This window comes from Equus caballus, chromosome 14 (assembly GCF_041296265.1).
Source record: "Equus caballus isolate H_3958 breed thoroughbred chromosome 14, TB-T2T, whole genome shotgun sequence".
Classification (NCBI taxonomy): Eukaryota; Metazoa; Chordata; class Mammalia; order Perissodactyla; family Equidae; genus Equus; species Equus caballus.
In genome coordinates, this window is record NC_091697.1 from 46,243,799 (window position 1) to 46,387,977 (window position 144,179).

The 144,179-nt window shown below is 39.7% G+C and overlaps 1 protein-coding gene across 1 annotated transcript; it reads right to left on the reverse strand.

Moving 5' to 3' along the window:
- Positions 1–1,923: 1,923 nt before the first annotated feature.
- On the reverse strand, positions 1,924–116,252 carry STK32A (serine/threonine kinase 32A). The gene is made up of 13 exons (XM_001501773.5): positions 116,015–116,252; positions 111,806–111,953; positions 84,018–84,073; positions 82,546–82,697; positions 60,372–60,545; positions 36,347–36,384; positions 28,382–28,471; positions 19,721–19,818; positions 13,247–13,363; positions 10,250–10,375; positions 9,175–9,303; positions 5,918–5,982; positions 1,924–5,521 (listed from the first exon to the last, which is right to left on the reverse strand). The coding sequence occupies exons 2-13, from the start codon at positions 111,855–111,857 to the stop codon at positions 5,428–5,430; spliced, it is 1,191 nt and encodes a 396-aa protein (XP_001501823.1). The 5' UTR covers positions 111,858–111,953; positions 116,015–116,252; the 3' UTR covers positions 1,924–5,427.
- Between the last annotated feature and the right edge of the window lie 27,927 nt (positions 116,253–144,179).

Genomic DNA, 144,179 nt, shown 5'->3' on the forward strand with positions numbered 1-144,179 from the left:
CCAAACCTGTTTTACTAAACCCTTTTGGGAAAACACTATTAGATCCAATTACAGTTGATGCAGGACATTTTTCTTTGCAAATGTTAGACTAGTATATGCAAAAAAATTCTTTCGAAAAGAGTTTTTAAAAGTCTGGTGTAACTGAAAATTCAGGGATGGATTTGGGTAGATTCAAGCACAGATTCTTTCCATCTCTAAGCCGTACTTGCCTTTAGTAAAGTGCTTCATTCTTAGGAAAGCTCTTTCCATGTGGGAGCAAAACTGGCCATCAGCATCGCCAGGTTTCCATTTTACCTGCTTAGCAACTTCGGAGGAAAGAGACAGACTCCCTCCATAGTTCCAGACTGATTCTGATTGGTCTGGCTTGGGTCATGTATTCACCATTGAACTAGTCACTGTGGCTGGGAGACTGGGGGACTGATTTGCCACATGCCCAGCCCCTGAGCGACCTTGAGTGGACCCCTTGATTTGACTCTCAAAGAAAAACAATTTGTGCTACTAGAAGAAGAGGTGACGGATGCTGGGCAGCCAAAAACAGCAGATGGCCATGGCACCATTCTCAAGCCTGCAGGGCATGAATGTTTTGCTCAGCAAAGTATATGTGTGTGGGTTGGGGCAGGTGGAGAAGGGGACCAGGGGATGGTAATTTCTGATGAATTGCTTTTATGTGCGACGAACCCCTCTTAGTTTGGGAGAACGACGTTGTTAGTATAGGAGCACACAGTACTCGTACCTTTTAACACAGAAGCTCAGAAACCATGTCAAAGCTAGCCTGAGCATATAAAGAATTATTTAAACTTGACATTCAAGGTTTGATGATTTGGCCCATAGTCCCATTTTGTGGCTCAAACTCAGGATTGGTGAAACACCTCTCTCCTTACGACCAAGGCAGCAACTGAGCTCTGCTTAGGATTAGCATGGGTTTAAAGGGCATAGTCAATGCTTAAAATGAACTCAGGTTGCAGGGCTGTAAAAGGGATGAAGTCTTTTTTTTTAAGTTAGTGAAATTCACACACTGACTAACTTTCACACCTCTGCGGACTGAGTCACACTGACCAGGTGAGGAATGAGAACACTGAGTAGGAATATCAAGGTCTTTCTGGTTTCAAAGAACTTTTTGGAATCAGCTCTGCTACCATCAAGCCCTCTCAAAGGGAACACCCATCCTGAGCAGGAAATGGGGTATGAAAGGGCCAAGGCAACCGGCAAAAATGAGATCACATACTTAAGGCTGGCACTCTTTAGAATCAAAAGAGGTCTAGATGCTGCTTGTGCTCAACTGGCTGCTGAGAACACAACAGGACACTTAACATGACCCAGACAACACGGCACCCATCACGCAGGACTTTAGAGCCCACAGTGTGACTTACAAGAACCCATTTATTTCAGGACAAGCCTGAGGAACCAGCTGGCCTACTGGTTGCTAAGCTACTGTAGGTCTGAGAGGTAGTTGGATGGTCCCTTTAGCCTCCCCTAAGGCAGACCGTTGCTTCTAGCTGCAGGAGTTCAGAGCTCTTACCTTCCTGTCCATGGTTATGGGCCTCGGAATATCCCCCTGCAGCTTTGGTGTAAGGAATGGGACAAAGATGTTGAGGGGTAGGAAGGCAGAGTGCTGTGAAAAGAGGCGCCTGGGCTGTCCATGGCCTTTAGGTCATTGTGAAAGTCCAAACCCAGAATTCTGGGCTGTGCTTCCTAAGGTGTGAATACTAGAGGGGTCAGGTGTTTAGTTTTTATACGCATAGATCAGTTAAGTGGTGCTGCATTCCCTGGTTGTACACCCTCATCTCCAACACCAGCTTGGCTCTGCTAAGGGACATCCCTCATGGCAGGAAATGGAAGTAAGAACAGGAGACTTTGGGGACCCATGACCCAGCCTCTAGGAAAAACAATACACACATGGCTGACAAAGAAGGGTCAGTGGCGTACTGTATACAGAAGACATTTTAATGCACGCAGGCACATTTACATTATAAATGCCACAGCTCAACAGAAGCACGCATTTCCCATCCAAGGCTGCCTGTTGACAACAGCATAGATAACTGAAGTTTGGATTTTTAACATCCATGTTTAATATCAGATGCATTGAGCTTGTAAGAAACAGCAATCGCAGGCAGACAGAGTCGGAAACAGGATTTGGTGCAGACAGGGTGCAGGGACAACTGGATACTGAAACAAGCGCACTATGCTTTTCAGGCCTTTGCATTCAGATTTTGAAGAATATAAGCCTTAGCATTACTGTGCCAGCCAAAAGCAGCAACACGGGGTCCCGCTGGCTATGTTAACATTCTTTCTCCCTAGTTAGATATTCATCCATCCAATCTAGGAAAGCTAGGATGATATAAAGTAGTCATTTCTGGTTAAATCTTTCCTATCAGAAGAAGCCTAACCACTAATTAATTCAGTTACCCTAATTAATTCAGGAGTGCTCTGTGCTGCTTGACATTCCTTCCTGCCCTAGCAATGCCCTCAGCCAAACCCAGTGCTGCTATTGAGCTGTGCCAGCCTAGCATTTCCTTCCATGGTGTTAGGGTGGCAGGGCTGCCCCACCCATCCCCTAGGGGTCGCTGTGAATGCACTGGGCTGGATGGCCCTGCTGCAGTACAAGTGTTACAATCAGGATGCTTCTGGTCTTCAAAACCTCAAACTTTTCAGATGCTCCACACAGGTAAAGGAGGAAGCTGTTAGGAGAGAAAGAGTCCAGGAATACCAGACAAAAGGATGCAACAGTCACCCTGTTTTCTAAAATTCTTAGCCCTGAGCCTTGGTTGTCACCAATCTAGACGAGACATGTTCTACCAGGTAGGATAGTAACTTTTAGTGGAAGTTATGGAATAAAACCAAAGGATCTGATTGAAGAAACTAGCAATCATGGTAAGGATTTAGGCATCCTTTTATTTTTTGGAAGATTTTTTTGTCCTAATGCTCAAAATCTCCAGTGGTAGGGGGTGCTTATAAGCATTGTTCTACACTGATAGAGGTGGTGCTTTTTCTTTTCTACCTTGAAACACATTGTGGGCCTGTAACGTGAGTAGGACCCTGTGCGGCTGTGCTTGCTAGTCAGTGCATCCTCGGCTCCGGAAAGCCCAGAGAGGTACTTCAGGCTTAGAAGCAGGTCACCGGAAATAAAAACTAAGGATTCAAACTACAGAGACTGTATTGGGCTCCTATCCCATTATAAACTGCATAGATCTGAAATGGCACAAATGATTAGTTCTCCTCGCAGTGGAGACCCTCCTGACCCCACTGCCCTTTGGTAACTGTTTCTCAAAGTCTCTCCTTTGAGATGATACATATAGGGTCACAGCAAGAGGAAGAAGCAGGTGACTGAGTGCATAATTCCCCAGCACATCAGGGCTGCAATCAAACAAATGAAAGATGGACATTGGTAAACATGCAAGTGGCTGCTGACACTCCTGGGGTTACCAACCTGGAGCAGAATCTGGTCACCCTGTCATTCTTGTCAACCTGTCCCCCTCTTTATGAAATTTAGTCAAGGCCAACACTTACAGTGTTTAGAGAAAAACAAAATGGCTTAGACAAATAATGTGCAGGAAATATAGAGAAAAGGAATCAAACAAATAGAACAAAAGAGCTGGCTTTTAATTCTTAACAAAAATATAGTTGCTCTTAAGTGGAGAGGCACTGTTTCAGAGCTCTGCCAGAAATTCTCGGCCTATTGCCGAGTTAAAGTTCAGCACAGGCTTTCTACCCATGTTTAGTTGTCCCGGTGCAACCTCCCTTCTAGAAAAGTCCTCTGTAGCAGGCAGCCATCTCTGTTACTTCTCCTGCCTATTTCCATCTGTCTGGCTTCCCCAAATAGGCCCCAGCCTGGTCTTCCCTGTTGCCAGCTTACTGCCATCTTGGTAAGACCCATACTCTCCATCAGTAAGCACAAGGGTTATTAGGTGGTCCAAGTGGCCAATAGGTTACAACAGTTCCCCACCGCCCGCCCCCAGGCCTGTCCACTTCTTGACTCTCTGCCTAGGGCATGTGAAATTGCCAAAAATAGTTCCTCTGCAAAGATCTTCTGTGTATCAGGAGGGTGAAGTTACATCATACGCACATCTCATTTAGGTGAATTAAACTTTGTTTTTGGCAAATAAAATATACAGAAAAAGAGTGAGATATCAAGAATATTTTACATAATTAGGCAATTCTGCCCACCATTCTTGCAGTAAGCACAAGTAAGTATTGCTGCTCCCTTAGTCAGTCTCCGTGACCTTAGACCTCTCAGATGTGTGGATGCCCCGTAAGGGTAATTCTAGTCTGTAAAGGCAGGTATGATTTGTTCAACATTTTAGTTCATTTGGTATTAGCCAAAAATGAGACCAAAAATAAAAGACAAAACTAACCAAAAACAATGACTTGCTTCATTATTGAAGGGTAATTGACTATACTGGGCTTCTCCAAGAAAAGATACCCACCTTATGTTAGGGGTAATTTACAGGATTTCTCAAGGGTCAATTTTACTATCTTCCAAATTCACCTCACATTCTAACTTCGAATATAACTCCTGGGTAAGGTACAAAGGTACAACTCTGATGTACTACAAGGTGGACATGCTTTCAATGTGGCAATCAATATCCTTTTCTGATCCTCTCCAGACACAGGCCTCTGATAATCTTAAGTGGACAATTAGCCCTCAGGGAACATGCTTAGATGAGGGTGAGCAGTATGCTAATAAATACTTAACAACTAACAGCCCTGATTTGTAGCATTTGCCAATTTCCATGGTATAAATACTCCCATCATCACCAGTTTCAACTTCCTGACTTCGCATCACTGTACAGGGCATTGGGACAGATGTGCACAGCTGGCTCTTGCTAGCTGTCACAAGCTGATGTGGTGTGCTGACTCCAGCACACCACTGGAAGGCCCTCATTAGTCTGTGTTATTCCTCATCTGGCCCCGGTCATTTCCTCCAGACTGAGTTCTTTACTCCTACGCAATCGGGCTGGGGGATTCTGACCTCTTTCGGAAGTTTTCTAGCTCTGAAGGGCCTCACTCAATCACCCACCTATGTCCCTTTGCCCATTTGTCACAGTGTGATTAGAAGGAGTGGAAAAATAAATCTACATCCAAATATTCCTTTTAAAATAAAAATAAAGGCTGTTTAGAATAACAGGATTGTAGCAGTAAAAAGGCAGCGTAGCGCTCATCTAGTATAACCTCATTTTAGATGAATAAACCAAAGCAGAGAAAGTGGTTAGTGACTTGCTCAAGGTCACAGTTAGTGGTCAAACTAGTTCCCAGGAGCCCAGGGACTCCTCACTGTGTCATTCTGCCTCCTTCCAAAGGTTTATCACATTTCCAAGGTGTGTGAGGTGTGGAGAGGCGAGAAGTACTGTCAGCTCTTTGTGACGTGGAAACCGGAAGCTCCTGGCCTGAGGTACCAGGCAATGTCCCAAGAAGATGATGTTGAGGACTTCACAGGTTGTTATTCTGGCCATCCTCCTCTTCTGGGTCTTTGGTGTGTTCCAAGGCTAGATTTGCTTGTCTTTTATTAAAGTCCCCTTTTACTCTTAAGAGGCAAAAAAAAAAAAAGGTTTATTTTTTAAAAAGGAAAAGAAAACAATTTAAGCTTTTGCCATGATAGCATTAAGCCCAATAATTTACAGAGTTAGAAGCCAAGGAAACCTTAAAAATGTCATTGATTTTAAGTGTTTAAACCCCAATTCCTATGCCCTTCCCATAAAGAGAAACTTAATCCTAAGCCACTTCGCCTATTGCAATTTTTGAAATCTCTTACAAGAAAAAATGGTTTCTGAATTTTCCAAATTGTCTATCATTGCTATGCATCATTTATGTAATTAGAAAGAGGAAAAAATGTTAAAAAATATATTAAGACTCTGCAAGTAAATTCTGGCTGAACCACTCTATCATTTGCCAGGCTGCTCTTCTTCCACAAGTTACTTACTTTTCTCTGTTAAAAATTATGAACTCCTTTTGGACAGACGCAAGGTGCTCTTGAAGAAGGCACGCCTTCCAGGTGAACATTGCAAAAGAATAGAGGTAGAGTTAGCAGACCAATGAGGATCCTCAAGCAGCCAATAAATAAAATGAATAAATAATAAAATAAACAGCCTATTGAGTGTCTCTTCACTGAATGGCCCAAATCGAAGAAGTACCAATGTATTTTCAAAATGGATGCTCTCTGAATGTTTGTAGCAGGAGTGAGATCCCAACCAGAATAAGAGGACAAATAAGGAAGAAACAGCAAGAGGAGAAAATAACGTCAACACCCTGCTCCCCATAATGAGCCAGCAAGGAAGACCTGGGTTATGGTTTAAGAGCTTGATGGCTTTCAGCCTCTCAGGCTGAGAAGAAACCACAGCTTCAAGGTGGGTGAGGGCAAGGATTTAATGAGCTGTTGTTACATTCTGGCCTCTCATCTCCTGGGCCTCATGTGGAAAGTTCGGAGGTTCCACTTGGATTTAATGAATAGTCTAGAAACATCTCTTCATGCTGATTTCTGATTGAATGTTCCCCTCAACAACTGTACTGGAGTTGATTAACTGTACTGCAGTTGCTGTGACAGAGCCTTCTGTATCTGTGACTTTCTCACAGACATGCAAAACATTTGCATTGTCACTTTGCTTTCTGGCTTTCAACATCTATTGATGACTTTTCCATCATAATGAGAACATTTAACCTCAAAAATGATAATCATCAGGCCCAGGACAGGGTCAGCTCCAGATCAAATGTTTTAAAAGTCTGCCACAAAATACTTCCAAATTACTTCTGATGAAAAATATTCTTTTCCAAGGAAAAAATATCTTTCATTCTTTTTTTTTTTAATGTAGGAATTAGAAAATGTTAAGTCCTCAAGTACTAGAAAGTTTTCTTTTTTCCTGAGCAAATGTTTAAGTGATAGGAGAGCAAACTATAAAAAGGAGGGGAAATTTCAGAGAAAGTAGGAGGAAAGGAAAACAAAGGAGAGAAAAGACTTTGCTATATGTCACTCGTATTCTCAAACTGCGGTGTTTGTAACCCTAAGGGTTCCAGCATCAGTCATGGGGACATGAAGCTCTGGGATAAACATCACCTGACAGCTCCCTGGAGCAGGAGCTTTACCCCAAGATTTAGGAAAAATATTGTTAAAAATAAAATCTTATGGGGCAGCCCCAGTGGCCTAGTGGTTAAGTTTGGCGTGCTCTGCTTCAGCAGCCTGGGTTAGGGTCCTGGGCGTGGACCTACACCACTTGTCAGTGGCTATGCTGTGGTGGCTCACATAGAAAACAGAGGAAGACTGGCTACAGATGTTACAGATGAGGGCAAATCTTCCTCAGCAAAAAAAAATATATATAAATATAGAAATATATACACATATTAAATATTACAAAATTTTAAGCATATTTATATAATATTTTATGTTTACATGTTCATATATTTTATATATGTTTATATATTTACATATATATTATGTATTTATATACATAATAAAATATATATTTTAATATGCATGTTTATATATAATATATACTATATATAACAAAGCATATTTATATAAACTAGATATATACATATATAAACATGTATAAAATATAACATGAAAAGTATTAACATTGAAAAATATGCTTAACATTAAAAATCAAGATGATAATCAAATAAAATGAGAGGCATGGTAAAAAGTTACAATTTGCTGTTCTCTAAAACATTAGAAAACTTATAATAAAGATGATCTCTTGGTCTTGGCTACATTTTGGGGCCTGTTTACAGAAAAGCCTGTCAACAGGCAAGCTCTATGGGGGGCCAGGAAGGAGCAGGTCTGGACAAGCCAGTTGGTTGTGACAGGAAGAACAGATCGTTAGGAGGAAGACGGTTGTAGTGAAAAGCAACAAGCAGGATGGGTTTGCGGCATGGCCAAGCATTCCTTCAGGGGCCCAGAAAACACTGAAGGATGGGAATCTCCCATGAAGCCAGTTCTGGGAACAAAGAGGATGTGGACTTTGGTTAATTGACCATTAAAGGGTATAGTGACCCTGAGGACTAGAGAATTAAGGGCGTTGAGGATACTTATTTGTTTGCAGAGCTGTCTTCACCGCAAGACTAAGCAATCTTCCAGAACAGGGATGTCACTGAATGCAGGAATTATATATCACTCACATCTATCTGCAGTGTTTAGCACAGGACCTGGCAGATAATAGGTACTCAATAAAAGTAGCCTAAATGAATGGAAGGGTGGATGACCATTAGCCGAGTGGGTGGGGGCATGGGTGGATAGTTGTGTGGATGAGTGGATGACCATTAGAAGCAAAGTGAATGTTTATTACGTCACCATCGTTATAATACATAGACCCACGTGTATAAAATCCCACTGAATCCCTGCAAGTTATTGTGTTGAAGTCTGAGCTCTAACTCTGACAGAGAATAATATAGTTAGTGACAAAATTAATTTCACTCAGCCTGAAATCCAGCAATACTGCTCCACCATGTAAGAATTCCACCTTTTCTGTGAAAACACACTCTCTACTTCTGCTAGCCTTGACATCATGAAATTTTGGTTATGGCAAGGAAAAGACACCCATTCTAGGGTTGACTGCTCCCAGGGATTCCTCTAAGTAGGAGTGGGGCTCCAAAGAGCCATGTGTGTACTTTAAAACCAGCCCCTGGCCCACTGTGTCAGGGGTAGTCACCTGACCTAGCCTTGGCCAATTACAGTCTCTCCCAGGAAACTGTAAATTTTGAATCGAGATCTGGGAGAGGGCAATGAGTCAATCAAGTCAATGGCTCTAGAGAGAAAGTCCACGAGTGAAACGTTGCTGCTGGGATCCCCAAGCTGCCCTGGTCTGCCCTGGCCGAAGCCTGGGTGCTCAGTTCCGTCTTACATTCAGCATCATCAGGATGCTGAGATGACCTCCCATCAGGGTGGAATTTTGGGGTGAAGAGGGCTGTCTTGGAACTGAGGAAAATTTGCTTACGGAAAATGACCACCCTGTTCTTCATCTTTGACATTACCAATCGTAATATCCCTATTCTAAAACAGGGAACTTGACCCCAAAGCAAAGAGACCCAGGTTTGAATCCTTAGCTCCCATCCTTCATATAGCATATAGCAAAGTCTTTTCTCTCCTTTGTTTTCCTTTCCTCCTACTTTCTCTGAAAGTAGCTCTCAAGTGAACAGCAGCTGTCAAGAAGATTCGCCTGACCCTGAATGTGGTGGGGACCGGCTCACCTGAGAGGAATCACATTTCCTCATCTCCTTCTCCTTCTTTGCCAGACGCTTCTTTTTCTTGTGAAGAGGTTTGGACTCCAAAATCATTTCTTCGAGTTCAAAGGTGGGGTCGCAATTCAGTCTGCCTTTCTGCAAGGAAGATAGGTTGTGCACTCCTTAGACTCCTACCTCGTTCTAAAAATACAGCAGACCGCATGTGGAGAATAACGGTCTTCACAGAGCAGTCCGAGGGCGCCAAGCTGGGATTCCCACTCTAAGTTTTAGATAATTTATTGCCACCGTTCTTTTTCATATTCTTTAATTTTATATTTTGTTTATTTTTCCGAACTCCCAATGAACCCACAGTGAGTTAGCAAGAAAATCAAATTACAATTATTTTTCTCAAGTTTGGGGTTTTGTTTCTCCAAGTACGTCCTAAGGATCATGTAGACCAAAATCACCTGAGTTCTCTGCTCAGCTTCCCAGTTCCCCAACCAGATTTCCCGAGTCAGTGTTTCTGAACACAAGGCCCAGGAAAGTGCATTTTTAACAAGCTCCCCAGATGTCCCTCAGCCAGGCAGTCAGCAGTGGGAATTACTGCCCTTTGGCTACTAGGCACTATAAATGTAGCTCCCTGGAAGAGAACTACCAGAGGAAGACGGGGGAATAGTAAAAATAATACCCTACCCCAACTCCAACAGTTTCCAATCCTTTGACTCACAGAACTCCATGGATGCAAATTTCCACATCTTTGGAATCAGAGAAAACATTGTTTTCTCAATTAGCAGATTCCTGGAAACGACTATTTGGAAGATTAGGGTTTCTTCCCAATTAAAGCAAAACATAAAAAGTGGTGAGGAGCTAGAACTCCAGACACAGATAGACCAGGATTAGAATCACAGCTCAGCCACTTGCTAAAGTGACCTTTGGAGGCCAACTTACCCTCTGTGCGTCTCAGTTTTTTCATCTGTAAAATGGGAATCTGGGCGATCTTGCCACACTGGTGTGGTTCTCTCATGAGACTACATGTGTATCTGGCACACACAGGAGCGTGCACTGAAGGCACATTATCATAGCTTTCTTGGGATTGACTCACATTAGGAACAAAACCTGGAACGAGCCTCTTCTGCAAAACCGCATCCCAGTTCATGTCATTCATACACGGGAAGTTCTGAAGGTCCGACAAGTGAGAAAACCGCTGGTCTGGATTAGGCTCAAGTAGCTGCCAATGGAATAGAACCACCAAGATTAGGAAGAAGGTCAAAATGGGGAAAAAATCATATGAATTCCCTCTAAATGTTTTCAAGTGTAGGACTGAAAGAAACAAGGCTGTGTTCCCCTTCCCTAATGCCACACACAAGTAAGATAGAGAATGCAGACATAAACAAATAATGTAGGTCACGCATGGCTAGAAAGAATTGTAAATTGGTTTTTGCAACATGGTGAGTGAAAATAGCTCGTCCTACTGAGTCAAACATATCTCTGATTCCTGATTACCCTACTTACTATGGCCAAGTTTGTTCTCCAAACCTTAGTTTACCTATGTGTAAAAAAGGGACAATAACCTATTTCATAAGGTTTAGCTAGGATTAAACGAGGCCATGTCTATGAAGTGTCTAAGAGAAAATCTGTCCTTATTAGGTGGTGAATGTGTACACATTTTACAAATGAAAGTCATTTCCACTAAAAACTTTAGCTGTTTTTATAACTAATCAATATATATTGAGGGTGACGTAGATAAGATGTAACTAAGTCTACTGTTATAGTTCTGGGTTTTCCAAAATGAGATTAAAGATTTTTTTCCCCCTTGACCACTCCAGAGCCAACATCACATCAATCCTGTGGCTCAAATGGGAAATGTCAGGTCCACTTAAGCATGCTCCTGGCAGTGACATGGATCATCAGGGTGGAATTTTGGGGTGAAGAGGGCTGTCTTGGAACTGAGGAAAATTTGCTTACGGAAAATGACCACCCTGTTCTTCATCTTTGACATTACCAATCGTAATATCCCTATTCTAAAACAGGGAACTTGACCCCAAAGCAAAGAGACCCAGGTTTGAATCCTTAGCTCCCAAAGCCCTTTTTCTTGACCAGACACAATCTGTGCAATTTCCTTTCTTCAAAAAAAGCCAAGCTCATCCTCCTGGGCACCTCATTCTTCGTTTCACATAATCGTTCTATGCACATGATGAGCTCCCGCTACAATTGCTCTTCATCTTTTTGGCGAACACAGCCACCTTGAAATTCTGATGAAAGCTCTGGACCTCGTCAATCCAAATACCAAATTTTACCACCTGTTAGGCTCTGTGTTAGATGCTGAGGACACCATGGTGAACAAGCCCAAATGGTCCCTTCTCATGCCGCTCAGAGGACAACGATCATTTACCCAAGAATCACACACGTGAAATGTATAATTTCAAACTGTGAGAAATTCTATGAAGGAAGATAGTGGTGAGCTTACAACAAGAGGGAGGCTCCCTGAGGAAGTGATATTTGAGCTGAGATCCAAAGCTGTGCTTCTCAAACTAGATACAAGGGCCAATTATTTCTGTTTGTTTGTTCATTTGTTTGTTATAATTTCCAACTCACTGAAACCAATATGTGGTGTTACTGTGCATGAGTAGTATGCAACTCCACACCATGTATAACTTATGATTTGCGTTCAACATCACCAAACAGGCTTGTCCCCTGTTCAATAGATGAGTCCACTGACCATGTGCTTAGAGGCATCAGAATTATCAAATTGCTATAAAAGTTCCTAAATGCTTCTCTCAATTTCTGTACTCGTCATGGACCCATAGGAAACAATTCATGGACTTGAACCAGTCAGTGAATCACATTGAGTTGCACTGATCTAAAGGAGGGAGCCGAAGAGCTGGGGAGGGGGGCAATGTTCTAGGTAGAGTGATTAGCATACACAAAGGCCCTGTGGTGAGAGCCTGATATGTGAGGGGGGAGGGAAGAGAAAAGAAAAAGAAGGCCAAACCAGTTTATGTGTAGTCAAAAGGGGAACAGAAGGCCAAAATAAGGTTTGAGAGGTACTTAGAATCTTTAAACCATGCAAATTATTTTTATCTCAATTCCAAGAACAATGGGAAGACAATGAGCTTTGCTTTAAACAGATTACTATGGGACAGAATGGAGAACAGAATGGAGTGTGTAAAAGTGGCCAGCCCAGTGGTGTAGTGTTTTTTTTTTTTTTCTGCTTTATCTTCCCAAACCCCCCGTACATAGTTGTATATCTTAGTTGCAGGTCCTTCTAGTTGTGGGACGTGGGACGCCGCCTCAACGTGGCCTGACAGTGGTGCCATGTCCCCGCCCAGGATTGGAACCCTGGGCCGCTGCAGCGGAGCGCGCGAACTTAATCACTTGGCCACGGAGCTGGCCCCTAGGGTAGTGGTTAAGTCTGCGTGCTCCACTTCGGCAGCCCAGGGCTCACAGGTTCGGATCCTGGGCATGGACCTAGCACTGCTAGTCAAGCGATGCTGTGGCAGCGTCTCACATACAACAGAGGAGGATTGGTACAGATGTTAGCTCAGTGATAATCTTCCTCAAGCAAAAAGAGGAAGATTGGCAACAGATCTTAGCTCAGGACCAATTTTCCTCACACATGCAAAAAGTATGCAAGGGCAAACGAGTTATAAGGTAAAACTTGATGGCAATAGGATTGGGAAGAACGGCAGTGGAGATGCAGAGAAGTGACAGATTCAAAAGATATTTAAAAGGTCAAGTTACAGAAATTGGTGATGGATTCGTATGGGGATGATGAATGACTTCCGGTTTCTGGCTTGCATAAGTGGATAGATGGAGAGGCCAGTCACTGAGAAAGGGAACACTGGAGAAAGTCCAGGAAATACAGAGACATCAAGAACTCCATTTTGGGCAAGCTGAGTTTGAGATGGCTTTGGGACATACAAGAGGACATGTGAGTTTTCTTAATGAAGCCAAGTATTTGAAAGCCGTTAGCTGCAAAACCCACTCTGGAAATATCTATTATTGTGACTTCCTCCAATACCGTATACTAACTTCGAACCTCAAACCAGAGAGCATGCTTCTTTTTCATCCCTTCCTTTTGTCAGGCAGACCTCCTTACCTTTTTCAGAAGTGACACCATTTCCTGTGACCAGGCAGAAGGGTAAGTCACAATAGCCGTCTCAAACATGTGTGCAATTTCCTTGCTGGAAGTACTGGAGCGAATATGATACGGTCTCTTAAAGGAGAGAAGAAGTTAGAGTCTTCTTTTTTATAGGGTAAAAGAAAAAACTTTTGCTTTGCAAATGTTTCCAAACTAGATTTTCAATCAGTAAAATCTCCATATCATTGTCCAATCCCTTCCAGCTGATTGTTGTGTTGCCCTATGGGCCAGTGTTGCCAGATCTCCTACTTTTTAAAAAAAGATACTAGAAATCTACAGTTTCTGTAAATGTCAGAATTTGTGAAAGCCAGTAATTCTGCTGGACCAAAGAAAACACTTCTGTGGGCTAAAAACATCTGTGAGATGCTGATTTAGAACTGTTTTGTGAGAAAGCCTATATAAGTTTTAACACAAAATATTGGACAAGTGCTGAGTAAATGGAAGTTTTTAAAAATTGTTATTTAAATGTTGATTATAAAGAGAACCAGAGTTTTACCATACACCTCTTTCCACTTGTCTGAATCATCATAAGTTCAGGACAGAAAGTTACCCAGAAAACTTCAACTCCAGTTCCAAATGCTAGAAGTTCCTGGTCCTATGGAGTGGGGTGGCAAATTTTATGATGAAGCAAAAGATTTTTCACTTCTGAGAGAAGCAGCTTCTATAGTTTTAACTTTGGGGAAAAGAAATGAAAGAAAACGGTGGCTTCGTTACAGTTTTCACAGCTTTCCACTAGAGGGCAGCCGTGACCTATATTAAGTTCTCGATTTCATAAAGGAATCATTAAGAATGGGATTTTCTCTCTTTTATGTAAACCATGAGCTCCTTAAAGCCAGAGACTATATCATACTCACAGTTTTGCCCGATATCATACTCACAGAGACCAAGCACCTAGTAGGTACTCATTACATGTTTGTTGAAGGAGCAAAATTTCCATATTATGTTAACCAACAATATGACAGTTAATATGGATACGTACTTTACCAAGTGCCTAGCACTTTCAAGATACTTAATAAACGACTGTGGACTGATGAAGTAAACTGGGAGAAATGGAGGAGTTTAATTTTTTCCCTGTCGTAAATCATTATTAAAGGTAATATAATGTAATTAGATGTTTGAGCTCTGAAGGCAAAAGGATTTGAGCGTTAAACTGAGTCACTCAGTTTCTAACTTTCAATTCCTTCTTCTGTTAAGATGAAGCTACTTCATGGGAAAACTGGACAGCTACATGCAAAAGAATGATAGCAGACAATTATCTTGCACCATTCACAAAAATTAACTCTAAATGGATTAAAGATTTGAATGTAAGAACTGAAACCATAAAAATCCTAGAGGAAAATATAGGCAGTACACTCTTTGACATTGGTCTTAGCCACATCTTTTTGAATACCATGTCTACCCAGGTAAGGGAAACAAAAGAAAAAGTTAACAAATGGGACTACATCAGACTAAAAAGCTTCTGCAAAGCAAAGGAAACCATCAACAAAATGGAAAGACAACCCAATAACTGGGAGAAAAGGGGTTGATCTCCAAAGTATATAAAGAACTCACACAACTCACGAAAAAAAACCATCAAACAACCCAATCAAAAAACAGGCAGAGGATATGAATGACATTTTTCCAAGGAAGATATACAGATGGCCAACGGACACACGAAAAGATGCTCAACATCACTAATCATTAGAGAAATGCAAATCAAAACTACAATAAGCTATCACCTTACACCAGTCAGAATGGCTATAATTACCAAGACGAAAAACAACAAATGTTGGGGAGAATGTGGAGAAAAGGGAAGCCTCTTACACTGCTGGCGGGAATGCAAACTAGTGCAGCCACTATGGAAAACAGTATGGAGATTCCTCCAAAAACTAAAAACAGAAATACCGTATGACCTAGCTATCCCACTACTGGGTATCTACCCAAACAACTTGAAATCAACAATCCAAAGTAACATATGTACCCCTATGTTCACTGCAGCACTATTCACAACAGCCAAGACATGGAAACAATCCAAGTGCTCACCGACTGATAATTGGATAAAGAAGATGTAGTATATATATATATATATATATATATATATATATAAATACACAATGGAATACTACTCAGCCAGAAATAAAGCAAAACCATCCCATTTGCAACAGTGTGGATGGACCTGGAGGGTATTATGCTAAGCAAAATAAGCCAGACTGAGAAAGGCAAACACCATACAATTTCACTCATATGTGGAAGATAAACAAACACATGGACAAAGACTATATAGTTCAGTGGTTACCAGGGGAAGGGGGTGGGGGGTGGGCACAGGGGGTGAAGGGGAGCACTTGTGCGGTGACAGACAAGAAATAATATACAACTGAAATTTCACAATGATGTAAACTATTATGAATTTCAATTAAAAAAAAGATGAAGCTGCTTCATCTGTAAAATGAACCACTTCATGAGATTTTTGGGAACATTAAATGACATAAGACACGTAAAGTTTTCAACTGAGTGGCTAACATATACCAGACACAATACAGGAGAGCTGTTTTTATTATTATTGACTCAAGGGTAAAAGGGCAGACATCAATGTGAACAGCAAACATCAAGATGAGTCATCAGTAAAGGTGATGTGAGGAAAGGCTTAACTCTACACATGGCATATCAACATCAGATATTCAGGGAGCCATGAAGTGCTGGGAGTTGACCCCTAAAAAGGAGAGAGTCTGAACTTCATGTTCTTATGAGGTCTAAAAACACTTGCCACATATCTTCTCCCCTCAAGACTGAATAAAGGACCATAGCAAATTCATCTGTCTCAGTAACAATATAGTAGAAATGCCCCGTGTAACTCAACATCAGAAAGGGAGTGCTGGCCACTTTATCAGCGTTTACTGACCCTTCACCAGCCGAAGGGCGCTACATGTGAGCCCTTCCACGTATCTCATTCTGAGCTGGGCAGCTTTGGCATACTCAGGCTTCTAGGGTTATAGTCACGTACACATATATTTTTTCTTTTTTTCTAATTTTCTTCTTTGATTCATTGCTGCTTCTAAACCTACTGTTTCTTAGTCATCTAAAGACACAAAATGATTTGATAAATGAATAAATTAATTGATGAATGCCACAAGCAACTGGTTTAAGAGTGTTTTTTTCATTTACTTTAGAAGGTCATATGGCTGCATTTAACATTTTTTTTTAAATCCTCATGGCCTGTCAACTTATTAAAAACAAACTGCCTTTATCTTACACAATGACTTATTTTTCTAGCTCTAAATTTTAAAAATCCATATTAATTCATCAACTACTAGAATTATATATTTCCTCACTTACCAAATATTTACTGAATGACTACTATGTTTCAGCACCTCTGTTGAGCATTGAGGATACAATGAAGTTCAACACAGACATGATTTCTACATTGGTGGAGCCTATCATTTACTTAGGGAAACCACAAATAGTTATGTAGATTGTACATACACACACACACACACACACACACACAGACATGAATGGAATGCATGCTATAAGGAAAAATTACAGTGTGCAATTACAGGATATATCAAACCACTTTATGGCAGCATACAAATTGAGTGAGAATATAAAGAATGAACACAGTAGAAAAGGTAAAATATTAGATGGGAGAAAATCTTGTGATTATGGTCATATTTCAGGAGTAAAAAAGCAAAAGAGTTGCAGCTAAGAATGTGCAATTAGTGCAAAACTATGTATGTACCTATCATAAACTAATATTTATGGATAATACAAAAGTAGAAAAGATATAGACCTTGCCTTCACAATGGCAATGACAGCTGGGAGACAGACAGATGACAGAGCAGGTTAATGACTAAAGGACCCACGCATCACCACCGAGATCAAGCTCAGAACCATGGGGATGTTTTCCAGCACATTTCTCTTTGAGGCATACATTTTCCTATAAATAAAATTTCTAAGCTTAGGAGGAAATTATTGTTTAGCACCCTTCCTCTGTGGTTTAGTTGACAGTTGTAATTAAATGTTGGTATTTCATTTCTTCTGATTAGCTATATTTTGAAACATAATTACACACAGCCTAGTTGGTGATTGTTTCCTAGAATGTGTCCAAATTGATCTGTAGTGACTTGCTCCTCCATTCATTCCATATGAATTTGTTATGTACCTATTTAAAGCTAAATACTGTGGATAATATAAAATTACATAAGATACATGCTTTGCCTTCAATGAATTTATAATCTAATAATATAGAAGAGATAAAAACATAAAAATTAATATACCTGGAAAAATTTACAAAGGCATTACATTTATAAAATGGATTTAACCCAAAAAATAAAATAGATTTAATCGTTCTGATGTAGAAAGGTCTACATTTTATCTTAAGTGAAAAAAAGTCTCAACAGAAAGGTAAAGCATAATTCTATTTTTGCTAAAATGACAACACTAATGTACATATATGTGTCTGTGAAAATAGATTATCCTTATAAGAACAGAGAAAGTTTGGAAGTGAATACAGCAAGCTGTTAATTCTGGAAGGTGGCACTGGAAGGCCAAAGGAGTGTTTAATATTTTAATTGGGAATTTCTTTTGCCTTAGAGGATGTGGCTGATTTTTACTCTCATTTTTGTGCTTTTCTATATTTTCCAACAATTTTAAATTCATAAGGGTCATCAGAGAGATAAAATACATAAATATTTGGAAGAGAGAGATACAGATCACTTCAGGTACAGAGATCAGAGAAAGTTTCTTCAGAGAAGGTGCCACATTGTCGTGGGCTGTAAAGAATGGGTAGGATTTGAATATCAAAAGATCTGGAGAAAGGCCTTCCCCACAAAGGAAATTTGGGATAGTCTAATACTATGTCCTTTCTTGGAAATGATTAATCTACATTAGATATAAAGATTTTGAAAAGTCTTACAATTAAGACCCATCATTCACTCAATTTAACAATTCCCAAACATATTTGAAGAATGATTTTTAAGAAGACCAAGGTTTCCCTTGGGAAATATCTCTACAGGCAAAGGAACAAGAGGTAATAAAGCCCAAGGGATGCCTTGAGAGAGGAGAAGTCCAAAAGGCCCAAGTGAGTTCATTAGAGTCAGGGTCAATCAACTGAAGCAGGATCTGAAAAGTTAAGCTGCTTCTAAAAGGTAACGAATGCCAAGCTAAGGCATCTGAGACTCGGTGCGTGTGTGTGTGTGTGATATGAGGCACTGGGAGCAACAGCATTTTTTTTGACATGAAAGGTCAGATCCGTGCTTTAGAAAGATGAATCTGCATTCCCATGTTCATTGTAGCATTATTCACAACAGCCAAGAGATGGAAACAGCCTAAGTGTCTGACAACAGATGAATGGATAAAGAAGATGTGGTACATAAAGAGAACAGAATAATGGAATATTATTCAGCCATAAGAAAGAAAGAAATCTTGTCATTTGTGACAACATGGATGGACCTTGAGACTGTTATGCTAAGTGAAATAAGCCAGACACAGAAAGACAAATACTGCATAGTACCATTTATATGTGGAATCCAAAAAAAAATGGCAAACACAGAAACAGAATAGAAAAGTGGTTGCCAGGGCCGAGGAGTGGGGGAAATAGGGAGAGGTTGGTAAAAGGGTATAAACTTTCATCTGTAAGATGAGTAAAGTCTGAGGGCTTAATGTATAACATGGTGACTGTAGTTGACAACACTGTATTGTATAATCAAAATTTGCTAAGAGAGTAGGACTTAAATGTTCATAAACATATACACACATATATATACATAAAATTCAGCAACCTAACAGTAATTCTTCTTCACCTTTTCAAAGCAAAAAAAAAAAAAAGAAAAATGAATCTGACAATGTTGATACATCAGATCACAAGGAACTACCATAATAATAAATAATATGGATATAAAATAATGTGAGTGGGAGAAAAAATATTTTCTTAGCAAAATTCTTCCTAGGCATTTTCTTAGTTTAAGAAATGTTTCTTTAAAAGGAAACTACTCTGATTTGCCCCTGAACCCAGAACCCAGGAGCCAAATGACAGACAGGAATCCAACGAGACAGGGCATGAATTGTGTTGTATTAATAATTCACACTCGCCTTGGGGAAGTGTGCCTGAATTAGAGTCCTGTACTGTGACTCCAAAATGATTTTCTTTAAACAAATATATTTATACAAGACATTGAGCGAGGCATATTGATTTTCCCTCTCTGGGAGTTTATAATATCCATATTATTCATTTAATTTTATCTGCCTAATTTAATGTTAACTCACAGGCTGGGTCCCATATGCAGGAGAGTGAATTACCGTGTGCAGAAATCTCAAGGGTTGTGATCAGCAGCACATGGCAGAGTTGCTTTCACCTCTCAAACAAACTGCTTGATTTTTAGCAAAAAATCCATCCTTTCCTTCTAAAAATGGAACTTGCTGGAAGAATAACCAAAGAGAAATGCAATTCTACTGTACCCGGCCTCTCAACAGCTCATATGCCGTCACTCCCAGGGACCACCAGTCAACGGCAAAGGAATAGCCTGCTTCTCTTCTGGAGTTGAACATCTCTGGTGCTGAAAAACACAGAAAAGTCAGGTCAGTTTTACTCTCTGAGACATTAACAAATCTGTTTTCCCAACATGTTCCTCCAAAGGCAAATTACCAGGGTAAAGGGTTTAAACACTTTTATGGGTGTTTATCATCCATTACTAGATTGCTCACAGCAGGCAAAATGTCTAATTTTCTAATCTCTCTCAGTAGCATCATTCATCAACAACACACACAGGCATGCACATGCCTTAATGGACAAATTCTTCTCTTATTGAGACCATGCACCTATTGGATCCCATGAGTCCTCAGATGTGTGGCTGACCTTGAAATCAAGAACTCTGACAAGATGCTATTTGTTGTCTTGATTTGGAAGGTTTGGCTAAAGGACCTGAATCTGTATTACTGTTGCAAACAATGCTCAGAATTCAGTGCAACGTACATTGGATTGCTCTCCATCTCAGTCATCTGGAAGAGGCAAGAGCAACATTTGCGGCCTGCTATTGGGGGAGAGGGAGGGGGAAGGAGGGAGTTGGCCCTCTGTGACAGAGGTTTTACATCAACTGTGGGGCACTGACACTTTGTAACAGAGTTCTTTGAATTGACTCCAACAGAAGGTAAAGCTACAGTCATTTTTACCCCCAGTGGAGACCCCCCAGTTGTGCATTCTCTAAGTACTTTGACACACCATGGCTGAACCTCCTACATACTCTTCCAAGAATATACCTAACCCCTGAGGGGTGGAATGAGGAAAAAGAAGCACAAAGCAAGGGCAGGTGTCTTATCTGCCTGCTTACCACTCATTCTTAAGAGTCCAGCATGGAACCTGGCACTTAGAGTCACTGAGCAGAAATTTGTTGAATGAATGAACAATACTGAATCAATTAATCAAGTAATGGTTAGAGTCATGCTGTCTGGGTTCAAAACCTGCCTTCACCACTTATTGTGATCTTGAAGAAGTCAGGTGGCTGCATCTGAGAGTCCTCATCAGCAAAATCAGAATAAGAAGAAGGCAATCTTATAAAGGTGAGAAATTAAGTGAGATAATGCATGCCAAAATCTCGGCACAGTGCCTGGCACCTGGAAAGTGCTCAAAAAATTAGCAACTCTTCTAGAGAGGCAAACATCCATCATAATGGGAACTTTACCTAGTCAAAAGCTACACACTCTCAACCCAAGACTCTGGTAGTAAGGTGCTGGCTCTGGACAAAGGAATTGGCGTGATGTGGGGCCTAGGCAGACAGGCTTGCCCTGCCCAGTGCACTCAAGGTCTAAGTAAAATCCTGTGGACAACATCCAATTAGAGAGGTGGAATGTTGACATCCCAATGCCCAGGATTGACCCCGACTGTAAGAGCCAACTGTAAGTAGGCCTCGTTCCCTAGTGAATTCACCTTTCATGCATCACTGCACTCCTCCTGCAAGTCACAGCTCCCATGCAATTTGGGAGATAATGGCTCTGACCCCATGGTACCCTACAGACTGAATGGAATGGACTAGAGTTCTGCTTTCCCTTATCAGTATCTCACAGCAAGTCATCTCAGATAGTCCCCCAGGTGACAGGTGACAGACATCTCACAGAAGCTGCAGAGAACTTTAGGAATAAACAGACCATTGTGCTAAGAAAATACCTAACAGAATAAACATTATAACAGCTGTGTATTCTGTCATTTTGGACCATCCTCAGAATTTACGAGTATACTTTCTTCTCCTCTGCTACTCATGCTATTTTCTGGCATGAAGACATTTAAATATGCATTCATTCATTCAACAAATATTCACCGTGTGGTAGGCACTGAGGAATTCTGGTAGAAAACTAAGAAAAAATATCATGGCAACATACAGGAGCATACCAGACGGTAATTCTTTGAGCCCTCAAAGAGCCGAAAACCCAGTGTGAGGGGATACTGAGGGTTTTGATTAACCCTTCAAGAGGATCCCCCTTCTAGGAGGGATGAGGGACTAACTTTCCTTCAAAAGAACCATTATTTTGTTTATTTTTTGGTGAGGAAGATTGGCCCTGAGCTAACATTTGTTGCCAATCTTCCCCCACTTTTTTTTAAAGATTGGCACCTGAGCCAACAACGGTTGCCAATCTTTGTTTTTTCTTCTTCTTCTTCTTCTTTCTCCCCAAAGCCCCCAGTACACAGTTGTGTATTCTAGTTTTGAGTGCCTCTGGTTGCGCCAATCTTCCCCTTTTTGCTTGAAGAAGATTATCCCTGAGCTAACATCTGTGCCAGTCTTCCTTTATTTTGTATGTGGGATGCTGCCACAGAGTGGCTTGATGAGTGATGCGTAGGTCTGCACCCAGGGTCTGAACCCACAAACCCCAGGCCACCAAAGCAGAGTGCAAGAACTTAACCACTACACCACCAGGCCAACTCCTTTTGTTTGTTTTCTAAAGTATTTCTATACCTACATTTAGAAAAGTAAATAAAACAGAGAAGATTTTAACAAGTAGTTATAAACAAATGGCCACGTAACCATAACACAGGTCATGAGGTAGAATCTTGACCCCATAATCGTGTCCTGTCCTGTTCACAACCATAGAAGTAACCATCACCTTGAATTTGTGTTAGTAATTGTCTTGCCTTTCTATATAGATTTACTATCTATGTACACATGTCTAAGCAATACTCTAGTTTTGCCTATTTTAGTAATATATGTTTATATATATATGTGTGTGTGTGTCTATAGCATATATACATATATGTATGTGTGTATATATATAATATACATGTATGTGTATGTGTGTATATATATAAAACATATATGTTAAATCCTACACCATGGTTTCTTTACTGTCTTGCTTCTCTTTGCTCAACATTATGTGTATAAAATTTACCTAACTTGCACATAGTTTATTCACATTCAATGCTATATGAATATACTATAATTTACCCATCTATCCTATTGTTGGCAGTCATTTGGCTTCTTTTCAGTTTGGGAGTATTGTGAACAATGCTGTCATGAACATTCCTGCAGATGTAAGACCCTGATAAGTCCACACATCTTCAGGGTACATTCCTGGGAGGGCAACTTCCGGGGGTGGGCTGCATATCTTCTTGCATACTAGATAATGCCAAACTATTTACCAAAGGGGTTGTACCAATTAACACTATGACCAGCAACATATGAGACTTCCCTTTCTCAACCTCCTTATCCACACTTGATATTAACTGATCTTTTGCTGTGTGGCAATCTAGTGAGTATGTAACGGTCTTTCATTGCGGTTTAAATTGGCATTGCCCTGATTACTAATAAGCTTGACCACATTTTAATATGTTTACTAGCTATTTAGATTTCCATCTTTTGGTTTTCAGATTTTAAAACAACTGGACAGTAGATTCTGGTCAGGATGTAAAGAAAGGGCCTCAAAACTAATATAATAAATTTAATAAAACAAATTTAGTAATAATTTAATTCCAGAAAGAATTTCTGGAATTTACAAAATGATCCTAAATTTCATCTACAAAAAAAGTGTGAATAATGAAAGTTTTCTGAAAAAGGATAGACTTGCAACCAATGTATTAAATTACATTATAAAGCTACAATAATTAAAATTGAAAGCCACAGAATATATATGCCAGTACATAAAGATACATAGTTAATGACGAACAAATTTCAAATCAGCATGGAAAGGATCTTATTTAATATATGGTCTCGAAACAATTATTTAATAATCTAACAAAAATAAAGTCAGATCCTTACCATGTATCTTCAGTCAGGATAATATATAGCTGGATTAAAAAAAAATTAAACTATAACAATAATAAAAATATTAGGTAACCACATCTAAAATCTGGAGGTAAGAAGTTCTCGCTAAGAATAGCATCAAAGGTAGAAACTATAAAGTATAAAAACTAATGGTTTGGATGAGTCAGAAAAATAGTCCTTTACGTCAAAAATGCCATAAGAACAACAGCAACTAAAAAGGAAATCATATTTATAACACGATACACTAAAATTTAATATTGCTAATTTCTAAAGGGCAAGAATCCTTTATATAACCAATAAGAAATATCAGAATAGGAAGAAAGTATTAACACCCTAATAGAAAACGGGCAAAGAACGCGAAGAGGCAATTTACAAAAGAAATACAATTTTAATATCATAATGAGGTACCGTTTTCACTTATCTTTTTGGGAAGATTCAGATATTGATACTGCATGCAGCCCTGTGAGGATGCAAAGAGATGAATATCTTCTGACACTTCCGGTGCAAATGAGTAGAAATCAACAGTGAACTTTCAGGAAGGAAATGCAGTAACATGGATACCCTTTGATCAGGAATTATTTGGGAACGTATCACAAGGAAACAATTAAGTTGCAGGACATATTTCTGCTACCAGGATTTTCCTCACAAATTTATATTTCAAAATGAGCAACAACCTAATGTTCAACAACAAAGAATTGGTTAAATAAATTTTGATGCAGCCCTCTCATTCTGTAGCATGGAACCATTACAAACGATAGTGACATATATGGGCGTGGAAAAATAGGCAGAGCGTTAGTTGTCAAGACTCAAGCTCTGGAGTCCAAGAGAAGCGGGTTTCAATTCTGGCTGAGGCCTGTTTATTGACTAGAGGCAGAAAGGCAGCAGAGCAGAGTTAGGAGTTGGCGCTCTGACATCAGACCCTGAGGGCTGCATCCATAGCTCAACCTTGGGCTAAGCTCTTACCCTCTTATGTCTTTAAAGTGCGAATAACAATAGTGCCTGCATCACAGAATTGTTTTTTGATGTAATACTTATGTATTATGTAATGTAATGGTGACGTACTACGTAAGGTTTAAACGTCCTAATACACACCCTTAAAACAGCGCTGGGCATGTAGGAAGAGCTCTGCAAATGTCAGCCATTATACCTTCATCATCATCACCATCACCATCAACGCACCAGGCTGCAGACGTTTTTAGACTTGGGTTTAACTTCAGGCTCTAGAAGTCACGTGCTGTGTGCTTATGATCACATCACTCTCTCTCTAGGCCTGATTTGCTTTTAAGTTTATGAAATCAGAACAGTAAAACCTATTTCAAAGGGTTGCTCTGAGAATTTCACATTATAATAAATACTAAAAACTTAGCAAAGTGCCTGAGACATAATAAATGCTGACTACAACACGCCTATTATTGTTCGCATTATTATATTAGCAAGTGAGAATTTAACTGACAAAATTTGGTACGATCCACCTTTTAAAAAAATGTTCATGTGTTTGTGTGCGCATAGAAAAAAAGGTCTGGAAGGAAACCATAGATATCTGCAAGTAGAGGGATTAATTTAATTTTTCCTTTGCTTATCTGCATGTTACACATTTTCCATGGTGAATTTGTTTTGTTTTTAATTTGGAGGAGAAGAACGTTTTAATTGGTTAAGCTCTAAGTGATCTGGATTATGTCCACACAGACACAGGAGCAGAGAGAAGGAAGGACTGGAGTGAAGGGAGGGCGCATGGAGGTAGGAGATTATGAATGGGAGGTGATTATGAACTGGCAGACTGCTCATCCTCCCACTTCCAGAGCCAACGAGCTGCTGAATAATATGCTCAGCATCTCATATTAGTAGATGTTGTATACTCCAAATTATTGAGAACATAATTTTTAAAAAGAGAAAGCAGACTTCATCCATGACACCTCTCCCAAAAATCAAAGCCAAGGGCAACTTCTGGATAAAGAGACAGCGATGACAGTCAGATATTCATTTTTTAATAAAACAAACATTTCTAAGAGTATGGCCTACTTAAATTGGCTTACACACATTTAAAAACCACAATAATTTTTTTTTTTAATTTCTCTCTTTTGCAGGGAGAAGCTTGATTTTCTGAAGTCAGACACAGCTTGGTTTAAATATAGGCTTTTTCAATTATTAGCCATGTGATCTTGGGTAAATCACTTAGCTTCTTATTTTCTTTATTGTAAAACTGTGATAATTACAGTCTGCCTCATAGAGTTGTTGAGAAAACATAAATGAGTAAATGAATGTAAAACATTTAACACATTGTCTGGTCCATTGAAGACTTTCAATAAATATTAGAAATTGTTAATTATAAGGCTGAAGGTGGAGAGGCACAGAGAACCCTGACGAGATTCCAATTTCCTAGCTCTATGTTGTGAAAAGACTAGAAACGCCAATTTTGAGGAGAATTAAATTATACGGATATTGTACTTAAAATCACTGGGGAGAGACAAGAAAGGTGGCCTCCATTTACTCCTCTCACCATGGAAACCAGGCCTAGAAAACCCAGATGCACATTTCTGATTTGGCTCCAAGAAAATAGCCCATAATATGGAAACCCAGGAAACCTGCGGAATAAACTCGTCAGACCAGCAGGCTTGAATATTCCTTTTTATCATTTGAGTATCGTGGGTTTTAGGCAGAAAATTGGCTGAATTTTATGTGCCCATTATTTTAGAGGTGACAAAAGAGATTTTTTTCCCCCCACTGGTAATTGGAAGCCAGGAAATTTGCAGTTGTTCAAATATCATATAAAATAAGGCTCATTTTTACCCATAGAAGATTTCTTTCTCTTGGAAAGTAAGTAACCCTGCAAGTAGGGTTGTTTGGTTTTGTTTTTTGATTTTTTTCCTTCCCTCTGTTTAGTTACAGGAGGAAGAGAATGAAATATTAAAAGAAAGTGGCATTGCTCTTGCTCTTGATTTCAAGTTCAAATACTTTGCCTGGGAATTACTCTGACCATATTTAGCCAGCACAATTCATTCCACTCCTGATTTAATTTCACCAGTTTCACCAGCAACATCACCTGCTTTAAGCATTTCAGCTACTTGGGGTAGAAGCATGAACAGTTTTTATTCTTCTGTGATCTACTAACAACTATGCAGTGTCTAGCCTCCCATTCTTGCTGGGTAGGGGGCACCCTTAATGATAGCTCAGTCTGTTACCTAATAAATTTTAATCCCTTTTACTTATTAGAACATTTACTTTAGATAATTTAATATTCAGCCCTGTGAATTTTAAAACGAATCTCATATATGATTCAAAGCTCCGCCATCCCACCCAGTTGGAGTCAGCCACCTTGGTGTGGAGATGGACAACCAAGCTGCCCTCACCTTTTTCCTAGAGAGTAACATTTGTTTTAGAACACCAAAGAGGCAGAGGGATCCTAACAAAAACGCCCTGCCCCTGCTCCAGGGTAATCTCTCCTTAGTTGCTTCTGAGAGCTGACATAGCTCATGGTCTGTGGCAGAGCTTCTCAACCCTGGCTGCATGGTATAATTACCTAAAGAGCTTCTAAACCGTCCTATGCTTGGGTGCCACCCCCAGAGATTCTGATATAGTTGGGCTCTACTGGGACCGGTGTTGCCTTCAGTATGCCATGATGCTGACAGGAGCCTCCATCCCTTCCAGGCTGCACCATCTGGGCACTGGAGGGGCCCTTGTGAAGCTGGACCACATCCTCTGGCTAATCCATGCACCCCCAACCCCCAACACATACATACTCACACACTGCTGCAACTCTCCATCTCTTACTGCTGTGGTCCCCAGCAAAACTTGACTCCAAACTCATCAACCTGCCATGGCCAACTCACACTCTGTTGGTTCAGGGACCAGTCAGCAAGGACAGTGACTAACAGACATCAACCAAGAATGGGATGCCAGGTGCCTCTTCTCACAGTTACTCACAGAACACAGCTAATTCTCTTGAGATCTGACTCACTCGCCTGAGGAACAGCAGGGAGAGGGGAGGAAGAAGGCCCTCCTCCTGTATACCATATTACCCCCAAAGGGCAGCAGGCCCTTTATATTTCTGGCGTGGATGGGAGGTAGGGCTAGCTCTGATGGAACGGTGTCTACACAGAGATGGTGCCTCCAACAACAGAAATTAGAATTGGTATTAATTTGTGACTGTTAACACAATTAAATGTGACACCTAGTTGACAATTTTGACACCTAACCCTACCCTTTTAGTCATCCTCTGGGTAAATTTTTAATCTTCAGGCAAAACCCTCATCTTTACAAAGGAGAATTCATGGGATTGTTCTGGATAAAATGAAAACTAAAATGATAGCTGGAAGGCATTCTGTGAACTTTACAGCCTTATGCATGTAATGGAGTATTATGTAAATTATAGTTATAATAATACTTATGTCATTGATTACCATCCTACAGATTACTGCATCTTATTTCTTTGTATGATTGTATTTTTTTAAGCTCCTCTCTCTAGAAGCTAAGTTCCATGGCCTGGAGACCTTGTCAGTTTTGCTCACTACAGGGTCACCAGCAGCTGGCACAGTGCCAAGCACACAGAGGCAATTAGTAGACATTTGTTGAACTAATTTAAATTTTTTGTTAGGAAGTGGGTAGAAGCTGTCCCAAATAACTCATAAAATCCTGTTTTCCAAATATAATCAAGAGCCCTCCTGAATCAAGATCAGATTGAGTGCTTGCTAAATTGAGAACCTTGAGGCTCATCTCAGACCCATGAAATCAGAAGCTCCCCAGGTAAAGTCGGAGGGGGACCTGGCATTTCTAGTTGCAAGTCTCTACTGTTGATTTGACCCGAAATAAACGGTGTCCACAGGAATGAAAAACAAGTCTCGCTCATAGTCACTACAGCCATTCACGAAGCCCGTACCCATGTAAGGCTTGGTGCCAGCCACGGTGGTGATCCGCATCTCCCTGGACACCATCGCGGCAATGTTGAAGTCTGTGATGTGCACGTGCCCTGGCAAGAGAGAAGGACCACAGAGAAGGTTAAGTCCCATTCAACCCAGTGGCACAACCACGCTTCTAACTAAAAGCATCCGGAAGCTTAGTCTGTAAAGTCTTGTATGCCAGTTGCAATCGGGTACAGGCAGTAAAAGCTCAGTTCGGTAGTCTGTCAAGACCAACACGGTCTTCAACCAGCAGCCCTCCAGCAGGCAGAACACGACATGCAAGGGGGAATGTCTGATTGTAAATCTGCAGTTCAACCTCAGAAAGTTTTCACCTTGACGGTTAAGAGCTCACACTCCAGTAATTCTTAGGCAATTTTTGTTGGCAACATTTTCAGTTGGTATAACCTGTGAGTATCAACAGGGAGGCAGCCAAGAGTTATTCAAGGTAGCAAATTTCCGAGCTGTCTCTTAGGGGATCTTTCTTTCTTTCTTTTTTTTTTTTTTAAGAGACAAACATTATTACTACAAAGCTGACATGAATAGGGATATATACATTTATTTCTTTGCCAAGAAAGAGTCTTTTTTTCTGTTTTTCTGAAATATCATTAGTATTTTTCGTCTGATAGTTCAGGTTGTCCTCTATCGACCTCCAATAAAATAACTTATCAAGGAAAGGCAAGAGAAAAAAGTCAAGTTTTATTTATAAAGAGGCTGTATAAAGAGTTCTAGAGTGGCAGCCACGAGGCCTGAGACCTGCCCGGAACTCTGCTCCTAATACATCACAGACTTTAAGTCCTTTCCTGTGTTGAGCCTTAGTTTCCCTTTATTAAAAAAAAAAAAAAAAAAGGAAGGGGTTGGCTAGATGATCTCCAGCGTCTCTCTCAGCTCTATCGCTCACGGCGACAAAGTGCGGGTCTAACATTAAGTTTGGTAGTGAGCACCCCCTACAAAGAGCGTTAGGACCCTTGCATTTACAGCAAGGGGGGAAAGAGTGGTACTAGAAGCTCGGGCATACAAATCCGCTATGCTTGCTCTTGGCGTGAAAGTCATATGCTTTCAGAGGATCTCGAAGTGTTGGCATTTCCATTTACACGCTTCTGGGGTTTTGATGAGATATGGCTGTAACCGGAGGGGATGTCATCTGATTCTTCCTCCACATCCCACCATCCACACTCTCCCCAGCCAAATGTCACTATCTGCTCCCTGACAGCAACCAGCTTGCTGCTAAAGATAAATCTCACAGCCTCATCACCAGGGTTTTGTTTGGGGCAGAAAGTGTTTTGCGTTTGTTTATGGGATGACATTTTAATAAAGTAAAAGCAGCACTCTTCTAGCTAAAAGTGAAGGTACTCTGGCCTGAATGGTACCAACGGATGATTCAATAACTTACGCTATCACAGGATATAGGTTGTCTCAGGTTTCTCTCTCTCTCCCCATGGGTCATGCTCAAAGCACTGGATCAATGGTTTACAAGGTTTGATAGAAAATAGGTCAGCCTGGAGACTTTGTGATTAAGAGCCTTTTCTCCGGGGTCAGACAGCTTGGCTTCTGACCACCAGTCAGAAGTCTAGGCTCTACTACTAAACTAGCTGTGTTCCCTTAAAAGGCTGATTTATCTTCTCTCTAAAGTTGGGATGATAATAGTAGTCGTCTCAGGTTGTTGGGAAGGTCAAACAAAATAACGACTGGGGAAGACAGTTCAACATCCGGCAGGAAGTAAGCGTTCAATTGTTGCTATTTGTCATGATCAAAAACTGCAATGTCTTTTTGCAAAACACACAAGCCTGGACTTCCCTCTCCTGAGACTCCAATGCAATGGGACTGGCAGGAGAGCCAGGAACCCATGCTAAAAACAACCAGAAACTTCACAGGTGGTTCAGATGAGCAACCAGACATGTGATTTTCTACTTTAGTCTGAGTAGATGCTCTCAGCTGACTCAAGCCTGAGATTGTCTGTGCTCATGTAGGAGAAGGTAGAGGATGTTTTAGAGCCAACTGGTCGTCAAAGTGTGGTCCCCCAGACCAGCAGCATCAGCATCACCTGGGAACTTGTTCAAAATGCAAATTCTTTGGCCCTATCCTGGACCTACTGAATCAGAGACTCTGAGGGTGAGGCCCCCGAGTTTAAACAAGCCCCCAGGTGATTCTGACACCCAAGAAAGTTTGAGACCGTGTTTTCAAAAGAAGACCTGGCTGAGCAGAAGATCCTGACGCCAGTAAGTACTCACTACATGTCTTCTGAATTTGGCTGAAAGAATGTTGAATTTTTTTTAAGTAATACTTACATTCATACGATTATTTGCAGTTTTCAAAAGGTTTTCACACACCTTAGTGTGGTGAAGTAGTCTCTATTTTATAGAAAAGTTGTTTGTGGCTAAGTGCACAGGGTCCCAAGTAGCAGAGCTGGGATTAGGATCTAGGATTTGGTCCAGACTCCTTTGGTGGGTTATGAATGGCCCAAAACCTTTTTCGTGCTGTATCACAAGACCAAAGAGGAGAATAAACAGAAACAACAAGCTTCTGGTTGGCTCAGAGTTTACCTCCCCACCAGGATGCACAGCAAAGGATGGGGAGGAATTATTTGAAGGCCAGGAGCTACTGGCACTTGCAGCCTGGTGCTCTTAAGCTAAATAAGGAAAGCAGAACTTCATAGAGCCCATGGACACCGGCCCGAAGCCTCAGTTCCAGAACGCTGCCGTACTTCTGTCAGCTCACCTTGATCTTTCTGCCAGCTTCCTTTCTGTGTTGTGAAAATAAATCTGAGTGCCGGCTCACAGGGGAAGGTTCAGTCACTGCTGACTGAGGGGCAGAGGAATTGCCTTGGGAGTGCATGACCACTCTGGCCTCTTGCATAAGCCCAGCCCCTGAGGGAGACTTAGAACAGAGTTTCTCAACCTCAGCACTATTGAGATCTTGGACCTGATGCCTGTTTGCTGTGGAGGGCTGTCCTGTGCATCGTAGGATGCTCACTAGCATTCCTGGCCTCTACCCACTAGATGCCAATACCACTTCCCACTGCTGGCTGGAATCCTGACAACCAAAAATGTCTCCAGATATTGCCAAATGTCCCCTGCAGGGAGAGGCAGTAGAGAAAAATCATCCCCTGTTAGAACCACTGCCTTGCTGTGACAAAGTTTTCAGGTACAAGGCTGAGAGCCTCCGGATTTAGTACCCTAGGAGAAGATGGTTTTTTGAGATATAATTGACATACAGCACTGTAGAAGTTTAAAGTGTAAAGCATAATGATTTGACTTACATATATTGTGAAATGGTGCCATAATAAGTTTAGTTAGCATTCATCATCTCATATAGATAGAAAAAATATCTTTTTCCTTGTGATGAGAACTCTTAGGATTTCCTCTCTTAATGACTTTCATATATACCGTACAGCAGCATTAACTATAGTCATCCCACTGTACATTACATCCCTAGTGCTTCCTTATTGTATAACTGGAAGTTTGTATCTTTTGACCACCTTCATCCAATTCCCCATCCTCCCCACCCCATCTCCTTTGGTAACCACAAATCTGATCTCTTTTTCTATGAGTTTAGTTTAAATTTTTTTTTCACATATGAGATCATACGGTTTTTGTCTTTGTCTGACTTATTTCACTTAGTATAGTGCCCTCAAGGTCCATTCATGTTGTCACAAATGGCAGGGTTTCCTCCTTTTTTATGGTTGAATAATATTCCATTGTATATATACACCATGGCTTCTTTATCCATTCATCCGTTGATGGACACTTAGGTTGTTTCCACGTCTTGGCTATTGTAAATAAGGCTGCTATGAGTATAGGGGTGCACATATCTTTCTGACATAGTGTTTTCATTTCCTTCTGATATATTCCCAGAAGTGAACTTGCTGGATCATATGGTAGTTTTATTTTTAATTTCTTGAAGAACCTCCATACTATTTTAGGAAAAGGTTTTTGCCTTTTCACCTCTGCACCTTGAGACATAGGATCACCTTAAAAATCTGAATTTATAGTATTGAGTCATTGAATTCAATTATTGTTGATGTTACTTGTACTTTCTCTCACTGTGCCTGTGTCCAGCCTGAGGATCTTTCTCAAGACGGCCCTCTAGGACACCACAATCAATTGGTTGCTATTGCCTCTAACTTTCAAAAATTTCCCCTACTTAAAAATGTTTAGAGTATATGTGCCACATTTTTCTGGAATTCTTGTTAAAAAATACATATCCTTAAACAACAGCTGAGACTTCAGAAATCTGATTATTTGGGAATAGGGTACGACATTCTACACTGTATAATTTTTCAAAAAGATGCTGCCCACTTGATTTTTAGGCAGATATTGGGACCCTGTAAAGGTGTTAAGGTGGCAGGCTTAGTTCCTCCTTACACCTCCAGAGTGAGTTTTTGCCTTTCTCTGTTCCCTGTGACTGGGGATGATATTAAGAAACCTAAATTACAGATGATGCCATAATTGTCATCCTCTCAGATATGCCAGGAAGACATTATTGTTTCTCTGGTTGCAGCATTTATTTCCTAAATAATTTAAGAAAAACACAAGAATTTCAGACACTATGGAATTGATAGAATTGGATGGGGTAATTAAATTGGTAGGATATGAAAATATATATCAGGACAGCTGGTTATGAGCCATCCAAGATCTAATTGCCATTTTGGGCCCTGAACTAGTGAATGAGACATTTGGGGAGAACAATAACAGGTATGCTCTAAATTAAAAACATTTTTTAAGTCAACTTCTGATGTATCAGGAACGTTCATTCACACCATGGAAAGATTCTCCATTTTATAGTAAATATAAATATAAATCCCCTTTAAATATAAATCTCTAAACAGAAATCTTTTAAATATAAATCCTTATAAATATTATAAATATGTTATTAAATATAAATATAAAATGCATATGAACCGATATGAACCAGTAAGAATAAAACAGAGTTTCTGTGTGTTACTGAATGGTGCCAAATTAAAATATAAGCAACGTGATGTATGTAATACACAGCTCACTTGAAGGAACGGGTATAGGAGGCACATCAGAGAGAGACAATTATCCTTCACAGTTGCTAAAATCTCCATGCACGAGGTGCATGTGACGGCCCACCAGGGATGAAACATTATAAATGTGGGTGGAGAAGACAAATGAGAGTTCAAATATGGAACACGGAAAACCACACCAGAAGACACACCAGAACGCAGGCTTTGATTTCTGGTTCAGTTGATTCTCACAAGAGCAGCTCTACCTAATGACCTCAGGGGTTGGGTGTTAGCAGGAGTTTATTCATTTCAAAGCGGTTAATTATGATTCCTGAGCAATGCCTGAAAGTCTCAGTTTTTCAGAATCTGAATAAACAGAAAGTAAATAACCTCAAAAATTGTTTTCTCCAGAAAGGGATCCCAGGACAATGTTTAGAGAATTGCTCTCAATCTTTTTTGTTTGTTTGCTTCCATCCTATTCACATATCCGATCCTTCCCATGGGAATATTTCTCTTATTAACGGCAGTGATTTTCAAGTTGAGTTCAGGATGGGAATATAATAACAAAAAGCCCCCTCTTAATTCATTGTCCAAACCCAAAACTTGAGAGTTAAAGAGGTCATTGTAAAAAGTACCCCACGTGACAGGTATAGACTGGGCCTGTCCCTCAGGCAGACTGGGATGACTGCTCATACTCCCTAAGCAACTGAGCCCCAGCCCCACCAAGAATAAAATGCCCCAGAAAATGGGCTTAGCCCCCTGCCCACACGAAGGAAAAGCAGAATGCGCCATTGAAATTGTAGTTACCTGAGAATTCAACAAAATTGTTTAAATACAAGACCTAACAAGTAGACACACAGAATCTTTGGTATATCCCTTCTGGAATCAAAATAATTCTTTGGTAAAGACAATTTCACTGACTATCTGATATAGACAAAGCCACATAAAACAAGATGGAGGAGTCTAAGCTTCCTTCCCTAAGGGAAAAAGCCACTTCTACCTCATGGGAATCATACTAACATTTAATTCTTACTGAGTGATTTCTTTGTGGCAAACATTGCAATCAAGCTCTTTATAAATCGAACGTCAGTTAGTCTTTACAATGACCCTAAGAAGTAAGTACTATTTTGATCCTTGAAGAAACTGAGGTGCAGAGAAAGTTTAGACAACTTGTCCAAACTCTCAGAGGGGGTGAAGTGGGTTTTGAACTCAGGTAATCTGGCTCCAGTAACCACGCTCTTGAGTACAATAATACACAATTAATCTTTCACAAGGGTAGTCTCCAAGGGTGGTTAAACTTGAAGATTAATTTATTTCTGGACCTTTCTCCTAATCTACAATCATCAAGTAGCCAAGAAAATGAGGAAGAGAAAGAAGCTAAATGAGAGAGAACAGGACGAGTTCATGGCAGAAATAAGATGGAGCCATGTTTAAGACCCAAGATTAAAACACTGTCTCTGAATGGGAGGTAAATCTGAAAAGGGTTTTGGTTGACAAGACCTATATATGTCTATTTAGGGCCTCAACAAATGGTCAAGCAATATATTGTGCACAAAGGCAACCAGTTGAGGGGGCAAGTGGGGACAGAACCCCAAAGTGGGTTTTGCTTGACCAGCCAAGCACCTTCATAAAGCTATGATAGACAGAGGGAGGACCTTTTTCTATGTTATGCACAGGTGGCCTCTACAGGCTAGGGGAGGCCTTCTCCACACTCCCAAAGCTCCATAGAGTGTATTTGCTCCACAGTGAGAGGATCCTGCCTCCTATTTGAGGCAAGGATAGCTGGTGTTTTAATAAAAGTCACCTTCATGCTAAGTCTCACCATTGCTCACATTTCTGAGATTCAGAGGATCTGTTCCCAAATGTCAGAAGCAGTAAAGGGAAGGAAGAAATAAGGCACTGGAAGAAAGTGGAAAAAATCTTTTTAGACAGTCTATAAATAAATAATGACCCTGAGCTTTGAAATTAGAGGTCATAGACAAAAGTGTTTCTTAGCCCTCTGAACACAGGTGGGGTCTGCCAAATTAGGTTTAAAACGCAACTGGGTAAATAAATAATGAGCGATGGACTGTTTGGAGTTTCAGTTCCACTTGCAAATCCCTTTTGTAAAAATCGAATGAATACAGAGCTTTGCAGATTTAGGACTCCCTCATCTAGCAGCTTTCTAGAAACATGACAGGGATCTTATTGCCACTGTAACATTTATAACCTGCAGGCTGTGTGTCCTATAGGTCTGTTCTGATACACCAATAAATCCAAATGGACATTAAAATAAATATTAGGAAGAGATTATACACATTTAATCATTGTTGCCAAAGATTGTTCTACAGGATATCTTTAATCAGTGTTTTTTGAACTCCATTTTTTCATTTATCACCTTCATGGTTATTGCCATATGCCTATATCACTTTCATATCTAGGTACCACATATACTGTTATCTACTTTATATTTTTCTTTAAACTGACTGATTTTTTTAAACTGAAAAATCTTTGAACAGAAAACTTGATATCTCTTCTGCAAACGTAAAACCAATTTTCCCTCATAAGAAGGAAAGCATAAAAGTAGACACAATGAGAACAAAATAATGTCACTAATTTCTAGGTAGACCCTATTGCCTGCCAAATGCTCTAAGCTTAAGGTCTGTTCTGACTTTATGAAAAAAGAGAGATGATTGTTTTAAAGATATGAAGGTAAACCAGCACCAAAAGACTGTGATAGCTATCTTGAAGAAATCAGTAGGAGTGGAAGAAAATTGAAAAGAGAATGACTTTCTCATTAGGTAAATTCAATGTTATTTAAGGGTGTACTGGTGCACTGCGCCACTGCTATAAGAAATAAAGTGCCCCCACCATATCCCTCCCACCCATAAAATGAATCAAGCAAGACACCTTTGCCATGCATAAGACTCCTTTGCTGGGGATAATCGACTTGTTCTACGTGCATGTCATGTAGTTGACTGCAAACAAATCATTTACTTACCATGTTCATCAAGCAAAATGTTGTCAGGCTTCATATCCCTAGGGGAGTAAAAAGAAAAAAGAAAGTTGTTCATAATAAAGCAAACAAACAAACATAACGAAAGGATGAAGGCAAAAATGCTCAAGAATGCTAACTAGAGTCGAAACAATGTACTATCCCCTCATCGCTCACAATCTCATTCAATTCTCACACTGAATCTATGAGATGGTTACGATTAATACTCAAATTTCTAGATCAGAAAGATGAGGCTTAAGGAGCTTAAGTAACGTAACCCAAGGTCACAGAGCTAGCAAATGGGAGACAGGGGCTCTGAACCCGCGTCTCTCTCATTCAAAAGCTCAGACTCTTAATTTCTATAGCATATTACACGCAAGCACGTAAATATGGCTCCATGGGATCATACAGCATTTAAATGATCATAAAGCAGCAGTACTAGTCGTATTTTTGTCTGTGTAACTTTATAGAGTTACACAGATGAAATGAACTTAAAGACTATAAAATGAGAAACAAAACGGTCTATAATGTGATTGTATTTTAAACCTGCAGAGATTAGAATCTTTTTTAGGATGATGCTATGATGCCTCTAGTTACTTAATAAATATTTTTCCTGGGGTAATTAAAGGATTTAGATAGTTTTGCATGCATTTGTGAGATCCTTAAATCCATCAGAGGGGAAAAAACCCCACCCTCTTCCAATGAAGGGTGTAGTTTGACGGTAAATACTTAGAGGAATGGCCTATAGAGTTTTCAAAGTCCTCAGGAAAGGAATATCAGCATAAGCAGCACTCCCCAATCAGAGAACAGCACTGTAGTTCATAATAGCTCTCATTCCTCCACGCTCAGGTTTGCACTGCCCTTCCCTAATGGACCATTAAAGCCCTTCAACCTAAATTCACAGACGCCATTAGGGAAGAAATTCTGAAACAGGTTTTGGGAACACATTTTCAGCCTAGTCAAGTGACTTTTACACTACTAGAATAAGGTGACCTTAGTCTTTGACTGACCAAGACTGTCAGGGTCCTCTTTTCTTGAAAATATTAATGAATAACAAGCCCTTTACTTACAAACAGAATCAAGTATGCACCACACCCAACATGCAGACGCATGGCTAGTCTCAGGAACTTTGAATATCTTCTCATTTAGTTTGGTAGGTTATTAAAATTAATTCTGGATTCACAGAGTGGTCATCTGTATCTGCGGCAATTTTTCTCTGGCGCAGGGTACAATTTGATAAGGATGGAATGTCAGGGAGTTTTAAACTGCGTGTTTCTATGGCTAAACTCTCTCTCAATATTGCAGACTCTGCCCCAAACCCTTTCATGGATCCCATCATTTCAAGAATTATCAAGTCCAAACTCACTCATACAAAATAAAGGCCCTTTCATAATCTGGCCCCTGTGCTCCAGCCAGATGGAAGCACATGAGGTCCCCGAAATTCTCCCTGCACCCCCTCACCTTCTGCTGTTCCTTTGCCTGAGTCACAGCCTCCTCATACTGCACCTAGACAATGCAGAGTCATCCCTCACTTCATAGTTCAGATGCCACTTCTTGCAGGGAGCCTTCACTCATTTTCCAATTCTCAGTCAATGGCCCTCCTATGTGCTCTGCATGGTCTACTTCTTCCACGATAACTTTTATCATACTTATATTTATTTTTTCTCCAACTGAATCATGAACTCCTTGAGGGCAGGGATGGTTTCCTGATTAATGTCATATTCCATCATACAGGCTCCTAGCGCCTGGTGGGCAGTAAATGAATGACCAAATGATATGGGGAGAATCTCTAGTCCACTCAAGAAAGCGAATGCTTACGGTATATATCAGAGCACTACGGTGCACCATCAAACTCGCTGAAGTTTAAAGCTCAAGGTAAAACCAGGCATTAGGCTCTTGCCATCTCTTTCAGACCTGCATCCAATGAGCATCAGTCAGTGTCTGCCAGGGATGGAGGAGGCACAGAGGGCCCTGCCAGCAGGGAGGAGACTTGAGTGTAGCAAGATCAGCATAATGATTTTGTGGCCTGAATTTATGAGGGCTTCCTGGGTGAAATGAATTGCTTGCTGTGGATTTGACACTTTATGAGCTTTCTATTAAATCCCTAGGCATGATTTTTCTTATTTATTAAAGCCACACATCATTATATCTACTACTTTTCCCAGAAACTACCTTGGAGCATAAAGAATAATACAGAGATCAGAGAGGTAACAATTCGTTTAAGGTGACGCTTCTTACTTTAATCTTATATTCATTTATTCATTGAATATCTACTTTGATAAGTCACTGTGCGAGGAAATAGGAAATATAACAATAAATGAGATATAGTTCCCTCTGGGATGAAGAGGAGAAGAAAGGTTCATAAGGAACCACGACAAAAAGGTTTAAAGTGGTAAAGGGGCCTGTTTGTTACTAAATTCAGAGAAAGAAGATGAAGAAAATCCAAGACAACTAAAAGAAAAAGTGAAATTTTAATATAAAAATAAAGAATATAAGCATAGATTCGAAGCACGAAGTTTCTCCAAAATGTGATGAGGTAACTTTTAAGTCACTACAGGGTAAACTGCAGTGTGGGAACTGTTTATTCATGTACCAGGAGGAAGAAAATGAAAGTAAACCCAGTGTGCTATATTAACATTCCTGCTAGGACAAGTTAAGCTTTTCCAGTTCTGAAATTCAGCACCAGTTCCTTTTCAGTCTTCTCAAATAATCCTAAATATGAAATCACTTATTCTCAAATGTTTCTTTTATTTAAGGAGCTCTATCACTTGGTTTAACTTAGTGGTTACCAAACCTGTGCGTTCAGAAGCACCTGGGGAGCTTTGAGTAACGCGGATTCTCTGACCTAGTTCAGCCCCATGGCATCAGACTCTGTGGACAGGCCCAGGCATCTGTCCAAAGACAACAGAATCCTCTAGGACCTTCTAATGTACAGTCATGTTCAGAAATGCCATCCAGGCATTGTTCAAATCCAAATATGTCAATCCGATTTTAAAATATGAACCTCTTAAAAGTTTATCTATGAAGATAAAGGTGACGGAAAAGTACACTTACCACTCTCAACAAATTCTTTGGTTAAAATATATCTGGAGGTCTCTTACAACCTACTTATTATTAGCTGATGAGTTCCCTCTCACTTGCTATTATCATTCTTGGTGATTTCAATGTCTATGTGGAGGATGTCATTTCAATGTCAATGTTTATGTCTATGGCCCCTTACCCCAGGCTCTCACTTTCCTGACTTACCTCCAATAATCTTTTCATCTATCCCACCTCAACTGTTTTCCATACTTCCATTTCCTTAATCATTCTTTTGTCATTACCACAGCCTACCCCATGACCAGCATGACCTTCTATCCAATCCAATTTCCAAACTAGCATCTCTAACACACTGAGACCACCAATTATTGACCCTGTCAATTTTTATTTATACATCAGAACTCTCATATCCTCAATTCCCTTCCAAAGTCCATTGTTAATATTCCTTGTAAAATTCTGAATTCTCTTACCCCCTTCAGTTGTACACAATAAAGCTCCAACATTGGTGAAACCCAGCTCCCCACATTCTTCCTGCCTGCAGCCAAGCACCTGAAGTTTGCTAGAAGAAAAGACATCGTGATATTAACTGTTCTCATTTAAATTCACAGCTACATATCTCAAACAAGCATCAACATGCCAGGCAGTACTGTAACACGGACCTTCTCCAAGAGGACCACTGCACACTTTTGCACCGCTCCTCACACCTCTTACACTCTCCCTCTCACTTTCTCTCAGTTGATGACTATACTTCCTTATTTCACAAAGATAAGAAAATTATCTTTTGGGAACTCATCTACCACCAAGTTACCAGCTTCCTGATTTCTGTATCCATAGTCTTTGCCTTCCCTCTAGCATCTTCCATGCTGGATGAAGAGCCCCCGCACAACTCTTCTAGGGGCTCTGGATCTCATCCCCTCTCACCTGCACACGGATTTCCCTCAGAGAAGTATCCCTTCCTTCTCTCACATCATCTCCTTCTCCCATTCTTGTTATGACTGAGTCTCTTGGAAATACCTTCCTTAACCCATAGCCACCTCCACTTATTCTCCCATTTTACAATTATCTTTTACAATAATACCTCAGGATTGACTCCTTGATAGGTGAGGAATTAGAAACAGCTACTGCCATTCTCTTCTCAGCCCATTCTCATCAGGCATCCATCTTCTCCACTCCCTCAACTTGCTCTTGTCAAGTACACTGCTGACCTCCAGCTTGCCAAATCCAATCGTCACAATTTTATTAATCATGCTTAGCTTCTCAGTGAGTTGATCACTCCCTCCCGCCTGACATCCTTTGTTCTTGTGGCTTGCCAAGAGCCACATTCTCCTGGTTCTCCTCATACCACAGAGACCCCTCCTTAGTCTCATTTGCTGGTGTCTTCTTGGTTCAACCTTCAAATGTTGAGATTCTCCAGGGCTCAATCTGATATACAACTATACTCCACTTAAGTGATCTCATTTAGTCTGGTGATTTTAATGTTATATATATGTGTGTATATATATATATATGTATATACATATACACACACACACACACATCAAACTTTTATCTCTAACCTTGACTCTGGAATTCTAGATTAACATATGAAACCTCCTACTTAATGTTTCCATCTGCATGTCTAACAGCCATGATAACTGTAATATTTCCTAAAGAGAACCTGTGATATCCATCCACATCCCACACAAACACCAAAACCCTCTTATCTCCAAATTCCTTAACTCAGAATATGGCCTCATAATTCTCCCATTGTAAAAGTAAAAATCCTGAGGTCATTCTTAATTCTTTTCTTCCTCTCAACTCATAATACCAGTCCCTCAGCAACTCCTGATAACTCTTTGTTTTCTTTTTGAGGAAGTTTAGCCCTGAGCTAACATCTGCTGCCAATCTTCCTCTTTTTTGCTGAGGAAGATTGGCCCTGAGCTAACATCTGTGCCCATCTTCCTCTACTTTATATGTGGGATGTCACAGCATGGCTTGATAAGCAGTATGTAAGTCCGTGCCCGGGATCTGAACTGGTGAACACCGGGCCACCAAAGCGGAGTACATGAACCTAACCACCATGCCACTGGGCCAGCCCTGATAAGTCTACCTTTAAAATATAACTATTGAAAACAGGATGGCAGTTCCTCAAAAAAGTAAACATAGAATTAACACATGATCCAGCTATTCTACTTCTGGGTATATACCCAAAATAAGTGAAGGCAGGTACTTGAACAGATATGTGTATACCCATGTTCATAGCAGCACTATTCATAATAGCCAAGAGGTGGAAGCAACCCATGTGTCCATCGATGGGGAAATGGATAAATAAAATGTGTTATATACATCCAGTGGAATATTATTCAGCTTTAAAAAGGAATGAAATCCTGACACATGCTACAACATGGATGAACCTTGAAGACATTATGCTAAGTGAAAGAACCCGGACACAAAAGGGCAATTATTGTATGATTCCACTTACATGAAGTACTTAGTCAGTTTTGGATGATGAAAAATTTATGGACACAAATAGTGGTGATGGTTGCACAACAGTGTGAAGGTATTTAATGTACTGTGTCACTTAAAATGATTAAAATGGTATATTTTATTTTATGTATATTTTTCTACAGTAAATATAAGTAAATAACTACTATACTTACCATCTCCACTGCTGCCACCATCATCTCTCAGTGGAAGCATTGCAATAATACCTTGTTCTTCCTGCTTCTCCTCTTGTCCCCTGCCAATCCATTACCCACATAGCACCCAGTATGGTGTTTGTCATTACACACATCTTCCCTGCCTAATGTCCTCCATTGGCTTCCAACCCATGTGGAATAAAATCTAAACCATTTGCCTCTGGCCTTATACGCCCTGTCTGTGCTCTAGTCCTGCACAGCCCTGAGCTACATTTCACGTCCTCCTCTCCCTGCCGCACGCCAACTCTAGCCGCACTAGTCTTCTTGATCTCCTTTGCACAGACTGTTCCCCCTGCCTGCAATCCTGTTCCCCTAGCCTTCACATGGCTCGCTGCTTCTTGTCATTCAGATCTCAGCTGAAATATCAGCTCCTTCAAGTTCTTTCCTGAGCACACAAACTACAGTAGCAGCCACTCCATCCTTATCTCTTCGCCTCCATCTTATTTTCAGCACAACACTTAGCACTATCGATTTTCTTATTTATTTGCTAATTATTTTTCTCCCCCGACTGGAATGCAAGTTCTAAGAGAAAGGACATCTTTTCTGTATTGTTCAATGCTCTATTTCCCAGGCTCATAAAATTGCCCAGAACAAAGGAAGAACTTAAGTAAATATTTGTCCAAAAATGAGTGAATCTCATTCATTGGCTTCTCAAACTTCTGGAGTACTAAGCTATGTATTTCTTTTTCCCCTGAGAAGAAAGACAAATGAAAACAAAACAAAAGAACAACAACAAAATCTCTGCCAGATGCGTGATATTTACTGTTGGCCAACTAAAAGAATTGATAATTTTTAGTAACTGTATGATTGTATATTAGAATAAGAGTCATAAAGAAGTGATTTCTGCACAGTTTGAGCCTGAGATTTCAGAGGGGGGCTATAGAATCTTGGGAGTGGTGAAGTGCAATTCTAGGAACACAGATATTCTGTAGAAATTCTTCATCGAATCTTGATTTCATGAAACAGAAAAAGCCATGTCCTGCTGAATCAGATGATTCCTGCTGTGGGAACTATAGATAGCAGTGTGGAAATCCAACGCTCCCTGTGGCTGGGTCCAAGGCGGAACCGATATATCTGCTGTTCTCACTCGAATGACTTTACAAGACATTAGCAGAACTTAATAGGCTAATTACATCCCTTCATTGCACCTACCCTGGGATCAAGTTGCTCATCCTGCAATCCGATATGGGGTGTTGTGAGAACAGGAAACAAGAAGATCAGTGTATCCAAACCAAAATCAACTCTTTTGGTGTTCCATGGCTTTCTGATAGGTCCACAGTTTGGGTTTAATTCTTTGTTACACAATGTTCTCTTACACTGAGACCTCTCCAAGTACTTGAGAGGGGAAAAAAATACTATGCACGTGATTTTATAATATATTATATAAGATGTCACACAAAGGCTATTTGTCACAAAAACAACAGACCTATGTTAAGAAAAGAGTGGGGTGAGGTGGGGAGGGGAAATTGTAAGCAAAAACACATAGTTCGGGACAGGAGGCAGAAGAGAAGAGCTGCCAGGATTAGATTATTATGGAATAGATATCCTCTATCTCTTTCTTAACAAATGGCTGCTGCTTTTTTTAAAACTTAAATTGTGGATTTTTTAATTGAGATATAATTGACATATAACATTATATTAGTTTCAAGTGTATAACATAACGATTCGATATTTGTATATATTACAAAATGATCACAACAATAAGTCTAGTTAACATCCATCACCATATATACTTACAAATTTTTTTTTCTTGTGATGAGAATTTTTTTTTGTTTTTTGGTGTGGAAGATTGGTCCTAAGCTAACATCTGTGGCCAATCTTCCTCGTTTGGCTTTAGGAAGATTGACCACAGACGTTAACTCAGGGCCAATCTTCCTCCACTTTGTAAGTGGGACACCACCACAGCATGGCTTGATGAGTGGTGCTAGGTCCACACCCAGGATCTGAACCCATGAACCCTAGGCCGCCAAAATAGAGTGTATGAACTTAACCACTATGCCACTGGGCTGGCCTGTGATGAGAACTTTTAAGATCTACTCTCTTAGCAGCTTTCTGGCTGCTCCTTTTTTTGTTCAACTGCAGTATTTTCCACAATTTGTTCAAGGGAATATGAGTTACAGAAAGGTAACGAGGTAATGAGTTACCTTCCATTACAAGGAAATCAAGTAAAGGAACTGAGGGCTTTCAGGCACTGCAGTGAATGTTGCCAATGAGATATATGTGTGTGTGAACTAGCTGTTCATGGATAGCATTGCTTTTCATCTGTCTTCCCCATATACAGACCCAATTCCATGATATCTTAATAAACAAGGTCATGAGGGGAGTGATTTTATCATCCATGAAAATGTTATACAGTATCCCTTTACAAGTTTGTTTTTCTTTTCCCAAAGTGTCATTCAAGATACCAGCACACTCACCAGGCCTTCCCTCTCTCAGGTGTCTTCTCCCATGGCCTCTGTATTTCTTCTCAATTGTCCACAATAATTTAGCTTGTATGCACACTCAGCAAAACAAAAGCTCAATTATTAGACTCCCATCTAAGGATCCCAATCTTCTCTAGTCCGTACAACCTAAGCAACTTATCGAGATATTTACCCAACAAAGGTATGTTTCCTTGGTAGAGTGCAGAAGGGCAGTAAGGACAAGATGTTAAAGGCTCATCTGGTGAAAAAAGATTAAAATTCTTCAGTAGACACCAACTGAGAAAGTTAGAAAGTCAAGATCTGAGAAGGAACTTCTTAATAGGCATAGCTTTCCAAAGTTGGCATGAACTATCTCAAAATCTTAAAATGTGACAGGGATGTTGTCACAGAGGCTGGATAAGCATTTGGCAGCAATGCAATCAAGTGAGGAGTATAGCAGAGACCCATTTGATCGACTGACCTTTAAAACACCTTTGAACCTTGACCCTCTATAAATCACCCAAGCCATCTATCTCAAAGAGGCTCCTGAAAACCAGTTCTCTTTGTTGATTGATCACTTAGATATCACAGGAAAGCAATAGCATCCAAATTTTACCAATAAAGAATGGAGACTTAGAGGCACCAGCCCAGTGGTGTAGTGGTTAACTTCGCACACTCTCCTTCAGTGGCCTGGGGTTTGTAGGTTCGGATCCTGGGCACGGACTACACACTGCTCATCCGGCCATGTGGTGGTGGCATCCCACATAAAATAGAGGAAGATTGGCACAGACATTAGCTCAGTGACAATCTTTCTCACCAAAAAGAAAAAAGTAGACTTAGGGGCATTGACTGGCCCACAGTCACGCAGCTCATAAATGGCAGAGATGGAATTTACATTTCAAGCTCTTTCCATAAGCACCCACTAGGTTATTTTAAGTAGGAGGGCAGCTGGGTTCCCAAGCTTGGGGTTAACTCTTTTTAATTGGTTGTGTCTGCCTATGTTGATAAGGAGGCCCTTCATGTTCAAGAGGAGAGAGTTACCAAGATTGACCAGCAATTCTTGCCATGGACACAGGGGGAAGTGTTTAAGAAAAATTGGCAACAGTTCTTTGCAAACTGCTGTCCTTCCCATGAGCAATGAGAATGTCTATAGTGACCACTTATTGTCCATGCTGTGGCAGGCACCTGACAGACAACATATCTTTGATTCCTCACAACGGCTCCGTAACTTACATACCACACCCACTTTTGCAGATGAAGAAGAGGCAGCTCAGAGAGTTTAAATTACTCGTCTAAGATTACATGACAAGTGACTGACAGAGCTGGGATTACACCTGAAGATTGTGAGGTGCAATCTTAGTTTACATCTCAAATGTTTATATATTGCTTCCTCTAAGGAGAGAGAAGAATGTCCTCATATACCCATAGGTCTGGGGTGTGGTGCAAACTGGACTGCAGCAAGTTTAATTTTTAATTCACAGTTTTGATTGCATATTTGAAAATCATGTAGATTTTGCACCCTATTCTATAATATATCCATGTTTCTTTTATAATGAAAGTAAAGTTCCACATTTCTTGCTGTTGTTCTAGGAAGGTGGATCACACTTATCCTGACATTGCAGGTCCCCAGCAGTGTAGACACTCCAGTTTGTGTAGTATGTCTGTACACCATAATCCCAGTGACTTGAGATTTTTAACCATCCTGCAATCTTTGGAGGCAGAATGTGTACATGATAAGGCTTCCTGCCTTAGTCAATGCTCACTCATTACCATTATTTCCTTTAATTTAGATTCACACAGATAGAAACCTAGGTCACATTTATGCATTCTTCAACCAAGGAAGCAAGGACACAGAGCATTAGGGACCTGAACCAAATCATTCAGCCACAGAGATCAGCCTGAACTCAAGTCTGCTGGGTCCTTCTCTTAACCTGAGGAGATTTTAAGTAAAGAAATGAACTACTTAGAGGAAGGGAAAGAGTGTATGAAGTAAGAGGAACCAAAAAGAAACAAGATCAGTGTGGTCTATTGATGGTAACAGTTAAAGTGGCATGAGAGGGTTATTTTTGCTTTTTTTTTTCCCCCAAGCTCTTTAAAAATATTTTAATCATGCAAAATCAACATAATGTATACTAACACAATGCTAAAATGTTAACTAAGATGAAGTGGCTTTCATTTGTCTTACAAGATGTATATTTGGCAATAGTTATTAAAAATAATTACTCTAAAGGAACTCCAAATATATTATTTTAGAAACAACATTTTAAAATACAGCAGTAAGCAACAGTAACTATTGCTCTTTATACATTTTTGGCATAACACTGGGCCTGGCCAAAACAAAAACAAAAGGCACAGAACAAAATCAACTAGTGCACATCCTAGGATGTTTTGCTTTACTATCTTACAAGGGGTGCAAACTTGTAATAATGTGCCAACATTGATTATGGGTTATGTGCCAGACACCATGCTAAATGTTTTATATGTATTATTCCACTTAATCCCAACACCACCACCAACACACACACACACACATATACCCTTGGAGGTTAAGTACAGTGCTATCCCAATTTTACAGATAATGAAACTGAGTTCTAGAGAGATTGGGCAACTGCAAGTCATGGAGCTCCTGAATGGCAGCCTCAGGATTTGAGCGTGGGCTGCGTAAGTCCAGACCCCGGCTGTACAGCTGGGGAAGGACACACTGTGATAGGACTGCAGATGGTTCGTAGGTGGCCATAAAGTCCAAAAGTAAACAGAGGAAGGGCCCAGACAGGGGAGACCTGATGTCAGGGACAGCAACCCTGTAGGAAAAAAAATAGAAACTGGGCAAAGGACAGTGCAAAGAAATCAAAGCCAGCAAAGAAGTTGTCTTGGCAGATGCTGCTGCCAAAGAGGGCTTGAGGAGGAATGTGCTAGTATAAATTGCTTAAATGAGCAAAACTGCAGCATGGGGATTGTTAGGGTTGGTATTAATTAGTGTATTGGTTAGGGACGGGTCTTGCTACAAGGGACAGAAAACTGACTGCCATTGGCTTAAGCACGGAGTGTGAGAAAGCACACAGCAGCCTCTGACAGCTATCAGCTGGGAACTGCTCTGTGGCCAAGAGCTAGGCTTTGTTGAACACCAAGATCAGACAAGGTCACTCTTGTGACCATGATGAAAAGGGAAAAAGCAACCATGTGATCATGTAATCATGTCTGAGCACAAGAGCAAGAGAGCTGCCCAAACCACACAACTGACCATACATCCCCTGACCTGGCTGATAGGAGTGCCCGCTGTGACTTTACCAGTGACAGTGTTGGTCCACTCCATTCCTCCCGCCTCCTAAGTAAAAAAAGATGCCCTGTCATAGATAGTTAATAATGCCATATTGCATATTTGAAAGTTGCTAACAGAGTAGATCTTAAAAGTTCTCATCACAACAAAAAAAGTCTTTTTTGTAACTATGTATGGTGACAGATGTTAACTGGACTTATTGTGGTGATAGTTTTGCAATGTATACAAATATCAAATCATTATGTTCTACACCTGAAACTAACATAATGTTATATGTCAATTATATTTCAATTAAAATAAATAAATAAAAGTTTTAATCTCAAAAAAAAAAAAGATTCTCAGTCATAGAATTGCCCCTCTTTCCAATTCCATGCAAATCTGAGGAAAATTCTGCTTTCTTGAGTCTTCCCCATGTCACCTAAGACAACCCAAATTCTACTCAAGCCCTTCCAAACATCCTCTTTCTGAGATGTCGCATAGTTCCCCATGTATGCAGTCTTCATTCTAGAACAAATCGAACTTTGTTGGACTACACATGTGTTCCTGGTGGTGTCTGGCAGGTGGGCATCAACAAGTGGTGTGCTTTTCTCATCAACCATTTGCAGGAGAATCAGCTAGTCCAGGACCCAAGCAGTGGTTCCCCACTACTATCAAAGACCGGCCCCATTCTATCTTTCCACTCTGCAATTTGGCTTGTTGCCTCATGGTCTCAGAATGATTGCTCCAGCTCCAGACATCACATATGCCTTTAGGGCAGGAAGAAGCACCAATTGAGTTTATAATCTTATACTAGGGAAGCAAAAACTTTCCTGAAGGCCCTTACAGTAGAATCTCCCTTAGGTCTCATTGGCATACTGGCTCCTATCCCACATTAAAAGAGGCTGTGATGAAGGGAACAGGATTTTTATGACTGACTTAGACCAATCATCTCCCAACCTGGGAGTGGGCACATTGCTGCCAAATTGAGTTTCGGTTACGAAGGAAGAAGGCAAAGCATATTTCAGCATTTCCTATAGCTAGGCAGTATGGCAGCAGAGTAAACAGCAGAGATGCTGGCACCAGATGACCTGAGATTGAATTCCAGGTCATATTTGACCCTAGCAAGTTACTAAATCTCCCTGTGTCTCATTTTCCTCATTTGTAAAGATGGGAATGATTATATTGGTGCTTACTTCAGATGGTTGCTGTGAGGATTAAATATGGTAATACTTGTAAAGTACTTAGTGCCTGGTGTACACTAACCACTCAGTAAGCAATAGCTCTCCCTGGTAAGAGTAAACTATACCTAGGGTATAGGATACTATATTGTATTTAAGTAGTGTGGGCATATACAGTATTCTATATAAGTATATACACTTGCAGACAGTCAGAGGTGATATCCAAAATATTTAATAAAAAGAACAGCACAATCATCAGCTCATTAGAATGGATGCTAGTGGAGGCTCAGGAGCAAGACCCTGAGGGACCCCTCCTGAGCCAGGAGTCAGCACTTTGGCTGCTGGATCAAGGGAGATAGGAGGTGGGTGGGAGAGTAGAAGACAGGGGTGAGGGTGAGGCAAGAAAGGGACTGGGGTAGTAGGCGAGCTCAGGCAGCAGCTCTTTATCAACCAAAATATGGAAATACAAGTGTTTCAATATTTTTACAACTGTTATGGCCATAGCAGTATATGGATTAAATATGAGCCTTGTACATGCTATACCACAATACACCATGTAGTGAGTGTGTGTATGTGCAGGTATGTGCATTCATACAGACATATTAAATGAATGTATGTACACATACATATATGAATTTTAGGTTGTTTGAGTATATTAAATACAGAGAATAATGTTGGTAATAGTCTCAACCACAAATGGTTTATCCAACCCCAAGGATTACTAGGTTCATATGGGAAGCAGGAGATCCAAGATGTTAAGATAGTGGGCTTTGGAGTCAGATGACTCGGGCTCAAGTCTCAGCTAAGAATTTATTAATTCTGTGAGCCTGGGAAAGTTACAACCTTGTATAATGTACATTATTATTGCCTTCTGATCATACAGTCTTCATTCTCTTAATAATCATTTCATTTGGGTATCTAATCTCTCTGCCACACACACACACACACACACACACACACACACACACACCCTCTCTCTCTCTCTGCAGGCCATGTGCTTTGGGAAAACCTACTCCACCCTTGACTTCAGGGGGGGGGTTCTGTGACTCAGGCCTAAGCTAGTAAGAGTTGTCCCATCCCACAGTCCCAGTTAGTGGTTTGGGGATGAGCTGAAGACCCAATTTAAGCCATTAAGAAGTCATTTAAGCTTCTTATAGGAAGCAGAGTTAGGCTGTGGGCTTCTGAGGAAAAATCTTCCTTGCAATCCTGGGGAAAGCTTCCAGAAGGAATGTGATTCCTTGGATTAAAGGGGTTAGCTTAAAGTCCTGGGCAATGGGCAGCTTTCTTGCAACCACTTGGAAGAACTAGCTGAGGATGAAGTGACCACATGGAAAGAAAGGATGAAGAAAACCAAGTAGCTGCTGATGCTACTGAGGAGCTGGTCAAGATAAGCTGCAAGTCTGGCACACATCTGGATGTTTCAGTATCTTAAGATAATAAATCCCCTTTACTGCTTAAGCCCATGCGAGTCAGGTTTTCTTTCGAGACCAAACACGTGTTTGGTAATATACTTCTGAGACTCAGGCCTCTGAATCTGAAATTTAGGACAACAATAGTTTTTACTTTATAGAGCTGTTGTGAAGATTTAGTGAAATGATGCATCTAATACTCTTAGTATTTTTGAGATAGGTACAATTATTATCCCTGTTTCATAGATGGGACCACTGAGGCATAAAGAGCTAAGGTAACCATTCCACTGTCACCCACTGTTATGAAAAGAGTCAAGACTCCAAATCATGTTTACCTGATACCCGGAATGATACTCAAAATACTTAACAAGGCACAAACATTAACTAATCAGAACAGGGCACTGACCAGTAAGAATGGAGGCCATCCATAAATTACCAGTAAGGCAGTCCCAGTGGGTGATGACAGAACAGAAGCCCTGTCTGACTCAAGGCCTTAGAGAAGCAGTACCATGAGGCCAATTATAAGGCTTCTTCTTGCTCTAATATCTAGAATAGCTAATGAATCCTATTCTCCACTATTTTCCTCTTTATTTTCTTACCACCTACTGTAAATGCTCTACTCTTATCTCCAAACCGATAACAAACCCAAATTTATACCCTTTCTTGACTGGCTCTGTAATTTCACTAAAGCACAAATAAGAAATAAGGTTCAGATGGAGTGTTTGCTTGTCCATGGTAAAATGATCTAGCTTCAGCTCAAATCTTTTATAGCTTCTGGAACCCTCTCCTCTTTTCTCACGTGTTCCAACCACAAAGGCCTCTGTTCTGCTCCAGGACATAACTAACTTCCACCTTAGAGCTGCTTATCCTGCCAGTCTTGGCTCAAATGCCACCTACTGGCTAGGTCTTCTTTGAGCACCATGCTCAAGAAGCTTTCACCCCCAAACCTCTACTCTCTTTCTTAGATCCTTTGTTATTCCCATAAGCACCAGGCAGTCTGTAACTAATGTGGTCATTTATGTATTTGGTTCCTTGTTCATTGCCTCTTTCTCAACTAAGCTGTAAGCTCTAAGAGGACAGAAACCATGTTTTTCTTCAAAGCACTACTCAAGAGCTATGTGCCTGGCACATAAATAAGTGATCAATACTGTGTGTTAAATGACTGAAACTGAAAGAATCAAGCTTAAGCTTTGTATTAAGCTGTATGTTAAGCAAAGCAGAATTAATTTGAGCCAAGTCACCGGTTGTATATTAACGACTCTTAACCTTATAGAAATTATTAAAAGTTCAGCACAGGCTGGTTAAATGTTAACCTGGAAACACGCAGTTCTTTGCCTCTTTCACGTGGGTTTTCACAAATGCGTGGCCTTGTGTGAGAGGCAGTTTCAAAGCCCCTTTCAAAACTGCTTGATGCATAATACAAAGGCGGCAGATTCTCCTGTTTTCACAGTGTGTGATTCACGCTCATTCATTATTCGGTAGCTTGGGAGCAGGTGCTGAATAGAACCTATCAACCTAATACCATCATTACTGCACTGCCGTTTTGTTTTTGAGGCTCAAGTGGCCTTTCTGCTGTGGGAGTTAGAAACAGAACATTTGCAAGGGCTTGTGACCTACTGAGAGAAGATTTATCAAAGCAAAAGAAAGGGCATTTCCTTAACCATTCCACAGCAAACGGTAGCCTCAAACCAAAATCTAGTATCCCACTGCAACAAACAGAAAATATTATCAATACAGTGAAAGGAAGAAAGCCAGCATCAAGTGGAACATGCACAGTATAAGTAATCAGATTTAGACCTCTAATTTTCTCATACTAGACACGCCGCTTTGATAAACTGGAAAAGATTTAACTTCTCTTAGAGATATTTCAAAGCAAAACAAAACACATTGGACCAGAGAAATATTATTAAAAAGCCACAAATATCTGAAATGTCACACCAAATCTGAAATACAAAAGTAAGCAAAGATAGTCTCTGGGCAACATAAAATAGGTTACCATATACTAAAGCTAATGGATTTGACTTACTGAATATTCTCTTGGTTACCATAATTTTACACGCAATTCTAACAAGTTTTGATATCTGATCTCCCATCCCATAATATACTTGAAGCAGCATATCAGGAGTGAAGACAGAAGCTGCTCTAAGTAGGACCTGCTCGGGAAGTGAAGACTGAAACCTTAGCAGCCAAGACAACTATAAAAACCTACTGTATGAATTTGCCAAGGCTCCTGTAACAAGGTACCACAAATTGAGTGGCTTTACAAAAACCAATACATTGCCTCACAGTTCCGGAGGCTAGAAGTTCCAAATGAAGGTGTTAGCAGGACCCTGCCCCCTCTGAAACCTGAGGTCAGGATCCTTCCTTGCTTCTTCCTAGCTTCTGTTGGTTTGCTGGCAATCCCTGGCCTTCCTTGGCTTATAGACACATCACTCCAGTCCTCCATCTCTACGTGTATTTCTCTGTGTGTCTCTTCCATCATCTTCCCTCTGTGGATGTCTATCTCTGTGTCCAAATTTCCTTTTTTGATAAGGACACTAGTCACATTGGATTAATGTCCACCCTAACAAACTCATTTTTACCTGAGTACCTCTGTAAAGACCCTATTTCCTAATAAGGTCACATTCTGAGATACTGGGGGTTAGGACTTCAACATATCATTTTGGGAGATACAAAATTTAACCCATAACACTTACCAGCTAAAAATATGTATCTGAGCAAATGTTTGTTGCTATTGGGTAAACAGCACTAAATAGCTCACCTGATCTTGAGGATGTCTATTATATCTATAAGAGTGAAACTAACGGAGCCCATATTAAGAGCAGGTTCTTTGAATCAGATAATCCTACTTTTGAATCTGGTCTTAGTGTACTAACTGCATGATACTGGGCAAGTTAATTAACCCAGTCATAGTACTGCTGACTATCAAATTAGGCAGTGTGTACAAAATGCTTATTAGCACAGGACATAGTTCTTGGTATATGCACAATAAATGATAGCTCTTCTTAAATCATTAAGAAAATGACATATGTACTCTGTAGTAAAATTAAATGGTTAAAAACGCTGGTGAGCAGAAAGGAGTAAACACCTTCAGGAATTAGAACAACCTCTCTCCAGATGACTCATTCCCACAGGCTTCAGAAAGCTGAGTGTCACTGTGTTGGCAAGTTCATTCATCAGGAGCTCATCTGTCATTCAATGATCATTAACTAAAATGATTAGCTGCAGAAAGACCTTATTTTGTCCTATGACTTATCATCTCAGGGAAATAAAATGTGACTTCCAAAACACTATCGTGTGTGTGAGTCAGACAAAAAGGTGAATGAAATCTCAGCCTAGAAGTTCTCTGCTTATAACAAACTAAAGACCTGGGCTAAAACAAATAATTTCAGTTCACAACTGAATTGCAAATAAGACCTCCATTAGCAAATGTGCTAACAGCTGTTTATCACACCTCAATGTCATACTCTCTTTAGACAGTTCATTTCGGTCATGCAGGCTTCTTGGAGAGAAATGGGTGTGTGGTAGAGAGCAGAGAAACAATGAGATCTACTTTGAAGAGTATCCTACCAGGGCTGAGAGGAAATATCCTAGACTCTTAGGTATGAAAGAATCATTCCTGATCATTTAGTCAAACCTCCTCACCTATTCTCTGACAGGGAAGTTCGGGGCTATGTTTAAAGCCATAGAGGAAATTGGTGTCAGTCTGGGGTAGTGCAACTTCTTTAGAGGAAGTATGGTGGATAGACTTTATGGTGACCCCCATAATCCCCACCTCCTCATGTTCGTGTCTTATATAATCCCCAGCCCTTGACTGCTGGCTGGTTGTATGGTTTGCTTCTAACCAACAATATATGGCAAAAGTGATTCGGGATCACTTTTGTGATTGTGTTACATTATATAATGTTACTCAATGACAAACACTCTGTCTTGCTAGATGACTCACACTAGAGTCTTGTTCTGCTCATTGAATTTAAAGAAACAAGCTGCCATGATCCAATAGCCACAAGGAAATGAGTTCTGCCACTATCTTGACTAAACTGGACCCATGCCCTGTCCAGCCTCCAGAAGAGAACCCAGTTGTCGACAACACCTTGGTTACAGCCTTGCAGAGAACCCAGCTAAGATGAACCCAGACCCCTGACCCAAAGAAACTACGAGATAATGAATGTGTGTTGTTTTCATTCACAATGTTTGTGGTAATTTGTTACACAGAATAAAAAAGTAATACAGCATGGAGGAAAGGCAGAAAAGACCTCCACACACACCGTGGACACACAATAGGAACGTGTGGAATGAGTAAAAAAGTTGCTGAAGACAACATCATCCACAGCAACCTTGACCTTCTACATTCACCCAAGGATCACATGTGTATACTGTCCTCATTCATTTGTTCAGTCATTGATTTATCTATCTAAAACTCTGGATTAGATGATACGCTGGTGATTAGAACACAGGTGAGGTATAGTCTCTACCCATAAGGGCTTAAGTTTAGGAGGAAGAGAGAGAGTTTTGTAAAGAATATTATGACCCGAGAGCTACAATTAGAAGTATGATCACGACCATCGTGAAGATGCAGCTGAGTGTGAGTGATGTGTGTGTGTGCGTGTGTGTGTGCAGGTGTGTGTGTAGCTCAGGATACACACATGACTGCTTATTTTCTTTATTGTGCATGCCCAGAATTTCAACACCTTTCTTATATGAGTGTTGACATGTTTACTTGACTCCTTTTCACGCTGTAATACTATCAACTCTGGCTGACAGGGAAGGTCTGTCCTTTCACCATTGGAGGTCAACACTGAGAACATTGGCAAACAGGTGCTCAACAAACAGTTTTTAAATGAATATTTATGATAGAAGCATTATTCCTAAGTTTTTTCCTTCACTATCAAGATGCTGATTTCTAGCAGAATGATAGAAACTTCTCAAAAATAGCTACTTCAGTCCAAGAGGGGACATGGAAACCTATTTCCTATGTGTATCTTACAGAAGCTCTGGGATGAACCTGGGTGGCAGTTATTGGTTCCTACGATGATAGCAAAGAAGACAAAGGTGATGAATAAAAATACCATCCTATCTTTTTTTGAAAATCAAAAATTCTCTTTTATTCCTATTTCAACATATCTGTAATCAATTGGAGATGAAATTTTTGCAACTTACTCCATTGTACTGCAATTATTTACACAAATTGCCTAATTAGATTTCTATCTTATTCCTATGGGAATTTAGAAAGCAGTGAGTTATAACTTCATTAGAGTGGGGTAATTCTTTAAGAAAAACCAATCTAACATCCCCTCAAAGGTATTTTAATCCAAGATGATTTGCTATTTGACTGTCCCATACAATTTATCTCATTAGCTTAAATTCATAATTGAGTCTTCTTTACTATCTGACAAGGGAGTGAATACAAATTTGTCTCTGGACTGCAGTGATTACTTTCCATCACATTATTCACTGGAGAAACTGTGGCAATCAACAAATCAAACAGTTCTATACCCATAGGAAGGACTGTAATGAGTTTCATTTTCCTTATTTTTTTAAATAAAAGCAAATAATCACTGTGTCCATATTTCAAAATCTTCATTCACTGATTTAACATAAGTAAAGGGAAATATTGAACTAAAATTCCATAATTTGGAAACTAAAGCTGATTTTCAAGCTGTACTCATAGAAAAATGTTTGATTTCTTGACTAGTAGGAAAACTGTCTAATTGTACAATTCAAAATTAATAGTTATTGTGCAATCTGTGTCTTTCACAATAATGATAGAAAAGAAAGATTTTAATATTGTGGAAAGGTAGCTAAATGTTCTACATATGTAGGAAACTACAAAAAAAGTCAAGTTTGTGGATTTAAAAAAATCCACAAACCAAATAAAGCAGAACCCTATTTATATCTCAGTTGGAATTTATAGCAGAAACAGGACTCAGGGTGTTTAAAAAAATAACTAAGCTCGACACTGCTAGCAGGAAAGTCAATGTGAACAAAAAATTTAAAACAGAGCCCATTCTGTGTTACCAGACGGAGACAAATGAGTACTCTCATTCAGAATACAGCTCCCCTTACATGGACGAGACTCTCCTTTCTGTTTTGGTTATTAAAACCCTTTTTAAACCCTCTGAGCTCTCAAGAAACTTTGTTTTGTTATCCCAAACCATCTCCTTCTTTGAAGTACTTCAGTCTTCCTCACACAATTTAGCTTCCAGTTTTCGGCTCTCATCTGTTGGTTCCGTACGTATCATCTTTACCTGTGCGGCCAGACTGCGGGTACCTGAAGGCAAGTGGCCATGCCTCACCTTGTACCACATCCTCCTCTGGGCTACGACCGTCTTGAACATCAGCAGTATGGAGAGTGGTTAAGAGCTCTGCATGTCCTTCAAGGGAAGCCTCACCTACTTGTTAGCCATGCAACCTTGGGCAAGTTACTTAATCTTTCTGAACCAGAGTTTCATCGGCTGTAAAACGGTAACAATAACATCTTCAACCTCCTGGAGCTGTGGGCAGATTGAGTGAAAAAATTCAGGACAAGTGCTTAGCAGAGCACCTGGTGCCCAGAAAGCCCTCAGTAAATGGCAGCCCACTGGCGCTCCTGCTCCACACATATTTGCTGAGCGCTATGAATAATTTTAAAGCTTCTACCATGTCCAGAGACAAAAGGTTGTTTACGATCTGAAATTAGGAAGTCACATATTTCATGTCTGCAGTTTTACACAGACGCCCTTGTCTGGGGAATCTACCCGACTTTGTTGATTCTTTTCTTTTTTCATTCACACTTTAAAATCTTGGAACTCAAGATGTGTCCTATAATCCAATCTTCTAAGTAGCTGAAAGATGTTTTGTTTTGTTATCTTAGATTCAATCAAACACAGCATGAATTGTGCTGATTCTTTTGAAGAAAGATATTATAGAAAGAGAATTACAGGGGTAGGCCTGATGGCCCAGCAGTTAAGTTCGCACATCCACTTCGGTGGCCCAGGGTTCACCGGTTCAGATCCCAGGTGCAGACATGGCACCGCCTGTCAAGCCATGCTGTGACAGGTGTCCCACATATAAAGTAGAGGAAGATGGGCATGGATGTTAGCTCAGCAAAAAGAGGAGGATTGGTGGCAGATGTTAGCTGAGGGTTAATCTTCCTCAAAAAAAAAAATAAAGAGAGAATTACAGTACTCAGAAGGCTCCATCTCTTCTTCTATGTTGCTCTTCATGCTTTTAACTCTGCCCTGGAAGCCCCAGCCTCAGAGTGCCACCATTATCATCCTTTAAATACAAAGGGACACTGCTTATTTTATCGTGTACATGTTTTTTAAGCCATTTGACACCAATTACAAATTGACATCACTTCATCTGGTATTCTGAAGGCAGAGTCCTGATTCTTAGAGCTTTCTCACAATTAAAATGCCTATTTGGTAACTATATTAATGACGTTGATATATGTCCTTATTTTTTCAAGAACATTGATGAGCTTTTGTCAGTTGTCCCAGCACAATTATTAATAGCATCTCCTTTTTTTCTCTGGAGTACCCTGATTTGGATGATAAATCATACGATCACCCAACATGACAACCCAGGTAGGTCTGAAATTTATGGCTTTAATGCCCTACATTTTAATTTTGTCTTTGCTATTTGTAAACCCTGGCTTCTAGTCAATCAGTCATTTGCAGTTCAGGCAACACCTATTCCTTCGTATTTTTGCATCACATTGCATTACATATTTTGCATCACATATAATGAAAAGCAAAACACACATGGCCCTAACTCACAGAGTTTACAATTTTGTAGTGCAGACAAACATTAATTAAGCAATTACACACCAACAATGTCCCGACTCCTCAGGAGAGGTACCAGATGTTATTATTGCCAACAAAATATAACACATGGGGAGGTGAGATGGGGTATATGGGCAACACAAACACACTTGAATTGTTTTTTGACCCCAAGAGGATGTCATCTCATTTTAACACAGCGTTCAAAATATCCTTGTGTTTGCCTGCCATGGTGAGGAGACACTTCAGTACAAAGAGGCCTTTCTGAGGATGGGCACTACCTAATAATTGTGAGTGTGTAAAGGGCTAGGAGCAGAAAGTTAATCTTGGTTTCTTATTTAAATGGCAAAACCATGATGGGAGCAGTAAAGAGTGAGGGAGAGAAGTACAGAATATTTGGTATTTAGTAAGTCTCTTGAGGGTAAGTTTGTGTCAAGTTTTCTGTTTGTTTTGTTTCTTTCTCTTGAATTCTTTTTGGAACACAGTTCTAAGTACAAGGCAAAAATGCTCAGAGTATCTTGACTTGTGATAGAGAAGAAAATGAAGCCCAGAGAAAGAAGGCACAGAACCCAGATTCAAGTAGACAAAGGAGAAACTTAAAAGGAGCTCTTAGGCCAGGCTTGCTTCTCATAGTACCCGTCTCCTTTCTGAGATCTACAATGTCAACAGCCAAAGCAGACTGTGGCTTGGCAATTTTGGCGAGGATGAGGGAGCATGAAGGCTCTGAGAGGAACACCATGGACGACAAAGATGAAAAGTTTCTCCTCAGAAAGATCTGTAGGGGACCAGAAAGCCAGTAGGGGAGAAAGATGGCTTGTCAACAGGATTCCTAGTCATTCAAAAAACACCAGGTGTGTAAATTTACTTCTGAAATCCTACATGATTAACTGGTCTGCTTTCCATTTATCTGTTGCCTGAAGAGCATATTTCCAATACAAATAGGCCCTTCTAAAGACAGAAAATTAAACAATAATTATGTAAGAGCACAGGGCCAAGGCCAGGAAAAAACAAAGGTTTGGTCCATGGTGCCTACACAGAGAATCTATAAATTATGATGCTACATCTTCATCCACAGGCTCTGTACTAATCCAGATAAACGTCAACCAGTGGTGTGCAAATATTTTATCTAGCCATATTTTTACTAAATGAGACCTAATTGTACTTAAAAACTCATCAAATTCTTCAAAGATTAGAGAGAGAGTGGCAGAGTCACATGTGTTTATCTTTCATTTAATGTGTGATTAATTAATGCAAATATTTCATATGTGTAATTAATGCAAGTTGGTATAATAGACAGAGAGCTGACTTTGGGGTCAGAGTGATCTAGGTTTAAATCCTGGCAACGCCATTTGTCAGCTGTTTGTCCTCGGCAAATCTTTGAGCCATATTTTCCTCACCTATATAACAGGATACTGTAATGAAATGTAGGGTCCTCCTTGAGTTTCGAGAATTTAATAGATAATATACGAAAGTATTTAGCAGTGCCTGGCAAATAGTAAGTTGTCAATAAAGAGTAACTGCTTTGATGGTGATTAGGTTCGAAATTCTTATAAATAGTTGTGTTCATTTTTTGTCTTTATTTACACAAATGCCCAAGTGAAGGAGATTTATATTTTGCTGACGTTTATTTGCAGCACACACATTCTAGGGACTCAGTATGGGGCAGATGACAGGTGGATGTTAGGTTTCAAATTTGCTCCTCAAAGAACCTTCTTCCTTCCCATTCTATTTCTTTCTCTCCATGTACTTCCTCCATCTCTACCTCAATTGATTTATTTAATATTTATTAAGTTCCTATGTGTCATCTTTTATCCTCTTTGTCTAGGCTAGTTATAAAACAGCATCAATATTCATTGCTTCTGGTGTTTTTGATAACTAACTGTGACCATGGGCAAATTAAGCTCAATGTGCTCAGGTGTTTTGTTTCGTTTCTGCTGAGGAAGATTAGCCCTGAGCGAACATCTGTGCCAATCTTCCTTTGTTTTTTTTTACTATGGGGGTCACCACCACAGTGTGGCTGATGAGTGGTGTGGGTCCACACCCAGGATCTGAACCCATGAACCTGGGCTGCTGAAGCAGAGTGTGCCAAACTTAACCATTTTATGCCAAGGGGCAGGCCCCAGTTTGTTTTGTTTTGTTTTGTTTTTTATTCTGCAAAATGGGGACAATAAACCTACCTCAAGGAATTGTTGTAAGAATTAAGTGAGGATTAAATGTCATGTTCAACAAGGACTTGTTGAATGAGGCTGATTGTGAATTCTCTCCTGTGCGTTCAGTCCAAGGCTGTGCCCTTGGACTTGACTGACCTGTGAATGATGTGCTGGCTCTGCAGGTAGTCCAGGGCCATGGCCAGCTCGCAGATGAAGAGCTTCACGGTGTCTTCCTGGAAGCGGACATTCTGCTGCAGGTGGTAACGCAGGTCCCCGCCCAGCAGCAGGTCCACCACCATGAACATGTCTTCCTCATCCTGGAAGGAGTACCTGGAATAGAATTGGAAGTGAAAATGCATTAACTACATTTACACACTAAAGAGTTCCAGAGGCAAATAACCCCTTACAGATCAGAGGAGAGTGTTTTCGAGCAAAGAGTTCTGGCTTTTTGGGAGTACATGGTCTGTCACCAGCTCTACGACCCTAGGCCCTCAGTTTTCACATGTGTAAAATGGGAATCATAAGAATATCTATCACATTTGATCATGGTAAAGAATAAATATAAGTATAATATTTAATATCATGCCTTGCATATGGTAAGCATTCATTAACTGTTAGCTTACAAAGCTATAAAGCCCAGGAAATAAAGAAAGCCCCATTTATTCACTTATCATTAACGATCACATGCTAACCACACTGCTGCAAGAAGTCCATAAAATATGAGTTACAAGGCCTCCTTGAACCATGCTCATGCCCATTTTTCCACGCTAACAACTTCATTGCCCAGCAACATTACGACAAATCATGTACCACACTAATGATAAGAAAAACATATAAAAAGAGCAATAAAGAAGGCACAGTACAAGGAAGCAATTTGCTCAGTCTTTGGGATGAGGTAAGAGAAAGCTGCTCAGCAGAGGTGAAACCTGAGCTAAATTTTGAAGGATGGCGACAGTAATAATAACTACAAAATAAAGTTACCATCTCTGATATTTCTGATGAGTGACTTCTCTGGGGCAGGCTCTGAAGTAATGAAGATTACCCCTTGGCCCTACAATGCTGCTCTTATGCGCCCATTTTACAAATGAGGAAATGAAGGCCCAGTGAAGTTTAAGTAACTTGCACAAGGTCAAACTCCTAATAAACGGTGGAGACGAAGAGTTCTCCAAGTGTAAAAGTAAGATTTGAGTGGGAAAAATAGCATGTTCTAAACACAGACACGGGAAAGAACATAGTCATAGACTAAAGACTACAGTCAGAACACAGACATAGGGAAGGGAAATAGTTTGGGTTTGCTGGAACAACAGGTATGATGGGGAAGCTTGAGCAGAAGGCAGATCCCATGACAGGAGCTGGTTCATGAGTCTGTAGGTGTTGGGAGACACTGAAGGGTTTTAAGCAGGATGTACAATCAAACAAGGGCTTCACACTTGAAGGAGCGTGGGGTGGAGAGATTGGAAGAGGAAATGAGCCACAGGAGAGCAGAAATGGCCTCTGCTGTTTGCAAACGGCCTCCTGTAAAAATGTATTCCTACTGCTGTGGTTTGTTTTGTTTCCCTCAGAGCACAAGCAGGACTTCCAGTTGCAATAAAGCTCTCTGTATCAATACTGTTTTGACATGTCTCTTTTGACATAATATCACTGAGATCCCATTTTAAAGTTTTATTTGAATCAAAGAATTAAGTGCTTGCAAGCCATGCCGCAGGATGCAAACCAATTCCTAGTGACAAATTCCTGGCTTAGGAAATAAGTGTAGAATATCAATGATGGGAGAACTGTACTTAGTACATTTTCTTCTTCCTAATGATCATTGTGCTAAAGGAAAAGGAGGGGATTTGAAAATAAAAAAAGAGAAATTCGATGAAGCATTACTCTGAGGTGGTAACATTCTAATGAAGGCTAACAGTGCCTGATGCTTACTTGTTCAACAAATAAAATTTTGCTTACCACTAAAAACTGATTCGTACAGAAGATGTCAGAAATTAAGCTCTTGGGGGGAATTTAGACAGACACACAGGAAGTGCTTTGTCAAAATCTGAGAAATGCATCGTTGGTATTGTCTTGCAAGAAACGATATTCTTTACCTCAATGCCATGACTGGCTGGTCACCTCTGCCATAGGTTTAATGCGCACCAGGAAAGGTGCCTGGACCAGGGCTATTTGATTCACAATCTTTCCAACTGCACCACTATAAATTACATTCGTTGTGTTTTACAGCCTTCCAGTGAGCAACAATGTGCTAATTACTAAGAAATCACGCCTGGGACCTGTTACCCCTCATGCAGCTCTCAGAAATGATGATAGCTCCCGGGATTTGAGCAAGGACTTTTGGGATAGCTGACAGATGGGGTAGGGACTGTCAGGTGGGAGAGGACTGGGTACCAAAGGAAGGGAAAAGAGAGTGCTAACCACAAACATAGCTAGATGCTCCTGGAAACAACTTATGCAGACTGGGTCAGCATGCAGAGCAGCTACTGACTGCCTTGAGCTCCCCACTGGAGGAATGTGGAGGTCAGAAACCAGAGAACTCCTCTCCCATTACTCCATTGAACTCTGAGGACTATGGTTTTATTAAATTCACCCTAGATGAACAAACATTTTTACTGGGGTTAAGTTAATTTTATTCAAACAACAGACCGATAAAGGTGCCAGTCATGGCCAGTTAACAACAGTGTTCAACCATGCAGGGGATTATTAATCAAAGAAAGAAGCAGCCCAGATAAGGGGCAACAGGCTTCCCTTGCCCAGTATGAATATAAATTTGTTTAATCATGGAGCCAGGTTTGGCTGCTAAAAATCATTTTTCTCCTTCAGTACTTCAGATCTAAAGCACTCTATTGCAGATCTTAAACTCTCAGAGGGAAGAAAAATAACTATTTTATTTTCCAGAAATATATCCACTAAAATATGTGGGCATAACAGTTTGGTGGATATGCAAGTTAATATCATAATCTGATTGTTTTAAAATAAAAGACTAAGAGCTTTCTTATACCTTAGCCACTTATGACATAGATATGTGCACTTCCATAACTTTTTTTTGACGTGCTATATCATGGCTTATTTATTTCTTAGTTGACAGCCCCAAAGGTAATAAGTCTGATCCCAGTGCACGCGAAACTCATTGCAAAGTATGCTCAGTAAAAGCAGAGATAAGTACCAAAAGACCATCACCTGCTCCACCCTCCTCCATCGTGTTTGACCCAGATCATTGCAATCGGCTATTCATAGCTCTCTCGTAGAATCTTGGACCCCTCCAATCCATTCTACACACCATAGTTGTATTTTTAAAAGGTGAGTCGTATGTTATACAGCCTTGTAAAACCCTTCACCTCTTTCTATGGTCTACAGGATCCTTTATGGTCTGGGCCTGTTTACTTTTCCAGGCTTATCTTGAAGATCTTTTCCTTCCATTCCTCACCTAGAAGTTCATGCCCTTCCAGGCTTAGAAGCCTGTGATATGGGGAGACCCGTGCCCATGTGGACTCACAGTGCTGTCCACATCTTGTTACTTTCTATTCATCTTTCAGTCTCAGCCCAAGTGTCACGTGTCACAGAGACATTTCTAACACTCATATTAAACCAGGTCCCCTGTTATATACAACCCATCTTCTTGTTCACAGAACTTATTCTAATTTGAAGATGTTTTCCCGTGTGCTTTTGGATGGACTGTTTTCATTCCCACTAAGCCATCAGGATGCATGCCCGCTTTCACTCATCTTTGACTCCTCAGTACCTGCACGCTACCTGAAAAGTCGACTCCACAAGTAGTTGTAGAAAAAACAATGAATCAATAAATGAACTAAAGAAAGGAAGGAGAAAAGCAAGGTTAAAACACAACTTTTAGGTGGGTCTGAGATGCATTCCTGAGGTTCTATTTTTAGAAATTACCATGGTTACCAAATAAGTTCAAAGAAGTCACTCACACTTGAAGCTGTCTCTTGGAGGCCATCTTGAGAGAAATCTGACCATTGGAAGAGACCTAAAATATTTTACAATGCATTGTTTCCACATTGTGGCTCATAGCCCATTAATGGGTTGTGAAATCAGTTTGGCTGGTTCTGACAAGCACTTTTTTTGAAGAAATAAGATAGACTGAATAACATAGAATAAATTCTCTTAATATGTAAAGTTAAACATTGTTAATGAAACCTTCGGTGAATATAATATGTGTCTCTGTGAGTATAACAGGGTTGTGATAAAAAATATTTTTCTCCCTGTGGATTGCAGTCAAAAAAGCTTGAAAACCACGACACTAGGAGAACCTGCTTCCTACTGCAGGACTATGGTGTCAAATCCTCATTCAGATGCTACCTGAGCACGGGTCAGTTCTGACATCTCCGTCTAGCAAAGCAAGGGAAAGGCATGACTGGTATTAGGTATCGCTTCTAAAAACTCTCAGGTTTTGGGAAAAAAAGACATTGATTGATTCATCAAAGATGGAATCAATTAAAAACACACTTAAGGACAATACAAGTGGAAAATTCACAGGTTTCAGACACACCTGGGTTTAAATATCACATGTGAATTTGGAGTGAGTCCCTTAAAGGAAACTGAAACTCAGGACATAAGTACATTGGGAATAATTTTATGCATCATGTGGCAAAGAGTAAATTAGATATAATATTTGTAGGTAATTAGCCCAAAGCATGACACATGGCATAGTGGTAAAGAACTTGGCCTTGGAGCCAGACCGCTCATTTCCAAATCCTAATTCTGCCCTTTAATGTCTTCATAACTGTAGCAAGTTATATAAGCCCTCAGCATCCTCATCTATAATCGTACATACCTCTTAGGGCTGTTGGGAAGATTAAGTGAATTAATACATATAAAGTGCTTAAAACACTGCCTGGAAGATAGCAAGTAATGAGTCTCAGCTATTATTATAACTACATTGCTTCTTCCACCCATGAATGTAATATAGCTCTGGTATTAAGCAGATTAATTTGTTTTATGCAGTTATTTCCTATTATTTTATATGCGGTAACTTTTATATGAGAAGAGCAAGAACACTTCTATTCATATAGTACTGGAGGTTCTAGCCAGTGTTATTAGAAAAATAAAAAAATAGGGCCAGCCCTGGTTGCCTAGTGGTTACATTTTGCACACTCTGCTTTGGCAGCCTGGGTTTGGTTCCTGGGCACAGACCTACACTACTCTGTTAGCAGCCATGCTGTGCTGGCAGCCCATATACTAAAAAATAGAGGAAGACCAGCAGAGAGATGCTAGCTCAGGGCAAATCTTCCTCAGGAAAAAAAAAAAAAAAACAAATAAAAAGAAAAAAAGAAAAGACATCCATATTGGAAAGGAAAAAGTAAAACTGCCTTTAATCACAGACAACATGATTCTGCTTACAGCAAATGATATAGGAAACATAAAAAACTATAAGAATTAATAAACAAGATAGCAATTTTGCTAGATACAAGGTCATTAAACAAAAATCAATTGTATTTTTCTTTGCAAGCAATGAACAACATGAACATGAAATTAAGAATACAATTGTATTCACAAAAGTTTCACAAAGAATAAAATACATAGGAATAAATTTAGCAAAGAAATGCAAGACTTGTACACAGAAAATTACAAAACTTTGCTTAGGGAAATTAGAGAGATCTAAATAACTGGAGAAACATTCCATGTTCATGGATTGGAAGACTCAAATATTGTTAAAATGTCAATTATGCCCAGATAGACCTATAGAGTCAGTGCAATCCCTATCAAGTTCTCAACAGGATTTCTGTTTTTGCATAAATTGACAAGCAGCTCCTAAAATTTATAGGGAAATGCAAAGCACTTAGAATAATCAAAATAATTTTGAAGAAGGAAAACCAGAGGAGTTTCACTTCCCAATTTCTAAATGTACTATAAAGCTATAGTTATCAAGAAGACAGTGTGGTACTGGCATAAGGATAGACGCATAGGTCGATGGAACAGAATTAAGAATCCAGAAATAAATTTTCATATTTATAGTCAATTTATTTTTGACAAGGTACCGGGAGAGGATAGTTAGTTTAACAAATGGGACAATTAGACATTCACATCCAAAAAGATGAACCTAGACCTCCACATCGTACACAATAATTAATTCAAATGGATCATAGACGTAAATGTAAGTGCAAAAACAATAAAACTTTTAGAATAAAATATAAGATAAAATCTTGGAGACTTCAGATTAGGCAAAGTTTCCTAGATACAACACCAAAATCAAGGTCCACTGAAAAAAATTGCTAAATTAGCTTTTATTAAAATTCGAAATGTTTGCACTTCAAAAGACACCAGTAAGAAAATGAAAAAGCAAGCAACAGACTAAGAGAAAATAATTGCAAAATATATAACTGATAAAGGATTATATCAAGACTTTACAAAAAACTATTACAACTCAGTAATAAGACAACCCAATCAAAAAATGGGCAAAGATATGAACAGATATTTCACTAAAGATATACATGAAAAGACACTCAGCATCATTAGTCATTAGAGAAATGCAAATTAAAACCAAATTGCATGCCCATCTGAATGGCTATCATAACTAAGACCAACAATAACACATGCTGGCTCTAGGATGTAGAGAAAAGGGAAGCCTCATACATTGATGGTGGAATGTAAATGGTGCAGTTACTTTGGAAGACAGTTTGTCAGTCTCTCAAAAAGTTAAACATAAAACTACCATATCATCCAGCAATTCCACTCCTAGGTATCTACCCAAGAGAAATAAAAACATATTTCTATGCAAAGACCTGTACACGAATGATCTTTGCTGAGTTATGCATAATTGCCAAAAATTGGGGACAAGCTCAATGTCCATCAACTGGTGAATGGACAGATAAAATATGGTGTATCCATAGACTGGAATACTATTCAGCACTAAAAAGGAATGAAGTACTAATACATACAACAACGTGCATGAACCCCATAAACAGGATGCTAAGTGAAAGAAGCCAGACACAAGAGATCACATATTTATAATCCCATTTATATGAAATTGTCAGGAAAAGCAAATTGATAGATGCAGAAAGTAGATTACTAGTTGCCTGGGGCTCAGGGTGGGAATGGTGATTAACTCTAAATGGGCACAAGGGATTTCATTGGGAGGATGAAAAGGTTCTAAAATTGATTTATGGCGATGGTTGCACCAGTCAGTAAAATTACTAAAAATCTTTGAATCATACACTTCAAATAGGTGAGTTTTATGATATTTTGAGGTATATTTTACCTCAATAAAGTTGTTATAAAAAAAAGGACATTGAGTAGTGGAAAAAAAAAGATTATGGTGTAGAGAGGTTTAAATATTCGCTCAAGAATCACATGTTAGGAAATTGTGGAGGCAGGATTGCATCTAAACCCACGCATTTAACACACATGCTGTATGCACAACAACCAATACAGTTCATGAGACAAAAAGCGTCTGAAGCTCATAATAAAATCCTGCCTGGGAATAGGATAATTACTTAAATCCCCTTCAAATTAACTCTTAAAATTCAATTGGTATGCCTCCTGGTAGTCTCATTCCAATGGTGGGACATTTCTTTTTTTTTTAAGATTTTCCTTTTTCCTTTTTCTCCCCCAAGCCCCCCGGTATATAGTTGTGTATTTTTAGTTGTGAGTCCTTCTAGCTGTGGCATGCGGGATGCCACGTCAGCATGGCCTGACGAGCGATGCCATGTCCCCACCCAGGACTGGAACCGGCGAAACCCTGGGCTGCCAAAGTGGAGCATGCGAACTCAACCACTGGGCCATGGGGTCGGCCCCTTGGTGGGACATTTCTGATCTTCAGCCAGGGATCAATCGCCATGAGGAATTTTTAAGAACCAATGTTGTCCTATGCACTAAAATAATAAAACAATTAATCCGTCTTTTTCAGACGCCGAACAGGGAGTACTCACTGTAGGCTTTTCACTGTTTATAAAAAGCATTAGCCCCTGTGAGAAGGGACCCTCGAGGGATGGGCAAAGAGGAGGTTAAGGTATGCTGTCCCATCCCTTAAGTACAAATGTGTTTTAAAACATTTCTTTGGAACAATGGCCCATCATATTCCTCCTCTTGTGGCTCCTTAGTAACTTTCCAAAGTGTATCTAGTGGGAAATTCATAAAAAAATAAAACCAAACTAGTATTATTTCACCTAATTAATTTACCATGACAAAATAGAAAACCCAAGGTTTGCAAAAGCCAGACTTCAACAGTTTATAAAAACTATACCCAGTTGTTGTTGTTGTGGTTGTGTGTGGGGGGGTGGGGGGTGGGGGGGTGTGTTTAACTGAAATACCACAGCATGACAAGCTGAGGTAAAAGAAAGGTTAATTGCTTGGATAACACTGGAACCAAGTTGAGAGAGCAATCTAAATTCTCTCTGCCCTAAGTGTAGAGGGAAGGCATTTACAACCTAAACAAGCATGTGGTGACTTCTACTCATTAATGTAGCAGAGTGAGAACATTTCCATCAAGGCTTGTCGAGAGCCACTGCTGGTGAGGACATGAAGAAACAGGCACTCTCATATGCTCTAGATAATTTGGTGAAATTTGGTGAAAGCTCCTTTGGGAACAACTTGCAGATCTCTCTTTAAAAAACAGAGTTTTTGACCCTCTAATTTCACTGCTAGGAACTTCACTATGGATACACTTGAAAAATTATACCAAAATGTACTTTTAAGGATACTCATTGCATCATATAAAATCAAAAACAGTTTGCATGCCCATCAATAGAGGAGCATGAAAATAAATCACAGTAAACTCATGCTATAGATTACACAGCAATTTAAAAAAAATGAGGCAGATCTATATTCTGATATGAAAAGATTTCCAAGATATTATATTATGAAAACAAAGTGAGGGAAAGAACAATGTATATACTATAATATGCATTGTAGTAAATAGATGCTTAATGTACATAAAAAGGATATATTAAAAAAGGATATACATGCACAACTATAAAAGGAAAATAAATGTAGCACACACAAATGCTGGTATATGCAAAAAACTTTTACGAAAATATACCAGTTATCTAAATCGTAGGATTATAAGTAATTTTATTTTTTATTTATATTTTTATATTTAAAAGGCCTAATAAACATAACAAAAATATTTCTTTCTACTCTGATATGTCTAATATACGTTGTCTCCTTGCAACAAGTAGTAAATAAGCCCTAGACATCTAGTGTACAGTATGGTGAATATAGATAATAATATTGTAATCATCAAACGTGCTAAAAGACTAGAACTTAATGATTCCAACCACTAAAAAGAAAGGATCATTATGTAATGTGACAGAGGTGCTAATTATCGCTACAATGGCAATCATATTACAATAATTAAATGTATCAAATTCACGTTATACACTTTAAATTTGCACAATGTTATATGTCAAATATATTTCAATAAAAAAGGTGAAAAATATATGTTGTCTCATCCAGAGAGGAACTAACAGAGATGAGACAGCTTCTAATCTATACAAATTATCTAGATTAGTAGTTTTCATCAAATACTCAATGTTCACATTTCTCTGATTGTTCTATAAGTGTTTCTTTCTTAAAAAGAATATTTGGGTCCCATAAATGGATCAAACAAGGTCCCTATTTTCTCCTTGGTTTTTGTGCCTTTAAAATCTGTTTTATGGGGCCAGCCCGGTGGTGCAGCAGTTTAAGTGTGCACGTTCCGCTTTGGTGGCCCGGGGTTCACCGGTTTGGATCCCGAGTTCGGACATGGCACCGCTTGGCATGCCATGCTGTGGTAGGCGTGCCACACGTAAAGTAGACGAAGATGCGTAGGGATGTTAGCTCAGGGCCAGTCTTCCTCAGCAAAAAAGGGGAGGATTGGCAGATGCTAGCTCAGGGCTAGTCTTCCTCAAAAAAAAAAATTCTGTTTTATTCTATAGCTTCCCTGACCAACTCTTCTTTCATTCTTAGTAATTTTTTGTTGAAAAAGCCAAATCATTTTTTCTGTAGCATTTCCACAGTCTGAATTTTGTTGATTGCATTCCTGTCATGTCTTTCTACATGTTCTACCCCTCTGTATTTCGTGAAAATTGGTGGTTAGATCTCAAGGCTTGCTCAGATTCAGGTTTGATTTTTTAGGAGAAAGACTACTTCACAGATGATGTGTGCACTTTGACCAGGAGGTATATAACTAGTAAGTCTATCGTTTCATGGTATTATCAGCCATCAATCATCTCAACGCCTAAATTCAAAAATTCCTTAGAAGTTGTGATATTTGAATTCTATCATTTTTCCTTTATATTTTAGTTAGAGTACTTTTATAAAGAGAAATTGGCTTTCATCAATCGGTTACTGTGAGGTCCAGTTCATACAGGAAAAGTAAAACAAATGCTTAAGTCTTTCCTTTATTTACTTTTCAAAATGATTTGTTGGTTTCCTAGAATCCTCCAAAAGTAATCAATAGGGTTTTTAATAATCATAATAAACTCATGGGTTTGATGTTATCATCCTGACTGATGTTCAGTTCATAATGTCCAGTCTTCTGCAAGTAGGAACATAGTCAAATTGGATCATGTGTCATTTAGAAATGATTTGGTGGGTTTTGATAGCTTTATGACTTTCTTATGTGAAAAGATATTCCTGGATATCTTGTACTTTTCTCCTCCAGACTATCTAGGTGATAGACATGTTCACTGCAATTGAGTTGTCAATGTTCCTAGGTTTTTTCAGCGATCAGGAGACTGAAATAGATATAGATATTTGATATGGATAAAGGTAAAATATACATGTGTATACACAAATGTAATCCAAGATAAATACATCATAAGTTCATAATGATACTTAACCTGTTACCTAGTGAAGGATACTGGGTTGTTTCCAGTCTTTTGCTATTACTGATAGTGTAACAGTGAAAAACTTCATGCATATGTCTCGTTATATTTTTGCCAGCCTAACTTTGGCATAGATTCCTAGGAGTGAGTTTGCTAAGATAAAGGTTTCTTAAAACAAAAGATAAAGGCATATCTAATTCTCGCTCAATATTGCTAAATTTATCACCATAAAGGGTGTGTCATTTTGCATTCCCCCAGCAATGGATAAGAAAGCTTATTTCCCCACATCCCCTCTCTAGAGTACCTTGTCAAATTTCCAGAAGTTTTTAATTTCAGAAAAACCCAGCGTAGAGCAAGAAGATTTGAAACTTATATAGCACTTTTTCTCTGTCTCAAAAGTAAAATTCTCCAAGGAAAAAACACACCTTAAATGCCCTCATCAAAACACACATAAATGCCCTCCTCTATTCTTGTATATCTTGTGTGTGTATCCAGGTTAAACATCCATATGTCTAAAATTCATAAACATGGATAGTTTAGAGTTTATGCAGATCTCTTTGGCAGTGGGTAGAATGGATTTGAGGGAACCACCATGTAATAGTTATAATAAATATTCATGAAAACTTCCTTTTTAGGCAGAAGAATCCTTTGTGTACATCTCAGGAGACATAGAGACTCTTGGTCTGAGGTCATCTCCCCTCTACGTTAGTCTTTCCTGACCTCTTCTTGCAAAACATAAATTGCATGTTACCCATCTGTGTTTCCCTCTCTGCACTTCCACAGTACCTAGCCATTTCTCTACTATGGAACACTCCACAAACCCGGCTATAGATGGTTGCATTGTATTATATTGTATCATGACCATTGATTTTTTTTTTTGCCTGAATTCCTCATTTGACTGAACAATTTGAGGAATTTGTGCTTTGCTCATCTCTGTATCTATCAGCAACCGCCAGCGAATAGCTTAGTACATAATAAACACTTGTTTAGTCAATGGCCATTTTGCAAATATTTATTGTATATTTACTTGCTTGTACAAGGCACTGAGGCTAAAGGAGTAAACCAAGGAACATGGTTTCCCTCTACTTAAAGCTAATCATCTGTAAAAGATTTACACAAACAAATAGGTAATTATAAAATGCGGTAAGGGCTGTGAAAGAAAAGTGCAAAATACTGTGATAGAGACTAACAGAAGGACCTCATTTTGATTGTAGTGGGTCACAAAAGCCTCAGAAAGTAATACTTGCCTGATTCAATCTATAAACTAAAGCCTCAAATAAAATGAACAAAAACCCACAATTTACACAATGAAAAAGATTGTGGGTGATTTTTAAAAATCACACATAACACGTTGTAGGTTATTTTCCTCATGGTCGGATAAAGTAGTTGATTTTCCTACAGCTGGACCTTCCTCTGGACAGAGCTTTGAATGCTATTTTGTGATCTGTCGGCTCATCTGTACTGGCTCTGGAGATGTTATTTATGAAGTGTCTCTGGGGAAAATTTGGCTTTCATTATTTTCTACAGAATCTCTCAAGATGATTACCTCAGAGAATAATATAGGCAGAAGACAGGCCAAGGGGAATAAAAACATCTTGCTGCCCATATAAAAGGAAAAGGCAAGACACACGCTCAGGTGATAATGAGGAACAATTAAATCAGACTCTTACCCAGAGAATTTATCATGAGTCCAGAAAAGAAAAAGTGTTAGAAGTTACCACTTTCTGTGCTTCCTGAGAATCACAGATCGATCGCAGAGACAACCTAAGCGGGATGAGTTTGGGTCATTGATGGGATCACAAATGGCCACCTGTGATTCAGAGAGTGTCTGGGCAGGCCCTGACTGTGCTGAGAGAAGGATGTGCTGAGTCGAGCATTTTGATCGGCTGCCTCTCCAGAGGATGAAGCGGAGAGATGAAAAGTTCATCTGGCACAGAGCATTGTCTATCCCCACCCCTCTGCCTCTCTAGCCAGAAAGGCAATTGATTTCCTTACCGACCAAGCTGCTCCAGTCTCAGAACTCCAGGCAGGGGGAGGACTTCCCGGCACTGCTCCCCAATACAGAGATTTTTACTTTGCCCTTGATGCCCTCCTCCTAGCCTCTCTGTTTTTAATGCCCCCCCCCCACTTCCCTTCTCATGACTAGTGCTTCTAGTCAAACTAGACCCACTGTACCTTCAGAAATGTTATGATCTCTCTTGCCTCTGCTTCCCTCTCATGGGGCTTTTCTATCCATCTCTATGTCTGATATCCAGTAGTTGTGACACTACCAGGGAAGCAGGAATAGGTATAATGTTTTTTTCTCAAACTGAAGTATATTAAGTTCTATGTGGTGATTTTGTCTCACTAAAACACTATCATTTATCAGGTTAAACGGCTCTTTAAATTTTTTTTTACTGATTTTGCAATTGTATTTCATTTTTAAAAGATTGACTAGAGTTTTAGAAGTAATGATACACATACAAGTAATATTAAAATAAAATATAAGTTAATGCTGAGGGTCTCAGAGAACTTGGGATGTGGGATTTGGAACCCAGATTTGCTATTGCTTTCAGGTTTTATGGTTTTGGCAAAGAATCAAACCTCTCATCTTCGGCTTACTCATTTTTATAAGGGGAAAAATACTAATTCCTATCTTACATGGACTAGTATTTGAGATATGTGAGAGAATGCATGCAACATTTTAACATAGCACCTCAAAAATAGTAAATCCTCAAAAACGTAAGCTGTCTTAAAGAGTGACTTCACATACGTATGATTTCCTCACGCTTCCCCCAGGAATATACTTCTTGAGCCTATTTCTTAAAAATATGCTTTTCAATTCATCAAACTTTGTCATAGTGAGGATACCTCTCCCAATCATAGCAGAACTAGAAGGACCTACAAATAGAATATACAACTATGTACTGCAGGGCTTTGGGAAGAAGAAAAAAAAGGAAAAAAGAGGAAGATTGGCAACAGATGTTAGCTCACGGTGAATCTCTAGAAAAAAAAAAAACTGAAACCAAAGAGAGAAATTAAGGGACACCTAAATATCCAAAGAGATATATAAATATTATATATATAAAATATATATTTATGAATTGGAAGGCATAATATTTTAAAAATATGTTAATTCTACCTGAATTAGTCTATAGATACCAGCAGCTGTAAAATACAAATTGACAAGCTGATTATGAAATTTATATGGAATTACAAAGGGCCAACTACAAGCAAGATAACCCAGAAGAAGAATTATGCTATTGAATTCTTTTACCTATAAAGCTACAGTAATTAAGACAGTGTGATAAATGTATAAGGGTACACAAATAGCTCAATAGAACAAAGTCTAGAAACCCACACTTACATGGTGATTTCACTAATAACAAATGTGTTACTGTGGTGAAATCTTCAATAAATGGTATTGGGCTAATTGGCTTTCCATATGGGGGAAAAATGAATCCTGACCCTGGATTATAGATCTAAATGTAAAAGCTAAAATAGCCATTTTTCTGGGAAACAGGATAGGATAGTTTTACCTTGGTCAGGAAAAGATTTTCTAAATAGGACACAGAAAGCACTACCCATAAAGAAAAAGATTGATAAATTATACCACATTTAAATTCAAGCTTTTTGGGTGTTAAAAAAAATCACTACAGAGTGAAAAGGTAAGTCACAGATTGGGCAAATAATTTATACTCCAAAAAGGACTTGTATACAGAATATATAAAAAACTTTTACAGCTCAATGAGAAAAAGAGGCAACCAACAGAAAGATGGACCAAAGACTTAAGCACTTCTCAAAAGAAGATTCCAAATGGCCAGTAAGCATATAAAACGGTGCCCAAACTCATAAGACACTAGGGAGATCCAAACTAAACCCACAATGGGATACCATTACACATTTACTGGAACACTTATACGTAAAGAAACTGACAACACCAAATGTTGGTGAGGCTTTAGAGCAACTTGAATTCTCATACATCGCTGATGTGAGTGTAAATTGAGACAACTTCTTTAGAAAACTGTTTGCCAGCTAAACCTACATAACTTCTAGGATCCAGTGATTTAACTCCTAGGTTTATACCCCAAAATATGCGTACTTTTGTTTACCAAAAGATACAAACAAGAATGTCAATAGCAGGACTATTTGTAAAAGTCTCAAACTGGAAACAACCCAAATACCCATCAATAGTAAGGTGTAAAAATAAATCACGGGATAGTCATACAATGGAATCTGATAGAGAATTAACAGTATATTATTGCTACTTGTGACAACATGGGTGAATCTTAAAACACAACAAAACCACTTTGCACTTCCCACTCCCAAAATAAAATTACTCACTTCCTGTTTTCTCACCAAGCCACTCCCTTTGGTCTTTTGTCCTATCCTTAGGAGTTAGCTCTTATCAAGGTCACAACCTCTATCTTCCTCTGTGAGTAGTCAGTTCCTTGTTTCCTTCTTCCTGACCTCTCAGCAGCACTTGAAAAGGTTTGCGTTCCTTCCTTTCTGAAACGCTTTCCTTTCTAGATTCTGGATGCCACACTCTCCTGATTTACCCCCAGCTAGTTGGCTAGCTTCCTGGCTGTTCCTTCTTTGTCTCGTTTCCTGAATCTTCCTCCTCTATCAGAACTATTAGAATGCTCTAGGTCTTCAGTCCTTGACCCCTTCCTTCTGTCTATCTAATCTCTCGCCGAAGGTGCTTCCTTCAAGTCCCTGGTTTAAATAGCATCAGTAAGCCAATGCTACTCATATTTGCATTTTGTTGGACTTCTGCTTGGACCCTGGACTTCTCTTCTGAGCTCCAGACTTACTACCTATTCAGCAGCTCTATTTGAATGACTAAGATGCACCTCAAAATCAACACAGCTAAAAGAGAGGTCTTGATTTTCACTATGAATCTGCTCCTCCTTGGATCTCCCCACCTTAGTGAATGACACAATCATTCACCAAGTTGCTCAGGCCAGGAGTCATTATTTATTTTACTCTTTCTTCTAGCCAAGGGGCACACATATTTTCTGACAAGGCCAACTGGATTCTCTGCCATGACTTTGAACCTTGAGTGGATGACACGAGGTTAGGAAATTGGTTGGAGCTGATTCATCCCAGCTGAGACATCCTTAAGAGGCTGTCCATTAGCTCCTGCTACCCAGATGCCCAGAAGTGTCTTTGCTCCTCACCTTCCTGAGACCTGCCTCTTCAGCTTTACTTCTGAGGCTGTAAGCTACGCCATATCCTTCCAATGAATTTCTTTTTAACTTAAATTTTCTAATAACTCCTTGCATTGTTTGCACTAAAGAACTCTTTCGTAATATTGAGGAAAAAATGAATAAGCAAATTTCTGCATTATAAAAACTCAGTTTCCTGTCCATTAGTCCATCAGTCAGACAGTCACCAATTATGTTTGGAACAATTACTAGGTACCAGACACAACAACACTGTTCTCTCTTAAACTCTTCTTCAGGAACTGCTATCCCTTCTTTACCACTTATCCAAGCTCATCAGGGTCATACCCAGGGACAATTTATTCCTATGACAAGACTAGATAATTCAGGATAACCTCCCCCAATCAAGATCCTTAATTGAATCATACCTCTTCCTAAGATAACAAAGCTGGACATTAATTAAAGAAATAAGGACAGATTTTTAGTTAGTAGTGTACTGTTGCAACAGGAAAAGAGTCCAATGTGAACTGAACTCAACTTTGATTGGTATAGAAGTGACTGGGTATTTTAAAGGGAGAATGAGAGGAGAGGGAGGGAGATGAGCAGGGGTGCAGTAGAGTCAGGGAAGTAAAAAATTACAAAAGGCAGGAAGGGGTTGGGTCCATGTGAAACTCACCTGGATGGGTTAACCAGCACTTAACAAAGTCAGGCTCCTCCCCTGCCATGGAGGCTGGGAGAGAGGGGCCCTATCTTCAGGTGTGGGCTGGAACAAACAGCAAATTCTGAGTTTTCTCAGGCGGGTACTTTTAGGAGAGCTAAGGTCATCCTAGAGATGCAGCCTTGAACTGTTAGAAACTATAGTAGTGTTTTGTTCAAGTCTTTATAGGTCAAGGTTGAAGCCTAGTCAAGAAGAGGGGTCAGAGGAGTCTGGCTAGAGTTTGGTCAAGAAAGAACCCCTGTCACCAGATGGGCTCAATGAAATCACAAGAGTCCTTAAAAGATGGAAGAGGAAAGCAGAAAGTCAGAGTCAGAGGGAGGTCTGAAGATGTTGTGCTGCTGGCTTTTCAGATGGAGGAAGGTGCTATAAACCAACGAACGCAGGCGGCCTCCAGAAGCTGGGAAGGTCAGGAAACAGATGCCCCCTACCAGAAGGAACGCCGCCCTGCTGACGGCTCAAGTTTAGCCAGTGAGACTGATTTTGCACTTCTGACCTCCAGAATCATAAGATAATAAATTCGTGGGTTTTAAAAAAAAAATTCATATTCTTTTAATGAGGTAAAATTCATTTACAGTGAAATACACAGATATGAAATACTGAATTTCTACAAATATACACCCTCCTAGAAGCCACACCACAATAAAGACAATAGACTATTTCAACCACTCCACAACCTGCCCACGTGCTCCCTTCTAGTTAATCTCCACATCCCATAGGTAATCATTGTTCTGACTAGTTTTGGCTGTTGGTGAACTTTCGGTGCAAATAACAATGCAGGGCAAAAGGAAAATAATGTCAATTATATTATGAAAATAGCTTTAGCCTCAAGTACTCCAATTCATGTTGCTTTAAGCCACTAAGTTTGCGGTGATTTGTAACAGCAGCAATAGGAAACTAACACAGCAGTTATTTCTGGGTGATGGATGGGCATTTATTATTTTCACGAGAACTTTTTGTATTTCCATACTTTATACAAAATATAGATTATTTTATATTCAAAAAATTATTTAAGTTTTAAAAAATTTAGAAGAAAAGACTTTCTAAGGCCCAGGCCAGCTCAAGCTCAGGTATACTTGTCCACTTAAGAATCTCCTCTGGTGATGGGGGCTGAGGGACATTCCATTTTGGGAGGGGCCTCACTGAGTTGTTTGTTTCATCATTTATTAAGCACCTATTATGTGTGAAGCGTTTTAGATACAGATTCTTATTCACAGCAGGACCTTCTGCCACGGATATTGCTGTTACTCCCAATTATGGATGAGGAAACCAAGCAAAATACAGCATGTAATTTGCTCAGTGCACATAGTTACCCAGTGGTGGAGCAAGGGTTCAACCTGGGTCCCTCTGACCTCAGGGCTTGCAAAGAACCTGCAATGGGTGTGATTATATGAGAGGATGTTTGTGAGTGTGCAAGAGGTGGCAGTGGCATGATGGGAAAAGAAAAACCCAGGAGCCAGAAACCTGGTCCCACCAACTCACTTCATTCATTCAACAGATATTTATTGAGCACTTACTGTGAAATGAGAGGAGCTGGGGAATGAAGCAGTGAACAAAACATACAAACACACCTGCCTCATGGAGTTTGTATTCTTGTAGGATGTCAAAGACAATAAATGAAATAAATTGATTCCTTCCGTATTTTGTTAAGGGAGTCTCACAAGATGTCCTTAGGGGATGGTGTAGTATAGCAGGAAGAGCAGGGGCTTTGAAGTCAGGATTCCTGGGTTTCAGTCCTGGCTCTGCCAGTTCCTGGCTGTGAGACTCTGGGAAAATGACTTAACCTCTTTGAGCCTAAGTTTCTTCAGGTGTAAAATGGGAATTATAGTCCCTATCAACCTAAGTTGTTAGGATGAATAAATGAGATAATATATGTAATACTCAAAGTAACAGAACCCCATTGACAGGGAAGCTATTGTTATTGATGCTGTGGCTCTGAAGGCTGCCCTGAGTTCTCATCGTCTGCAGTTCCGTGAAGAAACACTGGCCCTCTGAGTCACAGATGATGGAGCTGGCTTCCGGGGAACCCATTGTATTCAGCGAGTTCAGCCATCTGACAGGGAATGTGACCCTTTTCACACTCCTGGTACAAGCGGTCCTTTTCACTTAAAACAGATGATCTTGTCTCCAAATTTCCTGAAACCACACGTGGACCCTTTTCTGTTCACAGCAACAAGAGACCCGGGTGAGGAGAGAGCAGGGCCCTGAGGAGCTGTGTGCAGCTGCAGGCTTAATCTCAATTAACAGCAGCCCCCGGGGAAGCGCCGCGCCAGGCAGGGCTGGCTGGGCTGTTTGCGGGCTGTGGGTTGCCAAGGCTCTGTGAGCAGCCCGCAGGGAGGCACTCGCAGGAAGATTTTATTTGCTTTGCCTGGATGCCAGCCAGCCCTGTCAGGCAGCCTTCACTTTATAACTTGGCCTACATCTGACGACTGTGTTCCTGAGGAGGGCCAGGTCTGTGGAGGCTGGGAAGGCTGAATTTTAATTCAGAATGTTCTTTCACCCTCAACTCTGCTGCCCCCAGACTAGGGAACGTCCTTCCCCAAATCCCCTCAACACACACACACATGCACACACACATGCACACACACCCTTCTTCATACTTAGTCCCTTCATGCACTTTTCACAGTTTCTATATAAATGTGCCGTTTGACTACTGTCAGCCTCCCACGGTTAATGAAAATGTCAGGCAATCAGAGCTCTGTCCACTCCTGCTCACCATTGCGTGACCCACCTTATGGGTCTCTGCTACAAATTAAGCTTGCTAGATCTAGCAAATAAAATTACAAGACGCCCACTTAAATTGGAAATTTAGATAAGGAATAATTTTCAGTTAAAATCCGTCCCATGTGATACTTGGGACGTATACTAAAAATTATTGGTTATTTGAAATTCAAATCTAACTGTGCATCCTGTGTCTTATCTGGCAACCCTAATTATAACTAGTGTGTTATACACCTAAAGGAAGTGATGAATGGGGCTAATGCATGATCAACAACAGAAAACCAGACGCAGACATTTTACTGGAAAGTCCACACCAACATGTTAGGAGTGGTTGTTTCAAGGTGATAGGATTATTGGAGAATTTTCATTTTTCTATATGATTTTCTATGTTTTACAAGTTGACTGCAACAGAAAAGTTTTCAAAATCAGATATATGTATATATTCACACCCATACACACAAACACAAACTTCTTAATACTAGTGCAAAACCTACTCAAAAGAGAAACAATTTGTGTTTTCCCTCAGCCTGCAAACCAGTTTTCTGAATACATCCCCATAGGCTAGGGGCATATTGAGCATCCTAGAAGATTACTGAAAGCAGTAGTGAGAGGCCTACAAAGCATATCAGTAAAATAGTAAACAGGGGACAAGAGTTAAAAAAAAAAGTATCGTGTTATTTTATTAATCATACAATGCATCTTAAGAAAACTGGCTCTTGAAATTTTGGGGCTGTAAAAATAAGTCCAGTTAAACCAAGGACACAAAATCTTGGTTAAATTGTATATAATAAATTGAGGAACCTTTGATTTTTTTTTTCTTTGATTTGAAGAATGAGGGTGCAAAACAAAACAGACATCATAAGCTCTTACAGACAATGAGTTGAAGACCTGTCCCCCTTCCCCTGCCACACAACATCCCATGATGCTTGGGGCCAAACACCATCCAAATTTGCCTTTTGGATGCCCACACTGGTCCTCAGTGATAGGCACGTTCAGAATGCTACACCTAAATGGAGCAAGGAAGGAAGAGAACTACCATTTGTAAGATGCTTATAATGTCCTAGGCACTGGGCGTAGCACTCTATCTCATTTCACTGATCAAAACAACCCAAGTTACACACATGAACCCTATCTCATAACAACGTGACTTAAAAATGATAAAGTAAACTACTCACAATCACACCTCCAGAAGCATGGCGACGTGCTTAACAGTTGTGGAAAGAGTGACTTACATTTGCTGTGCTCTACTTACTAAAGTGGAAAGCATTTATTAGAAGAAATAAATACAGTTTCTGAAGATTTTAGCTCGAGGTTTGAAAGACAAAAGGATTTTCTGCTGTGCTTGGAGGAATGCCCCCTCCCGGCTTCCAGTTCTGAATGTTGGGTCAGAATCATGGGGGATGGGCACTCTTCCTTCTCCTCTGTCAATATTAACAGCGGCAAATGTTATACTGTGAGATTCAGTGTGAGAAGGGAAGAATAAGGCATATGTCATGTTATCACCAAGCCAGCGTGCATCCAGAGTGTTGCCTGGAATGACACTAAGTTAGCAACGCAAAATCGGTAAACTTTGGCCCACTTAAAGTCTCCTAACACCCATGTTATAAAAAAAAATAGGAATAGAATGAAATCAACTTTGCCTACTCTGCGATAACAGACAAGCACGAAAAGGCAAAATGCTAAGTATGTCCTCAGGAAAGGTTCCTGTTCTTAAAGGAGAAAATTAGTTGGTTGAACTTTCAAAGCAGGAAAATGTGACTTTGAACAAAGGGAGACTGTGAAGTGAGAGCAACCTGTCATTCTCAGGGTGGAGGGAGACGGGGGGAAAAAGCAATTTGATGATTGCTAAGGCTGGGGAAGAAAGAGCTGCATCCATTTAACTCTTTACGTGGCAGCATTTTGAATAGGCCACTCTAAAATACTGATTAAATACACTAAGCCTGAGCCAAAATTAGACTCCACCACATTTGAGTGGTGCATAAACCATAATAGACCTATTTCCAAGTCACAAAGAATCATCTTCCTTTCAACTACGGGTAGAATCCTTGAACAAATTGTATCCTAAGTGAACTGTATTAATTAAAAATGGAGAGACAGGTTTTATGCACTGATTCCTCCAGAGAAATGTCCCTAAACACACAGAGACATTTCAATTATTTTTCCATTAGTATTCTCTGAATAAAGACTTTTTTTCCTTGCCTTTGCTAGTAAGAACTGCTTGGTATGCATATTTAAATAACAGTCATACTGAATTAGCTTTAAGAACTGGCTCTTAACATAATGGATACATTAAAAAGTAGAGCAAAATGGGTGAGCCACATAAAGACCTCCATGCACAAGAAAAGAGCAGGAAGTAACAGATAATGCCAGTTTCTTCGCTATTTTCTAAGCCTTGGATTATGATAACAGCTTTGAGAGCAGATCGCAGTTACTTAATGTCTAGCCCCTGACATAAGCTAGCTCCAGCTCTGTTAAAATCTATTTGCTGAGAAAGGCAACACCTCTCCTTTTTCAACTCACAGGCATATATATGGCTGCTTAAGAAGTATGCTGCCAGGAAACCAGTTTTATTGCCAGTCATTTTAAGGAGAAGGTGTTTTGTATGAGTTCTAAAGATCAACCTCACGTCAGCCAGTGATGCCATACTTCGTACCTCAAGTCTCTGGCCCACAGTTAATGGGGGAAAAGTATCTAATGAGTGAGAAGACATCTAAACTCATTCCTTATCAGCCTACTTAATTACAATGCTTTAAAAAACTATTGACCTAAAAACGAGGGGAACTATGACAACTGAACCATGCAGTATTTATTGGTGACAGCAAAACAATTTTGTTTCATAAAGTCAAAGAAACCAAGAAGAACAAAAGCCCTGGAGGAAGAGCCTAATGAGGATTTTGCAAATGCACACCTGGAAATCAAGATGCATTTATGCAACAGTATCTGAAGGTGAAGGTGGGAGTGTCTCCATTCAGAGGTCCAATAAAAACACTTACCACAAATTAACCAAGAAAGGATGCTCCAGACCCTGCATGATCTGGAGCTCCTTGAAGACATTTCTCACTTCGTTGCGCTCTACACACTTTTGTTTGTTCATGTACTTCATCGCATACATCTTCTTGGTATCATTCTTCTGTACGATGCAGACCTAATGGTGCAAACCAGAATGACAAAGTGATTAGGGAGATGACAGATCATGGAGATGAGAGACAGAACAAGACTTGCTCTTTAGCACTTTAGCATGGCTTGGAGGACTTATCACTTGCAAATTCTATGATGCTAAAGTTGCCACTTAGCTCCGATTTCAGAGCAAAAAAAACAATTTTTTCCCCCTGCACCAGGTCAATTCCTAAATCTGCTTCCTCAAACAAGTTTGCTGGTTTTCGCTTTTGGGGTTTTTCTAAGAAAGCATTTTAGAGAACATAGCTGCCTCCTTGTCAGGAATCTTTCAATAGCGATTCACATCCTATGCTTCTTTGCACGACTGAAATGGACATGGCTAAACTGTCAAGCTGAACAATACTGTGCAAAGAATTTCTGTATAACCATAGGTGGTGATATAACCAAAAAGGATTTTAAGCCCAATGTCCATAGTTTAAAAAAATTTTTAGAGGTTCATATAATGCCTGATAAAGTAGACAGCAGATGGCTTTAAAATACAAGTTCAGGGGCCCAGCCCCCTGGCCGAGTGATTGGGTTCCGTGTGCTCTGCTTCGGTGGCCCGGGTTTTGCTGGTTCAGATCCTGGGTGTGGACACGGCACCACTCATCAGGCCATGCTGAGGTGGCGTCCCACATAGCACAACCAGAGGCACTCACAACTAGAATATACAACCATACTGGGGGGCTTTGGGGAGAAGAAAAGAAAAAAAAAGATTGGCAATGGATATTAGCTCAGGTGCCAGTCTTAAAAAAACAAAATAAAATAAAATACAAGTTAAATATGGAATATTCTCTCAAAGTATGTCTCCACCAAGAAACTAATAACCAGGGTTTGAATCTAGAAGGCTTGTACAAAAAAATCAGACTGAATCTGTATATTTTTCATGGTAGCTTTTTGAAAATGAAACCATGATACAACCGGGAAAAGAAAATAAATTAGGTGGCCTCTTTCCCACAGGAAAAGATTTAACTCTTACATTAACGACATAACTGCTCCTGAAGGTACAGCTGGTACAATCTGAAAATGATTCTGAAATGTTACTCTCTCCTGAAGGGAGGAAGTTAAACTCTACTGACAGTAAATGGATTTGACTTTGAGATAATTCTGAGAACAGTATATATTCATTATGTAGCTGCCTGTCACATACTTTCCTCACAGTGTGGTGACAATTTTATAAAAATCTATTATAAAAACACCTCCGAAATGTCATTCCGTGTGGTCCCAGTAACTCAGTCCTCAGAACATTCTCAGACTCTGATCCCTGAGCTATATAACCCTGTTGGTGGTTAATCACTTTGGTTCTCACCTTCCCAAAACTGCCTTTCCCAATGGCCCGCAAAATTTCAAAGTGGTCAAAGTTGACTGTAAAACAAACAGAAAGAACATCGTGAGTGATTATCAGTTGCTCTTTAGTAGCTAATAAATAATAAATAAGGATTGGGCTAAACCAAAGTACCTTGTTTAAAACAACTTTCCAGACTACCTTAAAATGCCCATTCATTCATCCAATAAGTATTTCTTACACACTTATTTATGCATTAATCACCATGCATAGTACTGAAGGATATAGTAACAATACAGTGAAAATAGTCTAGTGAGGGCTCCATACAGAGAGAGACCCTAATGGATTAAATAGTCACAAAATAAATGGACAATTAAAATTCCTGCTGAATGTCAAGAAGGAGAGAAGTTATGAGGCTCTAAGAGCACATAACAAGGGATCTTACATAGGTGGCAAGGCCAGGAGGCACATCTCTAAACACAGACGATTACAGAGAGATCTGGTCCTCCATACATATGGCTCTACTAAGGATTTGTGCTTTAAAAATCTTCTCCTCACAGCAACCACTCTTTTGTATCTGAATGATTTCAGTTTTCCCAAGTAGGACACTATTACACTCATAAGTTTATAAAATACGCCAATCCCTAAGGCACGAATACCTAACAGATTAGCATGAACAGGTGTATGGAGGTCCACTGAATGGCGCTTTGAGGTGAGATGAGCTTTGAGATCTGCCATTTAAAACTTCAGCTCCCGGAAGGCAGAAGCAGCAGATGTTTATTTTATATGTAGCGTGGTCTCTTGGGTCTGTGCTCATGAAATGCTTGGTGATGAGAAGAACAAAGTATGGATTCTCTCAGACCGGTGACAATCTTTGGTTTCTTGCCCTGATGATCTTGAGAAAATGTTCCACTTTGTTTCCTGGTTTTTGAAATAGGGATTTAGATGAGTAAAATTCCAAATGAAGGATTTGAAGAGTTTATTCAGAAAAAGATTGTGAAACACTTGAAGGTACCACTCTTCTCTTTAAAAAGACTTATTTTATCTCTTTTTTTCAAGAATCATTAGCTCCTCCTGAAGAAAAGAGATAAGTAAAGGGATCGCTTAAGGTCTTTCCAAGCTGTCTGAGGGCCGAAACATTTTTGTGTGCGTGTGTGAGGAACATTGGCCCTGAGATAACATCTGTTGTCAATCTTCCTCTTTTTGCTTGAGGAAGATTGTTGCTGAGCTAACATCTGTGCCAATCTGCCTCTATTTTATGTGGGATGCCACCACAGCACAGCTTGACAAGTGGTGCTAGGTCCGCACCCAGGATCCAAACTCCAGGATGCCTAAGCAGAGAGCATGAACTCAACCACGACGCTACCAGGCTGGTCCCTCGAAACATTTTTATAATATGGCTTAATCATCACTTCCTCTTCTGAACTCCCAAATCACTTTATTTCTAACACGAAACCCATGTAATCATGAGAGGCAGCATGTATATTACAAATAGCCCTAGATTTAGACTCAAAATAACCATGTGACTTCTAATAAATGACAGACTCTCTGAGACTATTTTCTCATCCGAAAAAACAGGATTGACTCTTCTTGATAAGAAGAAAAGACCTTTCACCTAGAAATTGCCAATAAACCTATTTACTTAGGTAACATAGTCAAGTGAATGACTTATCTTCCAGAACTCCTTGAGTTCTGAGTTTCTCTCATCCTCTAGATCCTAAGTTCTATGAGGGTAGTGATGATATGTCGTTCTGCTCATTCTGGTTTCCCTAGCAACTCAGAAAATTCCTGGCTTGAGGCAGTTGAAAGCAAAACTTTTTGCACTTCCCACAGAGCCTAGCACAGTGATTTACACATGGTTGGTTCTCAGCAAATAAATCAACCTAAGCCATAAGCATACACACGAATCCCAAAACAATCACTTTTTGTAAATATGAACAGTGAGAGCATTTGGGTCTTCTAAGGAAGTGTTTTTCAAATTGAGTCAAGACCCATTAATACATTATGAAGTAAATTTAGTGGTAATGAGAGGCATTAAATATTTAAATGGAATAGAACCGATTAGAAAATATTGGAAATGCCTCAAATGTAGTAAGCATAGTATTGCCGCTGAAAGATTTGTTTCTGTTTTATATATATGTGTAGATAGAGTGGATCGTGATATAATTTTTTTTTTTTTTTTTTTACTGTGGGTTGTGGTCAAAATAACTTGAAAAATACTTTCATAAGCTTTCTCTTAGGTTTCAAAGTGACAAAAACCAAAGCAATGATTTCCTCACACTCATTACCTGAGGCTGAGTTATATATTATGTACCACGGAAGTGTTCAAAAAATGACCAGGATTTATTTGCAAGTCTAAGATTTTATCTTGAGCAAATCCAATAACACACTGTGATTTCTCCACTAGCAGCCTAGCCTAGAAGGCTGTGGCGACATTATGGGAACACACAACAGGGACCTACGAAGCACGAAGTTCCATCGTGATATGAATCCACTTTATGAACCATGTCTCTTTATAAGCCATTTTAAGCTTTAATGAAAATGATGAAGGATTAGATGCCAGGTTACTGATAAACTTCTACTAGCAGAACTGCCTTAATTAATGTCAGGTCAGGTCCCAGAAAAGTGACAGGCCTAAAGTTTAAGAGATAATGCATCTTATTTATGCCTTTATTTTTAGTCAATCCAAGAAAGAACACACTCCAGTCCAATATCAGACTGCCTAAAGTCACTTTCATAAATGATAATATAAACTGGGGAGAAAGCCAAGGACAGATTGAAAGTGACTGGAAGAGAAACTCTTATTTCATCCTTATAGTCCCTTCTTAAATATCCAATAAAAACATCACTAGTGAGTAGGAAGGCAACAGCATCAGTAGTTAGTATCAGACAAAAATGAGAGAGAAATGAAGTCAGAACTGTGGATTATTTTATCAACAAAAATTTAATTGTATTATAGGCATATGGTATTTGTCTAAAAGGAATATGGTATAGCACACCCACTGTGTACCTAAAGCTTTGAGCAACATGTACAGTATTAATCATCAGAATACAGATAGCCCACAGCCTCTTTTTGTACCACATATGAGCTAAGATTGGTTTTTACATTTTTAAAGGATTGTAAAAAAAAAAAGTAATATGCAACAGAGACTGTCTAATAACCTATAATATATACCAGTTGGCCCCTCACAGAAAAGTTGGCCAGCCTGAGATTAAGAGCACAGCCTCTGGAGACAGTCTACCTGACTCAAATCCCAGGTCCTACAATTAATTGTGTGATCTTGGCACTTTATTTCTATGCTCTGTTTTTTCAATCTATAAAATGAGGATGAAAATAATATCTACCTCACAGGATTTATAGGAAGATGAAATGAGTTAACGTATGTAAAGTACTTAGACAATGAACTGGAACTGACTAGTTTTACTAGAACCACTGCCCAGGAAACAGCATAATTCAGAGCTCCCAGCAAATACCCCCTTAAGCTGCTATCATAGCTCATGGATACTATCAGGCAACATGGAGGTAAGTGGCAGCCATCAGTGTCATTTCTACACATTTGGAGTTTTCATAGTCTACGGCGTGGTGTTCTTACAGTGTTTTCACCAATCTCTAAAGCAAAGTTGACCGTTGTTGCATTTATTCCTTGTGTCTTGTCCTTGTATCATGTTCTAAAACTTTCCTTCTGGTTCTTGGATAAGCTCTGGTGCCAAGAGGACATAAAGGCCTTCTGGAGACACTGTTAGACCCCTTGGGACTTTGTGGGGCCTTGAAGGTAGCAGTTGAGTGTGGGGAGAGACAGAGCCTGGTTCTCACTTACTGAGGGGGCTGGGCCAGGGTAAGCGGCCTGCAGAAAAAGAAACGGCAAAAGTGGGGCAGGCTTTGATACCTTCCTTATCTGCTTCAGAGTGTTGCTTTCAGAGGTCTTCTCATCCCAGTCTTAGCAATCATCATGCCAGTACAGTATCCTTAAGGTTGCCTGGAGGTGTGTCGGGTTAATAGACAAAGTTGAATGGGTCCTAATATTACGAGGTCACCTGGAATATTTTTAAAACTAAGTATCTAAAGACTTATTTTAGAGTTTTTCTTTTGGGTAAGTTCACATTCTCCACTAATTTAAGCAGACGTAGAAATTCTATATGCATGAGGGATCTGCCTAAGTTTGGGTTGGTGCACATTTCATTTTTAAGTCTCATTTTATCCTCACAACAACCTTATGCATATACAGATAGCGGGGCTTAGACTCAGAGAGACTAAATAATTGGCCATGGTTATGATTAGCATAGCAACTAATTTATCTTGGAGTTAGGTTTTAAAGACAGAAAGCAAGGCAAAACCTTGTTTAGTCAAAACTACACAGGTAAATCCTCTAGGAAGGCACCCCTTTGAAAACCAAGAGAGTCTTTCAAAAAGTCCAACACGGTTTTGTTTCCCTTGTGTGAGCGCCCACTGAGGCTCCTGAATTGCATTGAGGGGCTACTGTAGGAAAAGTTTAAACTCTAGATCACACTCAGCTCACTGGCAGCCTCAAATTTGTTAGAGTCACATGGAAAGTAAGATAACTGAGGGGACAACTGTTGACTGTTGCTGCAAAGCCACACCCAACAGTTGAGTGGAGGCGTGTGCAGAGTCAACCCACCTGGGGCTGCTCAGTTGCATTCACCTAAAATCAGTATATACCTTTCTGATTCGGGATCCAGGGTCTTAACCACTATTTTTATAATCTTCTTAATGTTGTTCTTATTGTGTAGCAGAATTGGGGAAAGCAACGTGGGATTTCTTCATCTCTCTTTTTAGCATCACATGAGTCAAGTCAGATTTTCCCAAGTCTTTCCCTACCGTAAACGTGCTGATTGTGGAATCCAGTGCCGATGCTATTATCTCCTTTGTTTTACTTCTCTTACCATCTCCCCAGTCTCAAGACTGTGCAACACAGTTGAAGGAAAGAAAAGGGGAAACCCGTCTTAGAGTTTGTTATAACACCTTGACACTTAGAATTTGGGAGAAGAGCATTCTAGAAAGAAAGCAGAAAATTCTTTTTTTTTTTCTATTTTTGAGGTAAAAATATTTGGAAAATATTTTATTTTTTCCTAAAAGAAAAATGACCCCAGCCTTAGTAAGTACCGAATCACAAACGTATGTGAGACTATTGAGAACTGTACTTCTTGTTTTTCTATTGATGATGGAATAAGGACACCAGCTGTGTGACCTAAGATAAGGTTCTCAATCTTTCCCAATCACTATGTCCCCATCTGTAAAAATGGAGCTAAGTATACCTGACTCGCAGGTGCTTTTGAAGATGAGATGCTAGAAACCAGAAGTATGATGTCTGGTCCACTGAAAACTAAAAATTACAAATGATAGAAAAGTACAATTTTGCAATAAAAATTGTCTTCTTCCATTCAAATTTCTAGTTCCACTCCCAGAAGGCAAGAGACATAATTATATTGTCTCTGTCAATTCACACCATCACTTAGAGATCCATCTGATTATTTCAAAGCTCCTTTTCATTTCATTGGATAAATGTACCATAAAATATTTAGCCTATTGACGGACTTCTCAAAGATGGTCAATTATATGCTATTACCTACCATATTACCACAAAGATCCCTGGTTAGCTTTTGTGTACATGTTTGTAGGCTAACTTTATAAAAGTAGAACTGCTAGGACAAAGAATATTGGAATTTTCCAATTTAACAGATATTGTAAACTAGCCCTCCAAAGGTGTTATACCAAATCTCCTGCTTACCAATAATGTGTAAAAATGACTTTTTTGTCCACTGCCTTGCCAACACTATTACATCAACTATCCTGGATCTGACAAGTGAAAAAAAATGAATTATTGATCTACTTTATATTTTTTTTAATGAGCAAAGCCTCATATCTTTGTATATGTATTCTTTTTGGAGAAATGTCTTCATATATTTTGGCTGCTTTTAATGAATTATTAGTCTTTTTGATTTGCAAGTACACCTAAAATGTTAAGTAAATTAACTCTTTAGCATATGTCAGGAATATTTTTTCAGGCTGTCCATTTGGCTTTTGACTTTAAAACACTTTAACAATGTAGAAAACATAAGTTTTAAATTTATATCTTATATAGTCAAATTTCATATAGTCAAATCTTTTTCTTTTCATCTCTCTAGGTTTGCGTCTTAGGAAGGCATTTTTTATTTCAAGATTGTTAAAAGCACATACTCATATTTTAAGTCAGTAAATTTTTATTTTTTTATTTTTTATTTTTTTGCTGAGGAAGATTCACCCTGAGCTAATATCTGTGGCCAATCTTTCTCTATTTTGTATGTGAGCTGCCACCACAGCATGGCCACTTATGAGTGGTCTAGGTCCATGCCTGGGAATGGAACCTGGGCTGCCAAAGCAGAGCGTGCCAAACTTAACCACCAGGCTATCAGGGCTGGACCATGTCAGTAACTTTTGACATAGATATTTTTGTCATTGCTGCTGCTTTCATTTTTGCAATCTTTTTCTAGAGTACAAACTTAGAATAAATTATGTTGTATCTACTCAAGATATACAGAATAAAAAATTTCCAAATTCCAAAATTTCCAAAAAGTCCTTCTGCTACTGCTGAAATTAAAAGCTAAACCAATTGATAACTTCCTTGTACACAGTCATGCCAACACGACTGGTAGTAAGTGGATGATTTTAAAGGGCTTTGAGGGAATATCCTAATAAAGCAGGCCCTCCATATCTTGCTTACGCTGATGATTTATTTAGGAAATGCTTCACTTATACAGCACAAGTTAAACTCCAATGCTATCTGGTCTCAACTGATAGCAAATTAAACTAGTCCAGTCTGAAAAAGTTCAAGAATATCAAAATAAGATAAATTCCCCAGAGAAAAAAACTATATATGTATAAAAAAAGGTCAAGTGAAAGTGTTGCTTGCCTTTTTTTGTGTTAATTTGCTATGCAAATTTGCTGCTTAAACACGACACTGCTCCAGGCTGTGATCCTCTAAAGGCGAAGCCAATTCAACATGGAAACAGTAATTGCTTAGCTGGCCACACGTCCCCCTCCTTCCCTCCAGTCCAGACAGAAAATAATTTATATATAATATATACAAATATATATAAATTATATATTTAAATTTATAAATTATATATATATATACACATTTGATTTTTTCCCTCAGTATAGCAGGATAGATACTTGGAGTAAAGCTGCTCACAGACATTGCTCACTGAACTCAGCCTACATTCACAGACAACATTTACTGGTTGCTTACGTAGTAATAGCCAGGCATTGTGCTGGGTACTGGGGAGAAAGAACACCAAGGTCACTTGCTTTTATGGGGCTTAGAATCTAGTGGAACAAGCATGTTACATACATCATCTCAATGTTCCATCAATTTGATGAAATAGTCCTAGTATTATTGCCTTTTTTTTTTTTGGATGGGCAAACTGCAGCCCAGAGTAATTAAGAAATTTTTCCACGGCCAATTGTAGGGAAGTGGCAGTGTGGTGGAGTCCCATTCAAGTGGACTCCAGAGCTGCCCTGGGACCCTGTTCTCTGGGGCGGCCCATTAAACACAGATAACCATGCCCAAGGAAGCAGGATACACAGCACAGAGCCAGATGAAGACCTGGCTTACAACAATGCCCATATTTCTGCTTCTCCTCTTCTTATGCAGGGCCCTTCTTTTTCACAGACCCTCTTTAACAAGACTGGTCCCATCAACTATGTGCAGTCATTGGTATCTGTCACTCATCATATCCCAACCCATAGCCAGAAAGCTTGGTCTAGGAGTGGGACTGTGACCTAAGCCATCCTAAGTACATACTCACGCAGGATTTTCAGATCTGGAAATGCATGCTCCCCCTCCGTCACAAAGCTTATTGAACATGAGAACAGAACTGGCTAAATGTAGAAAAAGCAGGTGAGTAAATCCGAGGGAATAAAGCTGATACATGGACTAGAGTAGACTGACATGATAACCAGGAAGCCCCGATGGCATAAAAGTGTGTGGCTCTATATCCTTATAGGTCCTATTTTGATTACTCTGCAGGTATCCCCAACATCCTTCCAATAGTTCAATTTTTTATTTTTACTTTTTTAGCAAAACTAATTCAAGTTCCAACTAATATAAACACCACTGTTGTAGGGAGATGACAGTGTCATGGGGACGTATAGCAGGAACAGCCAATCTAGTCCAGGGGAATCTGACGCAACAGCCCAGAGGAGGTGATTAAAACCTGAGAAGCGTTGGGGCCGGCCCCATGGCCGAGTGGTTGGGTTCATGCGCTCCGCTGCAGCGGCCCAGGGTTTCACTGGTGTGGATCCTAGGCGCGGACATGGCACCGCTCATCGGGCCACGTTGGGGTGGCGTCCCACAGGCCACAACTGGAAGGACCTGCAACTGGGATATACAATTATGTACCAGGGGGGATTTGGGGAGATAAAGCAGAAAAAAAAAATATTGGCAATAGTTGTTAGCTCAGGTGCCAATCTTTAAAAAAAAAAAAAAACCTGAGAAGTGTTGCAAGGGACTTGCTCTTTCTAGTCTTCCCTATAGATTTTCTACATTTTATCCCTGCATTGAATAGAGTATTAGAAAGATAATTTCCCAGGAAAAGAGATGAAACATATACATAAATAAGTACAATATAAAGTAATATGTATGTATTGAGAGCCACATGAGTGGTCCTACAGTGATTCCCAAATGTGTCCACTCATTAAAATCACACAAAACACTTTTTTAACAATGCAGATTCAAGGGCCTTATCTGAATCAGACTCTGGAGGCTGAACCTGGGAATCCGTATTTTAATCAGCTCCTTAGGAGATTTTGATGGAAACTGCCTGGAACCAGTCTGCAGGTCTTTATTTAGGATCCACTGCTCTATACAGTAAAAGACACAGGAGTTCTAAGGTTGGAGAAATCTCTTCCTACTGTAGAAGGTAAAAGAGCTTCAAGGAGGGGCAGCATTTCAGCTGGGCCTTACAGAACAGGTAGGAATTCAACAGCTGACCAAGCAGAGGACGACAGGGAGGATGTGCCTACTGAGAGACCTAGACCCCAGGGCGAAGAGGATCTCAATAGATATGTGTTGATTATTTAATTTGATTTCAGTGGTCTTAAATCTCTCCTTCCATCCTTGCCCCCAGCCCCATGAGTTTAAAGCAAATTAATAACGGTGTCTGTAAATGATTAATAGGCCTCTGTTGCCTACACTGTGTCACATCTTAGGTCATAGTTGATAATTACACTCACTATCTATTAGGTACATACATGTATAGGCACTGTCCAGGCACTTTTTATACGTTATCTTATTTAATGCTCATCAAAACACCATGAGGTGGTGGTGATTGCTATTTTGTAGATGTCTTAGAGACCCAAAAAAGTCAAACTTCCCAGGAGTGGGGCTTGGACTTGAACCTGACTGTGTGGCTCAAAGCTCCAGACTTGAATATTAGAGGAGTTCTAGAAGCTCCGTGATACAACATGATGGTTGTGAGCATGAAATTGTGGGTTTGAGTTTTGGCTGTACTACTTACTAGCTATGAACTTTAAGTAAGTTATTTAACCTTTCTGAGTTTCAATTTTGTTCCTCTGAAAAATTGTGATCATATATAGTATCCATTCTAAGGTTATTATGAGGACTAGGTGAAATAAGCCAGATCAAAGATGCTTATCCAATATTTTTGGCAGAGAATAAGAACTCAATAAATGTACCATTATTATTGCTGCTTTTTGTTATTGTTACTAGATGAGTCACCTTAGCATCAGCCCAGAATATCACTTCTCGTGCCCAAATATCAGGCAAAATAGACATTGGGACTTTACAGAGGACAAACTGCCAAGAATATACCCTCTATGAAGACAGACATTAGGCCCATCCTGTTTATCACTACACCCATATCGCCTAGAACTATGCTGAGCATGCAGCAGGTGCATAATACACACTCATTAAGCGGAAGAAGGAAGCAAAATGTACCATCACTAAAGTCTTACAGAACATGCATGGCTTTGGAGGAAAATTTTTAAAGATACTTTCCTTCATGTTGATTTCCTAGCATAGCATCATTTACAATAGGTACCTTCCAAGACATGTCTTACCAACAACTTATTATCAAAAGGCTTCTTAATAAGCTAAGCAATAAAGAAAGTCTCCATTTGAATGTTGTTCTAATATGGCAACTTCAGATTTCTCTAAAGGCACTGGATTTGCATCTTCAAAACCTCAAGGATTGACTTATTTGCTCTTTGAGCTCAGAAGTGTCAAGAACTGCCATTCTCCACCCCATCAACTTCACAATGACTGGCTCTCCTAAGTGAGGACATGAATGAAAACCTCTCAGGAACTGAAGGATAATTAACAGCGGGAGTCAGAGGGTATTTGCTTTGTCAGTTCTGCACAATCTCTGAACAGAAGGAAATGTATTTCACTATGGCAACAGAAAGGTACCACGTTAAATTACAGTCTGCCATATACCTCATCAGATTGATGATGGAAGCAGCCCCTCTTCTAAGTCCTGCTGTCACTTTGCCCATTTTTAAGAATGGATATTGACTGATTTGCCAAGAAAGGGAGAAAAAAATTAAATAGTGGATTTTACAGTTTTCCATTAATTAGATGAATGTTTAGCCATCATCCTACATTTCCAAATGGAAGTGTTACAAAGAGGCTCACTTCTATCATTTTAAGACAGTCATAGAAAGGTAGGGAAGAAGCAAAAGTCACTTCTCCAGAAGCCATGGCTTTGCTAGCAAGTCAATCAACAAATATTGATTGAGCCTCTGTGTGCCCAGGACTCTGCTAGGCACTGATGGAAAAACAAAAGGAGCTTGGGACTAAGTCATGTCCTCAGGAAACTGAGGGTGACTCATCCAGCAGTATCAGTGAGAACTCAACACCTGGATAATCAAATGCCCCTTGCCTCATTTTTATTTTATTTTGCTGTAGGGTATGTTTCTTTCGAATTCAGTCTTTCTTCTTTCTGGAATTAGATGAGTATAAATATAGAGATATATAGGCAAATAAATTAATGAAAGAAATCGAGAGTTAGTGTTGTATAGTATAGAAAGAGACTTTTCAGAGAGGGAAGAGAATATTGTGGCATGACAATTTAGCTTCTTGGTTTTTAATGAAGATTGACTGCTTTGATGAAAGATAAAAAAGTGATTTGAAGGGCTGGCCTGGTGGCACAGCATTTGGGTGCACACGTTCCACTTCAGCAGCCCGGGGTTCGCCGGTTTGGATCCCAGGTGCAGACATGGCACTGCTTGGCAAGCCATGCTGTGGTAGGCATCCCACACAGAAAGTAGAGGAAGATGGGCACGGATGTTAGCTCAGGGCCAGCCTTCCTCAGCAAAAAAGGAGGATTGGTGGCAGATGTTAGCTCAGAGCTAATCTTCCTCAAAAAAGAAAAAAAAGTGATTGGAGTCAGACCAAACTGCATTGGAATCCTGGCTCCACCACTTACAAGATAAATGGAACTAGGAAATTTACCTGACCTTTCTGAGCTTCATTTTCTAGTTGACCATGAAGATTATTTTTTACATAAAACTAATATGCTTTTGGTATTAAAAAAAACCAGAAAAGTAGAAAGAAGAAAAACGAAATCATCTAAATATAACCATGATTAGCATTTTGATTAATTTTTCTTTTTTTATGGAGGTAACATTGGTTTATAACATATAAATTTCAGGTGTACATTATTGTATGTCATCTTCTGTATAGATTACACCGTGTTCACCACCAAAAGTCTAGTTTCCATCCCTCACCATAATTTTTCTGTCTTTTTAACATTTTTAGTTTTTATCAAAGTTATTTATCTATATCTACACTTCTATGCAGTTTAAAGAGTCAAATAGTTCTAGAAGGTTTATTATAAAACACAGGTAAAATAATAGTCTTATGATCCTCTTGTCTCACTCTTCAATCTCTTCCAGCCAAGAGGCTAACACTTTTACCTCTTTTAGATAATAAATTTGATAGTTTCCACTGGATCTTCCAAATAGTATGGTTTTGTTATTTTTTCTTTTCAGTTTCAGTCTTACTTATTGAATTTCCTAAATGGCAAGTAAGGATTTAACTCACTTTTCTGGTCTTTTGGCCTTACCTCAATATGCTCCTATCTTTCCAATATAGCTATATCTCATATAATAATTTCAATTAGATTACTATTCAGTATTTCCAGTATTATGAGTATGTAAATGGTGCACGCACCTGAGTCATGTAGTAAACTATGATTAGTTTTCCTTTCCTGAACAATTTTTTTCCCCTGGAGTTAATAATTGTCTAGTTTAAATATAAGTACATATGTAGATATGTACTTACTTTTCTATATCCTTTTTCCTAACTCAAATTCCAATTCTTCTCTAGTTGTCTAAATTCCCTTTCAACATGTTCAAGCACATCAGTCATATTGCCATCTTCCTGAAAAAGTCTCTACTGGAGCCCTCTGACCTAATCCCACCTGGACTGTTTATCCTTCTTGCTTTACAGCTATCGTCCTGGGCTCCCCTTCTCCACAATCTTGGGGATTTCTTTCGCTCCCCTTTAATGACGGATTCCCTGCTTATTGCATGCACTGTCCCTCTTTCTTGTTTTACTCCAGGGTTTTTGTGGAGTACATCCTACAACTGCCTAGTAAGAAAGATTGCATAGGAGGTATTATTATATATAGTTTTTTTGGTGAGGAGATTGGTCCTGAGCTAACATCTGTGACAGTCTTCCTCTATTTTCTGTGGGATGCTGCTACAGTGTGGCCTGACAAGCGGTACTAGGTCCATACCCGGGATCCGAACTGGTGGACCCCAAACCACCAAAGCAGAGCGTGCAAACTTAACCACTATGTCACTGGGCCAGCCTGTGCATGGGAGGTAAATTTTTGAAGCTTTGCATATATGAAAAATATTTTAATCCTACTCATGCTCAATTGAGAGGTTTGGCTGAGTATTGAATTACAGGTTGGAAATTATTTTCCTTCAGAATTTTGTACATATTGCTCTCCTTAATTTCTAGCTTTTTATGTTGCTATTGAGAATTCTAAAGTGATTTTGATGCCAGGTCCTTTGATGTAATAGCTTTCGTCTCTGGAAACTTGCAAGATTGTATATTTCTGTTGAATGTTTTGAAATTTCATGACTATATGGGCTTATTTTATTCATTGTTCTGGGCACTTGACAGTCTCATTCAATCTGGAAACTTGTAGCCTTAAATTCTAGGCTTTTCTTTTTCCCTTAAATTATGTAGTAATGATTTCCTCTCTTTCTGCACCTCCTACTACTTAAAAATAGCAGTTTTAACTGGTCCTTAAATTTTCTCATATTTACCCTTCATTTTCTATCTCTGTCTGTTCACTCATTATTCTGGGAAATTTCCTTAAATTTCTAAACCTTCTTTGAATCTTTCCATTCATATTGTAATTTTTTTCCCCCTAAAGTTAATTTTTGCTCTCTGAAGGCTGCCTTCTTGGTATTGTTTTTTTCTATTTTTTTTTTTACCTTTTTTTTTTTTTTATTAATGTTATGATAGATTACAACCTTGTGAGATTTCAGTTGTACATTTTTGTTAGTCATGTTGTGGGTACACCACTTCCCCCTCTGTGCCCTCCCCCCACCCCCCCTTTTCCCTGATAACCACCGATCAGATCTCCATATCAATATACTAAATTCCACCTACGAGTGGAGTCATATAGAGTTCGTCTTTGTCTGACTGGCTTATTTCGCTTAACATAATACCCTCGAGGTCCATCCACGTTGTTGTGAATGGGCCAATTTTGTCTTTTTTTATGGCTGAGTAGTATTCCATTGTGTATATATACCACATCTTCTTTATCCAATCATCAGTTTCTGGGCATGTAGGCTGGTTCCATGTCTTGGCTATTGTAAATAATGCTGCGATGAACATAGGGGTGCAACGGACTCTTGAGATTTCTGATATCAGATTCTTAGGATAGATACCCAGTAATGGGATGGCTGGGTCATAGGGTATGTTTTTTTCTATTTTTAAAAAAATTTCTGGTTGCTATATTTACATCTCCCTGATCGTTTTCCTTAAGTTGCTTTTTTTTCTGCTCATTTGTTTTAGTCTCTGTCAGTCCTATTATAAGCCTTTTCCACATATCCTCGGCTGTCTGCTAATATTTAAGTGTGGAGACCTGAGCCCCTGTTTGGAATTTCTGAGCATGTGGGTAGAGCTTGTCAATAGTAAGCCTCAGTCTAGAGAGCTATGGTCCAGATGTTGAGTTGGAAAAACTCTAATGTCAATAACTTTAGATATCTTCCTTCTTGGTTTGGTCAAAATCTCCAGAAAAGATTCTATCATCCTCTTGTCTGAAAGGGTGGAGAAGAAAAATTTTTTCTTTTTTTTTCTGTTGACAAAGTGGTAGAAAGGACATGACCAGTTTTTATACAGATATTCAAATAATCCTCCTTATTTTAGACCTCCTGCTTCAACTCTTCTTCCAGAAGCACATGACACTTGCCAAACCTTGGGGAATAGAAGCAGAGAAAGGAGTTTCACTCACCATCTCCCCTGGAAGTCTTGCTTCCATTTTATTTTTCAGCCTAAGATAGACAGAATGATACCTACCTCACAGGGCTGTGGTGGGGATTAAATGAAATGAGAGTATAGTAGGCATTCAATAAACAAGAGCTATTTTTGTTTTTGCTTTTTTTTTTTTGGAAAAAAGAACTTAGTAGGAGTCAGAGATAGCCATCTCTTAGCTAGTGTTTTTTTAAGATAAGTTTTAGACTTGTATTCTCATCCAGATGATGGGAAGATAATAGCTTTCTTATTTACATCTAATGATAATGTGAAGAGTCTAACTAGTAAGAGGATGAGCAAATACTGAGCAGATGTAAAGCACTCGCCTCGGGCTTTGGGGGCAGACAGAGCGGGTGAGGATCCCAGCTCTGCCTCTTCCTAGTCGTGGGAACTTGCGCAGGTTTTCTAACCTTGCTGAGTCTCACTTCTCTGCTCTGTAAATCAGTGCGGCTGATACCTTCCTCAGAATTTGCAATGAAGATAAAATGAGATGACCTAAGAAAAGTCCCACACTTGGAGAAGCACTCCTGTAAGCACTGGTCTCCCTTATTCCACCTGACATCTGCCTGTCTCTCTGACTCAGCTCTGTTTTCTAGACTGAAGGTTCCCTGTATCCTTCTACCCCAAGAATACCACGAATATGAGTGCAAGCACATTCTTAAATTTGAGGAGATGGCATGGATTCCTCTGTTGAATACATGGACCCTTTTTCCAAGGAGAAAAAAGAATGCCAACAACCAAACTAATCTTTGTATAAAATGCAGGTTCCTCAGAATCCTATTTGTACATCCCATGTTAACAATTAGATCTCCTCTAAATGAAAGACGGTACTTCTAAACCAGACTCCTAACATAAAACCATGAGTATAAGCCCCCTCCACAAATCTAATGATAATCTCCAATCTTTAGTATATGAAGCACTGTGCTGGGCATTTGACTTGCATTATTTCACCTATTAGCCCCAAAATGCAAGTAAAACACTGAGACTTGAAGAGAGTAGATAACTTGCTCAAGGTCATAGAGCTAGTAATAGCCGGAGTTAGCAATCCAATCAAGGATATTGGTTATGAGTTGAGTATCCCCCAAAAATATACGTTGAAGTCATAGGCCCCAGTACCTCAGAATGTGACTTTATTTGGGAATGGCGTTGTTGCAGATGTAATTAGTTAAGTAAAGATGAGGTCATACTGGAGTAAGTTAGGCCCCTAAATCAATATGACTGCTGTCCTTGTGAGGAGAGAGAAGTCTGCACACAGACACAGACACAGACAGAAGACTATGTGGAGACAGAGGTGGAGATTGGAATGATGATGCCACAACACAAGGAATGCCTCGGGCCACCAGAAGCACAGAGAGGCCAGGAAGCATCCTCCCCTAGGGGACTCCATAAGGCATGGCCCTGCCAATAACTTCATTTCAGACTTCCAGCTTCCAGAATGCTGAGAACTTCTATTGTCTTAAACCATCCAGTTTGTGGTACTTGTTACGACAGCCGTAGGAGACTAATAATAGGAAACTAATTTGGTGTCTCTGACTCCAAAATCTAAGCTTGCTACCACTAGATAGTAGCACATGCTTTCCACATCCATCTCAAAACACAGGAAAAATCACTTAAGTGAGTGGCATTTTTAAAAATATGATGAAATGTTAAAAGACAGAAGAAGGACTGGCTAATTCTACTGCCAATAGATGAATAGATGGAAGTGTACTCCTACTGATCAAGGAGTATATTTGAGAAGGTTGTCAAGCAGGGCAAGAAAGCAGTTTTTAAGATCCTTGAAGAGAGGGTTCTGTAATTCTTTGGTATCTGTGGTGCCAAGCTCAGCACTAAGAGGAGGAAGATTAAGAAGTACTTCTGCTGTGTGTTATTTCTATCCTTAACTGAATCTGCTGACCATTGAAATGTTCGTTGTCAGCACATTTTGAACAAAAATAAACTGACAGATCCTGGTATTCCAAGCATCCTACCCTTCAGTATGGATAAGCAAAAGCTCTGGCATGTCCAGGGGTGATGTATGGGTTCAGGAATCAGGCACAGTCTTAACTCTAGTCATCAGTGGACCACAAGGTTCCTTCTTGAAAAATATTCTTAAGGCAACAGAAACTTTATTCTCCCCCATCGTGTCAATGTAAATGCAGCCCCACAGGTAAATGCCTGTAATAGATGAACTCTGAGGCATCTTTGAGAAAGTCCACTCCTAGATATATACACCAAAGAACTGACAGCAGGGACTCCGATACTTGTACACCAACGTTCATGCAGCATTATCCACAATGGCCCAAAAGTGGAAGCAACCCAAGTGTCCATCAACAGATAAATGCATAAACAAAATATATGTACCATGGAATATTATACAGCCATAAAAAGGAATGAAGTTCTGACACACGCTACAACACGGATGAACCTTGAAGACATTATGCTAAGTGAAACGAGCCAGACTTAAAATGACAAATATTGTATGATTCCACTTATATGTGGTACTTTGAAGAGTCAATTTCACAAAGACAGAAAGTGGAATAGAGTTACCAGGGGTTGGAGGAAGGGGCACTTGGGGAATTGTTATTTACAAAGTACCGAGTTTCTGGTTGGGATGATTAAAAAGTTCTGGAAATGGATAGTAGTGATGGTTGTACATATTGTGGATGTACTTAATGCCACTGAATTTTATACTTAAAATTTGTCATTTTAAACATTTTTATGTAATATATATATTTCCACAGTAAAAAAAAATGCTTAAAAAAATCAACTTTGAGCAAATGGCGCAAAAATCTCCATAACTCATTCAAGTGACTGTATTTATTTATTAAATAATATTCATACTTATCATTAATCCTATCTAAATAAAAAAATAAAATTGCTTTGGATATTATTTTACTATAGTGATGATTTAATACTCCAAAATAAAGAATATTTATTTCTTCCCTTATGCCATCCAAATATTTTTCAGGATTAAAAATTATTAAACATCACAAAAAAGCAAGTGCAATCTAAGAGAACTCCATTGTATTTCAGCACGTAGGTATGTTTAAAACTGTGTGTACATTAAATTGTAATATGGTCATGTTGTAAAATTGCATAGCCACTAAGTTATACTTTCAAGAAATCAACAAATTTTAAGAAATTGGGATAAACTACTCACGATGTAAGTGAAAATGAGGATACAGAAGTACATAGTACATCATCCCAAATATATCAAACGCCTTTTATACACATACACAGATAAAAGACTATTAATGTATTCATTTATCCAACAAGGTAGGTATTGAGGATATAAAAGAGAATGAAACAGACAAAAATCCTGTCCTCACTGAGTTTACTTTCTAGTGAGAGGAAAAATACAATTATCAAGGCAAATAAATAAATTAAAACAAGAAATATGAAGAAAAATATAGTGGGTAAGAGGGATGAAGGATGCCAGAATGGAGATGGAGTTTGCAAAACGAACGTCCCCAAACTATTAGCAGTAGTTATCTGTGGGTTGAGGCATTATGGGTAATTTTTTCTTCCTAATTTTATTTTCCAAGCTTCTATAACTCAGATGTACTACTTTTATAATCATAAAACTTGCTTTTAAATATACATTTAAATACATATTTCCTAAGAACAGCTACAATAAAATTCATCTACCTTTATAGTAGATACCCCTACAAAATGTTAACCATAGGAAATATCGACACCGTAGTCTTCAGTGGAAACCCCCCGAGGAAAGTAAGCAAGCCAATTTTAGTTATTGATTAGGAACATAAGACTTAAACAGAAATTCTTTTTAATGATTCAATCAAGCCTTAGTTTAGAACATTTTTGCTGGTATGTTATACCCTGGACAGAAAATGAAGAAGTTATCAAAAAGAACTTCTCTGAAGAGGCATAGCTTCAATATTTTATAAAAGTAAATCAAAATTATCCCACATGGTATCATACAAATTATGTTGATCTAAAAAAGATTGAAGAATAAGCAATGACAATAATGATGGTGAAACGAATGGTGAAAGACATGGATGAAAGTCACTGAAATTGTTGTTCTTGGAATCGAAATGAATAGAGGAAGACAAGCAAAACTCAAGAGTAGCGATGAACTGCATAGTCAACTTCAGGGAAGAAAAGGTGTCACATATCAACCCCTGACACTTCAGGAATAACGTGGTCTAGAGGACATGCATCTGAGTTACAGTAGAAGTGAAGACGAATGTCACTGTGAAATGAAATGACTCAGCTCTCCGAGAGCAAGATCCAATGGGAGGCACATGAGTGTTGTATTCTTATTGAAAAGCAATTCCCTACGTTTGTTTATTTAATATTATAAATCCATTCCGGTTAGCCATCCTGGGATGATATCTATATCTGAAATAAATGAAATACATTTTATATCAAGATTCAGGATCTAGCCATGAGGCTATTTGATTTCAAGTCAGTGGCTTAATCCTCCTGCTATGTTACATTGCTGGCTGATCTGATGATAAAGTGTATTATGACTATGGGACGTTTCTGCCACCATCCGTAACAGGAATGTTACTGGGTGGTGAGTACACCTTCACATCACTTGCTTACAAACTGAACTCCATAACATACTCAGTCTGGATACACCCGTTTATCTGGATGGGAAGGTGAGGGTGGAGGAAAGCCCAAGAGACAGGCTCTAGATGGCCACTGATCAGACAAACTGCCAGCCTGTAGCAATGACAGCCACCACCATGCCATATTTGGGGATATCATGGGGGTGTTCATCCTTGACTATTCTAACATCAGCACCCAGACCCCTGCCATGGACAGAGGGCAGGAGGAGACAGGGCAGCACCAGGAGCACCAACTAGAACCCTTCCTGGTGAGGCAGCAGCCTGTGAGCCAAGACTCCAAGCCCCTGGGGCATGATCCACTGTCCCATCAGACCTAACTTACAAACACAAATTCAAAGATAAAATTAGTCAGAATTTAGAGGCAGCAACTGCAAAGCATTAAAGCCCAAGTGTGGGGCTCTTCTGAATGCAGTGCCCGGTGGGCCTGCACCGGTTCCTGGTCACATGACTTAAAAGTCTCTTGCCTTCGCATTGGTTGATTTTCATCAGCATAACTTGCTCTAGTATCTCCTTTTTTAAAAAAATAATAATATTCCTCCCTTAACATCATATTCAGCTTCAGCTGTTGGCTTATTTCTCTGCTTCCCTTTCGACCAAACTTCTTGAAAGAGTTGACTACACTTGCTGTGTCTATGTCCTCAACTCGCATACACTCCTAACTTTCCATGGTCTGGCTCATGCCTCCACAACCCACTGAACTTCTTTTGTCAGTATCACCAATATCCTCCAGGTTGCCTAATCCCATAGATATTTCTCTATTTACTCAACCACACAGGAGCATTCATTGTATGTGACTACCCTCTTTCTTGAAACATTCTTCTCTCTTAAATTTCAGGACAAATGTTTTGTCTTCCACACTGGCTGTTCCTTCTCAATTTCCTCAGGGGATTGCTTTCCTCTTCCTGACTTCTAAATATTAGGGTTCCTCTCCCCTTTTGCTTTCATATTGTCTCCCAAGGCAGACTCATCAATCCCCACAGACTTGAAAACCACATCTTTTTTATCTCCAGCCCAGACTTCTCCACTCATCTCTGGCCACTCAATCCCAGCCTCCTACTTGACATCACCGTTGAAATGTCTCACAGTCATTCTATGTATCCAAACAAGAACTCTTGAGCATGACTCAACATGGCCCAACCCCCTCAGCGCCCCTCTTTTCCATCTCAGCAAAAAGTCACATCCATCTACCTGACTACTCAAGCAAACACCTAGGATTCATTCTTGATTTTCTTCTTTCCCTCTTCCCCACATTCAAACCATCAGTAACTCTCAACTATTTTATATCAAAAATAAATGTTGAATAAACTCTCGGCTTTCCATCTCCATTCCCACTCCGTCAGCTCAGGCACTGTCCTCTTTCACTTAAATGAATATTGTTGTCCTAATTAAAGTAGGTCACTTCTGTTCTGTTTTGGTTTTTTTCCATCTCAGATACGTAAACAAGTTGTCTGCATAGAACTTATTGAAAATTACACTTATACATTTGGATTTTGCGGATTAGAAAATCCCATTCCCCTAAAAAAAACTAGGGAAGAAAGGGGACACCAACACTGGGTGGCTTTTATTTATTTCCCAAGTAATGGCATTAAAAACTATGATGCCTAATGATAATGGTAGTAATAATAGCTAACATTTACTGATTCATTACTATGTGTTAGGCACTATGCTGAACACTTTTTATGGATAATCTCTTAATTCCTACAAAAACCATACTAAGCAGACACTATTGTTAGCCCCCTTTTACAGATGAGAAAACTGGGGATCAGAGAGGCAGATCACTCATCTAAGTTTTCACTATGAAAAAAAATTTCTGTTTCCACAATCCTTAAATACTAAACACACACACAACAAGAAAGGATATAATCCTAGGATTAAACATTTGAGTAGTTTTAGCTTCATGAAAAGCTTGTTTCAGTGCCTTAATTTTTCTCTTTTCACCACAGACTAAGAAAACTGTTGCTTAGATTGGCACTTGTCCACAGAGTGTCTGGAAACCACTAATTTAACCCCTCCGACACCATGGTATTAGTTAATGTTGAAGGTCAGCTCTAGAATATGCCACTTGTGATCCACTGATGAAAAACTACTTACCAGCCCTTTACATCTCAAACTGTTGGCAGCAAATGGTTGCCACTAAGACATGTGGAGCTTGGCAGGTCCTTTAAGAATATATTTGGAACTTCTCCAGAGAAGCAGCCTCCAAGGCCAATTGATGGCCTCTGTTTGCACAGTCAGCACTTCCCTTTTATGAAACACGGTGCCCCAGGGAGTCTGAGATTTACTGACACCCGTGACTGGTGCCAAGACCAAGCAATGGGCAGCAACAGCTTCTTTTCCTGCTGCTTGGACCCCAAATCATTAATTGTCTCAGAAGTCAGCAATATACTGGCTATTTCTTTAGAACAAATTGTGAAGTAGAACGGTGGGGCAGGATGAGGGGATCAACACTCTCAATTGTTGGATGCCCCTCAGTTGAATGAATACCTTTAGTAGGAAATAAATTCTACCTAGTGATATTTCAAATGAATTACAGGTTGCACCCATTTAATTGAACCCAGTCTATATGGCTATCAAGTAATATCTATTACAAAAATAATATATTTTATTCTCCAAAACACTAGATTTATTGGTCCAAGTACTTCCGCTGGTTCACAGTGATTAAACAAAAGAGAGTCGTTAAAGAGTGGATTCCTTAAGCATCTACAGAGAACAGATGTCAGTCTCCTTGCCCGGTCTCTCAGTTTAAGGCTAGAGGGTTATGGATGGGTATCAGAGACACTCCCAATGAATGTTAATAAATATCTGCAGGATGCTGTAGAGTAGGGGCCAGCACAATACGGCCCACAGGCCAAATCCAACCCACCATCTATTTTTATAAGGCTCATAAGCTAAGAATGGCTTTTGTATTTTTAAATTCTTGGGGAAAAAAAGAATATTTTGTGACAAGTGAAAATGATGTGAAATTCAAATTTCAGTGCCCAAAACTAAAATGTTATTGGAAAAGAGCCACATTCATTTGTTTTCTCATTATCTACGGCTGCTTTCATGCTACAATGGCAGAGTTGAGTAGTTGTGCCAGAGACTGTATGAACAGTAAAGCATAAAATATTTACTATCTAACCACCCACAGAAAAAGTGTATCAACCCCTGCTTAAATCATTCTCAGAAATAACAAAACATACAGGCCATTCAAGTATAAAACAAGGTTAATATTACTTATTTAACTGTAAATATGCCTCCAGAAAGGAAAGAAGAAATAGTTCAGGAGGAAAAAATAAAGCCTGTCCCAGTCTATTGAATTCAAAACCTATAACCATAAGTTTCCCAGTCCTTTCACCATATAAACTGTGCTCAATGTCCTATTTTAACAAGAATATTATTCCATCATTTGCTTGTTGCGTGTGTGTTTCCAAATGAAATTTCCGTGAATGGTCACTTAGCAATGCATAGTTGAAATTTCTGGTGAATTGATGGCTAACACTGGTCACTGTAATTAAGTTTGCATCTTCAAGGCCGTACAGCAAAAATCAGAGCCCTTGAAGGCCTTCCCTCTGGTTCTCATTGAAGACAGGAGGCTTGGAGCACCGACTACATCGTCTCAATGTTGAAACCGGCTTACAGATTTAGTTTTTCAACCCAGGTAATTTCAAGGTGAAAAAGAAAAATGTCTGTAGCTTTGGGTAGGATAAAGAGTTAGAATAGCAACTATTTCACTGTAATTTGTTCATAAGACACTCTCTAAACTAAATGTTCTTAATTCATTTGTTTCTTAAAAAAAATCTCCAAATCTAATTCCTACTTTGACTAGAAACATCCAGCATCCCAGAATGAAACAGCGCTATCTTGTGTTTTACTCATTAACCTAAGTAAATGTGAACTGTGCTACATGAAGAACCTGTGGTGAAGCCACCTTACAGAGGAACTTCATCACTCTTCTGCTGAAAGGATTTTGCATGTCATCATCTGTTGCCATTAAACCAGGGATAAAAAAATCAATGGGAAGAAATGATATTTCTAAAAGAAAAGGAGTGGATATCATCATGACTTTTCATTTCCCAAACTGAGATCTACAGAACATTATGTCACAAGTTATTAAAAGGTTTTCCACAAAAATGGTTTCATTTTGAAATAACGTAATATAAGAAAATTGAGATTTCGATATTATGAGACATTTCAGAGCCTTTAATATACTAATGAGCATTCTGAATCTCCAAAGGCAGGATTTAAGTCTCATAAATTTGTTTGAGTAGATTCTTATAAACATGTGTTCATAACTCACTACTCAGGGAACATGCACACTGGAGGCACTAGCTTGTCACCGAGGTTTGTTTTCTTCGCCGTCTACTTCGTCCCTCACTCTTCCAATTCCTTGGGATGAGGGAAATAAAACCTCACAAGTTAAAAGTATTCGTTGCTATAAACTGTTGGATCTGAGGTTACTTATGACAAATGCCTTCACTAAATGTTAGACTGTCCAAGATGACAATTTTTTAAGAAGCCAATTCTCGCTAGAGAATTTTTCCTTTTACTTTCCCAACCATTTTAATGCAAAATAGTAAATAATCTAAGACAACGTTATGCTAGTTGGAGAAGGGAAAGTCTGAAATTCATTTGGCTAGCCAACTGGGCACAAATATGCAATGCATAGACATCAAAATAACGAAGGAGATCTCAAAGTCCTTCATTGCTGGAATCAATTCAGGAACCCCCCCTTGCTTTTGGATTGTAAATCTGTGGCCAATTTTTTTGGTCCAACATTTTGAAGGACTCATGGCCTCTGTCACCAAAGAAGATGTAGGAAAACTGGAAACAGTCACATATCCTAGGAGACGAATGCTGCCAAAAGAAAGTAGAACGCTGAGTTTTCAGCAAGTCCAAAGAATAATGCAATAATTGAGCTCTCTCTGCAAACTCAGGGCCTTGATGAACTCTTTGTAGCAGCTTTTTAACCTAAAGCCAACTTTTCTTAGCTAGAATACTCCAGAAGGAAGTTGTCTCAGTTTAATTAAACCAACTTTATCACCCTTATATACATACTACTTATAATGATTGCAAGACCCTCCTCTGTTGCCTAAACCCTGAATTACAAACAAGTCCACTTTCTCCTGTTATTAAAGAATTTATTTTTCGAAATTTGCCTGAAAATCTCAATGACTGGACTTCTAAAGTGTTGGGTTTTTAGTAAAACAAGCCAAAAAAACACAGAAAACATCAAACAAAACAAAACAGCTGCATTCAGAGAGAGGAAATAAAGCTGACTTGAAGAATAAGAGTTATAAACATTAAAAATAAGTATCACTTGCATTCTTATTCATTTCTTTTAGAAAACTTAAAGACGTTATAGCATTATTATTTCTCATAGTATCCATATGGTAGTTGGGGATGGGGAACAATTGTCAGGTGTCTGTTGATCAAGTGGGATTACTTAACTAGTCAGCATTGGGCTTACATCAGCAAAAGTAAAGTTTATTGATTTTCAGCCCAATGAGTTCTTAATTTTGCCTTAAATGACAATACAATCACTCCAGGGGTTATAAAAGAGAAATCAGATGAGACTGTGTTTGTGTGCAGTCAATAACTTAGGCTCTTTTTAGAGGATTTTTATATAGGTTTTCGCAGAATCCATAAAATCTGCCATTCTGTCAATCCAATTCCATCGATAGGATTGTGAATAGGTCCTATTGACTATGGCATCTACAGGGTTGCATTTAGTTTATTTTGTTTCTTTCAGGGGTTGAAGTAGTTCAAAGAGTAGCTAAGAGACTCTGACACTAGTAAATAATGCTATAACTAGCATTAATTGGGTGGTTACTTTATGTGAGACACCTTGCTAAGTGTTTACTTGCATTATTTTATTTAATCCTAACAATGACCCAATGAAGCATGCCCAATTATTGCATTTTACATATGAAGAAATTGAGGCTTACTGGGGTTTAATGACTTGCATAATAGAAGATTTTTTCCTCTCCCAAGGGAATTCACTAGTAGTTATTTAGGTTTTGGGACTTCTTTCATGGTATTTCAAGTCCCTCTTTGAACACCTTATAATTTAGTCAAATTGACTCTAACGTTTGATAGTGGTTGATCAAGCTATATACCCTTTGTTTTTTCTCATAGAAACACACAGATTGCTAGTCTGTGGCACAGCTGAGATTTGAACCTGTGTATGTCTTTCCAATATATATGCTAGGTGGTCTCCCATTATTAAAACACAAAACATAATTAGGTGGAAGACAGTGTGGTGGTTTCTCAAAAAATTAAACAAAGAATTACCGTATGACCTAGCGGTTCCACTTCTAAGTCTATACCTAAAAGAATTAAGAACAGAGACTTGGACAGGTGTTTGTACACCCATGTTCATAGCAACATTATTCACAGTAGTCAAAAGGTGGAAACAGGCAAATGTCCATCAAGGGATAAAAGAAGAAAGAAAAGGTGGTATATACATACAGTGGAAGACTCTTCAGCCTTAAAAAGGAATGGAATTCTGATACACGCTACAATACGGATAAACTTCGCAAACATTATGCTAAGTGAAATAAGCCAGACACAAAAGGACAAATATTACATCATTCTACTTAGATAAGGTACCTAGAATAACCAGTTCCATAGAGACGTAAAGTAGAATGGTGGTTGCCAGTGGTGAGGGAGAGGAAGGAATGGGAAATTGTTATTAAATACAGAGCTTCAGTTTGGGAAGATGAAAAAGTTCTGGAGATGGATGGTGGTGATGGTTGTCCAAAAATGTGAATGTACTTAGTGCCACTGAACTATACACTTAACAATGGTTAAAATGGTACATTTTCTTATACGTATTTTACCACAATAAAAAAAAGTAATTAGATTTGCACTAAAATGTGAAAGCTAAAGCCACAAAATAATACCATAATTTGAGATCTATTTTGTAAAAGATGACTCAGAAATTGAATAAGCAAATCTTAGTGTGTTCAACAGCACTGTAAATCCTATACTTCGTTTTCACTAAAGATAAACGTAAGTAACTAACAGAATGATTCTTTCAAGATCAGATACCAGATGGAACAACATGAAATACAGTGTCAGGATGAATACTAGCAAAAGTAGCTTATCTTAAGGGACAGCCAATAATATCTTATCTTACTCCTTCATCATCTTCAAAGTGAACCAAAACATGTTTCCATCAAAGGAAATCTTGAAATATTACTTGGGAAAATTGGTTCAAATTTACTCCCCAAATCTATATATTGAGAATAGTAAACACTTTGAAGGAAATATTAAATACTTTTCACCACATACTGGAATTCTTTTCAGCAATGTTTTTTAAATAATTAAATTGGCTCGTTTAAGTGCCCTAGATTCTGGCTCGGTTTGATTATTTATATACAAATATGCAAATCAGAATGATATAGGCATTCATATTCTTCGATTAGTCACTGCTTTTTCATTGCAGTTGTTTCTCTTGGTCAGAAGCTTCACAGCAATCAAATCAAATTTTACCTTTGCTCAATCCAGAGCTACGAAAGGAGCCAAATCAACTTTACAGCATTAACTTATAATATATAAAAAAGGAAATTCCCCAGATTGGCATGCTTTTCCTTCCAAAAGCTCAATAATCTTGTCAATAAACAAATTAATTTGGCAATTAAATATAGTCCCTTTTAATAAAATACAAACTCATACTCATCAGAATGTTATGATATAGACACCTCGTTTTTCTCCATTTTGTCATTATTTGGACTTTGGACTTGCTTTTTCCTGTGCTTGAACTATTTTTCTCATGTCATTGCATGAGTAGCTTCTCATCTTTCAGGCTTCAGCTCAAAAGTCACCTTCTCAGAAAAGCCAAACCCGACCACACCCTATCCAACACGGTCTCCACCATCACCCTGTCACTCGCTATGACATCACTCAGTCACTTCCGTGGTGCACTTTAACACTGTCTGAAGTTATCTGGTTTGTGGATTTGTTTGTTTATTGTCTGCCTTCCACCATTAGATCATGGTCCTCACAAGGGCAAGGCAAGGGCCATCTTGTTGCCTACTCTACTCCTCATGTCTGGCAGAGTGACATGCTCTCAGAGTAGGTAGAATTTCCCTTCTACTGTGTGAATGGACTCAGAGCTTTGCCCCCTGGGAAGCCCAGACAAACTGCTATGTTCGGCTCTTCCCTTTATGGGAGCTGCTGGGGCCTGGACGACAAAAAGATGGTCACCTACAGGCTGTTAAGAAAGATCTGTTTGCTCCATAAGCCTAACTCTACCCCAATCTAGTTTTTCCAGAGTCCCTTAAAGGAACAGTACTTATAAAGTGGTGCCTTATATTCCATTTTCCACAATCACTTGGGTCTGTAGCTTTCTTGGGCAGGCCATGAGAAGAAAGGCTTCCTGACTTAGGGAAGATTTAGACATTTCTGTATTTTCTCATTATAATGCTATCCTAACACCTTAAAATGACACATATCCTAGCAAGCTACAAGCATGAAGCTGGCCTCTCTTTCCTACTCTGTTCTCTGAGGACCAGCCTCATGCATAACATTCGCTCTGAATCCATAAGTAGTACAGTGAACCAAACAAATGAAATCCAAGCCTACTTGTCTTCCATTTTAGAGACGGAAAAATCAAGTAACATCACTGGTCTCTAGATACTTGCCTTTAGATTACAATTCACTTATGAAACTAGGAGCTTGTATTTGAATTCTGCAAAATTCTATAGTATTTTATACTCAACAATCATACATTTCTTACCATCCTCATTTTCATCAAACACTGGCGGTCTGCTGGAAGCGTTGGCTCCCATGGTCACGTTGGCCCACACCTGGATCCTCCAGTTACATTATCCTGACACAAACACTCATCTTCATGCAAAAGAGGTCTGGAAGCCTTAGCTAGATATCTAGGAGGGAAAAAGAAATGGTGTCTTTCAGTATGGTGAACTCAGAGTACCGACTGTGGCCAAAATAGTAACCCAGCCTGTACCACAGCAGGGTACATTTTGTGCCTGAAAATGATAATTTCAGAAATAACAGAGACCATCAAGCATCTGGGAGAACCCACTACATGGCCTCTTCAGTAGCAGACCTGGACTTACAAAGAAGGAGGAAAGCAAAATATTTTTCTAAGTCTGAAGACAAGTTTAAAATGAGGTCAGCAATGCTTTATTTAACAACCATAAGATAAAAATAGTATCTTATTGTGACTCTCCATATTTTTGAGAAAATATGTTAATTAAAAAAATTTTTTTTTGATATGTGATCAGCAATTTTAATTTTTTTCAGTCATAAAAATACCTTCCCTTCTGTCTTTTCTGTAGTACCCTGGAAGGTACTACAATGTAAAGGGGACAAGGTCTCAGTTTGGGCTTGACCACACCATCAAGCTGCCGAATTTCACTAAACATGTTTCCTTTTTTCTTCCCCTGAACTTTAAGATGATAATGGTCCTAACCTCAAAGGCAAATTAAATGTAATTTAATAAATTAAATTTAATGAGACAATAGGTAAAGTATTTTCACAGCTTAAGTGCTCAATAATTGTTCGCCACTCTGAAGATCAAATGATATATTTGAGAGCTAAAAAACCCTAAAAAATGTACATTTATGGCTTTGTTCATTTTAAACAGAATCATAAAGAATTTTACTTTCCCTGAAATTGGTAAGGAGAGGCAGCCTCTAGAGTTCTGGTTCTAAAACTGACCCTGATAATAGCTTTGAGCCCGTAATTAACTTCTCATCTCTAAAATGGGAGAAACAACAGGCCCTCCTTAGGAATCACAAGCTCGGATGCCTACAAGAGCCAGGGAGAAATGCAAATCAGTGACGTGGACCAGGTGGAAGACAATAGTGCCTGGTGGGGACATTGGTGACCTGGAACATCCAGGCTCCATCTAAAAGACGTCATTGCTCTCAGATCTAAAAAGATTGTTGCGGGTCCAGCCTGGTGGTGCAGCGGTTAAGTTCGTATGTTCCACTTCTCAGCGGCCCAGGTTCACTGGTTCAGATCCCGGGTGTGGACATGGCACTGCTTGGCAAAAGCCATGCTGTGGTCGGCGTCCCACGTATAAAGTAGAGGAAGATGGGCATGGATGTTAGCTCAGGGCCAGTTTTTCTCAGCAAAAAGAGGAGGATTGGCAGTAGTTAGCCCAGAGCTAATCCTCCTCAAAAAAAAATAAATAAATAAAAATTAAAAAAAAGATTGTTGCTAAGTGGAAGCAGGGGACCAGGGGCCAGATCTTCAGATCTACCAAAAACAGGATAAAGATCCAGATTTTATACAAAACAATATTTAAAGATTCATTTTAGCTCTGTGGCCTGGGCAAATTTCACATATGGAACAAATAGAGCTTGTGGGATATAGTTAACGAGACAATGTAGGTAAGGTACCAGCACAAAGCCTGGCACATAATTTGCAAAGAATAAATGTTAGCTACTGCTGTTTTAACAGGAGCAGTATTTCCTTATCATGTATTATTTTTTTAATTTGACACCTGTTGATTGATTTCCTCTTGGACTTTTTACACATGAAGGAAATACAGATTAGAGGCAGAATTGAAGAAAGTGTTTCAAGCGAAACTGGTCTAAGGATGAGTTACTGAAAAAGAACTTGAGAAGTCCCTAAGCAAGTCTAGAAGAAAAGCTCATTTTCTCATTAGGAAAATATAAGTAAAGCCTTCATTTTGAAGGCAGACTCATTAAGGAAATGCTACTTTTCATACTAAAAGCCAACTGCTGGCAAGATGCCTTATGGACTTTTAAAAGAATCATTAAATGGAGAGCAAAGAAAGAGTCAGCAATTAGGAAGCAACCAATTAGAAGGTATGGGAGAGGGGTGGGGAGCGGGCAGGTGGTAACAGGTGGCCGGAGGAAGTTCAGGGGGATTGCTGAGATCAGGAAGATGGAGAGAACTCAACTGTGTCTCCAGGCTAAAAAACAAAGGGCTTTTAATTCCAGCGGAAAAGAGGATGAGAAAAAAGCAAGTGGGGTGCCTTAGTGTTTCATTGTGGGCTCGGGAGAAGCGAATGGGGTGCTCTGTGTGTTTTATTACTACATTTAGAGTCCAGAATAAGTGGGGAATAGTGCAAGAGATGAACCACAGATGACATTAGAGAGCACTGCTCCTAAAGAGAACATTGATTTTAAGGAATTGCAATTGTTAACATTGCACGCTGTAGCTACATTCTCTTATTTTGTGCATAAAACCTCAAGACACACAGTTTTCACACCACACCCCAATCCTGTCGTTCTTATATTTTTCTTAACACTGCAGGCTTTACTCAAGTAGCCTGTCTTCCTGCAACACAAGATGTACCAAGCTTTGACCTTGCAAGTTGTCAGAGCAGAAAGAGAGAGAGAGGACTATTATCACAATTTGCCACATTTCAGAGTTCCATTCTGATGGGTAGACAATTTTGTTCACCAAAGATCCAGCAATTTTTTAGCAGCAAGAAAATACGTAAACAAGGAACCACTGCTGTGTATGTGTGGAGGAGGTGGAGGTGGATTGGACAATGGGTGGTGGCTTCTCCACTGCCCCTGTCACACCAAATCCAGTCTAGAACTGCCTTTCTCTTTTTCTCCCCATGTGGATAAGCGAATTTGATAACTATCCCTTGTATCCAGAAAGAAATCAAACTTCCTCTGGCAGGAAAATGGAGACACATCTTTTCCATTCTGCTGAATAGGACCCAGAAGAGCTATAGGATTCTCTTCTACCAAACACCACACCCTTGCTGACCTCCTGGTACTAAATCTGCAGTGTTCCACAAGCATCATTTCAAGACATCAAGAAGACAGTTACCACCCATGGAAATGACCATCCTAAACATAGAAAATATAAGAGAAAGAACAATGTGTCTTACAGGAACATAGGGAATTTCCAGATTCTATCTTGACCTAGCCAATATCAGATTATTAACTGCAGACTTGTTCTCCAATGCCAACATTTGACCTTTGGCCTATACTTTTGGGGGCTGTCAACAGGTGAGCTTTTCTAGGCAGCTAAGGCTCCATAGGTAAAGAGGTGTTATCTTCAGGAATTGAAGAATCTATCTTGTGATGCAAGAACCAACTTCTGATAGAACTGTTTAAGTTTCATCCACAGCACGTTCAGAGGCATAACTTATTTTGGTTGCATTTGAAAAACAGAACTTCTTAAACTGAGAAATATTTATAAACACGGGGAAGAAAGAAAACATGAAAAACACCCAAGTTAACACCATGCTCAGGTGTACTGTTTAAATTTCATCAACTTTGCTTCATCATTTTTTTACATTAAAAGTTAGAGGTAAACATTATTTCCACTTTAACCTTCATGACAAATTAATTCCCCTTTCATACTTCCCAAAGATAGCCACAATCATGAATCTGGTATATATTTTACAGTCCACTTTCTACAATTCGACGTGACGTGTGCTTTAAAATAAGTCTCCTAAACGGCATTATAGAGTAGGTATATTTTTCATCTTACTGGGATCATTTACCATTATACTTCTGCGATCTAGGCATGCTGGTCGCCACAGCTCAGATTTCTTCTTTTTACATGCTGCATAGCAGTCCATTGTGTGAATACATCACATTTTATTTATCTGTGTAAAAATGTTCAAATCCTTCAGCTTCAGGGGAAAAAATCCTTGTGGCGATGAAGCCAAGCATCAAAGGCAGTTTTTGCTTGTTAGAAGCTGGATAAGAGACACGAGCAGAAAAATCTCCCACACTTACCACCCAGCAAATATTTATTGAAGTCGGCCTGTGTCTGGACCTGAAACAATGAGAGGCTGCGCGACGAGGTGGGGTACCAACAGCTGAGAAGCTAGGAGTGGTCCCGGCTCTCTCTGGTCGTGGTGGGTTATCTTGACCGCCCGTCTTTGTCTTATTTCTCTTCCCTTTTCACTTCCTAGCTTCCCAAGAGTGCTCTTAGTAGGCAGGTTTATTTAAAAGAAAGCATCTAGACCACCACTCACCTAGATCTTGGCTCTCCCTTCACGCCTTCCAAGAAGCTCAGACGGGTGCTTCTGGGGGAGCAGGGGCTAACACAGGAACTCCGAGAAACAAGGAGCAAGCTAGCAAATGCGCCTAGCCGCCTGGGCGCCCCGGGGCTGCGAGCGCGCGGGGGGCCGGGCCGGCACCTGCGGCCGCCGAGGGGTCCGAGCGCCGCCCGAGCGCTCAGCTCCTCCGGGAGGGGCGGCTCCCGGCCGGGGCAGGGGGCGGGGAGCGCCGAGCTGGCAGCCGTCCGCGGTCGGCGCCCTCCCCACAAACGACCGGGCAGTCCCTGGGCGAGGGGCAGCGCCTGGGGTCGCACGTCGCCCGGGGTGGGCGGGCGAGGCGGGAGGACGGCGCTGCGGGCGCGCTCCGAGCCGGCGGTGGGGATCCCGCGGGGACGCAGAGCGCGCCCCGACTTCCCGGCCCGAGGCCCGACGCGAACCCCCCTCCCCCCGGTACCCGGCAGCGCCGCCGAGGATGCCGGATACGGTGCTGGCGGGTATGAGCTGCAGATCTGAGATGGGGAAAGGCAGGATTTCCCTTAAGACGTTCCTCGGGGTGTTGGGAGACCTCCAAGAGAGCGCTGAGAATTGTGCAGGTCCCAACAAGTAGGATCTTTCAACGCATCTCCTGGTCTAGCCGATTTCGTCGTTTTACTGCTGAGGAAATTGAGGCACAGAGAAGGAAAATACTTGTCCAGTGTAACAACAGTTCATGGAGAGAACCTTTTCTAGACCCTGGATCTCCTGGCCTCAGTCCCATTTTTTCCACGTATTTTTGTCACGCTCAACCTCTGCGTGTGGAGCTGGGGCAGGCGATGGAGGGGCACAGAGATGAAGGCAATCCCACTGGAAGTTTCTATGTTCTCTTCCACAGCAGCTCTCTGTCCTTCCCCTTTGTAATAATCAACACGACGGCAATAATTTCTTATTCTCATCCCACTAATCCAAGGGTCACACACACTTAAACCACGGGAGAATTGGCACGTAGTTTGCTGACAGAAATGGCGAGGTTGTGTGCTCCTGGGCAGCTAGGGGCAGGGCAGAACTGGAGGGGGTAGGTCCACTCTGGGGGTGGGGTGGGGACAGCTTCTATTCAGCTCCAATATTTCCCGGCTTGTGGAAATGCCAGCTCAGTGTTGCCAAATATTTAGATTTCAAAAAAGAAGCTAGAAATGAGAACTTCCATGTGAAATTTCCCATTATTGTTAAACGTTGGTAAGTTTAAAAAATATTAAAGGGGCTGGCCCTGTGGCCGAGTGGTTAAGTTCGCGCACTCTGCTCCAGGCGGCCCAGTGTTTCGTTGGTTCGAATCCTGGGCGCGGACATGGCACTGCTCGTCAAACCACGCTGAGGCAGCGTCCCACATGCCACAACTAGAAGGACTCACAATGAAGAATATATAGCTATGTACCAGAGGGGCTTTGGGGAGAAAAAGGAAAAAAAAAATTAAAAGCTATGTTGGTCCAACAATATGCACCTGTGGCTGAAATGCCTGTTTCAGACTCCCACTTTTCCATCCATGTAGATGTGGCTCCCCAGAGTGCAGGGACCATCTTGGCTGTTCACCATTTGCAGTACCAGCTCCTAGAATGGTGTCTGATGCATCTTAAATATCTGCTGAAATTGTTGAAGATGTGAGTGGTTACCTCATGGTCAAGAGCCCCATAATTTACTCTTTAAACAAATATTTCAGAGTAACTGCTTGGTCATATTATAAGCCAGTCCCTTTCCTCTTCTTTCTCTTATCTCAGCCATGGGATTACATTCTACTCTAGGAATTTAAAACTTGGAATAACCTTGAACTTCAGCTAACGCGCTCCCTCCTTTTGCATTTGGGGACCTGAGAAAGGGATTTGCCCAAAGCCACCTAAGGAGTTCGCGACAGAACTCAGTAGAAAGTCACCTTATGTTGCCAACTCCTTATGAAGAGCCTGTTGGAGAGGATCAGATGCCCTAAATGAACATTTAATGTGGAATTTTTGTCAAGTTCCAAAAGAGGGCACCTAAGTTCAGAAAAATAATAGAATTTTTAAGGAATTCATTTTGCAGAGAGGGTATTATTTTTAAGGCAAAAAGCAGGCACCTGGCTAAAACTACATTGTTTTTGTGTAACATCTGGTAGTTCACAGTGTGATTATGTTCATGGCATTGGAAATGCACTACAGATTTGTTGGACCTATGTGGTATCCACCCACCTGCCCCCAGGAGATAATGAGATCCATTTTATCACTGAGAAAACTGAAATTGCAAGAAAGTGGGCTGAGAGGAGAACTGAAGTCTCTGGGCGCCTCTTCACTAAAATCTCCTGGCTAGCTTAAGGGGCTTTGGAGTCGGGCAATCTTTCATCCAAATGCCGGCTCCACCACTTCATAGCTCTGAGATGTCAGCCAAGTCACATAAAGGCCCTGAGCCTCCGTGTTTCAATTTTAGTAAAGGGGATGACGGTCAGTCCTATCAGCTGTGACTGATGGAGGATTAAATGAGATAACGTATATAACAATGCATTTAGCATCGTGCTGCGCAGCACAGAGGAAGCACTCAGAACCTGGCAGCCGTGGAGGCTGGCATTTTCATTAGCAAGCTACCAGGTTCTGCCCCAAAACTTCTCAGATATGTTCTAGAAATCGTTCTTCTGTTGGTACAGTCATTTTTGCTTAAAATAAAACTACTAATTGGTCCTAATGTATTTAGTCATGTAAAGGCTTGACATACCAGACGTTTTATACAAAAAATAGTGATTCTTATTACCATCTCATATTCACTCTATCAATGCAGACATATTGCAAAGAGTTGATTGTGTCTTCATCTTTTATTTATTCAGTTGCTCGTCCTCTCTTGTCAGTATTCCTATCCTAAACACGGCTGTTGGAGAAACTGAGGAGACCGGCACAAAGTTACTTGGGAGACTAACCAGGCTAGATACTGCTGACAATCTCTGGAGCCCCCCAGTGGAGAGGAGAATGAAGTGAAGAGTCAACTGTGAGGTTGTCCCGACAGATACCCAGAGTTTTAAAACTTTTTTTTTTTTTTCAAATCATGGCTTATAACACAGACATTAATACTACACCAGTCCAACCATACCATTCTTGGCTTGAAGCTGTCCACTGGGTCACTGCATTTAGAATAAAGTGACACTCTTTTCTCCAGTAGACAAGGCCTTTTACTCTCCATTCCCTACCAGTTTGTCTACCTTCATCTAGGATCCGTGTTGCTCTGCTCATTCCCCTCCAGCCACACTGGCTTTCTGTCCTTTGCAGATCATGCTCAACTTGTCCCTACCCCAGGACATTTGAATGGCTCTTTTTTATGCATGGACATGGTTCTGTACTCCTCACCATTCAGCTATCAGCTCACGTTTCTCTAGCTCAGAGGGACTGTCCCTCAACTCTTTACCTAAAGTTGTTTCCCTACTACTTCCTCCATTCTCCACTACACACTCTCATTTCTTCCATCTTATCATTCATCACAAACTATAATTAATTTGCTTATGCAACTTTTTTGCTAGGTTTCCCCTCATTGCATGCAGGTTCCATGAGGGTGGGAACGACATCTGTCTTGGCCAACATTATATATCCAGGGCCGAACTAGCATTTGGTACATAGAAAGTGTTTAATTAAGTAAATAAATGTTTGTTTCTTTCCATCATTCTTTTCCTTTCTTAGTCCAGGAGGAAAATACAAAGAAGACATATTACATACACCTCAAAGCAGTAACCATTCTCACGATGTAAATGGGTCTTTATTGGGTTATGTTCAAAATATACTAAGACAAGTAAGAAATGATCACTGGACATGAGGATTTCGTGATTTGGGTGGAAGCAGTAACTGGAGCCTGAGGTTGATAGATGTCCACGTGGGAGCCCCTGGAGAGCACTGGCCGAACCAATTAGTTCTGCCTGAAGGGGCCAGAACTCTGATAATGTTTGGTCTGTGTTTTGAAAGATGAATGGAGGGTTACTAGCTAGAGAGCAAGGCCTTCCGGATCTGGAGACTGGAGGCATACAAAAGCACAATATTTTGGGAGAAATACGAAAAGCTTAGTGTGACTGGAGTAAAAGAAGTAGAGTGGGAGTGAAAGAGGATGGAGAAAGATCTGAAGAACCAATATACTATGAAGAACAGCTTGGAGTTTAAACACGATGGCAATGGGAAGCCCTCAGGTGTGTTAAGCAGGTTCATGACCGCATTAGAGTGGAGTTTTAGCAAATCGCTCCACCTCTCCACGTAAGACAGAGTTTATTTTCTCTTGGTCTGATATACAAATTATTCTCAGGTACTAAAAAGATGAGTTCTCCCTTGTAACAATAAAAATATTCTCCTTAGTTATAAAATAAATCATCAGGTCCTAGCACAATGTCCCATATTTAGGAAGTTCTCAAATATTTGTTGAATTCAATTCAATGCTCAGTTTTACTTGGTTTGTCCGTTTCTGCCAATATAATCACTTTTAGAAACTGCGTGTGCTAACCTCCTGAAGTTTTCTTTTAGGTATTATCTTTGCAAAGACCCTCCATTTTGTTTTTCAATTTCGTTGAACGACTGCCATTTACAGTTTCTAAACTGCCTTTACAAATTCTGTAACCTCAAGTTCATGATTCCTTTAATAACCCATTCCTGCAGGGTTTATCATTTGTCTACAGTGGGGATGGCACTGTGCCAGGAGCTAGAGACACAAAGATAAATAAACCAGTCCTGACTCTTGAGGAGCAAGCATTCTAGTGCGTGCACAATCCATATCATGCTGTCTTCGCCACTCAGCCGTGAGTGTGACATCATGTAATTGAGAGAGAGGAAAACAACCCTAAGATGTAATGGGAACATTTTATTTATCCCGTCCAAAAGAAAAGATAGACATAGTATCAAAGTATTTCCTCATACATGCTCCCTAGAAAGTAATCAACTGAAAGAGAGAAAGAGAGGAAAAACGGGTATGAGTTAAATCACAGAAGAAAGGAGCATTTATGGTGCCTACTGCATATATGCATCCATGTGCTCATTTATTCCACAGCATTCAGTAAGCTGTGAATAATTTAGTTACTCTCCAGAAAACTTGCACAATAGAGCAATGTTGTTGAGAAAAAAATATTGTTACCATCAGACAGACCTAGGTTTGTTTCCTGTTTTCACCACCTAAAGCTTCATGCTCTCGTGTAAATCATTTCGACTCTGAGAGTCTTTATTTCTTGATCTGTACAATAAGGATCCTACTGGATCTACTCCCAAGGAGGGTTGCATGGTTAAATGAGATAAGACATGAAAGCACTTGGTGCAATGCCTGGTACAGAGGGGTAGCTGATAGTTGCATTGTTATGAATGCACCAAATGCCTCTATTTTGTACAGAAAGTGTGAAAAAATGCCCATCTCACTGCAGCTCATCAGCACTGGCTGTGCTGCTTTTGAAAGGTCCCTGCTAGGAGACATGGCTGTAACACTGAAAAGATAGATTCTTATATTAAGGAGCTCGTTATCTAAAACACCGGTCAAGTTAACTGACAATTTCAATGCAGGGTGACAGGGCTGGGAGAGGAGAAGTTAGGGTGCTCCGTGAGCATGTGCCTGAAGTTCGCGGTCTGGTCTAGGGTGTAAACAAAGGTGTCACAGAACAATATCCGAGCTCAGTCCTGAAAGGAGAGTACAAGTTAGTTGTCCAAAGGAGGGGAAGAGTGTTCCATCCTGAGGCAGCAGCACGGGCAAAGCTGTGTAGATAACAGAGTGGGTTGTGTTCAAGGAGACCAAGGAGCTTCAGTGTGACCAGGTTGTGGAGGAGGAAGGCACTATATGCAGAGAAAATAGCAAGTGCAGTAACCTAGATGTGACAGAGGCAATATGTACTCATGTCACTTTATCTAATCTGTGTGACAAACCCATAAATTATGTGGTGCTATCTTCCGTTTTCAGAACAGAAAATAGAAACTCAAATGGTTTAGGTAAGTTTCCCAAACTCCCAGTGTGGTTTACTACAAAGTCAATGTCCTTTTCATTTTGCTATACATTTCCTCTCCGTATGGCATGTGTGTGCATGTGTGTATAAGCATGTGTGATGGAAGTTTAATCCCTTCTTCTGTAGCATAAATATAATGATTAAAAATACAACCTTAAAGGGAGAATATTCATAAAGTTGTTTGAAAGCCAGGTGATTTAAACCTGGCTTATCTGATGTGAACTCCTCATATTATTGCACAAAATGATCCATGAATGACAGTTCACAATATACAAATGATTGAATTTCTTAAATAATTTCTGTATATTATAAAGGAAGAAATCAGACGCCCACATCTTGACTTTGTCCTCTACCTAATTATCTTATGCCTCACTATTATGAGAGATCAGATAAAGTTGTGATACAGAAAGTGAGGGGAAGGAATGATTTTGTTCACCTATAAACAAATTAATTTGTTTATTAGGTCACTGCTTCCCTCTCCCAGCCCTTTACTTTCAACACACACACACACACACACACACACACATCCCTTACACAGTCAGAGCTTAGCATATCGAGGAGCATGTAAGGGGAACAGGCAGTAGAACTGATATTTACCTAGATAGCATAGCAAACTAGTGAGTGCTCATCTACCGTTTTCCCCTTCTCCTTCCTTTCTCTTAATGCTTTTTAGTAGGGATGTCTTGGCAATGAGCTTGCCTTACATATGACCTAGAAGTGAAGGGAATGACATGGAGTTGTTCTCTGACAATGGAAAATATGTCTGATGAAATTACATTTTTTTGTTTTTGGTAAGGAAGATTAGCCCTGTGCTAACATCTGTTGCCAATCTTGCTCTTTTTTTTTTTTTTGCTTGAGGAATATTTGCCCTGAGCTAATACCTGTGCCAATCTTCCTCCACTTTATATGTGGGTTGCCACCACAGCATGGCTAACATCTAGTATAGGTCCACGCCTGGGATCCGAACCTGCATACCCCGGGCCGCCAAAGTGAAGAGCACCAAACTTGACCACTATGCCATGGGGCTGGCCCCTATATTTATTTTTTTTAATTGCCTAGAGAGATATTTAAAAATCTATAAGTGTATAAATATATTTTTTCATGTTTAGGATGAATGTTACATTTCTTTGGATTAATAGATGTATTTTGTCCTGTAATCTTGTTCCTAAATTTGTGGAGTTCTGGGGATAGTGTTTTTTCCCTAAAAAAAAAATTGCCCTGTTTAGACACAAATTGTTTGTCAGTCTAGCCCATCCATGCTATAGTTAGAGAGATTTTCTCCCGGGGTAGTTACGAATTTGTTCTGTTTTTGGAGGCTATTTCATTGAGAAGTTTAGAAAAGGCAAAAATGAAATAATCTAGGGTATCAGTCAAACTAGGAAATCATGAAGCATCTCAAAGTGTTCACGAAATTAAGGGTAAATTGCTGTCCTTTGTTCTTCTCAAAGCACATCTCCATTTGATGCATATCCAAGGAAGGGGGCTGTGTCCTCAGAGGCACCTGTCTTGGTTTTCTAAAATTCTGTTTAATCCATCATTTGGTACATTCCTGGGTATGGAAGTGACTTACATTTTAACAAATTACAATATTGAACCATAAAGAGGAATAGAAAAAAGAGGGATTGTGCATTTTGCTTTTTTATATCCTGAGGTAGGCCAAATCTTCTGAATATTAGTTATATTCCTGAGGCATTACTTCTGAGTCAAAAATTTGTTCCACAAACCCCATTGTTGTATCATCCGTATATGTAATCATTTCAAATATACTGCATCTTTATTTTAGAATGCCTGTCCTTTGGTGAGTGCTCTTGACAGTTTGGCGTCTACAGAGAATGGCTCAGAACCTAGGGGATGGTGGTAAAAATCCAGCATTTTGAAAGGAGCCTTTTAGAAGAAGCAAATGACGTAGCTTGAAGCTGAATTACTAAAGCAATTTGAGTGTATTTGTTATAGTCAAAGAGGTATATTTTCAAAAAGTGTCTGTCAATTGTTCAGGTCAGCATGGTACAGTTCACAATGACTACTTTCAAGAAAATTACAAGTGTGAAACACTGTCCTTTGATGTACTTAAAGTCCAAGTGATTTTATTGAAAATCCAAGAAAGGATAGTTTTATCCTTGTTTCTGTCTCCCTTGCTCTAAGTAGCAAAATAATAATAATAGTATTAATACTGGGGAGGAAGAAGAGGATAAATAGATTAAAACTCCCACTAATAATAACAAATCTTTAATGTGTTTTTATGTGCCAGGCACTGAGCCCAACAATTTATTTGCACCCTCTTCTTCAATGCTAACAATACCAATTTTCAGTCAAGAGTATTGGGGCTTAAAAAGGTCAGAGAGTTTGCCCAGAGTCACAGGATAGAAGCCCATGCAGTAGTCTGGCATCAGGGTCCAGGCCTTCCACCACTACAGAATTCTTCCTCCTGTATGACATCCAAAAATCTGGAATGAGAAGGGGCTGGCCCTATAGCTGAGTAGTTAAGTTTGCGTGCTCTGCTGTAGGCGGTCCAGTGTTTCGTCGGTTCAAATCCTGGGCGCAGACATGGCACAGCTGATGGAGCCACGCTGAGGCGGTGTCCCACATACCACAACTAGAGGGACCCACAACTAAGAATATACAACTATGTACCGGGGTGGGGGGGGTGCTTTGGGAAGAAAAAGGAAAAAAATAAAATCTAAAAAAAAAAGTCTAGAATGAGAATAATGAGGTTCACCTGTCATCTGAAACGCTCCTTGAGTATAGTCTGCACCTGTGGAGACGGCATTAGCCCATACCTGGGATCTGACTTCCCACCTGTTAAACCAACAGCTTAGACTGAGTAGTTTCCATAGTCCCTTCCATGCTATTCCATGATCATGGAACATGTCGCATGACCCATGGTTAGGGTGATCAACCATCTCTGTTTGCCTGAGATTGAAAGGTCATTGAGATGTGAGACTTTCAGTGCTAATATGGGGACAGTCCAGGGCAAACCTGGACTGTTGGTCACCTACTACAATACCTGATACATTTACCTCATTACTCCGGGCACAGTGATTTATTGGAGAGTTCTTTGAACTCCTTTGACTGGGACTTCCTGTTTCTTAGATAAGCTCTTGAAGACCTGGAGCAAAGAGTAGATTATTTGAAGGGACCTGGGACATGCTTTTCCCTCCCCATGCATGCTATGCTTGAGTTGTTGGAATAGTTTTACCTTCCTTTCCTCTCAAAATAATGGGCTGATTTGTCTTGTCAAATTTGCCTTTGCACTGATACTTGAGGAATACACACTGACAAGATGACAGCAGTTGTAATCCATCTGAAATTATCTCCAGTGATGAAAGGAATGGTTACGTAGTAGTGGTAACTTGATTTTATTGAACACCTACTATTTAAAAGGCACTTTATGTATACTCACTGAATTTTGATGGCAGTGATTCCAGGTAGCTATTATTATCCACACTCTAAGGTTAAGGAAACTGAGTCTCAGAGAAGTTAAGCTACACTGAAGTTAACAACTATGTCTAAACTGGGATTTGCACTCTGGTGCCCCTAAATTCAGAGTCCCCATTTTTCCCATACAAATGGTGACTTCTGTGGTTCAAAACAGTTGCAATTTCTAGTCTGTTGGTGCTGCTTATGTTCTTGAAGATTTCAAACGAAAATACACTGAGATGTCTGACTTGCTTTCAAATCCTAACTTTCTTCCCATGAAGAATAATGAGATCATTTCTTCAATAGATATGGAGCAAGTGTCTTATGTAATGCTGTTTTCCCTTGGTTTGTTTAAGTTCCCTGCATCATTAGAACAGAGTTGTATTTCCAGTTCTTGTTAGAGTAAGCAAAGACGTATCTGTATCACTAGAATAAGCAGACAACTTGACTAGAAAGTCGAAAAAACTATTTCCATGGATCTGGGTAGTTCAGGCAACAGGAAGGAATATTTCAATGAATTTCAGCATTTAACAGAATGTACATATTAAACTACAATGTGAACTATAGGGGCCAGCCCGGTGGTGCAGCGGTTGAGTTCGCACGTTCCGCTTCGGTGGCCTGGGGTTGGCCGGTTCGGATCCTGGGTACAGACATAGCACCACTTGGCTAGCCATGCTGTGGTAGGTGTCCCACTTATAAAGTAGAGGAGGATTGGTGGCAGATGTTAGCTCAGGGCTAATCTTCCTCAAAAAAAAAAAAAAAAAAAAACCACGAATGTGACCTATAAAATGTGTCCCTTTATATTCAGTACATAATAGAAAATCTTTAAGTACAAAAAGTAGATGCAAATATTATTTTTTAATTTTAATGATTAATTAGCATTGACTACTTTTGCAGTGTGAACAAAACTACAAAATTATGGGAACATTACAAACATTTATTGTATGTTGACTATGTGAATTCAATCCTCACAGAAACCTATAGGTGAGTAATTTTTCCCATTGTACTGATGCAGACTCTAAAGCTCAGCCAGGTTAAATGATGTGACTGAGAAACATAAGACAGAGTATGAGAGACCACATTGGAGGCTTGGGCAATATGATGCTCCTTGGATATGTTGTCTCAGAATTATTCCAGAAATTGCTTCATTTTTGAATTGTTTCTCTGGGATGCTATGTTTTATATTATAATGGGCCTAACTGACTCAGACAAGGATCCTGCTTATGGCCTAAATTATTTAAATTATTCTACGCATTTTAATGCATCCATTGTTAATCTAGATTCCGTAATCTATCTGCCCATGTGATTCCAAACACCCAGGCTACTCATACACAACTAAGTAGGAGCTGGAAAAATGTCTGTATTATTAATTCAATTTTTCTACCTTTATGTGAGTCTTAGGGATCCTGTAAATATGGTCTCTATTCCCAACTTATTCTATCTGTATCGAAAAACTATCTTTTTCTAACCATGGAGAGTTAGATAAACTTTCCTATAAAGGACGTTCTTCTTCTTAATTATGTAATTTTAACATTTTACTCTCACTAGATATTTAGTTTGTTTCCTCTGCTGCCCAGTTATTTTCTCCTTCTATATTAGTTGTTTTTTCCTGTAACTGATGTTACAGGAACTGATGTTACAGGAACCGATGTTAACCAGACACTGAGAGATCAAGAATGTATCAGCTAATGAGATCTGTTTATTTCCACATATATGGAGTCATTAACAGCTTCAAAATCCTTTAAAACAAGAACACCTAGTTTGTAAAGATTGTAGAATGCAACTACGTTCCAAACTAATCAAATGTTGACATACTGATAATTAGTATTAAAGAAACAATCTTCATTTTGCATAAATAAAAATTTAATCGGAAGCAAAATTACGGTTAAGTTTGCATAATTTATTGCAGACTCAAAGACTAGTAAAAGCATGCGTTAGCATGTCAGCGACCAATTAAAAAGGATTATCATACTAACATTAAACATAAATATCAATAATCAAGTTTTGACTTAGAGTGTTTTTCCTAATGATTCTTTCCACCATCCCTACAAGGGGAGGAGGGACTTATTTTAGCTTCTGAAATAGAAGATTACACAAGTTAGGTTACTGGGTTTTCATAAGTGTAAAAATATTAAAATTGATAAATAGTGAGCAATTTGAAAAATAGAATAGAATGCATCTTCCCAAGGCAGAGTATTCATTGAGCTTACTTCTTAGCTGGATTATGAAATGCTGATAAATTTCATTTTAAATTTCCATTTCAGAGTGGCCTCTATCACAGAGCTCCTACATTTAGCTCTAGCTCCTCTTTCTAGTCTCCCATAAATTCCTGGCCCCTTTTTATTTTTATGATTGGCACTGCTTTCTTATAATAAATTTTCACAACAAAATAATAAAAGTTGTATCAATTTTATAATAAAATTCACCTTTTTAAAGTGTGTTATTGGATGAGTTTTTGACAAATATATATATTCATGTTATGTTACGTGCACCATCCTCCTTTACACGTCTGCTATAGATAGCGGTTCTCTTGACCTGGCATTCAACGCACAATTTTCTCATCATACTTTAGTTTATATCTTTTCTGTAAAAGGTCGATTAGTACATATTTGAGACATTGTGGAATGTATGGTCTCTGACTCAACTACTGTATGTCAAATGATTAAGGAAAGATGCTGTCTTGTTACATTTGGTAGAAACTGAATCCATTTATCCTATTCCCTTGAAGTCCCAGGATGACTTTCCCAGAATGGTATCTTCATTCCTTCTTTATCTTCTTCTCAGGCTGTGATATCTGGAGTAAAGGAATAGTCAACAGGGACAAGGAGTATTCTTTACCTTTCTGATAACTTCATTGGATGATCAAACCATGAGTTTACCTTAGTCATTCAAATGTCTGTACTAAGCGCTCACCCTTGTAGCCACCCTACAGAAGAAATGGGGTCAGAAGAACAGGAGTTCAAGCAATGATCCTGAACTCCAGCACTATAAGCTCAGGTCCTTGCCCAGGGTCCGCCTCAGTCTATGCCTTGCTGTCAGCCCACGACCACACTGATCACTGATCATGAGTTCCACCTGCCATTGTTCCAGGGTCAGCTCTGCTTCTGTCATAGGGAACTTTGGTTACTAAACAGAGATGGAACATACAGAAAGGCAGATAAGGACTTAAGTATCATTCCCATCTTTCTTCCTGATTTTAGATATTTCTGTAAAGGCTTTGAAAAGTACAGAAGTAGCATATTCCAAGTAAAACATGGAGCATTAATCAGAGATTAAAGGTACCTGGTTTTCCTTCAGGCTCTGCCTTCTGTACTGGTTATAGCCATCATCTCTTTCTTATCTGTGGCATAAAGAGAGTATTATATCTGTCTTGTTTGGCACAAGAGAGCTATGAGAATAAATGATATACTGTGCTTCAGTATAATTCCTTAGTTAATTGCAATACTATCTAAAAATTATGATAATAAACAGTATTGCTCAATTATGATTATTATTTGTGCTTTATGACAGATATGGGCTTATTTTCCCCAATTAGTTCTAATTTACCAGCAGATACCCTTTTCTTCTTACAGCCTGTAACTATCTGCTAAGTATATTCTTCCAAATTATTGGTTGGGTAAGAACAAAGAATCCATTGCCCTTGCTGTATATTAACTTGATAGTATGGCACAAATAAGCTTTGTGTTATAAATAGCTCCCTTTCATCCCAGATGCAAGTAGAAAGTCAAAGAAAATAATGTTATAGATGAAGAGAAGCCTTCTTTCCGTTTTCTGGAGTGAATACAGTACTGCCAGTGTTCAGATTTTTTTTTCCCTTTCATGACTTCCACTGACACTGCCCAATTGTGCAGCCCTGATCATTTTCCACGGAGGCTTGGTAACATGTGAAGGATCATATTTCTCTGGTGATAGAAAGATGTGACAGTTCTCTTTTACAAACCTAAAAATTCAATACTTCCTAATTTTGTTTTTTGGAAAGTTAATGCTATAGGTCAAGGCAAATGTCTTTCTAAAATCTTAGTTTTAAGTTAGTTTTTATTTTATTGGGGTCAAAAACACATAACATGATATCTACCCTCTTAACAAGTTTTTAAGTGTGCAGTGCAGTATTTATAGCTATAAGCACAATGTTGTACATCAGATCTCTAGAACTATTTCATCTTGTATAACCGAAACTCTTTACCCATTGAACAGCAACTCCCCATTTCCCTCTCTCTCAGCACATGGCAACCACCATTTTACTTCCTGCTTCTATGGGTTCTCACTATTTTAGATAGCTTATATAAATGGAATCCTGCAATATTTGTCTTTCTGTTTCCTTATTTCACTTAACGTTCTCAAAGTTCACCCATGATGTAGTATATGACAGGATTTCAATTTTTATGGCTGAATAATATTTCATTGTAAGTATACACCGTGTTTTCTATATCCGTTCATCTGTTGGTGGACATTTAGGTTGCTTTCATGCCTTGTCTATTCTGTATAACGCTGAAATGAACATGGGAGTGCAAATATCTCTTCAAAATCCTGATTTCAATTCTTTTGGATAAATACCCAGAATTAGAATTGTTGAATCATATAGTAGCTGTGTTTTTTATTTTTGAGGAAACCCCATGCTATTTTTCATAGTGCATTATTTTACATTCCTACCAACAGTGCACAAGAATTCCAGTTTTTCCACATCCTCACCAACATTGTTTCTTTATAGTATTTTTTGTTAATGGCCATCCTAGCAGATGTGAGGTAATACCTCATTATGGTTTTGATTTGCATTTTCCTGATGGTTAGAGATGTTGAGAATCTTTTCACATACCCATTGGCATCATTGTATGTCTTCTTTGGAGAAATGTCTATTCAGGTCCTATGCCCATTTGTTTTTGGCTATTAAGTTGTAGTAGTTTCTTATATATTCTGGATATTAACCCCTTATCAGACATATGGCTTGTAAATATTTTCTCCATTCCATAGGTTGCCTTTTCACTCTGTTGCTTGTTTCCATTGCTATGAAGAAGCTTTTTAATTTGATGTTATCCCTTTTGTCTATTTTTGCTTCTGTTCCCTGAACTTTTGGTGTCATAAGCAAGAAATCATTGCCAAGACCAACATTATGAAGATTTTCCCCTATGTTTTCTTCTAGGAGTTTTATAGCTTCAAATCTTACATGTTGTCTTTAATCTATTTTGGATTGATTTTTATGTGTGGTGTAAGATAGTGATTCAGTTTTATTCCTTTGCTCGCAGATATCCACTTTTCCCAGCATCATTTGTTGAAGAGACTCTTCGTTCCCTGTTATGTAGTCTTGGCACCATTGCTGAAGATCATTTGACTGTATATGCATGGGTTTATTTCTGGGCTGTCTATTCTGTTCCATTAGTCTGTGTGTCTGTCTTTAAGCCAGTACCTTACTGTTTGGAACTTTGTAATGTTTCGAAATAGGAAATGTGAGGCCTCCAGCTTTGTTCTTTCTCATCGTTTTGGCCATTTGGGGTCCTTTGGAGTTCTATGTAACTTTCAGGATTTTTTTTTATTTCTGTAAAAAATGGCATTGGGATTTTGATAGAGATTGTATTGAATCTGCAGATCACATTGGGTAGTTGGCCATTTTAACAATATTAAGTCTTTCAATCCATGAACATAGAATGTCTTTCCATTTGTGTCTTTAATTTCTTTCGGCAACGTTTTGTAATTTTCAGTGTATAAGTCTTTTGCCACCTTGGTTAAGTTTATTTCTAAGTATTTTACTCTTTTTAACCTATTGTAAATGGATTGTTTTCCTTACTTTTCTTTTCAGATTGTTTGGTGTTATTGTGTAGAAATACAACTGATTTTTGAATACTGATTTTGTATCGTACAACTCTGCTGCATTAATTTATTAGTTCTGACAGGTTTTTTTGTGGAATCTTTAGGGTTTTATACATATATGATCATGTCATCTGTGAACAGAGATAATTTTACTTCTTTATTTCTGATTTGGATTCCATTAATTTCTTTTTCTTGCCCAATTTCTCTGGCTACTACTTCCAGTACTATGTTGAACAGAAGTGGTGAGAGTGGGCATCCTTGTCTTGCTCCTGATCTTAAAGGAAAAGCTCTCAGTTTTTTATCATTGAGTTTGACGCTAGCTGTGTTTTTTGAGGAAGATTAGCCCTGAGCTAACATCTGCCACAAATCCTCCTCTTTTTGCTGAGGAAGACTGGCCCTGCACTAGCATCCGTGCCCATCTTTCTCTACTTTATATGTGGGATGCCCACCACAGCATTCCTTGACAAGTGGTGCATAGGTCCACACCGGGGATCCGAACTGGCAAACCCCAGGCTGCCGAAGTGAAATGTTCAAACTTACCTCCTGTGCCACTGGGCCGGCCCCTCAGCTGTGTGCTTTTGATGTACGGATTTTATTATGTTGGGATAATTTACTTCTATTCCTAATTTCTTGAATATTTTTTATATGAAATGGTGTTGAATTTTGTGAAATGCTTTTTCTGTATCTACTGAGATGATCATGTGATTTTTATTCTTCTTTCTGTTAATGTGGTGTATCTCATTGACTGATATGCATATGTTGAACCATGCTTGCACCCCAGGGACAAATCCCACTTGGTCATGGTGCATGATCCTTTTAATGTACTGTTGAATTCTGTTTGCTAGTATTGTATTGAGGATTTTTGCATCTATATTCATTAGGAATATGGGCCTGTAATTTTCTTTTCTTGTACTGTCTTTTTCTGGTTTGATATCAGGGTAAAATTCTGTCTTGATGCGTAAATGCTTTTCACAGTGTTTCTTGAGTTGACAGTTGGTTAGCCTGAAACTGTCAATGTTTTTCAAAGCTTCTAATGGCTTTAGTAAAAAGTAGCTAACTCAATAATACTTATGATTAGCACAGTCTATACATTATTCTTCCATACTACTGCCACATGGGCCAAAGCTTCACCTTCCACAACCATGTTATCCTAGACCACCATTGGCGAAAGTCTTAGTAACTGGGAGATAGCCACTGCCAGAGGTTCTCTCTAATCACTCACCACCAGCAAAGGGATCCTGATTGCTGTCTGACAGGTGGGCAACCCAGTTCTAGAATCCCATCTCGAGGGTCTCATTTCTAGGACCATTTCTCATACCAACTGCCTAGCCAGGGTTCCTCCCAAAAGTAGAATATAAGGCAAGAGCTTGCTTGCAAGGCAGTTTATTTTGGGAAGTGATCCCAGGGAACAGGAATAGGGGAGAAGAAGACTGAGAAGACTGAAGCAGGGAAAAGGGGATAGGGGACAGAAGAGAGGATTATTGAGCTGATCTTACTGTGGCCCACTAAGTTTGAACCTGGCAGGATCCCTCTGAGGAGTCTGTAGAATATTCCTCAGAATTGTCCACCCAAGGACAGATGAGGGGAGCATTTACTGCTACATGCTGCTTCAGGGCATTATAATTCCTAGTAATTTAATTCCCCCTCTACACCATTCCTTAAGAGCACACTTCAAGTCTTATATCCCCAGTGGCTACCACAATACTTTGAACATAGAAAGTACTTATTAATAAATACTTATTGAATGAATAAATCAATGGATGTGCTATTCTCAGTAGTTATTCTGAACAGAGAAGGGAGTTACTGAAATCCACAGTGTACATCAAACATTTCCCTAAGGCAAAAACTATGAATATTAACTGTCTTAGTCCATTCGGGCTGCTATAATAAATTACTACAGACTGAGTAGCTTATAAACAGCAGAAATTCATTGTTCACAGTTCTGGGGGCTGAGAAGTCCAAGATCAAGGCATCAGCAAAGCTATCTGCTGATGAGAGTCTGCTTCCTTGTTCATAGCCAGCACCTTCTCCCTGTGTCCTCACATGGTGGAAGGGGCTAGGGGTCTCTCTGGGGTCCTTTTTATAAAGCATTAATCCCATTCATGAGAGTTCCACCCTCATGACTTAAGCACCTCCCGAAGGTCCCACCTACTAACCCCATCCCCTGAGCATTAGAATTTCAACATATGAATCTTGGGGGGGACACAAACATTTAGACCATAGCATTAACCTATGTCTCCAAAAAAGTGTCCAACTTATTCTCTACTTCTTGACCGGAGCTACTATTCATAAGGTGGGAGTTTTAATGTCTTCCATACTTTCTGTTTTGATTTATGAATGTATATCGTTGTTCTATAGTTCCTTGTTTATCTTAAACACACACATAAACACATAAACATCTTGCTCTGGACTTAGACTGCCTGGGTTTGAGCCCTGATATCTCTACTAATTCTCTATGTGACTTTGGGCAAGTTGCTTAAGCTCTCTCCTCCTCTGTTTCTACACCTATAAAATGACAATAATTCTAATACCTGCCTCTTGGGACTATTATTGTGAGAATTATTGGTGATAAACCATGCAACGTACTTGACAAATAGGTACAAGCCCCCTCAGTGGGGCATTTTATTGATAGTATGCAGTAATAAAAGCACTATTTGAGCAAGGGAAAGACCTCTGTGTATCTCACAGCTCCTGGAATCGTCTGAGTAAATATCAGGGGCAATGTTGAAAACGTTGTCTGGCATGGGCATTGACCAAGAATAGTGGTCAATGGTCATTAACAATCTTTATGACTGTAGTGGTGTGTACACACTGCATGCAGCCCTCTCAGAACTTTCCAAAAGCAGAGGACTCCTCTGGTTCTCTCCTGATCCCACCCCCATCTGCAGGTTTCCTGTATCCTAGCATGGCCTAGGATTATGCATAACCCTACAAAGGTAGATTCAGATAGGAGATAGGCTGCTGAGAGGTAGGAAACAGGGGAGGGACAGTTGCTTTGGGGCTATAGTATTGATTGTGGTGAGGAGGGACCCTCACATGGTACTCTTAGACATTCTTCTTGCGGCTTCAGGAAATCAGATGTGCTCTGCTGTTGGAGAGGACTGGCGTCTCTTTGCCCATGCACAACACTAGAGACACCTGGAGTCTAATCACTGGTTCTGCTCTCTCAGCTATCTATAGGGCACCAGCAAATGCAGGAACTTCACTTCTCGATTGTATAAGAGCTGCTGTCAGGCTACTGCCATGACAGTCTAACCTTGCATTGTTGTCAGCTGTAGAGGAAAAGTTTGTTTTTGTTAACCAAAACAATGACTACAATGGGAAGCTTATAGATATCTGGTTTCTGAATAGTGGCAGACTTTTATCCACTGCCTCAATTTATAAAACCAATAGCTCAAATATAATTAATTCCCACTCCATCACTGCAGGATAAATGGATGCTTTTGAAAAGGGAAGAGACAAAGTGTTTTGCATAATCTATTTGCATTGTACAACCTTACAGGTTCTCATTCATCATGTGAAAGCTGAAAACATGACCTTATAAATGTGAATCCCCAAAGACCATTCGTGATCTGTCCTGCTAGATTTTCTAATTCTCCTCCCATAAAGCTTATCACATCAAGAGAGGGAATGAGATGTAGTGGAAAGAATGTGCAATTATAAGACCTGATTTTGTCTCTGACTTGCCACTTTCTAACTGTGGGAAAGTCAGCAAGGCATGTTACCATTCTGAGAGCATATGCTGCTTCATCTGTATCAAGATCTTCCTTATATACTTTATAGCCCCATGTCCCAACCAGTGCAGTGTGACACTCTTGAACTTAGCCATGAAAGGTTTTGGTGCACAAGATGTATTCCCATCCCCACCCCACTCCTCAAGGAAGCTGAGTCAGCTCTGGGGTGGATGAAACCTCAAGATTTGTGGCCACTGGCTGCCAGCGGCCTTCTCTAGGCACAGCTTCCTGCTGTGGACAAAGAACAAATGGAGCTGCCAGAAGAGTTTGTGTTTCAGAGCATGTCACAATGCCCAAAATGTGGCCAGGAGGGTTGGGGACCTGGAAAGCTGGACAGGAGACCTGAGAGATGCAGCTGCAGCTGGACGCCAAAATCTCTGTCTTCCCATATATGGCATATGTCTATCCTTCTGCAGTAGAATGTGCCCTTTTAATGCTATCCAAACTGACTTCAGAATTTCTCTAACCAAGCATGTGAGTTCTACAAATGAAAATCCCTTCACTCTTTTGAGACATTTGATTTTGGGACAAAATCAAAAATATAGTTTGATTATCACAATGTTTGTCAACAAAAGATAGAGGAAATATTAGTGCCTTTCCACAAAATCAATTTTTGCAAATATTTGAATGCTGAAAATTGTTTGATTTTTAAATCACATATTTGAGCACATAGAGATTTTATAGGCAATATCTCATAACCTGAATTTGAAGAGCTCATCATTCAAAAAGTCGTGATCAGCAATTGTACCATGCTATCATTTGGAAGTTATAGAAATTAAATATTTAGAATAATCTTGAATACTTTGTATTTTATTTCTATAATGATATAAAAAAGTACAATAAAATTTCCCCAAGCCCATACAGATACTCTCAAATCTCTCTCAGTTAACCCAGCATTCTATATAAATGTCTTGATTTTCTGTGTTCCATAATGGGAGGAGGTTGGGGGCACTGCTTTCTACGGTTGGTTTGAGATTCTTTCTTTATTTTTTATTTTTATTTTTTTACTTTTTATGTTTCCTTTTTCTCCCCAATGCCCCCCGGTACATAGTTGCGTATTTTTAGTTGTGGGTCCTTCTAGTTGTGGCATGTGGGACACCACCTCAGCATGGCCTGATGAGTGGTTCTATGTCCGTGCCCAGGATCTAAACTGGAGAAACCCCAGGCCGCCAAAGCAGAGAGTGCGAACCCAACCACTTGGCCATGGGGCCAGCCAGGATTTGAGGTTCTTTTGAGAAAATTCATAAGAATAAGCTTTGTGAGTCACATTTTTTTGGTAAAACTAACCTGTATTGGCTTCTCTTATGCTGCTTTCAACCCAATCCTTTCCCTTCCTAGCAGGCCACTTCAGGCTTTAGATACTTAATTGCCCAACTGATTTAAAACACACACATGCTTCTTATTCAAATACCAAGGAAGCTGAAATCTTTCAGAGCTGAGCAAACAGAAGGCAATTTCTGCCAATACAATTGCGCAAAAAGACATGGTCCACAAATTCCACACAGCAAAGCCTGAACAAATATAACTGGCCCTTTATAGTTTATAGCAACCTCCCTTATTTTTCGGTAATGAAAAACTTTATGTGGCCCGTATGTTCATTCAATTTTTCTTTTCTGTGAGTGTGCTTTATTTTAGCATCTAAGCTCCTGGAGAGCAGGGGCAAGTTTCAGAACTCTGGACAGAAGTATTTATTTGTTGGATGATGTAGATTTTAGCACTCTGCTCCAAGAGTCAAACAATTTACTATAACTTTCTGGGTCTCAATAGAGTAGGCAAGGACAACAGGGCACTATAATCCTGATTTCCATTTAAAAACCAGGGGCACTAAAGACACACAGAGATGATATATCATAATGGCTCTGTCCATGCTACTTCTAAAACGTGTGCTGACTCCCTCTGCTTCCTTCTAATTCTATTCTCTCCATCTTCTCTTGTGTAACCTCAGTCTAAGCCATTATCATCTGTCACCTGGGCTACAATAATAGTCTCCTAACTTGTCTCCCTGTCTTAATTCCTTACAATGTGTTCCCCACATAGCAAACCATCACCCCCCTGATTAAGTCCTTCAATGACTTTCTCTCTCACTTGGGATGAAATCCAAACTCCTTACCTTGGTTCACTAGATTTGATGTTATCCTGCTCATGTTGTCCTCTCCCACCTGCTCCTCTGTGCTTAATGTGCTTGAGCCACACTGGTCTGTTTACTGATCCTTGAGTCTGCCTGAGCTCCTTTATCACTCACAGCTTTTGTATTTGCAGTTCCCTCTGCCTAGGAGCTCTTTCCTCAGATCCTCACACAGCCAACTGCTTCTCATTCTCATCTCTTGACTGTCCCAATTGGAAAGAACTTCCATGGCCATCCTGATGAAACCAGTTTCCAGCTTGGGCCCCATTCATTTACTATGGACTTGCTTTATTGCCATCATAGCACCTTGCTTAACACTTATTCAAATTGGAAGCTATCTTGCTTAATTATTTGTTTCTGCATTTATTTTCTGACTTCTCCAGTGAAAGACAAACTCCTTAAGAGCTGGCAACTTATCTCCTTTATCCACTATGGAATCCTCAGCAGCTGTTAGAGTACATGGCAAATAGTGGTCACTCAATAATTATTTGCTGAGTAAAGGGATAAATGAACGAATGCAGTGTGCCATGCCAAGCACTCCAAAATAGTCCTAACAGGTCAGAAGATCCTGCTGGGAAGGTAGAAATAAAAAGACTAGAAATCGCTCAGATTCATGCTATCAAAATGCTAATTCTTTATCAGTTGGAAGCAGAGGCTATGAAGAGAAAAGGAGGAAAGGAACGTTTTTAGGTTCACTCTACTAACAGTCAAGCTTGGATTCAAATCTAAGACTGTCTGATTCTAAAATGCGTGGTCTTTGTACTGCACAGCATTGGCCATAAGTGGCCAGATTTCTTTCACTTAAGACATTGTCTAATGGCACAGTGGTTAATATTACTACATAATTATTTAAAATGTCATTGTCTCAATTGAATATTCATGATGTTTGAGAGCCACATTCTTTCTTATAAATATTACCTTTCTTCCTCTGAAATTATTCCAAGTGACTTGCCCAACCATGGGTCAGCAGCATGCTTACTCCCTAATGAAATAAAGCAATATCTGCAGTAAATTTCCTATATTCTGGACCACAAAGAATTGCAAGGAGAAGATGGGTTTTAAAAAAAAATAAAAGTGCATTTGGTTAGAAATAAGAACTAATTCTGGGAAACCAATCTAATTGCCTGCTTGGAAGCTATCCCAGATCTTTGAAAGTTACTCTTTAAAATAAAAGGAAGATGCCTTAAGAAATTAAGTGGCTGCATGTAAACCACAGTGATTTCACCTCTTATCTCAGGAATAATAGGCTTTGTTGTATAAGAGGTAAATTCTCTCCTTCAATCTAGTAAGTTCTCAACTCCGAATCATAGCCAGGTAAGCTATGTATCAAAGTCTACAAATGAATCCATTTATTCATTGGGCAAAAATTGTCTCCATGTGTTCTATTTTTCATGTTATCAGCTCTGGTCAGTTCTGTTGGGCCAAGTACATTGCTACCTGCTTCAGATACTGTCTCATTTTGTTCTCACAGTGACCCTATTTCTCCTACTTAATCAATTATGAAACTGAGTCTTAAAGAGGAGAAGTGACTTGCCCAAGGTCATACAGCTAATAGGTGTTAGAATGAAGCCTCAGTCCCATATGATGCTACTTTAGAACCCAAACTCTAAACCATTCCATTATACTCCCTGCTCATAAGGAGCACTGCAGTGTAATGCCACGTTCTCACAGCTGAGTGTGCTCTTTTTTTTCTCCCCAAAGCCCCTCAGTACGTAGTTGCATATTCTAGTTGTGGGTCTTTTTAGTTATGGCATGTGGGACGCCACCTCAGTGTGGCCTGATGAGCAGTGCCATGTCCACGCCCAGGATCCGAACCAGAGAAACCCTGGGCCACCAAAGCAGAGCGGGTGAACTTAACCACTCAGACACGAGGCCGACCCCCTGAGTGTGCTCTTTTTAAATGAAAAATTCTTACAGTCAACTAGTTTACTTAATTTATTTTTTATGATAATGTTGCTTATTATAAGTAAAAACATAAATCTAGGTATATGTATCTTATACTTATTGCTCATATAATACTCTAAAACCAAAATATATTTGTAAATTAAATATAAACAAAGAACAAAACCAACAAAATTCAAATTAACGCAATTTAATGAGTGAAGTGAATCTTGTTTTACTGAAACTAAAGTGCCATTCACAGCAGGGAATTCTGGGGTGGGAATTCTTCTTTGTACAACTTTGTGCAAATTCAACTTTGCATGCCTTTAGTACTGTGGGCCATGCTAGTACTACGGGCCATGACGATTCAATTCTACCACCACTTCCCTCCATTAAAAATACCAAGACACCTTTGTTTGTGATGATAATTTGGCCTTCACACGGCTTGAGCATGAATTTGATATATTGGCTCTTCCTCTATTCCTTTCTCCTTAGCCTGTGACAATTAAAATAGTGCCACCAAGTGCCAATGTGAGCATAAACACGGATATGAATGCAGGCACTGAAATCATGCAGTGGTACTTACTTAGAAAGTGGTCATCCAAATATTCAAGAACTGCTGATAATAAGTGTTTTAGGATATCAAAATGAATGCAAATTTTTTAAAAATTTGGAAGACAAATTCGAAGAACTCAGAAGTATGTTTGTGGGCATCCCTAAGGGTCTGCAGATCTCAGATTGAATAATCTTATCTGCATCGATCTTTTTGAGTTCAAATGATGACATTACCAATTTACTAACTGTGTAAACTAGGTACAAGTGACGTAATTCTCTGGGCTCCATATCTCCATCTATATAATGGGAATAAAAACAGTGCTGTTTTCCTACAGTTGTTGTGAGTGTTAATTGACACAATGCATGTAAATTGCTCAACTCATAAGGTAAAGGATAAGATAAAGCCCTGCAAATATTTCCAGTAATGTTAATATTATTAGGTGATCATGGTATACTGAGGAAAGCAGATATGCATACAACTAATATGATCCAAGGAAAAATGGCTTTGTAACTTTATATGCCAAGTGCTTTTTTAGCATGGTTAAAACAGTGACAATAGCAAATTCACACAGCTGGTAAGTGACAAAGCTGGAATTCAAACCTGGGCAGTCTGACTCCGTGGGCTGTGCTTTTGAGTCCTTGAAAGAGATTTAAAAGTTAACAAGCAAACAAGTAAAACAGAGAGGGACATTAGTAATTAGCAGAGCTGGTCCATCTTACTATAAAATCCACGCAGGTAAGCACTGTGATCTACAGCCTCCTCTAGCAAATGCCACAGAACTCTGAACTTTAAAGCCCCATTCAGTCTTCTTGCACTTTTCCCCCTTCTTCCTGCAAATGCAGCTGCTGCTCTGGGGTTCTTGCCACTCAGCGCACCATACGTTTTAAAAGGAAGAGCATGCTCCCATGTGCATATTGACATAAATCACTTAGTTTCAGTGTGAGTGAGCCAGAAGACTCAGACTGGTCTTCCATTGCCCCCAGGAGAATTTGCTGGTTCCAGAACCAAGTTTAAGAAATTGAAGTAGTTGTCAGCATTTAAATATCAGGAGATTTTACATAACAATTCAGGTTTCTGTCATCTCCCAAAAAATCAGAATATCTAGAAATATTGAGCCTGTATTCCCAATGATGGCAACTGAGTGGAGCTAAGCAGCACAATGGGCATGTGAGCTACATTTTGCCGTGGTCTCCTCCCTAGAATCTTCTCTTGCCTTCAGTAGCAGCCTGGTTCCCACGGGCACTGAAGTGGGTGACACCTGGAAAGCACTCAGCCTATGTCAGCTACTATTCTTGAGGCTGTTTGGTTGCTGTGGGCTGGCTTAGATGCCCAGGACTTTTCAGAGCCTGAGTCTCAGGAGGTGCGGCAGATGGCAAAAAGTGACCACTGATTTCCCCTATGCTGACACACACACTCCTTTGAGTTGCCACTCCTCCCAACAAGATGAGGAGCCCATCCCTCCACCCTCATGAATCTGGGCTATGGCTTGCTTTGCCTAATGGGCATTGGCAAATGTGACAAAAGCAGAGGCTTGAAAAGTGCTTGTGTTGGGGTCTGCCTACTCTTGCTGCTGAGAACCCTTAGCCACCACGTAACAAGCCCAGTGTAGCCCATGGGGGATGAGTAACCATGTGGGGGGAGGGACCCAGCCACGGGGGCAAGGCCAGCGTAGATCAGCAGATCAGATGAACTGCTCAGCTGACCCCCAGTCAGGAGAAGTGAGAAATCATTGGTGTTTTAAGCCACTGAATTGTAAATTGGCGTTTACACAGCAACAGCTAACTAACAAGAAGGCAAAGGCTGAGAATGCCCCCACATGAAAGACCTGGCAGCATAAACTGCGATTTTCCTAAGGGTCTTCAAATTAGGCATTCTCTCTCCACAAACACGGCCTGAGGCTAGTGACTCCTCTGTTTTAGATTTTATTCAATTGTCACTGAGAAAAAAGGACAGAAGTGAAAATCAATACTGAGAGGATATTTAGGATGTTTTTGAAAAGGGAGAGTGAACATAAAGGTGAATAGAAAACCAAGGTAAAGGTCATTTAACCAGCTTCCAGAAGTCAGAATGTATTAAGAAAAAATAGCATAATCATACCACTCTATGATAATTCCTCAATAATTTTACCAAATATCAAGATTTTATTCATGTGCCTATGAGGGGTTTTTGGTGCAAATTTATCACGATGATAATAATAAAAACAACAATAAGAAGAAAAATAAGAATAGCTTCCATGCTGAGCTCTTACATATCCAGCACTTTTCTAAGGACTTTTATGTAGATTTTCTTCTTTAATACTCATAACACCCTATAAGAGATGTCCTACTGTTATATTCACTTTACAGATAAGCAAAATGAGTCTCAGAGAGGTTGGGCGATTTCTCCAGAGTTCCAGAGCTGGGACCTAACCGGCAGTTTTGTCGTATGTCCATGTTATTAATGTCTATATTTACCATTTTCCTTGGGACAATAGTTATAGTAATCAAAGGGTTTTGTATCTATAAAGCTGCCCAGAGATGACCTGAATTTGAACAACAGGCTTTTTTGTTACTTCTTAAATTTAATCTAACAATTTCAAGTTCATTTTAGACAGTGTGACAGCACTGAGCGGAGACATTTTTATTCCAATCCACCAGAGGGCAGTATGAGGCAGAGTTTGCTTCTGAAGACACGTTTGTCTACCGAGCGCTCCTGCCGCCTTCCCCGGGGGGTTCTGAACTCAGGTCTCCGCCTTCGTTTCTAGAGTTGGTTTTTTGTGTTTTTTTTCATTTTAAAATGCTGAGAGATGCCCAGCTTTTCAGAGCACTGTGTTCTTTTCCAACTAAGCAGCGCAAGGCTGTGGAAACAGTGCTGGATAAAACACCTGGGTACTTATTTCCTTAACGGTCCTGCATTTGTGATTCCCTCATCCTTCAAAATCACTTGGCTTGCTGGATCAGATTCACTTACATAATAGAATGTTGAGGTTGGAGGAGTTTTTGTTTGTTTTTTTTTAAAGATTGGCTGGAGTTAACATCTGTTGCCAATCTTTTCTTTTTCCTTCTTCTCCCCAAAGCCCCCCAGTACATAGTTGTATATTCTAGTTGCAGGTCCTTCCGGTTCTGCAATGTGGGACGTTGCCTCAGCACGGCTTGATGAGTGGTGCTAGGTGCGGGCCCAGGATCCGAACTGGCCAGACCCTGTTCTACCAAAGCTGACTGCTTGAACTTAACCACTGGGCCAGGGGGCTGGCCCCTGAATGAGTTTTAAGGATCACCCCAACTGTGAAATTCCATGATTTCTAATGTAGGAGGTGGTACGTATGAGTCTAACGCTGTGCAAACAAGGGTATGTAAGAAATGTCACATTTGTTGTTATAGTTATTGTTGTTTATGAATTGAATTAAATATGACTGAATCCCCACCCTAATCCCCACCCTCTCAGACTGATGAGAAATGCAATCTGTCATTATTGGGGCTTCCCCTAACTCTCATGGGCCCCAATCACCTCGTAGTCACATGGGTCTACAGAGTGTCAAAGAGTCAAGGAGGCACCTGCTCTTGGGGCTTCTGTCCACACTGGGCTCTTGAGGCCAAGTAACTGCTGCTTGTCTTCTTGCTTGGAGGACCCTTGTCCAGGCTGGGAACCTAGCACCCCGCTTCTCTGGGTAGGTCTGGGGGTCAGGAAGGCTTTGACCAACAAAGGATAGATGTGTTAGAGATCAAGGCCTTTCTCTGGCTGCCTGCAGAGGTGCTCTCCTTGTTCCTCGCTCACTATCATAACTGCTTTCCTGAGCTCAAAGCTTCAATCAAAGGAGACAGAAGGAGGAAGGGAGAGTGGAGAGAGAGGGAGAAGAGCAGAGCTGTCCTCCAGCATCCTCTACTTTACCAGGCAGAAAGTCCTAGGAAGAGGAAATATGAAGGGCCTGGCTGTCTTCATGGAAAAGGGGAGGGAACCCACATGTTAGCATTTAAATAATGTCCTGCCACTTCACAGGACCAGAGCCTTGAGTGTAGCAGGGGCAGCGTCAGGGACTAGATTGTATTCTCCACAGGGCCAGAACTAAGAAGTCGCTCAATGAATATTGGGAGGAAAAGTGGGCAGGATTAATTTTTGAAATAAAATGACAAGTATTTAAACCATGAGCTAGGCTTGGCTGTGAATCCTGGCTTTCTGACGGGGATCTTGGAGAATACTGCCTCTCCCTTCCCCAGCGTGGAGGTGTATAAATTCTGGATCCAGTTTAAAGGAGTTTGCTGACTTCTTGAAATTGGCTGATTACCCTTTATATGCTCCCCCTGTAGAAGACTCTGCAGACATTTTCATGGAGTCCTGCAGCCAAGCTGGAGAGAGCCTTGGGAATTCTCTCCTTTGTTGGGAAGCTTCCTGCTCTGTCCCTGTGTCCACCTGTCCAGATCTCTTGGCCCATAGCTGGTCCTCAGCCCTCTGTAGAGGCCTGTGGATTGATGCTCTTCTGGGACTGTCTTTTTATTGGGCTGCAGCTTTACTTCTGGGTACAGCCTTTTCCATTTCATGTGTTGCTTATTTTGTAAATTATCATGCTCCGTGTTCGAAAGCCCTAAGCCAGATTCACAGGCCCAGGGCCCCAGAAATGGTCCATTAAGTGCAGGAAAGGTCTGTTGTACCAAAGTAGCTGTATCAATGTATATTCCCATCAGCTATGCACAAAGGTTGCCACTGCCTCCTCC

Coding starts and splice junctions, on each gene's coding strand:
- STK32A (XM_001501773.5), bottom strand. CDS start 111,857: ATGGGAGCCAACGCTTCCAGCAGACCGCCAGTGTTTGATGAAAATGAG. Junction 84,074..111,805: donor GTTTGATGAAAATGAGGATG/GTAAGAAATGTA, acceptor TTTGTTTTACAG/TCAACTTTGACCACTTTGAA. Junction 60,546..82,545: donor CCTTTCTTGGTTAATTTGTG/GTAAGTGTTTTT, acceptor ATTCTATTCCAG/GTACTCCTTCCAGGATGAGG.